The 139271-nt window shown below is 57.8% G+C and overlaps 2 protein-coding genes across 5 annotated transcripts; one reads left to right on the forward strand and one right to left on the reverse strand.

Moving 5' to 3' along the window:
- Positions 1-17383: 17383 nt before the first annotated feature.
- KIRREL1 (kirre like nephrin family adhesion molecule 1) lies at positions 17384-105362 on the forward strand. 4 transcript variants are annotated; one of them, XM_045783832.2, is made up of 15 exons: positions 17384-17695; positions 84993-85142; positions 87037-87186; positions 91634-91791; positions 93548-93698; positions 94621-94726; positions 94856-95004; positions 95202-95329; positions 95955-96129; positions 96211-96311; positions 97666-97864; positions 98932-99087; positions 99199-99338; positions 99909-99986; positions 100110-105362. In XM_045783832.2, exons 1-15 carry the CDS (start codon positions 17644-17646, stop codon positions 100584-100586), a joined length of 2370 nt encoding a protein of 789 aa, XP_045639788.1. In that variant the 5' UTR covers positions 17384-17643; the 3' UTR covers positions 100587-105362. The 4 variants fall into 4 exon arrangements, with proteins under 4 accessions (XP_045639788.1, XP_045639789.1, XP_045639790.1 ...); XM_045783833.2 differs by having other exon boundaries at positions 17385-17695; positions 96003-96129; XM_045783834.2 differs by having other exon boundaries at positions 17387-17695; positions 98980-99087.
- Positions 105363-126649: 21287 nt separating this feature from the next.
- SMIM42 (small integral membrane protein 42) lies at positions 126650-126862 on the reverse strand. The gene has a single exon (XM_087866267.1). It carries the CDS (start codon positions 126860-126862, stop codon positions 126650-126652), a length of 213 nt encoding a protein of 70 aa, XP_087722393.1.
- Positions 126863-139271: the final 12409 nt, after the last annotated feature.

The following is a 139271-nucleotide window of genomic DNA, read 5'->3' on the forward strand; positions in this document are numbered from 1 at the left end:
GAGGCACATCCTTCCCTGGCAAACCCATCCCCCCAACATTTCCTGCTCCCCCTTTCTGCTTTATCTCTTCAGGACTTATCATTACCTAATGTACCTTCATTTTATTTATTCATAATATTGCTTATTTCCCCTCCATAAAGGTAGGCTGTTCTTGCCTGTCTACCCCTGCTGCTTCTCCAGTGCCTGGTGCAATCCTTAGCGCACAGTAGGCACTCCCTAAACAGTGGTTGGATGAATGAATGCGTCACTATGACCCCGGCACCTAGACGCTCCGTCAGCATTTGCTGAGCTGAGCGAGTTCTCCAAGTCCCCTGTGCAGTGGTGTTTCCTTGTTGGCAGCAAGAGCTGCAAATTTTCACAGCATCCGATGTCACTCCATTCACATGTAAATACAGAAACATAGCCCTGAGCCAAAGAGAAGAGAAATGACTTCTGTGTTCCCCCATATACGTGCATTGCAATGCCTCTGTGCCGTCCATCAGAGCGCGAGCAGCCCTTGACCGGAGTGCAGTCCGCTTACAAATAGAAGAAACAACGTGAAAACCAGCGACTTGATGAGCAAAGTTCTGGAAAATGCTCTCTTCAGGAGGAGAGAGGCAGTTTCTTGCTCACCTGGGAGGAAATTTCTGGTTTATTGTGTTTCTCTCCAAAGTTATGGCTTTCCAATCCTGCCAGAAGCCACCAAGGGAGCACTGCCTTTCAGAGTGGGGCTTCCAATTCTGAAAAATTAATTTTAAATAGAGACACATTACACCTCCCTGCAGGGCTCTTCGCAGGAAAGTGCTACTTAGACTCTACTTGGCTGCCAAGTCTGCCTGGCCTGGGGCGCAGCTGACCAGTGGCTCTGTGTCCCACGAGCCTGGCTCCCAGCTCCCCTCCATCCCGGGGTCTCCACACACAGCCCAGACTTCTCGCACTCCTCCACAGTCAGGTACGTCGCACAGATGGGCATCGAATGCCTGGTTTTTACCCTGCACCGTGCTAGGTACCGGGAGAGGGGAGGAGGACAGAATGAGTGTTCCATCCTTTCATCCAACAGAATTGGAGAGGGTACGTTACAGAAGCCCTCAAGGACCATATCTTCAGGAGCCCACATTCCCTGAGCACAGCACTGAGCCCACGCGGCACACAGGTAAGCAGACGACATGCACACGCGTGTATTCGACAGGTTGGATAGTAAGGAAAGGCGCTGGATGCAGGCGAGCCGGGAGGCGCTTGCCGTGGCTGTGATAACACACAGTTGGGCTCAGGGCCATCGCTGCCTCTTCCGTGCTGTGGGTAAAGTTTCCTCGGTCTCCACCTCTGCAGAATGGGAATAAGGACCCTCTCCCACCTGCTCCACAGGCCGCTGTTGGTAAGGATGCGTGTGGCAGCCTTTACTTTTCTGTTACCTCTGCTACAGCTGTGGCTAGTAGACACAGTCATTGCTCCGGGAAGGAGAGGCCAGCCGGAGCACTCCCGGAAGGCTTCTTGGAGGAGGAGGAGGGCCTCACCTGGAGCCTGGGATGTTGGGATCCTCTCCCAACTTTTCCCATCTGCAGTCGGACCTCTGACTGCCATGGCCAGTGAACTGTCTATACCACCCATCTGATGATTAATATCCTCATTACGGTACAGGTCGGTCCCCTGATTCTCGCCTCCAAACACTGCCAACGGCATCGGTGGGACACCCTGTTGCACCTCGGGTCCTGCCGCGGGCCTGCTCGCAGCAGCCTGCATCCTGGCCCAGCCGATGTGCTGCAGGTTCCCCACGCTCACACGGCTGGGTGTGCACCTGCTGTTCTCTGCGGACGAGGTACCGGCAAGCACTCTATCCCCCATCTCACATTTGGTCCACCTATGACGGGACTCAAGAACCAGCCCCTCGAGGAAGTCTTCCCTCACCCCCAGGCTGAGTCTCTTGCTCCTCCTCCATCATCTCACTGCGCCCGACACTGACCTCTACCTCTGGCTCCGCACTTCCCGGGCACCTTGCAATTGCCTGCTCCTCTCTTCCTCCAGTCTGCAAACTTCTTGAGGACCCGGAGAGCACCTTCTGTCTCTGACCCCAGCACATGCAGAAGTGTTTCAAAATAGAATTGCTAAGTGCAATGCACGCACAGGAAGAGAGCAGATGCGGTGGGAAGGACTGGAAAAGGCAATCCAGCCAGTGTAGTCAGCAGAAATAAAGGCACCGGAACTGGGATAGGGTGGTGGGCTGGGGGGTGCGGGAGCTGTGAGCTGGTCAGCAGGTCCAGAGCCCCTGCCAGGAGTTGGCAAGGAGGTGGGCTGAGGGGCCTGAGGGCCTGCGGCGGGAAGGTGCATATCGGACCTCACCCCATAGGCATCAGTGGCATGGGGCTGGCCAGGTAGCGGTGCTCTGGGACATTTAGTCCGGGGCCGGGAGGGATGGGCCCCGGGGGCCTGGCCTGTGTGCAGAAAGGGGGTCTAGAGAAGGGGCTCGGCCAGTGCCGAGCTGGGGAAGAGTCAGCGTGGCAGTCATGAGGGCAGGTCGGACACAAACTTAGAAAAAGGGTTTTCCAGATGTAATGAAGGTCCCAAGTCAGTTGGTTTTGAGTTCCTCGAAAGGGAGATTGTCTTGAGTGATGCTCACTCAGAGGAAGGCCCCAGGAGGAAGAGCTGGACCTTCAAGGAAGGAGAGACTGAAGTAGCAGGAAATCTCCTGCTGGCCTCGAAGCCAGCACCCCTGTTGTGAATGGCGTGGAAGGCTGGCTTCCAGGAGCCAGGGCCTCAGTCCACCACTGCAAGAACGGAGCCGAGAGCTCCCCAGCCTGCATGCTGCAGCCCCACAGACCCCCCCCCCCCAGCCCGGGCTCCAGAGCCCCAGTGCTGCTGGCCGGCCACCCGCCCCCACGACCATAGCCAGCCAGCATTCCTGCCGTCCTTTCTGCCCAGGCTGCTGACCTACACTGTTGCGAGCAGATGAGTCCATGTCGTGGACAGCTCCTCGATCCGCGGCCCTCTGTCACACGGCAACAGAGAACTAATACCGAGCAGGAGGAATGGATCACGAGGGTGAGTAATTATAGCCCCTTTCTCGGGGGGGTCACTCCTGGGAGAGGTCTTGAACCAGCAAAGCAGCGTCAAGGACAGGTGTCTGGTGTGGGCTTCTGTGGGTCCTTCTGTGCGGAATCCTCCACGGAGCAGAACCACCCCCCACCCCTACCCCCACCCCCAGCAGGTGGAAACCCTCCCAGGGCCAGAGACCGCACCTCCTGCCAGCTGTCCCTCCTTGCTGCCCACCCTCTGGCCTCCCCTTGCCCAGGTGTGGGGAAACGGCCCAAGGGTCCCTCTCGGGGGAGGGGTCAAATAAACCCTGTATTAGCCACATAATGATGTAATGACGGCCCCACGCAGCTGCTGAAGTAGAAAGAGGAGCCCCCTGAGTGCTGTGGTGGGACGCCTCCTAGATACACAGTGAGGTGAGAAAAGCAAGGGGAAAACAGTTCATGTGCCTTTTGCATAAGGAAGGAGGGATTAGAACCGTCCATTTGTGGAGCTTGAAGAAGCTGGAAGATACAGGAAAAGCTAATTCATCCTCCCCTCTAAGGGCTGAGGCAGGAGGGGCAGAGGGAACAAAGGTGGTGACCGTGGGTGTCTTCAATGTTGTTCTGTCATATTGTCTTTTTGAACCTATTCGAAGCAGATTAATGATACTGAAGAGCTGGGAGGGTGCAACAGACGGCCCCCCAGTCACAGAGAAAGAAGCCCGAGGCCAGAGGGGGTTAGCGGACCAAGAGGGTGACATCCTGTGTGCGGGCGACATTCACTAGGAAACCGGGGTCTGTGTGACGGCATTTTCTGAGAGGTCCCGAGTATGGGGGGTGGGAAACAGGAAGGAGCTGTTAGGATGTGCTTATGCAGCGAAGTTTGGGGGAGTCACGGTGTCCGGTCCAGCGCAGCCCTGTTACCTGCAGGGTGTGGGACAGACTGGTCTCATGTGGAAGACGTTATGGGCTGGACCGTGTCCCCTAAAGTCCTAACCCTAGTACCTACTCAGAATAGAATCTTTAAAGAGGGAATTAAGTTAAAATGAGATCATTCGGGTGGGCCCTAATCCGATAGGACCGGTGTGTTTCTAGGAGGAATTTAGGACACACAGGCACAGAGGGAGTCCCAGTGAAGGCCCAGAGGAGACGGCTATTTGCAAGCCTAGGAGCACGGCCTCAGAAGAAACCGATCTTGCTGACGCTTCCCTCTGGGACTTGTAGCTTCCGGGGCTGTGAGACATTCTAGGGCCACCGGTCCATGGAACTCAGCTATGGCCACCCTGGACAGCCAGCCCAGGACACTGGAGGACAAGGAGGTCGGCTTTGCGAAGAAGGGGTGAGCAAGGAGGGAAGGCAGGCGAGGCGGGGAAGGTGTGGCATGGGGGGAGTCCCAGAGTTGGGGGATCCTGGGAGACAAGGAAGAGGGAGGGCACCAAGGGGGGCCAGAGGAGCCCGCGGGGAAGGGAGGACTCCCCAGGCAGAAGGCAGCAAGTCTCTCCTTTCTCTCCTGAAATCCCATTTCCCCTGGGCCAGCTTTCCCCAGAGCCATTCTCTCAATGTCCCTCTGTTCTGCAGGGAGAGGACAGTCCAGAGCTGTCTCGGCCCCTCCCCACCATCTGACAGCCCATTGTGCCCAGGGGGCTGATGGGGCACTCTGAGGGGAGGTTCTTCTGCTCCCCTCCACCCGGGGAGGGGACAGCAGGCCCAGGAGGGGGTGCAGGCCAGGAGGGGGCAGCAGCCAGGGAAGGGGACACAGTGGGGGGGACAGGGGGGAAGCGTGTGGCACGGCGATGTGCTGGGCAGCAGGGAATTGGGAATTCACTGGGCCCCAGGGGCCGTCTCCTGGCCCCCACCACGCAGCCCCACGGCAGCTGGGCCTGCGCCCTCCCGGCCCCAGGCCTTTGTGGCTCCAGTTTATTTTCCAGTTAATGAGACAGAGGGAGGCGCGCCACCTCAGCTGCCCCTGGCGACACCCTGCTGCCAAAGGCATCTCGTCCAGAGGCTGCAGCCTGTACCCCAGGCCGCCCCAGGTCACACCTGCCAGTTGTGGCCCACCTGCACAGGTGAAGGGGACTGGTGCAGCTGGAGCTGGGGGTGGGGGGAGAGAAAGGAAAACCTAATGCTGCCCCTGCTGTTTGCCAGCCGTGTGTCCCCCAGCAAGTCATCCAAACTCTCTGAGTGTAAGAGGAGCTCTGGAGTTTGGGGACCCTACTGTTCCCTCCAGAGCAGGAAGGTGAGGGCGACAGGACTTAGGTCAGGACAAACAGAGAGGAAACAAGCCTCTGTGTTGTGTCCAGACTTGGCAGCCTCCCAGCTGAGCAACAGTGGGCAGGTTACCTAACATCCCAGGGGACTTTTTGCCTTCATCTGTAAAATGGAGGAAACAAGAAGTTACTTGAGGGATAAATGACAGCAAAGCCTTGGAATAATGCAGGCACAGAGCAAACTCCAGGAAAAGTGCTGCCACCACCACTACCATCACCACCACCATCATCACCACCACCACCATCACCACCATCATCACCATCATTACCACCACCACCACTACCACACCATCATCACCACCACCACCATCATCACTATCATCATCACCATCACCACCATCACCACCATCATCACCACCACCACCATCACCACCATCATCACCATCATTACCACCACCACCACTACCACACCATCATTACCACCACCACCATCATCACTATCATCATCACCATCATCACCACCACCACCACCATCATCACAACCACCATCACCACCATCATCACTATCATCATCATAATCAATATCACCACCATCACTATCACCACCATCACCATCACCACCACTACCACCACCACCATCACCACCATCACCACCATCATCATCACCACCACCACTACCGCACCATCATTACCACCACCACCATCATCACTATCATCATCACCATCACAATCAATATCACCACCATCACTATCACCACCACTACCATCACCACCACTACCACCACCACCATCACCACCATCATCACCATCATCATCACCACCACCACCACTACCACACCATCATTACCACCACCACCATCATCACTATATCATCATCACCATCATCATCAATATCACCACCATCACTATCACCACCACTACCATCACCACCACTACCACCACCACCATCACCACCATCATCACCATCATCATCACCACCACCACTACCACACCATCATTACCACCACCACCATCATCACTATCATCATCACCACCATCACCACCATCACCACCATCATCATCACCACCACCACTAACACACCATCATTACCACCACCACCATTATCACTATCATCATCACCACCATCACCACCATCATTATCACCACCACCACTACCACACCATCATTACCACCACCACCATCATCACTATCATCATCACCATCATCATCAATATCACCACCATCACTATCACCACCACTACCATCACCACCACTACCACCACCACCATCACCACCATCATCACCATCATTATCACCACCACCACTAACACACCATCATTACCACCACCACCATCATCACTATCATCATCACCACCATCACCATTGTCACCACCACCATCATCACCATCATCGCCACCACCATCACTACCACTACCATCACCATCACCATCATCTTCACCACCACCATCATCACCTGTTTGGTGGGTTGGGGAAGAGACCCCCTTAAAGAAAAGGAATACAAAATTATAAATGCAAACGTAGATACAGAAGTGAAATTGTATTTAAAAAATGAGAAAAGGAATCATAACAAGTTGTGGATTTTTAAGAGTTGGCAAATTAAAAAACCATTAAAAACCCAGAAAAATAACATAATACTTTTTAGTAACTGAGACACCATGTCATATTTTTTCTACTTTTTTGGCTGCATACCTTTTGATTCTTCATAATGATTTAAGAATGTTTTTATCAAAAGAGCAGGATAGTTCAGTTTTCCTCTAGTATGCTTGATCAAAATGTATCTTTTTCGTATTAGTAGTCTTTAAAAGTGTCTTTCAACTTTAAAATTGCTATATAGGTAATGCTGTATATAATCTTGGGATTATTGTCAAATTTGAAAAAATACTATACACTGTTTTTCATAATTGCACTGTAAGGTTTCAGGACAGTTCAGTTCCCTTACGTTGTCACAGATCTTAAATACTGGTTGTGAAGGACACCAGTCACTATCAGCCGGGTTGCCCCTGTCGTGGAGGCCCTATTGCGAGTGTTACGCTCTCTTTGTCCAATCACCAAGAAATGTAAAACTTCCCCCCCCCGTAATCATATGAGTTATTCCTCTTCATTAATTGGATTATCAGAAATCTATTTCTTCCACTTAATGCAGTATCTCTTTGAGAATAATCTGAGTTTTGCATTACAATTCACATCTTAACGTCTGCATAATGTCTATCCAACAATTTCATTTAAGAATAGATGGGACACATTTTTGTGTGGTGTGTAATGTCTGCGTGGCAGGAGAACTTCCATGTCGACAAAGCATCAATGAGCACCAAGCCCACCCCTTGTAATGTTACATGTCTGGTCATGAGAAGCAGTTTCGATGGCCCGGCTTCTCATGCCATACGTTTCCGGCACTGCTTCCAGAGCCGGGTGCTAGGGGACCAGCTCTTGCCACCACGGCCCTCTGGGTCTCTGCATCTACGTGTCCCTGATGCTGCACCAGTCAGCTTGGTGGCCCTGGAGCATCTTGAAAGACCTTCCCGCACTGACCATACACACCAGTGGTGGTGAGCTGCACCCCAGAAGCCTTCATCCAACCTAAGTGGGCTCTCAATTCAATTTCCACTTAGCAGACCACCCCCCAAACGCCCCTGGCTTCTCCACCCACTGCCAAGAAGGAAGGTGGGGTGGAGGGGAAGTCCTGGTAAAGAGAAACAACGGACCTCATCGCTCGTGGTTATGATATCTCACTCTTTTTTTTTTTTAAGATTTTATTTATTTGACAGAGATAGAGACAGCCAGAGAGAGAGGGAACACAAGCAGGGGGAGTGGGAGAGGAAGAAGCAGGCTCCTAGGGGAAGAGCCTGATGTGGGGCTCGATCCCACAACGCCAGGATCACGCCCTGAGCCGAAGACAGACGCTTAACCGCTGTGCCACCCAGGCGCCCCTGTGATATCTCACTCTTGCATCTTTTATGCGGAGTCACGTGAGAAGGCCAGCGGAGGCCACCTGGAGCCTTAGAGGGCCCTGAGCATGTGAACCCCGTGAGCTTGATGGTACGTCTACCTCCAGCTGTGGGCTCTTGCGCTAGGTGTTATTTTAGGGGTTCCAGAAGGTCTGTCTATTGTACCTCCATGGCTCCCTATCAAGTACAAAGGTGTCCATAATTACACCATCAGAAATGTGTCCCTTTGGTTAAAGCCCCGCTCCTCTTTGAAAATACAACTGGGGCTGGGGGTGGGGGTGGTAGGGGGCAGGGCATGGAGTCCTTCACATTTTAGTATAAACTCATTCACCAGCGGACGTTTAGAGCAGTAGGAGAGCTCTTGGGATTGTGATCTAAAGAGTCAAGAAAGAGAGACTGTATCACCAAAGGCCAACTTCCTTCAATTCACAGTTCGTGTGGGGAATGAATGTGCTGGGTTCTGCAGTCAATGTTGGGGATGCAAGTGGCCCACGGGAGAATTTGGGGTGGGGGAGAATGCCTACAGCATCTTAGCATCATTTTTAGTCAGTTTTCAAATCTGAGCAATGAGAGAAGAGATACAAATTATTAATAATATTAATAGCATATTTTCAACAAAACCACTTTGCTTGGTAGGTATTTTGGATTTTGATAAACCCGGCACCTCAGCGAGCCACCCAGGGCCCACCTTCGAGGAGCGAGGAGAAGACAGCTGTCAGCTGGCCGTGTGCTGTGTCTTTGAGAAGAGAATGCAAATCCTGGGACATTCGATAGACACCAGTCTGCGGAACACACACCCCAAGGGCTCCAGGAACAGAAGAAACGCGGCGGAGTCCGACGTGCTGATTGTGAATCCAACAGTCACATGTACCTGCTGTATGTCTTCAGGCAAGCTACTGAACCTCTCTCTGCCTCAGTTCCCCTACCCAGAAGCGGGGTTGTGACGTCCTCCTTGTTGCCGCGAGGATGGAACAGAATGCGGGGACAGCTTCCAGCCCAGTGCTGGACCCACTCTAGATGCTCACGGGGGACCAGGCTTACGGAGGGGATGGATGTTTGATTGACAAAACATTCTCTGAGCTTCTCCCCACGATAGGTCCTGAGCAGAGCCGGGGGGAGGATCTCAGACGTGTAGAAGGCGCTCCTGCTTTGAGGTGGAGATGAGACACACCTGTGCTCACGCCCGTAAGAGCGAGCAGGTGGCCCCAGGGAGCAGAGAGTGGGGAGCCAGTGCCATTGGAAAGGTCATCCTGGGGCAGGTCAGTAAAAGGGCTGCGTCTGAGCTGGGCTTTGGAGGAGGAGTTCTGGCTGGAGATTTTCGGCAGAAAACTACCCCCCGTGGAGGGGAAATAGGAGCAAAGGCACAAGGGTAGAAACCTAGGTTCTTTGGGGAAACTGAACAGTTGGAGATTAGGGGCCACACAGCGTAGGAAGAAGGCTGGAGGCCCGTCACGCTGCCCGTGGAGAGCAAGGTGAGCCCGGGCCGGGGAGGGGTGGCTCTGCCTGCCTTCGGCCCCCAGCTTACGAGCTGGTGTGTCACTAGGAAACGGGGAACCTACCGGCAGTTTTTGAAAGCTCATTTTCAGAGAGACAGCTCCATCCTTCAGAGCTGGCTAGTCCCCCCAGCGCAGGGGCCTGGCCCAGCCAAGTGGTTTCATCAGAAGAACAAGGGACGGGGCCACCATCCAGCCAGGGAACGAGGGCGGGCAGGCGGGCAGGGAGAAGTACCGGTGAGTTACACCGTTATAAATACACTTTAGGGCCCTGTGACTTGGCCATAAATCGCCGCACTGTTCTCAGGTGATGTCACCCGACGCTCGGCTGTATTTATAGCTTTGCTTGCCGTTCCCTGGGATTTTTTTTTTTTTTTTTTGCACATTCGAGGTAATATGTGTCTCCCCACCACACACTCACGCTGAACAAGCGGAGATAAACTTTCCTGCCATTTGTGCTCTTCTTCTTCCAGTGCCTTGGAAGGGTGATCTACAGCTCATCACGTGCCTGCTTGTGGGGAAGTGCCTCCTGTGGTCTCATTGCCAGCCCTGTGGCTCCTACTCCATGAAACGCAGCTTTTGCACAATTCAGAAAAGGTCCCGGGAGCCGAGGCCACGGCAGGCACCATGATCGCCACTGTGGACAGTACCAGCGCTGTCTTGGCTGGCACACGGCTTCGGAGACAGCAGGGGACAGACACTGAATCCCTAATCCCATGTGTGGTTGATGCTGCCGGTGGAAATCCAGGGTGCTTGGGGGCAATAACAAGGTGACCTAACCTGCTGGAGGAATTAGAGAGGCTTCCCTGGAGAAGGGACATCCAGTGGGAAGCCTGAAGGAGGCGGGGACTTGGCCTAGGGGACGGGATAGGAGGTGGGGGTAGGCCTGGTGGGCAAGGGAACAGCGCAGAGGCCGCGATGGAGACCTGTGGCCAGTTCCAGGTGCCGGAGAGGCGGAGAAGCCGAGACGCGGAGAGAGCTGGACGGTAAGGGGCAGGAGGGCTGGCAAGGAGCAGGGGCTGGGAGGCAAGGCATCTCCATCCAGGCATGCTCTGGGAGCCCAGGGGAAGATTCTGTGTCTGATCCGAAGGGCCGTGGGAGCCACCAGGGAGGCTCAGGCAGGGGAGCCAAGGGGTCAGAACTGAGCTTGAGAAAGAGCCTGGGGCTGCAGAGAGCAGCTCCTCGGATGGGGCAGGAGCAGACCCTGGGGGCTACGGGTGGGCTGACCCTGCAAATGGCAGGAAGGGGTCCAGCCTTCCAGGCGCTGGGGGCGGAGGTGGGAATGGAGGGGGGAGGAGCTGTCAGCGCAGAGCAGAGGCGCCTGGGTTTGAACAGGCGGTGGGGGGGGGGGGCTGCTGCCTCTCTCACCATATTGAGGTGGGACGGACCCACGAGAAGTTGTGTGTTTCCCGTGTACAACTTGGTGAGTTTAGAGACGGCTATCCATCTGCAAAACCACCACCACGATCTGTGCCAGAAACAGGTGCATCCCCTCCAAAAGTTTCCTCCCACCCCCTTTATTATTACGATCGCACGTCGTGAAGAGGACACGTCACGTAAGATGTGCTCCTAGCAAATGCTTCTGTCTAAGATACGGTCCTATTCATCCAGGCCCGGGGCTGCTGCTGCTGCGGGGCCGGACATCTCTAGGAGCTCCTGCCCCGGTACAACTGTAACCTTTTACCTTTTGACTGCACTTCCTCCCCCTCCGGGTCCCCTGGCAGCCCCCCCCCCCCTCTGGTGGCCCCCTAGAAGGAGGGCCCTGCAGGGGTAGCCAGCTTTCTGCTGTTTGTTTTCATGGGAGGCAACTTTTTCCTCTGGATTTGTGTTCCCAGGTCTCTTCCCAAAGCCTAGACTCGTGCTCTATGTGGGGAGGACTTCGGGATGGGTCAGGGAGGAGGGCTGCGGGAGGAGGGAAGCCTGCCGTGGCCTAAAGGGGCAGGCGCAGTGCCGGAGCCTCGTTGCCAGCTGTGTCTTGGGGGCTGGAATAGAGGCACTGGAGGGACATTGAATCAGCGTTCTCCATCTGTCCATTTAGGAAATGCCACCAAAGCCGGCTGCCAGACCCTGCCTGGCAGTACAGCTGGGCCTGGTCCCTGGCCCGGACAAACTGGGAAGCCAGAGGGAACAGGCTCAAACAGGGAGCATTTGCAGAGCGTACCATGTGCCCGAGGGAACCCCTCGCAGACATCTGCAGGGAAGAGCCCCTGACTCCTTATTACAGGCCCAAGTGCCAGGGTCACGGGCGTGTCAGATCTGGCAGGAAACGGAGGCCGAGAGAGGGAAACTTCTGACTTTGACTGGAGAAGCTAATCTCAGTACTCAACTCCAGGAAACTCCCAGCTGCTCCAGCTCTGCCCTCGTAAAAAACATGGGCGTGTCTCTCTCTGCACCTCCCAACTCAGCTGTAATTATCCACCATCTTTCCCCCAAGACTGGCTCCTGGAGAACAAGGGGGTGAGCCTTCCCCATATTTGTGTCCCGAGGGTTTCCCCTCGTGCCTGGCCACAGAGTCAGCTTTCCTACAGTTCGTGAGGTGAGCAGATGGACGAATGGGTGAATGAGCTCGTCGTGACCCAAACCCTCAGCAAGGGTTGCTGTGACATTGTTAAGGGTCTTGCTTTAAGTTCCGGGCCCCTCTTGTAGTAAGGGTTAAGTAAGCCTAACCTTTAGATTTCCATTCCTACGGACTTTCTTCACCTTGACCCTTAAACCTCTTGTGCTGTTCAGTGACCTGAATACAGCCTCAGCCGGTGATGCCAGCCGCCAACGTGATCTGCTCTCTAGCTCCGAGGCAAACGTTAGCCACAGCCCTGTGTCCCCGTCCTGCACAAACAGATCTGACAATGGCGTTTAGGTCTTCGAAGGAGGCCTAGGGAATGCTCAAGGTTTGGAGGCTGTGGGCTGGGAGTAGGACCCAAGGAAGCTAAAACCAAGGGCCAGAGGATGATGAGAGACACCCCCTTTCTCCTTGGGATCCCCCACCACGTCTGCTCCCTTGATTTCCATTTTCAGATACCGAAAGGAGGCCAGAGCTACACACAGGAGGTCAGAGCTGTTTGGACTTTAGGGGTTCTGCTGATGAAGCATCTGGGATGGGTCTGGGGCGCAGGGGCAGGAGTTAGCAAGATACACAGGCGAACCCTGGCCTAAGAGGCAAGAGGCCTGGGCTCTGGTCCCGGCCCCACTGGAATGTGCTTTGTGGCCTTGAAGGAGCATCTCACCGTGTCAGAGGGGAGTTGGACTCCCTGTTGTCTGAGGCCCTTCTGGTTCTGAGGCTAGGTGTTTGTGCCTCTGGTTCACGTTACTGTTTCCATTTTTTCCTAATGAGTCTGTTCCCTGCTCTCCCTTCCTTGCATCCACGCCCACGCCCCTGACCCTGACCCCGCACCCTCCTCTCTTTCTCTGAGCTGATCTCGGCTGGGCTGCTCATGTGAAGCAGGGGGTCTTCCGATCCCCATGAGCTCTGGCCATGAAACCCTCATTACATCTAAGACGAGGTCACTGGTCCACCGACTGCAAATTTTCTCCCCACGTTGGAGCTGGAATCTGAGGCTGAACTGGTGGTAAGGAATGGGTCCATTGCTCATGCTTGAGGCTGGCGCATGGGGAACACGCCCTGGGAGCCTGTCTCTACCAAGCTCGTCCTTCCTGAGCCCTGCCTGGGAGCTGCTCCCACCTGTCCAAACCACTCCCTAAATACTGTGGACACTGCCCCTTCTGTAGATGGTCCCTTCTGGGGTCTAGGCTTGAGTTCTTCCACTTCAATCACAGCATTGCTCCCTCTGCTGTCCGTTGGCACCGCACCCCATTGAGAGCCTAACCTCTTTGTCCAGCTCCCCCAAGGGACCCCTGAGGCCGCTCTTCTTCCTGCCCCCTTTGTCTCCCCTCATGGAGATCTGAGTCTCTGTACCTGGCGAGGCCGTCCTCTGGCTCTGCTCTCATTCCCGTACATCCCCAAAGCTGGGCATCTAAGAACGAGAACAGGAGAAAACGGGCTGGTACAGCAGCAGGAAAGCCCCAGGCCTGATATCTGGAAGGGCTTATGCAGCCACTGGGATGAGGAGACAGGACAGGGGGGAAGGAACGGGGAGAAGCCGGGGTGCCAGGAGGAGTTGGGAGCAGGAGGGCCTGGCTCACCGCTCTGGGCTATGTAGCAGGGCGTGGACAGCAGGGCATCTCGGATAGGATGGCCTCTGGCTGTGGGGACTTGGGGTCTCCTTTGTGGGCAGGATTATTTTCCAGGCTGAAAATCAGGATCTTGGCCTCTCTCTCCTGTGTCTCTGGGAAGCAGCAGGAACACAGTCCTCCGCCCCCTCTGGGGGAAAGAGGACAATTTATAGAATTGTTCTGCTGTTCTTAGCCCTCATTGAGACAAAGAATTCATTTCTGTCTCTCAGGGTGGCTTCTCCCGTGGAAGGTCATAAATTGCCTTCCTGCTCACTCTCTGACCTCTTGATCTTTTTCTTTCGTGCTCAAAAAATTATTAATATTTCTCTTAACTCCATATATAACCTTTGGCTGCTTCTCTCCCTTTTCTGGGTGAAGGTGTCCTCAGGGATGACTCCCTCTGCCTCCAGGCGTGCATACCTCTGTCTGGGCAGGGCCCCAGGCCTGAGGACAGAGACCAATCCAGCAGGAGGAAGGTTCGAAAGTCCCTGCTTTGGGGAGTTCCCACAGAGCTAGCCTTCCCTGGTCACTGTGTGCCTAGCGCTAAGAGCTGCACGAACACTGACCCACTTACTCCTCACACCTCCCCCCACAGTCAGTGCTCCGTCCCTGTCTTCAGACGAAGAAACCGAGGACAGGGAGGTTAGGTAAATAAACGGCCAAGGTCACGCAGAAAGTAAGGGACAGAACCTGGATGAGGATTCCCCCCGGTTGGTTTCCAGATCCATGTGCTTTGTTCTCAACCACTCTGCTGTCCCTCTGATGGGGAGAGGGGCTCCCCAGTTTCTTCCTTGCCCTCAGGAAGTTGCCTACTGAGGGGGCATGCACAGCCCTTGGCCCCAAGGGGTCCCAATTCCATAGGGGAGGCAGATATTCTGTCCTGGGGAGGTATGTCTGGTCTGAATGGAAAAGACAGGCTTTGCCTTGGGAAGCACCCACCTGGTCCTGGGGGGGGGGAGCCCCAGGATGCCCCCAGTTTGATGAGAATTATGTGATTGGACTCCAGTCGACTTAGTTAATTTAATTAGAATTGTGAACCTTCGTGCCAGAAAGAGGAGAATAGAGCAAAGGTAGGGGAGGTGTGGCAGGACCGGCTATGAGTAGCCCTGCTTGGAGGTAGGGCAGTCACTGTCATGGAAGCCAGGCTTGCAGGGGCAATGCCCAGAGCAGGGCCTTGCTGAGCTCAGTGGCTCTCAACCCTGGCTGCCCATTAGGATTACCCGGAGAGATGCTTAAAAATACCAGTGCTTGGGGCTTCACCCTAGAGCCATCAGTCTCTGGAAGTGAGGCAAAAGGCCCTGGTGTTTTTTAAAAGCTTCCCAGGAGATGATGATACACAGCTGGTGTTGAGGACCACTGGCTGGAGTTGCGGTCTTCAGCTCCGGAATCTGGGATGTTGAATGGCTTATGTGGAGGGGATTTTGGAGACATGTGTTTGCTGCGTATGAATGGAGCTGGTGAGGATTTGAGATTAAAGAGAGGTGGAAGGGAAATTAAGGAGCTGGGCAAGACAGGTGAGGTGACTGCTTTGGCTGTGTAGGAACTGGAGAAACTGGGTTCTTCTGAGTCCCTGCTTACAGTAAGAATCACCGTCAAACCTGAATAGAAGCTGAAAGGAGGTGGGTAAGTAGCTCGAAGAATATTCTCTTCCCTTATTTCTGGGCTTCTTCTTCTCAACATTGTCCTAAATCACTGTCACCCTGGGCCTCCCTGCCATGCACCTTATGCAGAGTGAGAAGGAGAAAAGGCGGTCTCACTGATACTCTAAAAACAGCTGTACCTCAGGGCCTTTGCACAGGCTCTTCCCACCTACTTGCTTTTTTCCCCCCTCCGATACCTGAATCCCTCAAGTCCTTCAGGTCCCTGCTCAAATGGTGCTTTAGCTGAGCAGTTCTCCCTTATTACTGTTTGTCTCTCACAGCGTCTACTGCAAACTGCTATGCTGTATATTTTATATATATTTATATAGAGAGAGGCATCTTCCTCCCCTCCAGAATGGAACACTAGGAAAGAGGGACTCAGCTTTTTTTTTTTTTTTTATTGTTGTATCTCCAGGGCCTAGAATCGTGAGTGCAGCACAAGCAGGCTAGAGAAATATCTGCGGAATGCATGGTTAGTGAACGAATAAATGAAAAGCCCTTATGTGTCTGCCCATTGGCGTGTGGCTGTTCGAATGCATTTGTGATTATATTCCTGTTTCTCTGGGCTGGCTATGGCTCTTTACTTTTAAACTGTGCGTTTGCCTGTGTCCATTAGTTTTGGAACATATGAAGGACTTCCCGGGGTGTGAGCACAGTAGGCTTCTGAATATGAGCTCGTGTGTTTCTCTGCCTGGGTATCTTCTGTTCTCCAGTCCTGTGCACGCTTGTCTGGACCATTCAGCCCGGTGTCAAGTTCCCCCCAAAACAGCCTCGCACCAGCAGGGGGCACCAGAGAGCCACGCGCCTGCGTTTCAGGGGCCGAAATCGAGAATTCTTGGCGGGTAGTGTTAGGGACCCAGGAGACCGAGAATCTGGTGGAAAGAAGTGGAGACCTCTCTAGACCCACAGAGTCCTGTAAAGTTGTGCAATTCCTGTGCAATGTCTGTGATTTCTCCTCAACTCATTCCCCTGGGACGCCGACTCCAGGCACCCCCAGCAACAACGTGAGCAGAAGCATCTGGTTGGGGTTGGGAGGGGGCCTGGTGGCCAAGCTGGGCTCTTAGGAAAAAGGAGACCCCTACGGAATGCCCTCGTTCCACTCACCAGCAACTCCCTCCCTTCCCAGTTCCCAGATCTCTCAACCCCAAAGGATCTCAAACTCCTCCGTGCTTAGAGATCCTCCCGTGGCTGCCCTCCCCTTGGCCCTTGCCAGCCGTGGAGTTGGCTACTTTCTCCTCCTGGACGGTACCACCCAGGAGGAACAAAGGCAGGAGGCCATGGCGCCCCTTCGCGGCAGGCTGAGGGCGGCGACAGCTGGCCTGGCCCCACTGTGTGCTGGGGGCGACCCGGGCAGGGGCTCCAGGCGGCTCCGAGAAGCAGCTCGCAGTGCCCAGCTCCGGGTTTTGTCGGTGGGGAGAGGCACGCATCGCATCCCCACCCCAGCATTCAGTAGTCCACCGAGAATTCCCAATTTCGGGAATCTAGGGGTTAGATTCTGGGTGTGGGGTTAACAAGAAAAAAACAGGGATTTTGTGCTTTTTGACTCCAAGACCCACCACCTGCCCACCGCGTCGCCCCCCCCCCCCCATGCACCCTCACACTGCTTCCTCATCACGGCCATCCCCCGGCCCAGGGGCAGGTCCTCGCCCAGCCGCCCCCACAGCCCGTCGCCCCCTCGGCAGCGTGGGCCCCAGGCTGCGTGTGTGTGACGGGCGGGGCGCGGTGGCCGGTCCTTGGTCCCCCCAGGTCCCGCGCCGCGGGCATCTCAGTCCCCGCGAGGGGTGTGCGTGCGCGCCGGGGGCCTGAGGGCCGGGGGAGGGCTAGGGGAGGAGACTTCAGGAGGGGCGGGGAGGGAGGGGAGGGCCCGGAGGAGCCGAGAGCGGAAGAGCCCCGGAGAGCGCGAGCTGGGCGAGCAGCAGCACCGGGCGGGAGAGGGCCGGGCCGGGGCGAGGGCGGGACCGTGGGGGCCGGGGAGGCCGGGAGGGCAGGGGCCACGGCTGGGGGCCGAGGGCGCAGGGGAGCGCAGGGCAGGGAAGTGAGTTTGTGCGCGCGGGGCTGCGCGCGGGGCTGCGAGTGTGTGTGCGCGTGTGCACGCGCGTGTGCAGGGCCGGGGGCGGGCTCCGGCCCCGCTCCCTCCTCCCGCCCGCGCCCCGCGCTCGGTCGCCAACTCGGGGCCCCGGCGCGGCGGGCGGCGGGCAGCATGCTGAGCCTCCTCGTCTGGATCCTCACTCTCTCCGACACTTTCTCCCAAGGTAAGCCCCGCCGCCTGCTCTCGGCGCCCGGCCGGGCTGGCAGCCCGCCCCCCGGGGCGCGGGCCCGACTTTCCCGCGGATGCGCCCAAGTTGTCCCCGGCCGCGAGCGCTGGGGTCTGGCCGTCGCGGGACCGGAACGCGCACACAGCGCCCTCCGGAGCCTCTGGCAGCCTCCCTGCCTCTGCCCGCCGAGGCCCGGAGTCCGCACGCCCGGGTCCTGCGGGAGGGGGCGCGGGGAGGGTGATGAGGGCTGGGAGGAGGGTGGGATTTCAGATTTGTGGTGGGAGGTGCGCGGAAAGCTGGGGACCCGGCTCCCGAAGATGCCACGAAGGGAATCCCGACTCCAGCCCAGCCCCTGGGGGGGGGGGCGGTCCAGCCTGCCTGGGCCGCCCCCTCTGGAAATGGGGAGGGCTACCTGGGGGCTTCTGGTGGGACCCCTGCTCGCAGAGGCGCCGGCTGGGGAGAGGACTTCCACAGGCAGCTTCGGGGCCGGCTGGATATTCAGGGGGGCACTTGGAGGGGGGGTTCATATCCCACTTGGGGGCGGGAAAGTGTGGATGTCGGGGCATATTTGGAACTGGCAGGGGAGAAGCTGGGAAATGAGGGAGAGGTTGAGAGAGATGAGGACGATAGTGTATCCTGAGGCTGGGGGTTGGGGGGGAGCTGGGGAAACCGAGGGCCCAGGCTTCAGCCAGCACCGCGCTCTGTGGGTGAGCATTCTGGCCCCCTGGGTCTCACTCTAAGGAAGAGTTGATCCTGCCGAGCCAGCCGCCCCCTTCCAAAAATGTAGCTGACACACAAAACACCAAAAAACCAGTCATAGATGCAGAGACAGACGACTCACCTACTGAGACAGATACACCCACAAGCATCCCCCAAACGGAGACAGACACACACAAAGGCACTGACACCCCGAGGAGCAGAGCTTCCTCCCCCGCGTCGGCTTGCATGTCAGTGCACCCAAACACACCAGAACTCACCCAGACCCAGTGCCTGTGTGCAGACGGGCGTTTACAAGGACGAGACACACTCGGAAACCCTTCTACAGAGACCACCCCTCCAGCAAACAAAGAAACTTGAACAGACGTTCATCCAGGCAGACACCTATGGAGGTGGACAGACCACAGCACCGGGGAGGTGGACAGACCACAGCATGGGGGAGGTGGTCTCCTTTTCGGTGGAGGGGGATCTGGGTGGAGGGAAGTCTGCTTGGGTAGAGCGCCCTCAGGCATTGCCCTGTTCTTGGTTCCCTTCCCTTCCCGGGTTGGTGTGTGTGTGTGTGTGTGTGTTTAGGGGTGGGGTGTTGTTCTGGACCCCTCCTCTCCTTACCAGGCCCCTCCCCAGCTCCCAAGGCAAAGCCTGGCTGAGTTGATGGGGGGCTGGTCTTGATCTTTCCTGGAAAGGCACCCATGCCCCCCAACACAAGCTTAAGATCTGGGAAGGGCGCGCATCCCCGGTGTGAGAGGGGTAGGAGGCGGTGCTGGGGAAGGAGGCCTGGCCCTGGGGTTGGCAGGCCGAGCAGCCTCTTGGCAGAAAGTTGGGAAGAGGACGCAAGTTCTGACTTTGTTGGGCTGGCTGCTAGGGGGGTGGGGGGGGCCGCTGGGTCAGTATCCGCGTGTGCTGGGGGCAAGCTTATGTCTGCCCCTTTCCCGCAGCCCTAGCACGTCAGCAGTATGGAACAAAATGAGCTTCAAGGAACAAAAGCTGCAGTTAGCAAACAGGAGAGACATGTGGATTGAATCGGGAACAGGACCGGTCAGAAAGAGAGGAGTGTGCTGTGTGCCTTCCTCCCTTTGGGAAGGGGGAGGGTCGGGTTAGCCAAGCTCCCCCCTCCCTGCCTTAGGGGGGGGGGCGAAAGCAAGACCAGAGACCGATGGAGTGTGTAAAGTATTTGGGTGGGGGAGGGGTGCCAAAGGAAAGGAAGGGGGAAAATGGACTGGGAGGGAAGAGGAAGTCCCTGCCAAGGTTCCTGGGAGGGACTGGGGAGCAGGCAGGGAGGGAAGGGGCAGGGACCTAGGGAGACTGGGACACTCACAGGGTGGGTGACCTCTCCTTGGCCTCCATCCTTAGAAAGAAAGAGTTCCAGGTCAGGGACTGGGGTAGTGGGAGAGGAAAAGTGGGGAGGGGGTGCGGCAGGGGGGGGCTGGTAGTGGAGAAAAGGGGAGAAGGTGGCAGAAGGCAGTCAAATTGAGGGGGGCAGAGAGGAGGGGGGAAGGAGAGATTCAGCCCAGGCAGAGAAATAAAAATCGCATTTTAAAGAATTTCAATGGGCTTCATCAATCTTCATTTTTCACTAAATAATTTTCTGTATCTTATCTAAATGAAAACCATTATCCTTCCCCCCGTTTCCATCATGCGCCGGCTCCTCAGACTGATTGCGCTGAAAATTGAAATATTTATTCATTTTCTGGGAGATTTTCTCTCTCCCCAGTCTCTGGGAGGAGAAATTGAAAAAGAAAGATTATAGCTAATCAGAGCAATGTGGGGATGACAGGCTGGCTGGGGCAGGAGCTGCCTCTGGGGGATGGAGCCGGGGGTAGGAGACAAATCTGTCCCTCCAGCCCCCAGAGGTCCCCAGGTACCCCTGCCACAGCTTGGCAGGGGGGTGAGGAGCCCCGGGAAGAGTCAAGAGCCGCCTAAATTCCCAGGATTCGACTGGCTGAGTGCGGCCCCGTCCTGGCAGAGAACAAGGAGTGTGGAAGGACCAGTAGTTGGGAATCTGCTCTCCCCTCCCCTCCCCTCCACACTGGGGCTGCAGGTGCCCCACGGGTGCCTGCCCAGCCCGGAGCAGGCCTGGCTGCTGGGGAGACATGGAAGGAATCAGGATGCTAGGTCCCCCTCTGACCTTGAATGGGCTCCACCTTCCACTCAGAGCTCAAGGGAGCCTGTGAACGCACTGCTCCCCGCCGGGAATGACTCCTGGACCCCAGAGCGTCCCGGGTCAGAAGGCAGAGGCGCGGAGGCCTTCGCTCCCACCTTCTGCTGGCTGCCGGGCTGCTGGCCTGTGCTTGTCTTGCTCGGCCTTTGGTTCTCCGGTGGGGTGGGGACCAGGAAGCCAGTGCTGCCCGGCTGTCACCCTTTGCTTTGAGAGCCCAGGGCTCTGACAGAAGGCCAGGGAGCCTCCTCTGGCTTTCGAACCCTTGGGCACCAGGTCTTAATTTCTCCTCCAGCCCCTCAGTCTCTGACACCAGTGCTACCTACTCGATGAGTGCCCTTGACTCTGATCAATTGATTGGTTCGATGCAAGCACTACAGTGTGGGAAAGGCGCGGACTGCATCACGGGCCCCAGGCCAGTCGCTCCCTGGTCACACGCCCTCGGCCACTTGGTAGACATGTCATGTCAGCTTGAGCAAGGTATGCGCCTTCTCTGGGCCTCACTCTGCTCGCCCGTACAGTGAGGATAGAAGTCGCACCTCACAGGGTTGGGATGGCCGTGAAGTGTGCGGCACGCACTGGGGTCTGGCACAGAGGGAAGGGCCCAGCCGTGCTTGCCTGCAGGGCCGGGGACTGCACGTGGAGGGGTGGCAGGTGGGATGTCTGCGCCTCCTCGAAGCTCTTCTTCACGCTTCTCTGTCTTCCCGTTCCAGCTGCTCAGATCCTTGTCCTGGCCTCTAGCTCCTCCTCAGGGACCTCTCCTGGAGAGGCCTGGGTCTCGGCAGACCCGGGAGGGGAAACTGAGCAGCCCCTGTGGGCTGGAAATCTCAGAAGCTCTGGGGCTGGGAAGGACGCAGAATGGAAGAGGCTGGCATTGCAGGGAGAAGGATCTGGGGCTCTTGGGGGCAGGGAGGAGGGGACCCGAGCCTGAGGTGGCCGCCTTTCTGAGACCGGAAATAACACAGACCATTTATGGAGCCCTCGTGCTAACTACTTTGTATGCGTTATCTAGTTTCATCGGTGCAACAGCCCTGAGATCAGCTCTGTAATTGTCCCCCCATCATGGATGAGGAATTGAGTTGTAGACAGGTTAACTCTCTTGCTGGTAGTTGTGGGAACCAACTGACCTCAAAGCCTGCACATACACCACCCCCCCGCCGCCCTGTCCAGGGACCCCACATGCCCCCAGGGACTGCCACTGGACTGGGACAGATCTCTCCAGGTCCAGAGTGGAATGAGAACTAGGGAGAAGAGGGAGTGAGTGTCCTGTAAAGGTAAACTCATTTACATTTTAAAAACAATCCTTTGTTCTGAAATTCTGTCTTTCCACATTTTTTTAGTATTGGATGGTTTTTCTTGGATGGTATGATAGTGCTTGTAAGTGGCTTTTTTTAAAGGACTTTACTTGGCAGATAAAAAGGGTTGCAACCCTGTGTTTGTTTCTGATATTGAACACAGCCCTACAGGTCCACGAACCACGCATTTGGGAACTCCACGGAAGGCCGGCTCCTGGAGAGGGCCAGAGTCTTACCGAGGCAAGGCTGGAGCACCGGGCGGCCGGTCACTTCCAAGCCAGGCCCTTCCTGGCAGACACAGAGGCCGGGGGCTTGGGCGGCCTGGGCCCGTGGGCCTTGAGATGCTCTGCCTGGCCAAGCATGGGTGAGGGGTGCTCGTGGGAGGTGGGCTCCACAGCAAAGCATCAAAATTACTTGATATTGAATTCCTACTGTGTGCTTCTCATATTATCCCTTATTCCTTTTAACAGCCTTGTGAAGTAAATCCTTCCCCCTCATTTTATAGATAAGGAAACCAAAGCTGAGTTTAATTAACTTGTTCAAGGCCATACCTGGGGTGTTAGATCCCAGATTAAAACTCTCTTTGTGTGGCTACAAAGCCCACACCCCGCCGACATGCTCGCCCCACACGCATGCACACGCTCCCCACTGACACACACGCCCGTACCCCATCCGCACGTGTGCACGCTCACCCCACCCGCACGTGCACTTGTCACGGACCCACTTCTTGCCCCCAGACACGCAGGGACACAGTGTCTCCATCTCTGCCGGGGCGCGTGCGTTCAGCAGAGCACGCGCTGCCACACGTCTGGGTAGCAGCCCCTTCCAGCCAGGGCGCCATCCTGAGTCCTCGAAGGCCCTGCGCTAGTCTTGCCCTGCGTGCTCCCTACCCCTGTGACAGATGCTCACTGCAAGCCAGGTTAAGCAGTGGCTCTGCTCCTGTGCCTCAGCCCCTCCCTCCTGCAGCCCCCAGCCCTTACACCTGCCTGCCCAGTTCACAGACTCTGCCCCCCAGTTAGGTCCTCGGAGCGCCCCCGGGATGCCTGCTCTAGCTCCCGGACATCGTGGACATCACGTTTTGTTTCTTCTTCCATCCTGTTCTCTCTACCTTCATCTGCTCCCTGAGCTCCCAGTTTCTCCCTCCCTCCACATTTAATTTCTCCAGCAACTTTTATTAACCTCTGTAGTCCCGGGGCAGGGGGGCTGAGGCCTCATTCCTCTCTGCCCTCCTTGAGCCCATTTAACAAAATTGGGATCGTATTGAAATAAATGGGCCTTGCAGCTAACCACCCTCCTCAAAACGAAGGGTCTTAAATCCAGAGGTGGAAATCTCTAGCACTCCCTAGCAGATTCCCTTAGCTGGTGCTGGGGCTTCACTGGGGGGGTGGGGTTCTCCCAGAAGGCAGCACAGCCTGGGTTTGGAGACAGAGGAGGGACAGCAGGAGCCCAAGTCAGGTGCTCTGTGCCTGCAGGACTGTCCGGAGGCTGCCTCCCCCACCCAGGCCAAGTAAAGAATGTGGATCCTTCAGGACTGGGCTGGGGGATGCTTTTCTTCTCGCCCTGTGTCTCCTTCTGAAACAGTGTGAGGAGCCCATCCTGGCTGGGGGGCCTGTGGAAAGAGCAGGCACTCTGTCCCTGCGCTCAGCAGAGACGTGTGGTGTGCCTTCTGTGGACCAGACACCACTGGCAGACCAGTGAACCCCTCTCTCTGCCCTGAAGGGTCTCACGTCAGGATTTAAGCGTAAGTTAGTTACCTTCCACAAAATGGGGAGATTTAAGTTTTTTCAAATCGGCAAATGTGTGTTACTATATCCAACATGTTCTGATAGGCATTATGCAAAAATTTTGAAAAATGACATTTTGGGGGTCCCTCCCCACCAAGAAGCTAAGATGTGCCCGCGCTGGGACTCCTGGGACCGCTGCGCAGGGCGCCGCTGTGCGGGGAGCATTCAGCGTGGAGCTGGGGCATCCGGGCCGGGGAGGCAGCGTGGGCCGAGGGGCCAGGAAGGGCTCCGTGGAGGAAGTGGGTCTGAGGATGGACAGGATGTGCATTTGGCAGGAAGAGGGAGAGTGCTACCAGACCCGCCGCTTCCGGAGCCAAGGTGTGGCCGCAGCGCGCAGGGGTCCGTGGAAGCTGGTGGCAGTGGGGGATTTGCGTCGGGGAGAAACCGGCGAGGTGATCCAGACCCGGAAGGGCTTGGAAAGCCAGGCCAGAGACTGTCCTGTCGGAAGCTTGGACCCAGGGTGTTCTGCTGTTTAAGTATGATCCCTACTTCCCTCCTCACCAAAACGCGCCCGTCTCCTACACCCCTGCTCTGCTGGGGCTGCTGTGCAGGTGTGTAGCCTTCAGTTAAACCAACAAGGCGAAGGAGACAGATCATCAGGGTTTGACCAGGCAGAAGTGAGCAAAACCCCAGGAGAAATACCAGTTCTCCCCGGGAAGTCTCAGATCCGTGAGCTGAGTTGGGGCACCTCTGGGATGACGAGCCCGTGTTGTCAGGTTTAGGACAAAGGTGTGTGGGGCAGAGCTCTGTGGAGGGAGCCCAGAGCAGAGCAGTGGCAGGAGGCCTGAGCCTAGGCCCCTTGTGCCTGTTCCCCGGGAGTCCGGGGCGGCCGCCCAGAGTCCAGAGGGGCCGTCTGGTTGCCTCCGAGGGTCCATTAGGACTTACTCCCTGCGGGGTCACTCTGGGGCTGTGGTGGCCGTAGACATGTGTGTGTTTGGGGGCTGGGAGCCTAGAGATTTTTAAACTTCTGTAAGCCCGCAAGCTCCTTTTCTCAAATGGAAACCTTTGAAGAAGGTTCCCGCCAGCGGGGTGGGAGCCTGTGTCCCTCTGAGCAAGTGTTCTTGTTTTAATGGCCGGGCTGGGCCTGGCTCGCTCCTAGGCACAACGGGGGTGGGAAGGTAAGCGAAGTGTGGTCCCTGTCCTTGGGGCGCTCTCAGTCCGTGGACAAACACAGTGACAATCCTATAGGATCAAGGTTGTGAGGGAGGAATGTGAAAAATGCTGAGGTCTAACAGTCTGCAGCGGGGAGGCTGGGAGCCCGGCCGGGGGAGGGGACGTCCACAGATGTGAGGCTCAGGGGCTGCGGCTGGAGCCTCTGGAATGCAGTGCTGTGCCATTGAAGATATCCCGGCTCTGGACAATCCCCGATTGTGCCCCCTGCTCTCCCTGCTCCGGATGGAAGGAGCCGAGGAATCCGAAGGAGTGAGCTGAGGTCCCTCCCAAGGATTATGATTTCCAGGAACAAAGGCTGTTTCTCTACAGCCCACTTTCCCCAAATCTCCTCACCCCCTGTGTCCAGTGTCCTCCTCCCCACCCCCACCCCACCCAACGGGGCTCATCTCTAAATTAACTTTGTCCTTGTAATCAGCTTAGTGGAGTTTTTCTCCCTCCTTCCCGAATTCTCTGAGGAACAGCCTGGGGCCCTGCTCGCTCCATTACCCAGCATTGTCAAGCCAGGAGGTGCTTTTAACTGCTTCTTCCCATTCGATTCGCTTAACCGGGAGGTTGTTAGGAGCAAAGGAGCTGAGATGGGCAGATGGGGGCAGAGAGAGGGATCTTAGAGGGGGAGAAGGCATTTTCAGAGGAACAGAAACCCAGGGGTGGGCAGGCTGGCAGGCAGAGCTCCTGAGAGAAGTTGAGGTTTTCGCCACCTGGGTGCCCTCATTCTCCAGAAGGACTTTCGTCAGGACTCTTGGGTTTTAATCCCAAGCCCTAAGCAATTGGCCCACTGCTCTGTGCCTGCGACCCAGCTCCCCGGAATCTGCCAGCTGCCCTCGCTGGCCGGGGTGCCCGCCCTCCCCCGCCCGCTCTCCCAGCACACGTGTGTGGCCTAGGCTGCTGCCCCTGCTGCTGTCAGCTGCTCTGGGCGATGCAGATCCTACACTCGTGTGCCTATCGCCCCACACACATCTGGGAAGTCGCCCCTCACCAGGCAGTGGGTGAAGTGGGAATGCAAACTCATTTTAATGTCAGTTTGAGCCAAATATAATTAGAAAGGAAAATCTGACTTTGCAAAAAAAAAAAAATCTAATGCATTGCATGGCCAAGTTGAAATGACTTCTGGATTATTTGCACCACTGCTGCTCTCCATTTATGCAGAAAATTGAGAGCGGGGGCCGCAGAGCCCGTACCTAGGGGATTTAGTTTGTGCACGTAGCCTTTGGTCTCACTCCAGGGTCAGGTCACGGAGCCTGGCCCCTTGCAGCACAACCTGGAATTGCGCGACCCCTGGAGGACCCTGGGGCTTCCTTACCAGAAGGTCTGCGGGAAGGCCACCTGCGTGGTTGCGACCAAGCCGCCTGACAGGAGCCTCAGTTTCCTGGTCCATGAAATAGGGACAGTAGTCGCAATCTAAGTCAGAGGGGAATGTATATTAAGGAACGGAATCCGAAACACAGTAGCTATTCAGTAAATCATAGTTATTATTGATATGGCACAGGGCCTGCTCCTTACAGCTCACAGTCCAGGGCAGATCTGAGGGTGAGCAAAGAAAAAGTCATAGTCCAAATACAGACAAGTCTCCGGGTGCCATGCCCAGGGAGGTGAACCGTGATGTCGGGAATTCCTGAGGTTGTGGTCTCGGGGCGCAGTGCGGTGGGAGCTGCGAGGCGGCCGCGCGGCATCGCGGACAACACCCTGGCTCAGATGTGTGAACCTCAGTTTCTGCATCTGCGAAGTGGAGCCGTACGTCTGTTGTACGCCTGGAAAAGCGCTCTCGGCCCTGGGCACAGCAAGTGTGACCCCGCCTTAACCCCTGTCTCTAGAAGCTTTCAACTCGGTGTGTCATAGCAATGCTTCTCAAACTCTGGCATGCTTATAGACCCCGGGGGTCTTGATGACATGCGGATTCGGACTGAGGAGGTCTGGAGCCGGTGGAGGTGCTGCCTTGGCCCCGAGCTCCCAGACGCTGCTGGTGCGGCCGGGCCCAGGACCACACTTGGAAGTGTGAGAAGATGCCTTCCCCTGGGGAAATAGGCCTTGCACCTTCTCATGAGACACACCAGAAAATAGAATCCTCGTCCCTGAGTTCACTTGTTGGCCTGCTTAGTTGTATAACGGAGCCTGGATGGATCATTGATTCGGGAGCTTTTTCAATGTATTTGTTTTGGGGAAGCAGGTTGTGGGGCAGGAGAGGGCCGGTGCCCGCCAGTGCTCCCATCGTGGCGGAGGCTGACCTGCCCGGCCCTGCCCTGCCCCGCGCCAGGCCCCAGCCACCCCTCCACCCTGGGGAAGACCAGGCCAGCGGCAGAGGCGCAAAGCCAGCAGCCAGGGCGTTGCTGGGGACCCCTCCCTGCCTGAACCGGTTGGGCATTCCTACTCCATTTTTTTTTTCTTTTAAGAAAAAAAGCCCTCATCATCTAGCTCTTGGTTTGGTGGAGATTTGGGGGACACAGTTTGACAGAGATTTAGCCAGGACCTTGACCCTGTTGGTTTTGGCTTGAAGATTGGGTCATGAGCAAATGGTGTGATCTGGGAAGCAAGAGGTTCATAGGCTTCCCTGGGGGCCTGGTTGGGGGACCGTCTCTGGGCCGGTCAGGTTCTCAGTAGACCTAATGGCTGTTGGCCAACACGGTGGGCTAACGCACTCTTTGCCGCCTGTGCGTATCTGCGCGCGGCTCCGGCTGTGCCCGAGGATCCGCAGACCGGAGGAGAGCCAGACTCTGCTGTCAGAGTCCTGATGCCCTGGGTGAAGCCTGGGCCTCAGGTCTAGGGAATCCCGTCCAGGAGGGGAAGCAGGAATTCCCGCTGATTCTCCTCATCCTCCCCTCTCCCCCGGAGGACAACATGCATTCTGCCGGGGCTCGTGCGCGTGGGCTGCATGCAAACTGCACACGTGAATCCAGGGGTTTCGGGTAAATGGAGGAGGTGGGCTCCGTTTCTGGAACAGAGGACTGGGTCAGGCATGAAGATGGGGGGATGGTTAAGAACCTCCACATCTTTGGGGTCTCGAGATGTCTCTCTTCAGGCTGCACTGACTTGACTCCACCTGGACCTCAGCATCCTTTTTGGAGGAGAAAGGAAATGCATTAGCCCTCTCTGCTCACTACTTCCATGCCTAAGAAGCCCCACAAGTGGGAAGTTCCTCTTTGCGTCTACCCCGAACCCTTCCTGCTCCCGCGTGGAAAGCAGTCTCACTAGGGATTCCGGCTGAACAAACACCCAGGGTTCTCTACGTGTGGATGACTTACGGCTTCCCCAGTACGTCCGTCAGCTCACTTGGAGGCAGAGCCCCGGGTGAGAGAGAAGCAGGCCCAGGGAGGTCATCGGCGAGACCGCCTCTAAGGCCCCCCCCCCCCCCCCTTGTGAGCCAGAGCAGGGTCAGACTGGCGTTCCAGCAAAGCACCAGGGCCGGTCTCCCAGTGTCCCCAGTCAGGACCAGAGCCACCACGCCCTGACTGGTCCCGGGTCCCCCTCCCAGAAGCTCAGAGCAGCACAGGCTGGGGGGCCCTGGCATCCTTCCCACCGGCTCTTGCCTGGGAGCCCTTCCTTGCCCCTCCACGGGGGCCAGGCTGAGGGAGGCCTGGACGGCGGCTGCTGCAGGGGGGCATGGAGGAGATGGCACAGGCGGGCCGGCCCCCCAGGCAGGACCCGCTCCAGCTTCAGAGCGGGAGTAGCCGCCTACTGGCGTCCCACAGGGGTGTCCTCAGCCCAGTCTTGCCCGGGTGGATCCCGAGGGCCCTGTATGCGCGCAGAAAAAGAAGGATCTCGAGTCTGTCTTTGGAGATCTCCCTGGGACACTGGGGCACATTAGATGGACGCAGACTCTTAGCTCTGAACTGGAATTTGAGGGAGGAGATGTGTGGGACAGGAGACATAGGCTCCCCATCTTCCTCCAGGTCTACACACATACGGAGATTGTTGAAGCGGGGGGTTGGAACCCTGTTGTGCACCTGCACAGGGGAGACAGAAAGAGAGAGGGGTGCTGGAGGGTCCGTGAGGAAGGCTCCCTGGAAGGGCAGTGGGAAGGGGCAAGGGGACAGGGGCCTTGGTGGGAGGGACTGGTGGTGAGGCGGGATCCCGTGAGAAGGAAGGCAGGAGAGCTGGGCCCCGTGGGAGGGCAGAGGGCAGGAGAACGGGTGGGCTGCAGGCTGTGGGAGCTCAGAGCTGTGGTGTCGCCTTGTCAGGTGTGACCCCTGCAGCGTTCACACCAGCGGCTGACAAACTCCCACAGCACAGGCAGCCAGCACCTCAGGAGGGGACGGGTGCCTCGGTAGCTCCTGGTCCCTGCAGGACGTGCTGTCCCTGGGAGGAGCTGTCCCGGGGAGAGGAGCCAGGGTGCCAGGAGCGGGTGTTGGGGGGTAGCTGCCCTTTTCCAAGCTAGCCATCCTGGAAGGCCTGCGTGGTGGCCTGCACGGGACCGTGTGTGCGCGGCTGGCCTGTGGCTGCTGGCCCCTGGCTCCTCCCGGCCCCCCAGCCGGTGCTCCTGGCCTCTTTCTCCTGCTGTCCTTCCCTGTCTGCAGGTCTGTCACTCGGCAGGAGTGAAATGTGCCCTGCTCCTGAAGCATTCGGTGCTTGATAATTTGTGGATTATAGCTAACTCTCGATAAAGATCCCCCTAATTGCTGGGCTCACCTCAGGTTCTATCATCAAAGCAAAGCCGCGAGGCCCCCTCTCGCCCTCCTTTCCTTTTTATTATCTCTTAATTAATCACTCTGGCTTTCACACTTAGCAGATAATTACAGTCTCCTGGGCACGCAGCTCATTTTCATAACCTCCTGCTCCAAGCCGGCAGCAGGGTGGGGGGAAGGGGAGAGAGATGCTGAGGAAGGGGGGCAGCGGGTGGGATGGGGCCCAGGGAGGAGAGAACGGGCCAGGGGCAGCAGCGGGCGCCACCTGGAGCCGTGGGAGCAGGCGCTGCCCGGGTGGGGAGGCCACGGTGCTCCCTGGGGAAGGCCCACCCGCTCCCTGGGGCCCTCCCACCCGAGCGGTGCATGGCTGGCTCCCTCGGCAGGAGAGATGCGCGGGGTGCTGGGCAGAAAGCTTAGTGAGGGGCACGAGATGGTACCAAGTGAAGTCTGTCTGGCCTGTGCTGGATGAGGGGCCAGCGGGGTGGGACCCTGTGCCTGTTGTGGGCAAAAGCAGACCAGGGCCACCATGCAGGCGGGACCCAGATCTTGGCCCTGGAAGTTTACGTTTCCAGGAGAATGGGACACGCGCCCTGGGGCTTAGCTCAATCGCATGGGAATGACCAGACAAGGAGGCGCAGCAAGGCCTGACCTGCACCCCCCCCCCCCCCCCCGCGGGGTGGCCATGGTGCCGGTGCCCATCTTCCGCTGGTGAGAGCCCAGCATGGCCGGGGCTCAGGGAGGCAGAGATGCCGTCCCCGCCAGCTTTGGCCCTGGCATCTCCGGAGGCATCAGGCTTTCCTCAGCTGCCCCAGGGAGAAGCAGAGAGGAGCCACGTCTGGAGGGTGGATCTGAGGGGCTCAGACACAGAGGAGTTGACCCTGAGGGCTGCAGCCCAGAGCTCCAGCACCTGCGGTGTCCGGCCGGGTGTCGCCAGGTCCCGTGGGAGGTGATGGAACGGGGGAGCGTCGCTTTTCCCTCTCCGTGTTGCATTCCTGACCCTGGCGTAACATGCTTGGTCTTCAGAATGAAATAAATTGGAACCTTCTTTTTTTTTAAGTTTAACTTTATTTTTTTGCCATTAACTAGTTGTGAGACCTTGGGATTGTCATGTAACGTGTCTGAGCCGCGGTTTCTTCTTCGGCGAGTGGGAACCTTGACGAGCTTGCAGGCGGGCTATGTGGGACCGGGTCCCTGGCATAGGACAGGGCCTCCGAAGTGCTGGCCTTACCATCACTGTGGCTGCAGTGTTACTGCCGCAGCACGGGAAGCACCTAGCCTGTGGCCAGGGGAGCCACAGGAGACACGATGTCTTGTTTACAAGGCTGGTGAGAGGGGACGGTCCTCTCCTTGACCTTCTACCCTCGGCCCCTTCTGGGCTGTGCTCGAAGCCCGACAGCCCAGGCCACTCTGTCCCTGGACAGGTTTTCTTTCCACAGATCAGTTGTGTGTTTGGGCTGGGGCTGCTTCAGCTCGGGGTCCAGCTCCAGGCAGGGCTGATCCTCGCCTTGGGGACCTCCGGGCCTCAGACAGCCGCCTCGCCTGTGGCCCGCGGCAGAGCCCCTGGGCTTGAGCCTTACACGTGGTGCGTCTCACGTGGCCGCCACTTCTGACCCGGCCTCTGGCTTCCGGGGCATTACAATGGGAACGTCTGTATCCGGGAGGAAGGAGCACTGGCTTGCGAGTTTAGCTGTGGATGTTAGCCCCGTTTGTGACCCAGTGACCGGGGCCTGTTTTCTAATCGTAACATGAGAAGGTTGATCTCCAAGATTCTTTCTGGCTGCATGGTTTTCCAACTCTTGGCTGTCCTGTGGGAGTTCACAGACAGAGCTGGATCTTCCTGAGGGAGGCGGGCGCTGGGTCTCCGATCTGGTCTGTGGAGGCACTGGGCTCAGAGGGCCAGAGCTGGGGTACCCCAGGACAGCCGGGTAGAGCTGGGTGGAGCGGTGGGAAGTACACATTTCCCACGTTTTGGGACGCGGCCTGGACTTGGGGCAAGAAAGCAGGCGAGACCCCCCCCCACCATGCCCGGGCACACAGCGTGCACTTTCCTGGGATGGTCCAGCTGCCTGGACCGGGGCTGGGAAGCTCCTGGGCTCCTGGGCTCCTGGGCCTGTGTAAGAGTTTCTCCCTGAAGAAACATGCTCAGGCTTCGCCCTGAACTTTCGGCTCGGGTCTATGAAAAGATTTTGCAGAGTCTTGTGGGAACATAAACATTTGACAGATTTCTTTCCCTGAAAGCTATTTCTTCTCTTTTCTTTTTCTGGGAACTTTCGCCAGTGAGATCAAGGCCCCTCCGCCCTTCCCTCCTCCCTCCCCTCTGCCCGAGACACCCCCCCTCCCCCGCGGTGAAAACAGACTGGTCTGGTGGGCACTGGGAGCCCTCTCAGCAAACTGGGCCAGAGGAAAGAAGTGAAGCAAACAGCTCTCCCAGGAGGAGAAATTATAAGGAGGGAGGGAGAGAGAGGCAAAATAAGCAAATAGCATCAGCGGTGAAAAGTGAATTGCAGACATTTAAAATTCTTTTGGTTTTAATCATCTCAGAGCCCTACCGGAGCCGGAGCCGGGCTGTGGGGGAAGGGAGAAATGAAAACCAGGGCCTCGGACTGGAGCCTCCCGGCCTGGGCTTCTCACTTCCCTGCATCCCGGCCAGTCCGGCACCAACGCCCCCGCATCCCAGGCCTCCCTGCACCAGCTCCTCCAGGGGCCCTTCCTGACTTACCTCCCCTTTATCTCATTTTACAGACTCCACTTAAAGCACTGACCTTTCAGTTTTCCACCAGATTGCAAGTTCCCCAAGGCCCTGGATTATGTTTTGTTAAAAACAAAACAAAAATAACAAATAACAAACCCCAACCTCTTTCATAAGTCATGCCTGGGCCTCCTCTGCGGTGAGGGTCAGGGCCCCCAGAGAAGCTTCTGGGCCTGTTTGCCTCCTCTGTGAACCAATTTGAAGAGACGGGCTGAGCCTGGGAGAGGCAGCAGGGCCGGGATGGCTGCTCAGTGCTCCGTGCAGGAGCTCTGGGCCGAGGAAGGGTCTGCTCTGTGAGAGGCCTGGGGTCCTGGGTCTTGCCCCCTCCTCCACACCGAGGCTGGTCGTCAGGAGCTGCAGAAGGGGGAGCCCCTGGGCGCTGGGGCGGGGGGGGGGTGCCAAGTTCTTCCCTTTCTCTGGCGGGGGGGACAGGCTAGGTGCTAAGGGGAGGGAGTGAATGGTATCTAGTCTACCCGGTGAGGCCAAGGTGAGGCCGAGCGGGACTCGGAGCCCGAGTGAGTCTGGGAGGCGGCGGAAGGACGCTGCTCTGAGCCAGGCCCCGAGCCTCCTCATCCTGGTCTGGGCGCCTCCAGTGCTCAGCCTCTTTCTTCTTTCTGGGCACCCCTAGCCGGGCCCCCGATTCTGACTTCTCTGTTTTTTCTTTTTCTTTTAAGTAAGCTGTTTTCCCGTCGTAGGGCTTGAACTCATGACCCAGAGACCAAGAGTCAGACGCTCCGTAGACTGAACCGCCAGGTGCCCCAAGTTCTCCAGTTCTTCATGCATCTGGAAGCAGCTCTTTCCATGCTGCTGACCATTAGCTCTTCTCCCTTTTTCCCTCCAATCTTGACCCTTGGGTGTTGGGACGTTGTTTCCCATATGGATCCCCATTCGCTGTCCCCAGGGAAATGACAAACAGTGAGAGCTCGAGGGTACATGGGAGCCAATCCCAGACGGGGGCCGGGTGCCCTGGGTTTTCAGCTCTACTCTTCGTCGCACCTGCCGTGCCCATTCGGGGTTTATTCGGCTGTAAGACAGGGAGCTTGTGCGATGGTGCCTGAGGCCCCGGCAGGCTCCTCAGCTTCTGGGCTTCGGACAGCTCGGTCCGAGCCCAGGACCCGCTGCCTTCCACCAGCTAGACCCTGCCCAGGGCACCTGTAGAAGCATCTGTAGGAGACCAAGTGCATCTGCCTGGTTGGGGGTGGGACACGCCGCAGCACGGCCCCCGCGCGGACGCTCGGCAAGGTATCTGGGATGCGTTGAGCACTCGGTGTTTGTGAGCTTTTGCTGTTGAATCGAGTCCTAACATTCTGGGTTTGTAGTCAGGGTTCCAGCGTCCTTCCTGACTTTCTGTGCGACCTCCCCCAAGTCCGCTTCCTTAGTTGTAGCCTAGAGCTCGTAAGGCCTGTGGCCCCTCCTGGTGGAGTTGTGAGTATAAGTTAATGCAAAGTGCTTGGGGACAAGGACCTCCTCTGTCTTGGCAGATGTCTCAGAGGTGAGGAGGTGTCCCCCTGAGCCGTGGCCTGTCTGTCCGTCCGGGATTGAAGCTGGTGAAGGGGCAGCAGGGGACGGGAGAGTCACCCCGACAGCCCAGCATCAGGGAGTGGAAGGAGCTCCTAGCTTCCTCCAGAAACACCCAAAGTCTGCGGCTGTAGGCTTGCTGTGAGGCCTGCCATGGGGCTCGGCCTTGGCGGATACAAGCGGAGCCCGCAGCAGGGTCTCAGGCGCCCCTGCACCCCATAGCCCCTTGCCCTGTAACTGCTGAGTCTTCTCAGGTTTGAAAATTGCTGATTTACTCCCACCCTGGAAGTTAGCAGTGAGAACTGGGACTCAGGAGGGAAGGTGACCCGCTGCCCTGAGCAGACACGGCAGCACGGTTCCTGCCCCCCCTTCCCCCAACACACACCTCCCACTCCACTTCCCCGCTGCACAGACCAGGAGGTCCTTGCTGGGAGGGGGTGGTGAGAGCAGGAGCCCACTGCTCAGTGGAGACACTGCTCCCCAGATGTGCCCTGTCCTCCAGCCTCTGCCCGCCCCCCCTCGGGGGGCCTGCCCCTGCAGTCCCGGCAGCCAGGGATTAGGGCCAGCCTGGAGCCTGAAGGTCTGGGGAGGGCTTAGGGAGGAGGCAGGTGGAAGGAGGAAATGAGAGAGGAGGTGATGGTAAGGAAGCAGCTGGGTGGAGGGCACAGGGCAGAGAGGAAGGTGAAGGGGAGGGCGGGGATGGGAGTGAGACCCCATCCATCCCAGAGAGAAAGAGGAGGGAGGAGGGGGAGGGAAGAGAGAGAGAAACCTCAACTTTTATTTAAAATCAGAGAGCAGTTGTACGCCTGGAGTCGTTGCCATGGCAACCGCAAAGAAAAGGAGACAGAGGCCCTGGCGAAGCCGTGAAAACCCAACAGGGGTAAATGTTTAAAGCCAGGAACAAAAACCATTCAGAGATAATTAAGTAACAGGCTGCAGGTTCCAGACTCCTGCCCATTGTCGGGCGGGGGGGGGTGGATGGCAGAGACTCCAGCCCCAGCCTGGTCCTCCTCACTCACCGAGGGGCTCGGAGCAGCAGCGGGGAGCTCCAGCCCTCCCGCCGGCCTCCTTGCCTCTGGGCAGGCGTTCTTGCCTGGACAGTCAGCAAGAAGGGCTTTGGTCAGATGTACGGAAGAACTTCTGGACCCCGAATGCCTCGATGGGTACCTGAGGTGTGGACGTCCTTCCCTCGGGCGATCTCCAGCGGAAAGGGTGCAGAGGTCACTGGCAGGCTGACCGCTGTGCTGACCGCCCTCCTCCAGGTCTGCGATGCTGGGTCCCCCCGCTCTCCCTCCCGGGAGGGTACATTCTAGCTGGGAGCTTTGCTGGGCTACTGATCTGGATGCTCTCCAGCAGGACTCCATCTTCCTGAGCCTTCGGATGGCCAGGATCTCAGCCGATATTTGGGGATTCAGTGTGCTCTGTAGAAATTATTTTTAAATGCCGAAGCACTTTTGTATTTTTTAAGGGAGTTTTGCTCAGGCACCCCTTGCCCCCAGACATCACGATAGCTGGCTGGCCCCATGTCCCATCTCCTCAGGGCAATAGTCTTGCGTTGTTCTGCCTTCCCTCCCTTCAGATGCCTCCTAAGAAATGGTGACTGTCAGAGCAGGTGGCCTTTTCTTCCTCATCTCCAGAAGCAGCTCTGGACTGAGGACCCACATAGCTCAGTTGCAAGAGTCGTGTCTCATATTTACTGCTATGCCTCCCGCTGGTGTGACCCACCTCCAGTCCGCGCCTCCAGATACTCCAAATTTTATCCTCTCCCTGAGCCAGACCCTCCAAGCACGGCCAGCTGAGACTGACCGGCTTTGGCCCCTCCAGGAATTGCTCTCGGTGAGCTGAGCGTTTGGCCCGTGCCACCAGGCTGCACTCAAGAGCGTGCTAAGGAAGGAGCCTTGGCACTCGTGGTTACGGTAGGGACGTTGGCCTGGACGTGGCGCATCACCGCGTCCTTTCCTGAGGATCCATGGAGAAAGTTCTGTAGTGCAACTTCTAAGCCATCAGTTGGTTTTTATTTTACCGAGACTGTAACTTGTGTCACTGAATTTTGAAACGTGTCCTCTTTGCACTTGCTGCTTGGAAGCTCACGGCCAGCCTTCCTGTTTGTCTCTGGTGGGCATTCAGGCGCTCCTGGCGAGCGGCCAGTACGTTAACTTGACCCCGATCTCTCTTTCCCTGCTTGCCTGTTCACCCCCACCTCACCCAACGCCGGCTTTCTCCTCAAGATTTCTTGTGTGTACCGTTGACTACATGCCTGTGTTTGCTGCCCTGAGTCTTTTCTGGAACAAATAGATCAGTTGAGTTAAGATACATGAAACGACTAGCATGGTGCCCGGCAAGTAATAAGAGAGCAGCTGCGAAAATGGGAGCTGCTATTCTAAGGAACAAAATGTGTAAATTGTTGGTAATCTTCCTTTCCGAGGTGCTGTTGAGATGGACCAGGGCTGTGGGGAGCTGTTGGAGTCCCCGGGTTGAATCTATGAATGTCCTTCAGTCCCAGCGGACGCAGTGGAGGGGAAGTGTCCCAGTGGGTGACACCCGGCCACTGCTTTAAAAAAATTGTTGTAACATTGGAGTGCATGGCGGTGATAGCCACGATGGTAATAATCAGACTCGCCTTGCTCATTAGCGCTGACTTGGCCTGCTGTTTACGTGAGGTCTGATTCCCCGCTCGCACCGAGACTGACAACCGAAACGTTCCGGGTGGCAGAGGGAAGCAGCCTGCCTGGGATTAAGATTTTTCCATGGATAATCTCTCAAGTGAGAAAGCAATGGGCTCGTAATTGAGAGCCGATAGCCTTTCTTTGGATCGGTTGTGTCTAGGCAGACAGGGCAGGAGCTGAGCCCCAGGAAGGTAACCGAGTAGGACGAGAAGTGGTTGGCGAACGTGAGCTCTGTCTGTGAGCCCCGCACAAGCGTGGCAGGTGAGATGGGCCCGAGCTCCGCCCTGCACTCCCTGAGCATTTATTGAGTGCGAGGCCCCGTTAGGCGCTGTGCCTGTATGGAGAGGCGCTTTTTGCTGCCTCCGAGCGGGTTTCCAGTTCCCTCTCTTCTCTTTAAGTGGGAGAAACTGTTCAGTAGCTATGTGGCCCCATTGATGGGCACCCGAGTGCTCCCAGTAATGGGAATCCTGAATGCTCTGGGGATGGTTTCCCCAGTCCTCCCAGTGACGGGCGTGGCACCCAAGTGCCCCTGGTGATGGGTGCCCGGTGCTCCAGGTCGCAGGCAGCCCCAGTGCTCCAGGGACAGGCGTCCCGTGTGCTCCCCCGATGGTCACGGTCGTCCTACGTGCCCCGTCCCATGCGTCCTTCCCCCTTCCTGCTTCTGCGTTTCTCCCAGCCCCTCTTCTCTCTTTTCCTCAAGGTCTTTCTCTTGTTTTCCGTTAAAATACATTTTTGAGAAAGAAGATAGCTCCATATTGTTTTTTTCTGTCTTTTATCCTTCAGGTTTTTTTCTTTTTAAAATTCTTCCCCAATTACTTATAAGGGGGGGGAAAAAGAAAGCAGCCTTTCCAATCCCTTAGTTCTTTTGCTCCAAAGACAAAAGATCCTTCAGAATTGGGGGGGGGGAGGATTCCAGTTAAAAATCTTCATCAGGGTCAAAAACCTGACAGAAAGGCTTTGTTTGAAGGGAATGTGGGGGGGGGGAACTGGCAACTAGCAACTCTCAGCCTCAAAAGGCAAATATCTTGACAGTTGAAGGAAAGCGGAGACTGTGCACATTCCCGTGGAAGGACTGGAATGGCTTTGATTTCCTTTTCCACCGGAGTCTTCTCGTTCTGAGGCTTGTGGAAGACACTAAGACGGGAGGTGCAGGAAGTCCTGGATCCGAATTACCAAGAGTCAGAGTCAGGAAGATTTCAAAGGAGGCCCAGGCCCCGGAACCTTGAGCCAGGGAGCACTGCGCCGCTGGGCCTGGCCTCCCTGCTCTCCCAGAGAGGGCACGAGAGGCTCGGTGGGAGGGCCCTGGCAGCGGAAGGATCTACTGTGGCTGCTGGAAGTGGGGCCAGACCTGTGGGCAGTGGAGGCCACATGGCCGTGTTGCCACGGAACGGGGGTGGGGAGCGGGAGGGGTGCCCTCCTGGGATGGAGTGTGTTATGCGGACTGAGATGGGAAGTGTGGAAACCAGGTAACAACTGGGTCACAACTTCCCCACGACTTTGGGCAGAAAAGGTTCAGAAACGTCCGCTGATCTGAGGAAGAATGAAAACAAAGGGTGGCACGGGCGTTTATGAAGGGGGGTCTAGAATGGGGAAGAAAACGCAGAGCTGGAGGCCTGGACACAAGGGAACATTGGGATTGAGAGGGAGGTGCAAGCGGGGACAGGAACCCCTCACGCAGGCACCGAGCCCCCCGGGGGGCTAGCCAGCGTAAGGGCTATGTGCAGCAAGAGTTTAAATCCCAGGCCGCTTGTGCCCCTGCACCTGGTATCCAGCCGTCCGCTGATGTGCGGTGGGGGATTACGAGCGGGTTTTGATATTAGACTGAACAAAGTGTAATTTGGAAGAGACATTTGCTTCTGCTGCTCTGGCTGCCGCAGGAAGAAGTTATGTAAGGGTCCATTCGAGTGGCTTGGGGACATCTTTCCCCGTTCCGGTCCCTAGGTCACTGGCTTGAACCAAAAAAATAGGAGCCCAGGTCTTACCCCCTATCTCTGCAAGTCCCAGCGGCAGACGTGCTGCTGGGGAGCCGGTCTGACTCTCTGTCTGCAGAGAGCGGGGCCTGGGACAAGGGCACAGATCAAGTCAGTACATAATGAGGAACATGTAAGCAAAGGAGAAGAGAGGGAGGGAGAAAGGGAGAGGGGGCAAGGGGGGGGGAGGGAGGGAGAGAGAGATTGGGCAGGGTTGGGGGGCGGGGGAGAGAAACAGGCCCGAGGGAGAAGGAAGAAAGAGCCCAGGCGCCCTGTGGTTGTGGCTCCTGGGTTGGAAGAAAGGAAAAGAAAGCAAAAAAGAAAGAAAGAAAAGAGAAAGGACTGAATTATCCTGAGACAGACCAGATGAGGAAGGAGCCACCGGTGTGTGACCAGCACTATTACTGGATCCAGGAGGGTGGAGGAAAGGGTGTGGCCCATTTTGGCAGAGGCTCTGGGTGGCTGATGAGGGGGTGAGGGCAGGGTGGCGAGAGGGGCGGCCTTCGGTGTGGACTGTTGGAGCCCCAGACACGCCCCAGACCACGCGGGGGCCGGCCCCGGGAGCGAGCGGTGCACCCGGCGCCTGGCTGGGGTGGAGGGAGGCAGGAGTGGAAACTCCAGGCCTCATTGCTGGGTCTCTCTCAGCTCTTCCAGGGAGCACGGGGCAGGAAATTCCTCGGATTCCAGGCCTGTAGGATCATTGCCGAGCGTAACCGCAGAGCGCAGAGCAGAGTGAGGGAACGAGGCTGAGAGGGCTGCCTCCTCTCCATCTTCCTTCCCTGCAGTTTTAAAGCAGGGGCAAGTGAGAAGGGCTGAAAGGGAGGCCCCAAAGCTCTCAGTCCCTGTGAAGAAAGGCCAGGTCTGGGCATCCTGGAGAAGGTGGCCCTCGGTGGACTGAGTCTAGGGTCAGAGATGGGCAGCCGGGGCTGGGGCAGGGATTTCCCGGGGAGCTGTGTTTAGCTTGGAGGAACGACTGACCGGCCGAAGGACCTGACCCAGAGCCTGAACCATGGCCGAGCAGGGGGCACGTGGGAAAGGGTCCTGGGGTTTGCCGTGTGCTTCCTTTTGCTTTAAGGGGGACATGGGCCAGGCCTCCCCCCAGAGATCCCGGTCCCCACCCAGTGGGGGTCCACGTGTCCTCTCACTGTCCCCCAGACAGCCCCTGCCTCGTCTCACCTCTGTGCTCCCTCGGCTTGGATAGTTCAGGGTCCCCTGTGACCCCTTCTCCGACCCTTCCTCCTCTGAAACCTGCATTTGCCTCGAGTGCGCTCCCAATCCTCTAAGGTTGCACCCCCAAATAAACAATTCTTTCCTTCGGGCTTCCCAGGGAAACAGCCTCAAATTCAGCAAGGCCCCTACATTCTGTCTTGATCACAGTGGGTTGTTTAGCGCGGGCTCTCCCGCCAGACTCAACACCCCTGGGCCAGGGACTGAGTCTCTTTCCCTCTGCTCCCCGCGGCACCGCACGTGGCCCAGGGCCTGCGGCACAGTGAGTCCACACGGGCGCGCACAGCACACACACGCACTCACTCGTGCATACACCACACACACACGCACACCACACACACATGCACGGCGCACATGTACACGCACTTACACCACATACACCGCGCAGGGACTCATGCACGGACTCACGTGCACACACTCACCACACACGCTCACACACGGATTCACGCGCACACACTCACCACACGCACGTACTCGCGTGCACACGCGCACTCACACGCACACACCACACACGCGCACCCACTGCTTGCCCAGCCGCCGTCTCCGCTCGCTCAGTGCAGTTCATACGCTTGGCAGGTCCCGGGAAGAAGGTTTCGCTCCGAGGCGGTTCCGCTCCCAGCTGACCACTTCTCACGCTATCACTTCATATCTGCTCCAAGAATGCAGACAGCGTTTTAATATTATCTTCACTAGGACATAATTAGGTGCTGCTAAAAATTCATTATCATGCTTTCTAAGCCTCAAGAAATGACTCCGGCATTATCTACACCACTGCTTTCCCTCAGAGGTACGGAGGGGCCGAGGCCGGAGTGTGTGCCCCATAATTGTGGACAGGGCCGCCCTAAAGGGCAGTTGGGTTTCCTGGGCTGGAGGAGGAAGTCCGTGGGATTCTTTCTGCTCAGAGGCTGAGCGCCCGGGATGGGCACAGAGCACCGGCCTGGGGGGCAGGGGTGCCCGCAGCGGATACCTAAAAATGGCCCGGGCGGCTGGCCTCCAGGAAGTGTCTCCACCAAAACTCCAAAATGTCTCAGTCAGAAATGCTGTATCTGGATTTCATTCCAGGGCTGTTGAGCTTTCTTGGGATCGGATTACAGAATCTCTTCCCTTCTTCCTCAGACCCGGGTGTCCCATTCTGTGGCCACACCTTTCTTCCGGGGACCCGACAGGTCTCTTCCTGAACTTCAGTGCAGATTCGGCCCCAATGACAGAATTCGGCTGGCCCCACGAGGTCGAGGTGACTCCTGGGTTTGGCTCGTTCCGTCAGCTGGGAAAAGGATGGGGGTGCATGGGGCATGACCCTCACCTGGGTGTCCTTCCTGACTGCTAAGTGAGCGGTGTGGCTTGGAGAAGTGGCTTACCGTCTCTGGGCCTCGTCTCCCCTCACGGGAGGAAGTTGGAGTGGGTAAAAGCAGAGGCTCGTTTTAGCTGTGGCTTTTGTGTTTCTCTGTAGAATTATCCCGTTTTCCCCTTCCTTACCTGGGGGACCGAGAGGGAGGCCCCCTGGGGCTGTGTGGGCATGGCAGCTGCGGCGGGCTTTATGGAAGGGGTTATCCCTGGTCCCATCTGTGCGCTCGTAGGGTTTCAGGGGTAAATTTTGCTGTACTAACTAGGATATGTATATAAGCACTGAGGATAAATATAATGCCACCCGAGGCATGAAGTGCGGACGGGGCAGGAAATGATACGGGGTGTGGTTACACACGATGCTGGTTTGGCCGGGCTTGCTTAAAGGTGTGGGTCTGGAGCAGGGTCAGAAGGAGGGGACGTGGCGGGCGGATCTCTTGGGGGGAGAAAGAAAGCAACCCCGGCGTGTGGGTGGGTGCAGCGGCGGGGAGCCCTGTGCACTTGGGATCGCAGTGGGCAGCTGTTGTGGGATCTTGAGGAGTGGCCAACATGGTGTAGTTTGAGAGGCTGCGTGCAGATTTCTGGGCATTGGCAAGTGAGGCAGGCACAAAGCAGGAACGGTGCCGAAGGGGCCCTTACCATCCAGACGAGACCATAGAGCGGCGTGGAAAGCATGGCCAATATCTGGAGGGAAGGGAGTCTCAGCAGTGTCTCTTCTCAGTCGTCTAACTTGTGCTGAACACTCGCTGTATTCTGGGGCAGGAAGGGCCTGTTCCACGGGCCACACGGCTGATCCCTATCTCCCAGGACCACCAAGGACCACCGGCATTGCTGGACCTCAGTGTCCCTGTTAAATCTGCACCTAGTGCCTGAGCCGCTCCCCTGGGGATAGAGCGATTTTTCACACGCCCCAGGAGCTCCATTCTAGAGGTGCCCCTGCCCCGCCCCCACCACCATCCGAAGTCCGGACTTGCCCCAGCTCCTCCGCCAGCCTCCCGGATCCCGGCCCAGAGACTTAACCCCCACGCAGGGGCATATTTCACAACAGCTGCATCAGGAGGAAGGGAGAAGGCCCAAGTGTTCAGGCAAGCGCTGCTCCACGGGCTCCTCCCTCACCTGGCCACATCTGGACTCCTGTGTGCGCACGGTACGAGTGCCCGGGCCTGTGCAGCTCGCTTCCTCCTCCGGGGACTCCCACCTGGATGTACCCGGTGCAGGTGCGAGCTAGGATTTGGTCCAGGAGGGGCCGAGAGGACCCAGGAGCCACCCCTCTAGCAGACGTCGGGGTCCACAGGTGCTGTCCCCAGTTCATGCAGCCCATGGAGCCCCTGCTCTCTCCTCTCCACGGGCTTGGCCCATAGTCGTGAAGACGGCAGTCCTCAGCCTGGGAGGCTGTGCCTTGCCCTCTCCACGGTGGAAAGGGAAAGAAGTTCGAGTCGTGCCCCCGGGGGTGGTGGATGGTGGGGTGTGGCGGGAGGGCTGGCGCAGGGGGGTGGGGTTCTGCTGTGTGGCCCTCGGCTACTGAAGACCCTATGGCCTTCTAACCGAGGGTGAGGGCTTGCAGCGTTAGGCAGGCAACAGAATGCTCTCATTGCTGGTAGGGGCTTAGGTCCCGGTCGGCAAGCTTATACTGAGTGCGAGGCGCTGCTGGGTGCTGAGACAGGGAACACAGTAGGGGCACCTACTTCCAGGAGTGCAGAGTTAAATAAATTTTTATTGGAGACCAACAACACCCGTGTCAAACGTAGGAAGAGAGTGACTACAGGGAAAGGTATTTGGGGATCCAGACTGAGCGGCATAGTTCTGGAAATCCCCGACCACCAGACTGGACCTTCAGTTCTCCCTTCTGCCTCGAGGGAAAGAGCACAGGGGGAGGAGTCCGGGGAGAGCAGCTTCTCCCAGTGCTGCCAGCCGTGCAAACTCCAAGTGCACCAGGCAACCCACTGAACTGCTCTGGCACTCGGTGCCCTCACACGAAACTTAAATAATTTCTCTCCATCTTTAAGATAGAATCAATCCAGGAAGGCTTCCTGGAGGAAGTGCAATGACAGTGTTGGAGACATTACGTTCTTGTGCTAGGAAAGGCATCCCTGCTGTGTGTAGCATCATCTGGGAGAAATAGGGGCAGGAATGAGTGGCGGGAGGGAGTAAATGGAGTCAAAGGGTTTTGAACAGATCCCGGGAGCGTGTGGTGTAGGAACTGGGAGAGCTGGAGGATGAGTATGGGGCGGCCTATGGACCCAGTGGTGGAAGATGGTACCGGAAGGCATCATGGTTTATAGAGGGGAACCGGAAACTGACCTGGCAGGGGAAATCGGATGTTTTCTGTAAGGCAGGTGTTCCCCAACACCCCGGCGGGATCCGCCCTGACCTCAGAACTAAAGGCCGCTTGCCTCCAGCTGCATTTTTAGAAGGAGAGGGTGGCCTGGCCGAATTCCTCAAAGACTGGAGTTGCTTGCCTGAAGTTAAGGAAGCCAGACCTAAAAAGGGTCCTGCCTCAGATTTCCTCTGCTGTGGGCAGCCCAGGTGTGGCTGGCAGAGAGCCTGTCTCCGAGACGACCCACTGTAACGCCCGCCCCCTCTGTGTGGGGAAGGCATCCTGGTTCCTCATCCCAGGCCCTGACCCCGCAGGCTCTTCCCCGCCCCTGGGTTTCACAGCGGGGACTCACAGTGGTCGTGAGATCGTGGGGCATGAGGATAGGAAGACTCACCAGCAACCTCCCCACGTTAGCCCTTCTCTCCTCCCACCCAGAAAGGGACTGACCGCACACAAATCCCTTTGAGGACACAGGTCTTTCCCTGGACGGAGGCACCAACCGGGAGGGGAAGGAGGAGGAGGAGAACCAGTGAAGGGAACAGGTAGGAAAAGGGAAGAGAGAAATCTGGGGCTGGGCCAAGAAAGGGGAGCCTGAGGGTAGGGAGAGCAGAGGAGCTGCACGGAGTATAAGGGGTTAGGGCTCTGGGACCAGGACGGTGGCTGGGAGGAGCAGAGAGGACAGGTGGCCCAGAAGAGGAGGTCAGGAACCAAGGAGAGGCATGGGGGGACCTCAGGAAGCTGATCTTGGGGGGCCAAGGCAGGCAAGGGTGGGGACAGGATGACGGCAAAATGAGGAGGAGGTGTGACCCAGAGGGGCCAGAGAAGCAACGGGGGAACAAGGTGAGCTTGGGGACAGAAGGTGAGGCAAAGGAGCTGCAGGAAAGAGCAGAGGCAGCAGGGACCCGGGGAGTCCCGCCCCCCAGGAGAAGCTGCTTATTATACCTCCATCCTCCCGAGCAGGAGGAGGTCAGGAGGTCTAAAGAAATGCCCTCACCAAGCAGAATGGCAGTGGAGCGGAGGGGTGGAGGGTGGGGACCGGCAGGGGCAGGAGGGATGCTGAGCTGGCAGGATGGCCGATGGGGACCGGCCCTGACTGGCGGGCCTCCCTTGCGCTGGTGGTGGGCACACTGCCAGCCCTGCGGCATGGGAGGTGGCGGGGCGCCCCTACTGCGCTTGGCCCTCGGGCACTGCTGGCCTCTTAGAGAAGCCGCAAAGCCCAGAGCCTCGTGAGGAAGAGGAAGGAGAGGAAGGAGCTGCTGGCAGGGGTTCCTTCTCCCCAGCACCTCTCTGGGGACCCCCCGCCCCGCCCAGGTCACTGACTGGTACTGATGCTTTGCTTCCTAATCTCAAAGGCGCAGGAAACAAATTGGGGCAGGCCCAGCGTCCCCCTGCTCCCGTCCTGCTGGGTGACGTGGTGGCTGAGTTTGGTATACGCAGGCCCTGGACTGACTTGTCGGGCTCACCTGATCCCGCAGCTTCTAGGTGCCGTGGGGGACGGGGGCTGGACGGGGGAGCACCGGTATCCCACGAGCGCTTGATAACACAGCGGGGACTGGTCACACACGGGGACAGTGTATGGAGGGACATCCAAGGAAGGGAGACCGTGGAGAAATGGACAGAAGTCACACCTGCTCGGTTCTAACCCCAGCTTAGGGGTCCTGGGCGAGTTCCCGAGCTTCAGTTGTGCGCCAGGCCCCTTTCTAAGTGACATTCAGGCATTTGTGCCTGACACACCAATGGCCTTCACAATGGCATTGTGGTAGGAGATGGGTATTTTGGCATCCCCATTTTACAGAAGAGGAAACTGAGGCACAGAGAAGTTAAGTAGTTCGTCCAGAGTCTCCCAGCTAGGCCTTGGCAGAGCTGCTGGGGCTGGAGTCAGATAGTCCGGCCTGGAGTGGTGAGGCTGTCGACTTTGCTCCAAGGCCTTTCTCGGAAATGGGGATGATGTCACAGGGCACAGGGCCATGAGGGAGGTGTGGATCCACTGAAAGCACTTGGCACATAGTAGGTCCTCAGTGTGTTTGTGTCATCCCAGAGCAAGGCAGGAGATGCTAAATTGCTGTGGAGTAGCATAGGCAGGAAACTCAGAGCATGGACAGATTACGTTTATCAGGGTGCCCAGGAGGCTTGACCATCAGGAGTTCATAGGGCAGGGCACCTCAAGGAAGGAATGAGAATCCAGAGACCACTTCAAAAAGGCCAGCACTGTGACCTCCCCACTGCACTCCCGTGACTCCCCACTGTACCCCCGTGACCCACCCACTACACCTCTGTGACTGCCCCATTGCACCCCTGTGACCTGCGCACTGCACCCCTATGACCTGCCCACCGTACCCACGTGACCTCCCCATTGCATCTGCGTGACTGCCGACTGCACCCCTGTGACCTCCCCACTGCACCCCGTGACCTCCCACTGCACTCCCATAACCTGCCCACGACACCTGTGTGACCTGCCCACGACACCTGTGTGACCTCCCCACTGCACCCCATGACCTCCTTCCTGTACCCGTTTGGCCTCCCCACTGCACCCCTGTAACCTGCCCACTGTACCCCATGACCTCCCCACTGTACCCGTGGACTTCCCACTGCACCCCCAATGCTTGGACATCTTAGGGATCATCTCCGTTGTTATGTTTTTATTTCTTCTTTTCCCTTTTTCCAGAGCAGCAGATTTATAGCACTTTCCCGTTCCCTAAGCACTTCTCAGTCCCTTCACTTGATTTCACTGCAGTCCCGTGAAGCGGGTGTTGTCGTCCCAGTCATCCAGGGGGACAGGCTGGCCGTGAGAGAGGGCTCTCCCGCTCTGGAGCTGGGTCGAGCCCAGGAGAGCCAGGGGCACGTGCGCGCCTGGTCTGGGTAGGAGCGCGTTTTCCCCTGCCCGGCACTGCCCGATAAACGTTACCCGCCCGGAGGGCTCACCGCTCTGCAAGGTGGAGTAATTGGCCTTTATCTGTGTGGTCATCTGCTGAAACCTTTAGGAAGCACGTGGCTGTGTCTGGCTCTGTGCGCGCGTGTGGAGCGAGAGGCCCGCACGGCCAGTCCTGCCCTCCGGGGGTGCCGGCTCAGCCAACGCCCGCACGTGCATGAGCCTGTACCGGGCGTGCAGGCGGCAGGATGCAAACAGTACCCTAACGAGAGCCAGAGCCGCCGTGAAGCGTTCCCAAGACTGTGCACGGCGACGCCGTGCGTTTGGGGGTGGGACGGAACGAGCAGCCCTCGCCAGGCTGGCTCGGCAGAGCTCCCCTGCGCCAGACCACGGGGCTGTGTTTTCGGCAGCCATCCTGATGCTTGCCCGTCTTGCTATAACGACGCCCGTGTGCATGTTCCTTCGGGCCGCCAGCGCGCCGCTGGGTTGGTGGTGAGGCCGGCGGTGATGGGGTTCCTATATTCAGGTGATGATGGGGGGGACTCGCTGTCCTGTAGCAACATCCTAAGATTCGCTGTCCTCTAATACCCACCCAGTGTGTCTCTTAACACTGAGCTTTTGTGAGCACCTGTGATGTAGGGGAGAGAGAGAAAGCACCAAACAGCTACTCTGACATTGGAGAGAGAGGAGTTTTCATCCCAGACCTAATATTTAGTCACATCGACGACATCGGGCCACTTACCTGTGCCTGCAGACCTCGGTGGGCTTGCGTGCGGTTGGGAGAGTTCTCTCCTTGCAGCGCTGTGCAGGGAACCAAGTGACTGAGTGCAAAGTACTCTGTAACTTGATGACGTCATGTGTTTTTGTTACATTTTTAATTTTATATTTTTAGTATGTAATGCACATGGTGCAAAATCTTAAAAATGCAGAAGAGTAAATGGGGGAGGCTGTCTCCCGCTGTCGTCTGCCAGCCTCGTCTTGGGCCTCCCAGAAGTGCTGTGTGGTAGGCGGGACAGCGCTTAGCATCCCTGTTTTTCAGGAATGGACACTGAAGCCCAGAGAGGTTGAGCGGCTTACCTGAGGTCGCCCAGATGGAAGCCCAGCTTGCAGTCCCCACTTCCCGCTGCAGGGCGTGGTCAAAGATGGACCCCACGTTGCTGTGTCCTGTGATGTGGGGGCTGTAATCTCTCGAGAATCTTATGAGAGCTATTGATTCCCTCCACCACCCCAGGCCGTCCAGACCCACACATAGGATTTCATGTGGCTTCTCCACCACTAGACACCCAAACCATCCCAGGGCCTTCTTTATGTCCTCGGCGGGGCTTCAGCTCTGGGGTCCTCTCTGGAGAGCCATGGCCTGCATGCCATCTGCTCCCCAAGAAGCCCAGGTTCTGGAGTCAGAAGACCTGGGTGTCTCTGCTCCTGGCCACCGCATGTCTCAGCTTCATGACCTTGGACAAGTCCCTCGATTCCTCCGAGCCTCCTTTTCCATTAAATGGGGTTTGTGTTCTCTGTCCCCTCAGAGTTGTGAATTAACGTTCATAAAGTCATTTTGCAAATGGTGAAGTCATAAACAAATCCAAGATCTTATCACTCCCCACAAGGCCTGGAGGGGCGAGGAAACCAGAAAGTAGGTTCATACTTGGAATCTCCTCCCGCGGCTCGGAGAGCACCTGCCCTGCTGGGTGGAGGCTGTTGGGTCTCGTGCCCCTCTCCGATCCGGCACCCAGAGTGGAGGCCCCAGGACTAGGTGTGAGAACCGACTCACGTAGCATCACTCATCCCGTCATCAAACCTCGGCTCCATCTGCTCGTCCTGGTCCAAAGTGAGCGGTAATCCCATTATGAAGACATGTCTCATTAAAACAACTGTAAGATGCAGCCAGCAAACCACCGGGTGGAAATCGGGCTGCTGCCTGGGAAAGCTGCCCCTCCCCTCCCCCGCTCATTAATGATTATGGGAGGTTTTATTCCCCCCAACAAAAGTGTTAATTAGACATCGTTCTGAACAGGGATATTACACAAATGAATTAAACTCAAACCAATCAACAAGGCAGCTCTGTGCTTCTGGTCCCCTGAACGAGAAGGGAATGAGGGCGGTAATGGGAAGCTAGCGGTAGGATGTCTTCCCTAATATGGAAAAATAAGCAGGAAGGTTCCCTTCAGTTCCGCACCGTTTCTGTGATGGCAGATACCTTTGTCCTTCTGCCTTTTCTGCCTTCCCACTCCTTTCTCTCGATCCCTTTCTGCACCACGTGCACGCACTCACACGTGTGCACGCATGTGCACACACGCACATACAAGCATGCATGCACACACGCACACACGTTTCTGGAGCCCCGTTAGGGTTGTGTTGTCGTTTGGTGCTTCTCCAGTGTCCGGGCCTTCGGCTGGGGCGGGGGGAATAGAGAGGGCACCCTTTCTGGAGACTTCAGTTCCCACCTGTCCTCCACTGTCAACTCACCACCTTTCACCGTGGGTGGGTCCTCCCATCTTTTAGAGCCCTCTGTTTTCTGATCAGAAAACAGGGTATATTATACTTGAGAGTCTGGTGGGTATGCAGTGGGTACTCAATGATACCAGTTGCATCCGTCCTAATGGCTGGGTGACACCTGGAAACACTGTGTGGCCTGGCTGCGAGTTGTTGGTATGGATCGCCCTCCGTGGGCAGAGTGGGGGGACCGGAGGGCAGAGTCCCATTTGAGGGCTCTGGCTTGAGAGGGGAGAGAAGAGCGTGGCCTGCAGTCTGTTGACCACGGGTGGATGAGAACAAGATGGAAAAGTAGCTGGGAGATACTTGGCTGTGGCGGGATGGGGGCCCAGTGGGCTGGGGAGACCTGAGCGGCCATGCTTGTGCAGCCTGGAGGTGTTCAGATTGGGGGTGGAGTCTGGGGCGGGTCTGCAGGACCCCCGAAGGCAGGACCGACTCCCCAGCACCCCACGGCCCGGTCCAGGGTACGTGCTCGAATGGGTGTGCGGTCGGACCTGGTGCGATAGGCTGTGCCAGGGAGGTGGGCCCCGCCCCGCGGTCTCTGGGGTTGGCAGGACTCAGAGGCTGTTGAAGGCAGAACATTTTCCTAAGGAATGGGATGCAGGGGTGGAGTACGGAGCTGGAGGTCTGTTCAAACCCCCCGGCCTGAGAGGAGAGGAGCCCCAGATGGTCCCCCCACCAAGCACCCCTCCACTAGGTGCCCCTGTCTCTACAAACCATCCCCAACCAGGGGAGGGCATCCCTGTCCCCTTCTGAGAGGGCCCCTGCCCAGCCCCCGTGGCTCCCCTGTGCAGGAACCACACCCACGTTCCATGAGCGGCCGCCTGCCCTCGCACACAGCGCCTTGGGGTCCGTGGACGGGGAGCCCGTGGAGTCACAGCTGCTCAGCCTCTTCTCCCCTCGCTCTGCTCGTCCCCACCGGGAAGTTGCTAGAAGCTTGTCTGGAAGCCCGCTGCTGCAGGACGAGCCCGCACTCTCCTGTTTGGCTCTTGACGGGGTCACTGGGCACCGTGGAGCGAACAGCACTCCAGAAACAGAACATGAGGGTCTTCTTCATCCTTCTCCTCTTTGATGTTGGGCCTCAGTTTCCCATGGGTTCCTCTTGGCCATTTTCCATCCAGGTTCATATCCAAGTACGTGGGCTTCTTCATATCCCTAAAACCAAGCTCTAATAGGATCCTGAGTGATCCCACAGAGCCCAGGTAGAGGAAGGTGTCCGGTCTCTGTTGTCTGGGTACCTGGTGTGTCATGAGCAGGTCAGCCACGGGCATCCGAGGTTATGTCCCTCCCTTGCGATTTGCACCCATCAGGAGCCAGGTGGTGTGGGTTCCATCTCATCGCCTGCTCTTACAGGACGTAGGACTTCGGGGAGGTCACAGAACTTCCCTGAGATTCAGCTTCCTAGTGCCGAGTTTTTATGGTTCAAACATTGAAATGAATGTGGAGACAATTCATGAATGATAAAGCTGTTTGTCAGAAGTCAGGGGTGAGCATTTCTTGCTAATTCTCAGTCCCTGACCAAGGCAGGAGCGGTGGAGGGCAGGAGGCCCTCTTGGAGGATCCACAGTGAAGCAGCTGGTGTAGACGGACTCTCAGGTCACGTGGGGCCTCCCAGCAGCTACTGCAGGTCACAGGTCACAGGTCATGCATTCGTTTCTTCTCCAGCTACATGTAAATGAAAGAAACTGAGGCACGCTGGGGAAGGGAGCATTTCGGTTCTCTCTGCTCGGTGCTGTGTGTGTGTGTGTGTGTGTGTGTGTGTGTGTGCGCCACTGTTTGTGATCCTTGCACCCTTTCCTTCCAGCTCGCAGGGTGGGAGCACATCTTGGCATCTGGGGTGTGCGCAGACCTGGTGGGAGCCGTGCCCCCTGCGTCCTGGAGAGTAGCTGTTCCGCCACCATCCTGGCCTCTTGTAAGGGATCAGTTACTTACCATCCGTCAGTTTCTTTTTTCTTTTGCAAGGAAACCTGTTGAGAGCGGCCTCCCTGGGACTGGGCCCCGCGCAGTGAGTGTGGCAGACAAGGGAGGTCCAGATGCTGCGGGGCTGGCACGCGGCTGCAGGTGGTGGAGCCCGCGGCCAGGACTGCGGGGTTCTGCCCCGGCTCTGGCGCCTCCATGCACCGGAGGAGGGCCCGCGGTATCAGGAGGGGGACAGGAGGCCATGCACGCTAGGAGGGCAGATCAGAGGACGGAGGGAACCCGAGGACGAGAACGAGCACGTGGTGCGTCCTACCCTGTGCCAGACACCCTGCTAGATCTTCTGCTTACTGTTGACCCATTTAATGGAATTCTCACGGAGTCCCGTTAAAAAAAATTACTAATACTATTTTCTGGAGGAGGTGTGAAGGCCCAGAGAGGTGACGGTGGAGGTGGGATCAAACCCACACCTGTCTGACCCCCAAGTCCTGGTCCCTGGGGCCTCGGGGAAGCACGCTGATGGGGGAGGTGAGGGGGGGTGTCCCCACTGCGCGGAGCCGTGTGGCCAGCCGCAATAAGGGACGATGCGGGTGAGGTAGCCCCGATCTGTATTCCAGGGGCAACAGGGCCAGTGATTTGGGAGGAACATGCCTTTGCCCCTGAAGAAGACTTTGCCACCCAAAGTCCAGAGGTCCGGAGCCCCACGGAGCCCCACGGAGCCCCACGGAGCCACGGGTGTCAGAGGTGGATTTAAGCGCAGAGTCTACGGACCGCCGCCATCCGGTGACTGCGGAGACCCCGGGTGCAGACAGACGCTTCCCTGAGCCCAGCAGTCCAGAGGTGCTCGGGATTGCTTGGTTTTTCACGTGCAAGGAAGCGTGGGGACTTTGAAAGTCATGGCCTCAGTGGCCTGGACTGCAGTGCAGACGGCGCCCCCTGGAGCACGGAGCTGGAATAGGGGTTCAGAACGTGCATTGATCCATTCATTTATCAATCACTGTTACAGACACTTTCTGCGGGACTCGTTGGGATGGGCGCTGAGGGAACGGTAGCGCGGTGTCCGCATGTGCTGGCCGTGTCGGGGGGCCGCGGGGCCTCCGGGAGCCCCTCCGGGCATGATGGCACACCCTTCCTCTCAGGCAGCAGGGCTCGCTGCTGGGCTACCTGCACTTACAAATGGTGATGGGCTGTGTCAGTTCCCCACAGCTGCCGTCGCAATGCACCGTGGACGTGGCGGCTTGGAAAGCAAATTCGATTCCTCGCAGTTCCGGAGGCGGCAAGTCCAAGATCGAGAGGTCGGCAGGGCTGGAGTCTCCCTGGCTGCGGAGGCCTGCCTCCCCCCTGTGTCCCCACGTGATCTTTCCTCTGTGGGTGCACCCCGACACCTCCTCTTCTCATGGGGACCCTCGTCAGATTGGGCCAGTGCACTCCCTAATGGCCTCATTTACCTGAATCACTTCTTTAAAGGCTCCGATGCGGTCACATTCTGGGGCACCGGGGTGAGGGGCTCCAGCACGGATTCTGGGGGACACTTCCGTCCCAGCAAAGGGTGCAGGGAGGAAAAGCAGTTGGGGAAGGCTCCCGGGCCTCTGCACAGGTGGACAGGTCCTGCCAGGAGAGCAGGCGCGATCCTGGAGCGGCGGTGCTGCCGGCTCTCCCAGACGAGGTGCAGCCTGGGGAGGGGCCTGGCCTGCTGCCGCTGGGTCAGCCCCTGGGGCTGACGTCCTCCGCACACAGTGAGGCCGCTGGGCTGGGTGATGGCTTCATATATCCCGATCTCAGCTTGAAGCCGGGCAGCCGGCCGCCTGCAGAAGGGCCGTGGGAGCGGATCTGGGATCACAGTCAGACAGCGCGGGGATGCTGTGGGGAGGGCTCTGACGGCTGGCAGGCTGGGCAGGTGCCTCTGTGAGCCTTGGCAGGTCTGCAGTGACCCTCTGTGAGCTTCGCACTCCTGTGGGGCCGGGGCTGCATGCAGTCTCAGGTCTGCCCTGTGAGCTGGCTTTTCTATGACAGAAATCCCAGAAGATGTCTTGTCATCCTGGGGGCCACTGAGGCCATGATGCCCACTGGTGCCTGGGGACCCACTGATGCCACAATGCCCGCTGATGCCAAGGTCCCACTGAGGCCAGGGTACCCGCTGATGTCTGCGGACTTGGCGGCCTTCTGACATCATGGCAGCAACAAGTTCAGATTTGGTGGCCTTGACACCTGGGTTCAAGTCCCTGTGTTGTAGGACCTTAGCCAGGTTCCTTCACCTCTGAGCTCTGCTTCTGCATTTATCAGAGGCCATATCTCCTTCTCTGGGGTTGTGAGCATTAGATGAACCAGTGTCTGTGAGTGGTTAGCAGGGTGCCCAGCATACATAAGTGGTCAGTAAATGAGTGTTGGCCATCAAGCCCCCTTCCATGTTCTAAACCCTGTTTGCCACCCCCTCTTCCAGGAAGCACTCTCTGACTAAGCTCACAGGACTCCTATATGCTGAACCTGGGCTCCTGTGGCCTCATGCTGGATTCCCAGGTAGTTTGGCTTGTTTTCCCGAGTGTCCTAGAAACACGGTCTCCAGAGCGAGGGCCTGCCTCCTGTCCTCCCCACATCTCTCCCCAGGGTCCAGAGCAGAGTCCCACCTGCAGGGCCCACAGCAGACCCAGCTGCCACTCACTGCCATTTACTCACCAGGAAACTGTCCGGGCTCTGTGGCAGCTAGACACCAGGCAGGACCAGCATGCCAGCTGCTCAGAGGCTCTGGTGGAGTCATGGCCTGGCTCTGCGCCCGCAACCCCCCGCCCCCAGGAGCTCTCTTCAAACTGCCACCCATCTGCCCATCTGTCTGGCTGATGGGGGGGGGGGGCAGCCCTCTCTTCCTGGGGCAGGTGCGGTGCCTGTCTGCAGATGCCACGTGTAAGCTGAGTCTTGTGCATCTATCCACATAGTCGTGAACACGGCAACTGTGTATGCGTCTGAGCCATGTGCCAGGCGCTGATGTAGGGTGACCGGCAGTGGGGAGTGGAGGAGGCTGCCCTGGCCTGGCGGAGGGAGCTGGCCGGTGGGGCTGGCCGTCGGTACAGAACGATATGCAGGGCCACCAGGAATAAGGGCTGTGATGCTGGAAATAACCGACATCTTCTAGTTCTCCTGCAGCTTTCTCTCCCTCGTTCGAGGCATGTGTCTTGCTGTGCAGTAGGAGAAACCGTTCTTGGGCCTCAGAGTCCTGCAGAGTGAAGAGTGAGCACACACGGGGCGCCCAGGGTCTGGGGAGGAGGGCACGTCCAGGGGCACGAGGAGGAAGCAGTGGACGGCCCCACTAGACAGAAGCGACCCACGGGACCTGGTGCGTTGGCTGCTGTAACTTCAGGTCGGGAACAGTGGTACGAAGTCGGTCCTCAGTAAGTCCCGACGGGCTACAGAGGGCCAGGCGGGGGGAATGGATGTGGACGTGGCGGAGGGGCAGAGCTCCAGGGTGGGTAAAGAAGCCCTTCTTGAGACCAGAGCGTCCGGCAAACAAAGGGCCGCTTCGTGAGGCAGCAAGGCCTGCAGCCCGGGAGGGTTCAGGAAGGGCCGGGAGCCAGGGACTTCTGATCGAGAGGGAGGTTGGACAACGTACCTCCACTGTCCCCTCCCACACCGAGGCTCTGCCGTTCCACCACCACCTGTGCCCGGGTGCAGCCTGCAGGCCTTGCGTCGTGAATGCCTGGATGTTGCTGATGGCGTCTGCGTCTTGCCTGCAATAGGCTTGTCCGTGAAGAAGGAGGCCCCTGACTGCCCAGCATCAAAAGGGAAAATCACTTGGGAGTAGATTTCCCTTTCCTAGCCCTGCAGCTCTGTCCCTGTTTTATTTTTCTGTATCAAATCGCCAACAGTAACATTGCTGGACGCCCCTCGTTCCCACCAGTTGGCCAGTGGAGAAAACAATTAGTGACATTGGCGCAAGTCACAGGCTGGAGGACACGAGCGCCATGAGGGCTGGGGGGTGGGGCGGGGGAGGCTGGGCGGGCTGGGGTGGCCAGGGCCAGGACGAGCGTGCACTCACGTCGCCACATGCCGAGAACCTCCCAGCCCGTGCCCCACAGCAGCTCACGGGGCTGGTTTCTTCCAAGTTCATAGATTGCTCGCGAACACGGGGGTTCAGGCTGAGTTGGGCCTGAGCGTTGTTCCCCTTGCCTCCCCGCCCCTTTGGGTCTCCTGATGGGCCTAGGATGTAAACACAGTCTGGCGAATATCGATTTCCTATTTCTAGGCCCTTCTTTCGGAGTGGCCTGGTGTTGCTACCTGTGGGGGTGTGTTGGTCCCAGGGGGAGCTCCCAGAAGGCAAGGATGTGTCTGTCTCATTCTTCGTAGGGAGCTGCGCTTGTCACCTGCGGGCATTGTTGTTATGTTTTTGGTTTGTTTTGATGTGTTTGCTGTGTTGTTTTTTGGCAACCGTGCCATCTCCTTGAGGCTGTTGATTTGCGTATAAAGCAAGAACTCCGAAGAGAGGAGGGAGTGGATGCACAAGGGGCTCGCGCGCGGAGCATGAGACTGGGCGTCCCAGGTGTGCTTCCTCTGGACAGTTCCTCCCTGCGGCCCCTGCCTGGGGAGTGATGTCACCCCCAGCGCAGCCATTCATCCACTCATGTGTTTGTTCGATTAACCGCATTTATTGAGGACCTTCGGTGAGCCCAAGGGAGCAGACATGTGCGTGCCCTAAAGCCAGCAAGGAGGCCCCTAACAGACGGCAGAGGCAGGGAGGCAGAGGACTGGGACTCTGGAGTCCGACAGACGGGGGTTCAAATCCCGACTCCCACTTTTACTAGTTCCATGACCTACTTGAGCCCATGGTTCGTGGAATGGGAATGTCCGTCTTCGAACACTGTAGTGAGGAGGAATTAATCTAGAGAATGCATGCTCAGTGCCCTGTGAATATGGGTCCCTCCTCCCCTCTCTAGGAGAATATAACTGGTGTGGCTGTCTTTGCCTGGAGGGCCTCACAGTCGAGGTGGCCGTGGAATGCAGAGAAGTAGACCAGCAGAGGATGGAGGGGACGGTCGCTCCAGGTCACTCCAGCAAGTGGTATTTCCAGCAGGCATTCCCTTAACCCAGCCCTAGTAAGGAAAAGGCCCGGCCTGTTCAGAGAAGGAGGGCTCCCCTGTGCTGGGGGTGGGCGGCGGGAGGCAAGGCAGGGAGGGGGCCGGAACCTGGTGGTTAAGGGCCTTGCATGTCCAGATAGATTTTGAATTTTACTGTAAACAGCAGAGACATAATGGATGCTTCTTTTTAAAAAAAAGATTTTATTTATTTGGGAGAGAGAGAGCAGAGCGGGGGGTGGGGAAGGGCAGAGGCAGAGGGAGAGGGAGAAGCAGACTCCCTGCTGAGCATGGGGCCTGATGCGGGGCTCGATCCCACAATACTGGGATCATGACCTGAGCCGAAGTGAAACACTCCACTGACCAAGCCACCCAGGCGCCCCCATAATCAAGGTTTTTAAGTAGTAAGTGACGGAATCCATTTTGTGTTTTGGGATAATAAGTTGGGGGGCAGCGTGGAACAGGGAAGTAGGTATGGAGGAAGGGAGAGACAGCAGTGTGACGCCGGTGTGTAGGCTGTCAGTCGTTCAACAAACGCTTACGGAGCAGCTCTTATGTGCCACGCACTCCGCAGAGATGAGTCACGGAGGGTCCCCCAGGGAGATGGGGACATAGAGAACACAGTGGCGTGGTAGGCGCTCTGGAGAGACACGCAGCCCCAGGGAGCCAGAGTGGGGACAGTGGGCGAAAGGCCGTGGACAAGGCTCTCATGGGTCCGCAGGGATGGCCGTCGCTCACACCGACAAGACGACAGTACAGCAGGAGGTCCTGATGTTGAAATTGTCCAGTGGAGAAATAGGAGTTCGAGCCGGGGAAGCTCAAGAAAGTATTGTAGAGTTGGAACTGACGATCGGTTTGAGGTACAGATCGAGGGGAGGAGGGCATCCAGGCCCTCATGGGGACACCCGCCAGGAAGGCGCTGGGCTTGCAAGGGGCCAGGAATGGTGGTCCAGCCCCAAGCAGGGGTGATAGCAGGCCGAGGATCTGGCTGGGCCAGGGATCTGGGCTCTCCCCTCCATTGTCTGGGGCTCGCCTCTCCAACCCCGGGGAGGGGCACGGTTCTTCCCCACCTGCTCTTGGCTCTCTTTTCCGATTCTGATGTTCATCTTCTCCCAGAAGAGCTGATTCCGTCCGTGTCAGCTCCATCTCCTACGCCTACTGCCTCGTTGGTACCGTGGGGGACGGGGGCAGTGCTTGGAGGCTGCGAGCCCCAGGCTGCCCCGGGACTAGCTCTCAGCTTGGTGGATAGCAGGTTGGCTTGGATGCCGTAGAAGGGGATGGGTTTGGTGAGCTGGAGGTGGGGAGGAGGTGAGGCAGTTTGCTTCAGAGTTTCTTCCTGGGGAAGAGGTGAGAAGAAGGTTTCGGGCCTTCACAGAAGCTCACCGCACTTGCAGCGGTTGTTCTGGGGATGGAAGCGATCTGCAGTCTGCAAGGGTCCATGCTAGTGTTTACGGATCAGTGCTCCCCAAGTGCCAGGCCCTGCCCTGGCTTGACCCGTGCACACAGCCTCCTCAGACCCTCACCTCCACCCAGGCTCAGGTCGGTGCGCTGCCACTTCCCCGGGCTGTGCACGGGCTCCTTGCGTTGCATTGTTGCATGCCCTGTAAGGGACTGACGTTTGTCCTGGCGGGAGCGCCATGCACCCACGTGGGCAGGGGGACGGTGGGGAGACGGGAGCTGCGTGCAGAGTGGGCCTGAAGATCCACGGCGGGGAGAGAGTGTGTGGAAAGCGCCGTAAAAACAAAGACGAGGCACACGCAGGGCACCGGCTGGCACCTGTCTTCTCACCGGAGAGGACTGCACGCAGATCCAGGCCACCCCGTCTCGCTCCTGTTTCCCTCCACCCTATGCCGGGCCCCTCTGCGCTCCCTGCCCCCACCCTGCGGCCTCACCCCAGCCGGGATCAGATATGGCCTTTGTCTTTCTGCCTGGCTGCTCCCTTTCAGGGGATAAAGGCCTCGGTGTCTGGGAACACTGACAGTTCAGGGGACCCGAGGGGGCAGCTTTGGGAATTCGGACAGGGCTCCCGCCTTTTCTCTCCGCCTCCTGCCACTTTCCTCCACCACCTCCCTGGAGCCCGGCACCTCGTCACTGTGAAGTTCCAGGGGCCCGGAGGAGGCTTCCGCCTTCCTGGGGAGAGGAGGAAGCAGAGGAGAACATGTGCGTCCTGGAGAAGCACGGGGGAGGCTGGGAGGGGGCTGTGAGCCACAGGACCCGGGGAGGCCTCCTGGCCTGCTCCCCCGAGCTCCCACCGAGACCAGCTGTGGGGTGCCAGAGGGCACTGGGCCCTGGTGGCCCGTGCCTGTTGGCTGGTGGCAGTTCCTGTGTGGATACTGTGGCCCCCTCGAGGGGCACTCCTCACTGGCTTGAGGTGAACTGAGCCCCGGTGTGGATAAAAATGGGCTAAGGCAGCTTTGTGGCCCCTTCTAACAGCTGCCGCTTACACAGCCCGTCGTGCGGCTAAGCACCTACCAGCCTTTCCCGTCTGATCTCGGCAGGTGCGTCTCGCAGAGGAAGAAATGGGGGCTCCGAGGGGTGGCTCCCCGTGCACATCTGTGTGGCCGTTGAGGCAGTGCAGCTCAGAGGCGGGGGTCGTGCTGTCCGATGCCACAAGACCCGAGTTTCATCCTATTTCCCGTCATAGCGCCGTAAATCGCTAGCTTTATGACATGAGGCGGATGACCGGACCTCTCTCGGCCTCCACGTTTCCACCAGTGAAGTGGGCTTGGTGATGAGCCTCGTGATGGTGAGTGTTGTTGAGGACCCAGTGGGACAATCCTCATCAGACAACCAGCTGACTGTCCTGAACATCATTCATCCGATCGGCAGGTGTGACCCGGACGTCATCTTGGTGCAGGCACCGTGCTACCTGCTGGGAGCACAAGAGTGGGCGGGACGGACGGGACCCTGCCCTTCGGGACCAGGCACTGTCTGCGAGGCGTAGAGGAAGCGTGACGTGAAGGGCAGCTGGAACAAAGTGGCATAGCGGGAGGTGAACCCGTCCCGTGCGTCTCCCACGCTCCATGGGAACCCTCCGTGGGGGCGGGGGTGGCCCATTGCACTGACCTGGGAGGCTGTGCCAGACAGCGTCCATCCTTTCCAGATACCCGGTTTCATGGGAAGTGGACCAGCTGGACTGCCCTAGAGGAGGACAGTGGTAAACCCTCTAGAAATCGTAACACTCATTTTTATGCGTTCGTATTTTTAAAGTACCAGCACTCTAAGTGCTGAGCACACAGCACTGAGCAAGGTGGGGTGGGGGCGTGTGGATATTTCTACCCTTATGGAGCTTGTGAGGCTCATGTCAGGGAAGGAGACAAGGAATAAATTAATAGGTAACATATAAGGTGGGTTGGATATTGGTATGTGTCAGGGGGGTAATAAAACAAGAGAAGGGAATCCAGAATGTCGTGAAGCAGTGGCGCGATTCTAAGTGGTGTGGTTCGGGAAGAACTCACCCAGAAAGTGGTACCTGCGCCGTGGTCTGAAGGGGGAGAGGGAGCAGACACAGCAGGGGGAAGCATTCCAGGTAGAAGGAACAGCAGATGCAAAGGTCCTGGGGCTGGAGGGCTCCTGCTGTGTTTGAGGAAAATCCAGTATGAATGTAGTGAAGTGAGCAAGGGAACAAGTGGTAGAAGCAAGGTGCGTGCGTGCATGTGTGCACGTGTGTGCATGTGTGCATGTGCGGCAGGCACGTGCACACCAGTCATGAGGGGCCACGCGCACCATGCTGCAGTTCTGAGGCTAACCACCCAGTTAGTGCACAGTCCGCGGCGTGGGGCACAGCCCCAACGAGTGTGGGAGTCCCCAGGCCACCGCACTCCTGACCACGGCCCCCTCAGCTTCCCTGAACAGCTCACAGAACCTGGCCAAGTGGCTTAGTTAGCTGCACTGGGAAGGGGACTAGTCAGGACCAAGCAGGTGAGGAGAGGAGCTGCACGTCCTCTCCCTGGGAATCAGGCCATCGCCGTCCCGGCACATGGAGGAGATCGCCAACCAGGAAGCCCCCCTCAGCATCCAGCATTTATTGGGGTTTCGTGATTGAATCACCGGCCCATGGTGGAACCCACCGAGCCTGCATCCTCTCCCTGAGGCCAGCAGGTCAGGTTGGTACCCGCAGCCCCGAGCCCCGCCAGCCGACGCCGTGGCTGATGAACGAGCAGGACCGGCCCCCACCCAGAGCCGCTTTCGTAGCATGAACCCAGCCGTGGTCCAAAAGCCCAAAGACACTCTTAGTGTTTCAGAAGTCTGAGGGTTTACAGCCTCTGTCCCGGGAACCCAGCACAAGGGCTAGACAAGTTATTATGACACAAGAACCTTGAAGGGATCACGAGGACTTGGGTTTTCACTTTGAACGAGACGGGCAGTGAGTGGTAGGTTCTGAGCAGAGAAGTGTGATATAATTTCTGTTTCAACAGGGTCACTCTGGCTGTTATGTTATGAATAGAGGTTGTAATTTGCTGAGAGGACCAGGTTTAGGGGAGGAAGATCGGGAGTTCCGTTGTGGAGATAAGTGTGAGGTGCCCATCGGACAGCCCAGTGCAGCTGTGAAGTTAGCCGGTTGACGGTTATGGCCAGAGCGTGAGGGAGACGTCCTAGCCGGCTGCAGGGGTGTGAGTGACCCGAGCCCAGTGACCTCGCCGAGGGGAAGACGGCAGGGGCGGAACCAGGGTGGGAAGCTAGCAGGGGGCTGGGCATGAGGCAGGGGAGAACGAGGACTGGGACAGTGCCAGGCCCTGCGAGCCCAGGGAGCAGCGGTCAGCTGTCCCGAACGCTGCTGACCCATCGAGCAATGTGGGAACGGAGGTGAGGATTGATGTCGGATGTAGCACCCTGGGGGTCCTTGGTGACCTTGAGCGGGGAAGCCGTGGTGTGAGGCCCTGGGAGAACGGGAGGAGAACCCCAGAGGCAACTGCTCTTGGGGGGTTTGCGGTGACAGGAGCAGAGAGCTGGGGCGGGAGCTGGGCCAGCGGAGAAGCCGCAGCCCACTGGAGCGCCGTGCGTGCGGAGAGCAGCGGGCTGTGTGGTCCCGAGAAGAGCAGACTGGGGCATGCCGTAACTCCGCTCACGTGCTTCGAGCACTGTCATGTGGAGAAGTAGGTTCATTTTATGTGACTCCAGAGAGGGGAACTGGGGCCGCTGGTTAGAAGCTGCAGGGAGGGGGGGAGCTGCGCACACAGACATGAGAGGGCCGTGCACCTGCTTGTTGACTCGCTGAAGAGATCTCGCTGAGTGCCTGCCGTATGCGCCACGCTGGCCTGGGCGCCCGGCTGAAACCTCGACCCCTCTGGCTGGTGGCGGGAGGGTGACATGGCTGGGGTCCGCCTGGGGAGGTCAGGCTGTGCGGGGAGCCACGAGGGCTCACGGAGGGTGGTCACCTTCCAATAACAGAGAACCTATTTGGCTTCGATAAACGAGGCTTAAAAAGGTACTTGAAACTCCGTGGTCAGGTGCATTTTCTGGATGGCTAAGCCAGGTAGCTACAGCCGTCATAAAACCCAGGGCGGAGGGGTGGGTGGTGCTTTGTCCTTGACACAGCACATCCTCACAACGGCCCCGCCGAGATCGCTCTGTTTTACAGTCGGGTTGACTGAGGCTGAGCAGAGAGCCTGGCCCAAAGTCACCTAATTATTGCAGAGATGGAGCTGGGGCCACGCCCACGTTCAGTGTCCCGTGTGCGCACCCTCCCCAGGGCTGCCCGATGCTCGGCCACACTGCTTACAACCTGCTGTGACCCACGCACCAAGGTGCTTTGGGGCCAGGGTTTGGGTCTCCCGTGGAATGTTCCATCATCCGTGCGCCCGCCCCACTGTGGCTCCCACAGAAGTATCCTGCTCTGGGTGAAGCACACGGTTTCCTGCCCTCTGCCCAGGACTTCCCTGCTCCGCCCGGCCAGCCCGAGCCTCCCTTTCTCTTGACCAGGCTTCACTGCTGTTACTTCCAGGAGCTCTCAGAGCCCGAGAGTGCCTTACCACTGTGCTACCGTGGGCTTCCTGCACCAGCGCTCCGGTCCTCGGGCTCCTTGGGGCTGAAGACACCTATCGACTCCCCAAAATCCGAAAGTGTGAGACATCCAAAAATGAAATAAGAAGGATGGAAGGATAGGGCAATAAGAAATCATCAGAATAGGGGCGCCTGGGTGGCTCGGTCGGTGGGGCGTCTGCCTTCGGCTCAGGTCATGATCTCAGGCTCCTGGGATCGGGCCCCTCATCAGGCTCCCTGCTCGGTGGGGAGCCTGCTTCTCCCTCTCCCTCTGCCCCTCCCCCTGCTTGTGCTCTCTCTCTCTCTCTCACTCTCTCAAATGAATAAATTGAACCTCTAAAAAAATTTTTTAAAAAAAGCAATCATCAGAATAATAACTATAACTTACCTCGGGCTCCCTATCTGTGAGGAAATACTGGTATCATCCCCATTTTCCAGACGAGCACACTGAGGTTCAGAGAGGTAAAGCACATGGCCCCAGGCTGCACAGCAGAGCCGGCCACTGAGTCAGCCTGTTTAGCCACCGGACACTCCTGCCTCCCCTGAGAGGGAAAGGGGAGAAGCACACACTAGGGACGGCTTCCTTTCGACATGATTTTTGGGAGCCTCTGGTGTGCTGAGCCATGAGGGAAGAAATAGATGTAGTTTGCTGCCCCGGTGAACTCACTGCGGCAGACCCGCCGAACATCAAAGCGGGACGGGATCTCGGGGCTGTCGTCCAAACTGGGACACAGAGAGCGCGGAGAAACACCTACGAAGGGAAAGGGAACACACACCTTTGCTCGTGTACAAAAATAACATAAAACACACAAGTCAGCAGTTCAGCACGGGCCCTTAACAACCGTGGCCGCGCACCTGTCACAGCGAACGCGGGCGCTGTCATGGGCCCGAGGCACGGTCCTCGGCCCGCAGCGGGAGGGAGACGTGCATTGACCAAGAGCACTGACTGCCTTTGAGAAGGGAGGAGCAGACCAGTTGGGGAGTGGAGCTTACTCTTGGGAGAGAAGTGCCAGGTGAGGCCCAGCTGCTATGGGGTGTGGCCCAGACTCCGGGGGGGCTTATCAGGAAAAGCTTCCTGGAAGAGGGGGGCATTTGGGTTGCACTAGAGAAGAAAAACTCGGATTAGCAAGTGAGGAGACAGAATGAATAAAAAAATATTTGTAGGGCGAGGTGGAAAAGAAAGAGCAAGTGAACTTTGGGGTTCAGTTCAATTCAACAGGTTGAGAGTCTCCTAAGAGCAGGACATCCTTGCCACGTGTAAGGAAGGGTTACAAACAGCGTCTGTTCTCAGGGCTTGTCAGTCATAGGCTGGCAAGGAGCTGGAAGCTGGGAGCTCAGGGCCGGCCTCAGCCCCAGAGGAAGAGGAGGGAGCCAAGTGCGGGGCGGGGGGAGCATGCACGGTGGAGGGCTGCGGCCGGGGTTTCTGGAGGGCCATGCGGGAACAGCAGTGAGGTAGGGCAGGACCTAAGCTAATTTGAGCTTCATCTGAAGTCACTGGGGAGCCATCGATGTTTCACACATGGTGGGGGCGATAGTAGAGATTTGTGTCTTAGGAAGATCTTTCAGGCCACTGTGTGGAGAATGGATTTAAGGGGTACACGCTGGAGGCAGGAGAACCAATCAGGGGTTGTTGCCATAGGTCAGGGGAGCACAGATGGGGCTTCAGCGGGGGGAGTAGGTGTTGGGGGACAGGGATGACCGAGATGACCGAGCTGTTTAGGAGGGCCGTCCGGTGCCAGCTGGCACGAGGTGAGCGAGGAGGGCTCTGCGATGAGTGCCCAATGGGGATGTGAGTGGAGAAGTACCAGAGTCAGTGCGTAGAAGGACCAGGACACCCAGCTGAAGGTGCTCGGGTCACAGCGGCCACTGCCCAGTGTGACCAGGGCTGGAGCCGGAGTCCCAGCTCTCACGGACCGAGCTGGTCTCACATGCTGGTGAACGCTCCCTGGAGTCCCTGGTTGGGGGACCTTGGCCGTCGTGGGGGGGGGGGGGGTCGGGGGAGGACTGTCGGGGGAGGGGTGGGCACAGGTGTGGCGTGTGGTTGGAGAGAGCATCTAGAACATTTGTCCAGGAATTCCTGGGTCCCCGGGGCTCCGGCTCCGGGAGCAGCAGCTCAGCCCCACTCGCAGCCTCCAGGGGAGAGTAGAGGAGGAGTCCCAAGGCCCTCCATCCCGGGTTCCGCAGGGGCCGGGGACATCAGAGAAGGGCTCGGGGGCCACAGGAAGGCAGGATAGTAGTACTGATTACGGCGGGAGTCACTAAACCGTGAGAGACCGCTCAGCGTGCAGGCGTCCAGTGTTCAAGGGACCGCTGTGGTGACGGGGCTAGACAGAGGAGCCTCCTGGCGTTGCTGTTGACCCACTCTGTGACTCTGGAGGGTCACCTCTCCGGGCCTCAGTTCCCCCTGTGACCCCTCTGTGACACGAGAAGGTTGGATGACATCATCTCGTGGGCTCCTCCGGCTGTAACATTCCAGGACATGGGAATGCAGTCGGACAGCGGCTGTCCAGCTGGCCCATCCCCACTCTCGCTGCCTCCACTTTTCCAGAATGTAACCTTCTCTCGATTCCTGACAACACGAGAGCGGGAAGCCCTCCTTCCCTTCCTCCTGCTTTAGCGTTGACCCGGTGGCGGAGGACAGACATCTGCTCCACGTCCTCAGCCTTCAGTGTCCTCGGCTCTTCGATGGTGGACGTGGGTGGCCTGGCCGGGTGGGGACAAGGGGCCCACGGGCAGCCCAGTGCGGTTGTGAGGTCAGCTCACACTCACGCTCTGTGCCTTTGCGGTCTTCCCACCTCTGAGCCTGTGCTCCTGCTGTTCCCTCTGCCTGGAAGGGCGGCCCTCCTGAAGCAGGGGAGACACCACAGCCCGCCTCTGGCTCCTCCCCCAGCTCCGTCATCCACAGTCACGCACCATAAGCTGTCATCAGTAAGGGTCACACACCAAACCGCCTACTGGCGCAGAGTTGTCATCCGCGAAGTAACAGCCGTGAGGAGTATTTTAAAGCCCTGACTGTGTGCATCTCGTTCCATGCTCACAGCTGAACGCTGCCGAGAGCACCCTGGGGTCTCGGCACCAGCGCCGGAGCGATGCTCTCCCCTTTGGGGGCCGCACCCTAACTCAGGTGCCATCTCGCTTCCTCTTCCCCTGCGAGGGGTGCGAGAGCAGTCTTTCTGAAGTCCACCGTTCAGCGGCCGATGGGCCAGACGATGGGGTCCATACTCCCCAGAATGACCTTGTGTGGCTGCCAGGCCACCCCTACCATGCCCGCTCCAGGGTTCCCGACTTCTCCCGCCGTCTGGGGACCCGGCTCAAGACCATCCCCTCGGCCCCCACAGCCTCCCAGCCGCGCGGTCCTGCTGCTCCTGCGTCCTGCACGCCTTCACACCTGCTCCGTTTCTCTTTGTCCACCGTCTCCGGCCAGGTCCTGCTCTCTCTCCAGAGCTGAGCTGCAGCGCCCCACGGAGCCGGCCCCCAACTGCTGGTGGGGTGGTCCGCCTCATGCTCCCTTACTCCCCTCGAACTGTGACGGGACCCCGGCCTGTCCCGTGCCCCCGTCCTGCGACCCCATGGGCAGCGCGGCCTACAACCTGGCCCAGCCGGCTTGCGTGGTCTCTCTCCCGTCGGAACCACATGCAGATGCCCCCGCCCACCAAACACCCAGCCTCTGAGCCTTGCTCACGTTCATGCTTTTCCTGGGGGAGCTCCTCCACCCCCGCGGCGAGGCTCCCCTCATCTACCCGGGGACGCCTCCCACTTTGCAAATCTTAGTCTCAGTGCTAACCGCTGTGTGAGGCCTTCCTGGGGGCCAGCCCACCCCCCAGGCCAAATGGACTCTTTCTCTGTGCACCCATGATGCCCCTTCCCATGAACGGGCATTCACGTGTGACAGTCCGTACTCCCATGTAAGTTCCCTGGGGACCAGGAGGCAGGTGGGATCCCACTGCGAGCTTCCAGCCCCCAGCACGGTGCTGACCGGTAGGGTAAAGGTGTGGGAAGCGTAGAGGGGATGAGTGAATGACCTGCCTTGGTCCACCTGTCCGTTCTTATGTCCCATAAGCCATAAAATGGGGCACCTTATAATTGCCATGGACATGTTGTTTGCAAGTATATTGAAGAGGATTATCATTTTTAATCCTGCCAACCCTGCCCTTCCACAAATCCCCGAGCTCCAGCCACGCCAGACTGTTCCCCACGCACACCACACACTTCCCTCCTTTGTCCCCGATGTCCTTTGTGCCCGGAATCGCTTTGCCTCCGTATCTGCTGGTGCAAGGCTTTGTCTTGCCCCATACAGAGTCTCTGCCCAGAGTCCCTCTCTCCTCTTCCCACCATCAGAATTAATCATTTCTCTCCTAAACACCAAAGCTGATGACTGGCCTGAGCCTTATCTCTAACTAAAGCTATTTATTATAAATGCCCAAGAGCAAGGCTGTGCCTTATTAATCCCCTTATCTCTGCAGTGCTTAGTCGAAGCTCTAGCACACAGTAGGTCCCCAAGACTTGTTGCTGATTAGTGTGGAATAGAATTGAACTGAACTGTTTAGCGTTCAAAGTTCTTCCAGGTTTGGCTGGAGCTGGAGGCAGAAAGCAGTCGGTGGCGGGAATGGGTGGAGCCTGGGGCCCCCCCGCGCGACGGGAACCCTTCCGCACAAGTGACAAGATTGCTTGCCAGCCGGTTCCCTGTGGGTGTTGGTGGACCATTATTACTATTATTTAATTTTTGAGTATCCCAAACAGCATGCTGAGCGCTGAGCAGTGTGCCCGTGGTCGGGTTGCGCCAGGAGCTCTCATGACAGTGTCCGCGATGGCTCTCAGAGAGCCCATAGCATCTCCAGCAGGCGTCCAGTTCGGCCCGTGCGCCTCGCCGACGAGGCGTCGGGGGCCCGGAGAGGGAGGAAACGGCAGAGCTGCAGTCATACCGGTCCCGGTTTCCAGCCCATGTGTTTTCTGCTACCGTCTCTCCTAAAATCTGCCCCACACCAAATTGCTGTGAGCCTTTCTGGTCGTCCATCTTCCTCCATTCTGTTCGATTTCACGACTGTTTACTGCATCGAGCGTCTCCTGCAGAGAGGCCCGTGCGGGGGCGGCCGGGCCTAGACAGACGGGGAGGACGAGGTTCCCGATAGTTCGCGGCCTCCACTGTGGGTGGAGGTGGGTGGATGGGGCGCTCGGGGGTCTCGCTCTGGCAGAGCTGCCGTGTGCACCTGGGTGGGCTCTCTTGTGCCCCCTGCTCCGGCTGCCCACTGCCCCGGGTTCTCCCCCCGCCCCCCGAGAAGATGGGCTCTGGAAGGTGGGGCTGGTACTTGCCGCCGGGCCACCTGCCCTTCCTCTCGGAACCGGTGGGAAGGGTCACCCAGTTGCCTGGCCTGTGTTCGGCCCATGTTAAGAAGGTGGGAGCAGGAGAGGGTCCAGGCTCGGGAAGGGGAGGGAGCCTTCTCCACTTCTTTCTGGAAGAACACAACTCACGTCCTTTGCTTTTGCGGCTTGGACAGAGCTGGGGTTTCAAGAGACCGAAGCTGGGAGGCCCAGGCCCTGAAGGCCTCTGTTGAGAAGCCAGGGAGGAGGCCCATCTGCAGCCTCCGCTCCCCCGGCCCCTCGGCAGGAGCGGCCGCCCCTCCCTGTGCCCTGGCTGTCCAAGCACCGTCTCGGGAATGCCAGCACGCTGTTCATTTGTGGGCCTTGCAAACACTTTATTGGCATCTTGTGGTGTTGAAAGTCATGTAATAATGAGCAGAATTTATATGTCGCCAGGGCTGCCGGGGCGCCCTCCCCGCGTCTCCTTCCAGGCACTGCAAATATTGAAGGCTGGCTTAGAAAAGAATCAAACCTACCGCTTTATATCTATGCACCCTGTAGATAAGGTTTTAATTGAAAATTGGTTCATCTGTTCCCTCTGCCTAATTACAAGCTGCCCACATTGGCCCTGCAGCACCCGGACGGGAGCCCAGCCCCTGCAGGCGAGAGCGGGGAGGGTCCCGCGAGGGGCTGGCATTGACTCTGGCAGCCTCCCTCTCCCACATCCACCTCCGGGCCCTTCTTGTTTCTTACCCAAGTAGGCACTGTCCTTGACAGGCAGGGCTGTCCCTTCCCTCCCTCTTTCCTCCCGCCCCGTCGCTGGCGTCCTGCAGTGGGGGCAGGACCCAGCTCCCCGCCTGCTTCCTCCTCCCTCTGCCCAGGGCGCGCCCCTCCCGGCCCAGCCGGGCAGAGCCAGTCACTGTGTGTCAACACCATCCCCTTGTCTGCCCCGGGCCCGCCTGCACCTCCCCACCCCCCCACCCCGGGACGCACAGTGCAGTCCTCCCCACCTGCTCTGGACCCTCCTCTCCGGGGAAGCCCCTGCGGCAGGGACCTTCTGGATCTTCCGCCCTTGTGTTCATCCTTACCAAGCAGGAGGAGGTGGGATCAGGGGCCTGGAGGTCAGGGGCTGGGTCTCGGGCTCAGCCTGCCTTCTGCCAGGGCCTCCTAGAAAGTGGGAGAGGCAGGGGTCAGCTTGGCTGCCTGGCTAGGTGGGCCCGGGGTCGGGGTAGGGGTGCCCCCGGCCTCCACCCTCAACCGCCCTCTCAGCCCCGGTCACATGTCGTTGCTGTCACAGGTGGCTCTATGGCTCTAACAATAGCTCCCCACCCGAGAGCAGGAGGAAGGATTCGCTTCCCAGCTCCAGCAGGTGGCTGTGAAATATGATTTCTGAAGTGTTAATAATGCATCACATTTGGATAGCACTTTACATCTTGCCGAGTGGCTGGCTGGGCTGGGGGGCTGGCTGCCGGCTTCACTGCAGGACTTCTCAGGAGCACGGGCCTGCTCCCTGGTGCCTCAGTTTCTCTTTCTGAAGCAGCGAAGGAAGGCTTCGGACTTGGCCTCATGCCAGGGCCTGGAGGTGCCTCCCCTTGCCACCCCACCCCTCTTCCCGACCTGCGTCTCTCCTGCATTGTCCTCCCGGGAAGCCCCCAGCACTCCTGCTGTCACTCCTCAAACCCTCTCCCAGCCCCACTCTCCCCTCTGCTCCTGTGTGCAGGGTGTGGGCAGGCTGCCAGGGCTTCCAGGGCATCCCAGCTAGCTCACTTCTGTGGACCCAGAGGGGAATCCCTGCCTTGTCTTTGGTGGTCTGCTCGGAGCCCCTAGGCCTTCAAGGTCCTTGACCTCCCAGGAACGGGAACTTTTCACACTGCACACTCCAGCCTCTGTGCCTTTCACACACACGCAAGTGGTAAGGGCCCCCATCTCTTCATTGCTTCCCAGGGCTTCTCGCAGACCTGAACGATTCCCCTTCTGTCCATGACATGGAGCCCTTTTCCACCTCTCGCTCCAAAGGCTTGGGAAATCCCTCCACCTCCCAGCCCACATCCACAGTCACTGCTTCCAGGAAGCCTGCCAAGAGTGATCGGAGGAAAGAGAAGACGTGTAGTGTTATGACGGGTTGCCCCCATGTTCCACCACTGCTCCCAGCCCCGACCTGCTGGAGATCCGGGCACTGCCCTCTCTGCCTCATCGGCCCCTGAAAAGGACATGGGAATTCTATTTCTGTAAAATTATGTTCATTTTTAGATCTGGATTTCTGGTTTCCAGAGGCCCTGCTCTGCCACCACTGTCTTTGCAACAGCTTTGGACCTCAGTGTCCTCATCTGCAAACGAGGCCATCAGAAAGGTGGTCACCAGGGCTTTACTCTTGGATGACACCCCTACTTCAAACAATTCCCTGGTGAATTATTAGGTAAAGAGAAGAAGCCCTTTGATAAGCACGTACTTGCCTTCCAGCTGACTGATGCCATCGAGCGAGCGGGGGTGGGAGTGGGGGGACACACACTGTGCTCTGTGACGTCTTGTCCGCCGCTCCTGCCCCAGGTGCGTCTGTGGCCTGTGGGTCTGGCCCGGAGTGGATGCCCCAAGGACCTGGGACGCGCGCCTGCCCTCCGCCCCCTGGCTCCTCTCACTTCTCACTTCCTGGGAAGACAATTCCTCACCAAGTTTTCCCAACGGGTCGCACTACCGCTGCTGTTCAGCTGACACGGTAGCTGACGAGTTATTAAAAACCCTTCATTATTATTCTGCGCTGTCTCTCCCTCCTCCCTCCCTGCCCTGCCCCAGGCTTGCGAGGCCCACGGCTGTCACTGAGAAATGCCTGGAGGCCCCTAGCCAGGCAGAGGCAGCCTTTTCCACACCCCCCCTGCCCCCCCAAAGTGTGTTCCCCACGGAAGTGGAAGCTGGCCGGAGGCAATGGGTCCCGCCCAGGCCCAGGGGCTCTCGCACCAGGGTTCCGGCTCCTGCTTCGGCAGAACTCGGGGAGCTGCAGCGGGCGTGTGGGTGCTCAGGGGTCTTTCTGTCAAGACATGGTTGCAGCGGGATCTTGGCTCTGGAGACACTTTGGGGTGTCCACGCTGCAGGTGACGTGTGGGGCCCGATTCTTCATCCCGTGGAGAAAGAGTAACAGGGCAGCTCCGTCATGCCGCTGCCTGGGCTGGGGGTCCAAACCCGGGTCATCCATCACATGTGCCGGTGATCAGATTTGGCTGCGGCGAGAACAGGACCTAACACTCAGCTCCCGTCCCAGTCTCAGCCCCGGGGTCCCGGGAGGAGGGAGGGGCAGGGAACCCACGGGAGAGGCCCCGCTCCGGGGTCAGGTGGCAAATAGGCAGGGTCTCCAGGCAGCCTCCCCACTGCGGGGCCTCCCCGGGCACCCCATGAAAGGTCCGGGCCAGGCATCCGGGGTCAGCCGTGCGTGGAAGACGTGGAGCGTCTGCTCCCGGCCTGCAGCCCTTTCACGTCGCCCGTGGGGTTCTGTGCTCAAACTGCCTCGGGCCGAGCTCACTCTTCCTGGGGTCTCAGCATCGGGCTCCTTCAGCCCTGAGCCTCACCCTTGTTCAGCCCCTCGTCCGAGGGCAGGAGGCTCTGGGCAGCCAGCTTCCAGACAAGAGTGAGCCTCCATACTTAGCCCGAGAATTCGGGCGCCTGTGTTCCCACCGTGACATGGTCCCCAGGTGGAGCTTGCGCCTTCCTTCGTCCGCGTGTGTTGTCGCCACCTCTGCAGAGACGTGCGGCGGACACGGATCAGGCCGTAAGTGAGGCTGCATTAGGGACAGTGGCCCTCAGGATTGTGGTGGGTGACGGCCAGAGCCGGGGCTGGCGGCCGACCCGTGCTCAGGGCGGGCGTGGGGGTAGGCAGGGGGCAGGCCTGAGCGGGTTACCGTGACGGGTGGGGGTTCACGTTTGGTTTATGTGCGCATCTATTGAGTAAACCTGTCGGTGACCTCACTCGTGCTGGGCGGGCACTGAGGGCCTGTGAGATGCTGGGGTTCTGGCTGGGGTTCGGGGTTGAATGGCTGCTAGGATTAGGTTCTGGTTGGAGCTGGTGTTGGCCTTGAGGTGGGTTGGGGGTGCTGTGTGGGGTTGGTGTGGAAACGGGAACACAGCCTGGTAGGAGGCCTCTCCTTCCTCACGGGCTCTGCTCCTGGACTCTCCCTCCCGTGGCTTGGCTTACCCAGGCTCATTCCTGCTGCCTGAGGCCCCCTGGACCCACTGGAATTCCTTTAATGACAGCAAACATCCGAGAGGCCTCGCAGGATCAGCCCCGGCTCCTCACCTCCAGCTCCTCCTTCTGCCTTCCCTGCACTCCTGCCACGTTGTCCCACTCCCACTCCCTGCTCTTCCCCAGCTCAGCTCTGGAGCCTCCGACCCTTGCCCCTCCTTGTCCTTCCCCTGTCCCGGTCTCTACAGGTGAGCCGTGAGTTCCACCCCCTCCCCTGCTCCGCTGCCCACCTGCCCTGGGCTCTGTCCCATCTTCTGCACTCGGAACCCTTCTGTCTTCCATGCAGTTGTCAGGGTTCTGAGCAACATGTCCGAGTCACTCCCTCCCTCCTTCTTTGGTCCATTTTCCAGGGTCGGCCAGTCTGCCCTTTCTCCTCCGCTCACTGCGTCAGAGAACCTTCTGCCCCATCCCTCCCTTTCCCTGGAGAAATTTCTTCTCACTGCCCCACATCAGTCCTGTGGGGCAGATGCCTCTTAGGCCACCTGTCCCTTCCAGCAGCCCAGCTGGGAGCCAGTGATTTCGCTAGGAAAGGTCATTTCAGGGACTGCTGGAGTGGGGGCACGGAGTAGGGACGTGTCTTTCCCTCCCTTGTTTTATTCCTGGGTGAAGCAGTGAGCCCCCCACCCCAGGTCATCCTTCCCCTCCCTCCATGAGCCCCATGCAGAGATGTCAGGGGGTGTCCCGAGGAAGTGCCAGGATTCCCAGAGAGGCTTGGGAAGGAAGGTCTAGAATTACCTGAGCAAAAGCCACACTGTTCCCACTGGCACCTTCTATTTCAAAGAATCTGCACACAGACCTGCTGAGGGCTGGGTTTCCAGGGGCCTCTCTGTTCCCCACTGTCCTCCCTCTCCTCCGCCCCCTCCTCTGTCTTTTCCTCAATCTTGGAGCCCTCCTGTGCTCCCATGAGAACCTCCTCCCACCACCCCAGCCATCCTTGGGAGGACAGTGAGCTTGATTGGCTCTGATATCCAGGGGAGGCATAAACGGCTCGTTGGAATGCACGGCGCCCTGTCCCCCTCACAGGAAGATAATCGAGGGGGAATATTGGCTCGTCTAGGAAACGAGGTGCTAAATTTGTTGTGAGATTGGTGTCACAAGCAATCAAAGGGAACTTCTCCCCATCGAGGGCTGGGCAGCGAAATGAGGAATCATTAGGTTATCGCAGAGACCAGGAACAGTGGAGGTGGAGGAAGGAAAGACCTCCCCCTTTTCCCATTCCCCTGGGTGGGGGGGCAACGCAGGGAGATCAAAAAGGGAAGGAGAGAGTCAGATGCAGAGAGGGTGGGAGGGAGAGGCAGGGTGCCTTCTCCAACATTCCCTTACCCTCTGCCACAGACCCCGTCAAGCTCCTCTTCATGCAGCCTTCTGTGAAGCTTCAGTGAGCACCTCCATCGGGGACGCGCTCTTGGCTTCTCCTCTGGTGTCTGGGTGGTCCTGAGCACAGATCGAAGAGACAAGTGAGCGAGGAGTTGAGAAGGGCACAGAGCAGGGTGGCTGGTTTGGGTGGGATGGGATGGGGAAGGCCACACTTCCTTTACAACCCCTCTGGGAGGACTGCCTGGGGGAGGGGGATGGGAAGGATGCCAGGAGATGGCGGGGTGACTGGCATGTAAACGGGTTCACCTCCTTCGGAGCTGCCCTGGCTTCCACATGCCTCAGGGTCCCAGGAAGAGTTGTCAGTAGGTCGAAGAGAAGGTCTCTCCATGGCCCCTTGCCATGGACTCCCAGTTGGCCACCACCACTGCATTCCTCCCTGATGTCCCGTAAATGTCCAGCGGTGGTTAGAGGAGTGCCTTGGGTCTCCCCTTCCCCTTTGCTTGGGCCTTTGTGTCCCAGCCAACAAGCAGACTGGAGCAGGCAGGACAGGCGAGATCAGGGACACACAGACCCCAGGGTTAGCAGCCCCGGCGTCATCAGCCCTGCAGGCCGGTGTCCGGGTGCCCCGTGCGCTGCGCTGGTGCAGCCCGCTGAAGGCCGCCTTGCCGGGACCCCGCTCCCACACAGCCGTTAATTACAGAGCCCGCGCCTCTGGGCTCCCTCGGCTCCGGCAGTGAATTAACATTCCGTGCCCCTCGCACGTGGGGGATGAACCAAGTTAGATGGATCGATTCAGCAGCCGGTTGGAGCTGCTTTAGTCTACGCAGGATTGATCCAGATGACCCCAACTTGCGGCCTCCAGAAGCGCCTTTGCGGGAAATCTTTTTAATGGAGATTAATTGGAAAAGCCTAGAATGTCCTAGTTATGGTGGCCACATATCAACACTCGTATATAGACGTACAGGAACAGCAGCCAGCTCCCAAGACACGCGAACGCAGACAAGGACACGTGCCCTCCCCCAGCACACGCGCACGCACACCCACGCACACCAAATAGCCGCCTTGCCCCTCCTGACTCACCGACGCGGCTGACACAGCTCTGCATCTCGGCTCCGCCACGGTGTCACTTGTGTCTTTCTGAATCTAGACTCTCTTTTGTCCAGGTCCAGTCTCTCTCCACAGCGTAGAAGTTTCTGAAGGGGAGCCGGACGCCCAGAGGAGAAAGTGTTTAATTTTTAAAGAGCTATGACCTTAGTTCCGATTTCTTTCTGTGCCTGAATTCCGGCCACTTCCAGCTGCTCACTGCTCTTTTCTGTCTCCCCGTCTTGGCTCCCGCGGTTCCCTTTGTCTGGAATGCCCTCCCCCAGCTCCCCGGCTGGCGAAACCCTGCTTGTCATCAGGGCTCAATGCACTTTGAGTCCGAAGTGTGTATTTATTGAATGTCCACTGTGTGCCAAGCAAGGCCTCCAGGGTCCAACCTGTTTGAGTGGAGGAGGCCAGAGCCAACGAAGGCCAACGCGGTGTGGATCTCGCCCCAGGGGAAGACCAGGGTGGAAGTCAGACATGTGAAAAGTGTGGTGTCTTCACTGATCCGAGGTACTTCCCTCCCTATCCGTGCTCCATCTCGGCACTCGTGCTGTGTTGTCCGGATGGTCGGATACGTCTCCTAGACCGTTCGCTGCAGGGGCCGGACCAGCCCAGAGCCCAGGACGGAGCTTGCTATGCGGTAGACGCTAACAGCACGTTTACTGAATGAATGGGTAAATATTGGATTGAATTGCGTTGACTTTGGGCTTAGTGGCTTTATCCAGTCATCGTTAACTCAGATAATCAAACAACAGGCATTTATGGAGCACCTAGTGTGTGCGAGGCACTTTTGTACCAGTCACTTTGGAAGGGATGCGCGTGTAAGATTGTATCTGTTGTCTCAGCGTTGACAACCTGGTCTTGTGGAAAAGGAGCCGGAGGAAGACGCGGTGTCGCTCTGGACTAAGCTGTGGGTCTGAATCTACACGATCATACGTTCAGCCCCCATTGCTGACTTGTTGAGTTTCGTGATTCACTGCCCCGGGACGGAAGTTTTCCTTCTCTTTGACTTCCATCCTAGACTGTGTTTTTGACCTGTTCTTTTCTCTGTCCCTGTACTTTGTGCAGAATTTCTTCCTTTAAACTTTGGCACTGCAAACCATTCCGGACCACCTTGATCGAACTGTTAGGAATTGATTATTTGATCGGTGTGTGTTTAAGTGAGAGGAGAAGGGATGAGGTGTGCGAATAGAACCCCGTTCCTAATCCTATGCAGAACTGAAAGAGACCTTAAATACTACCCAGAGCCTTCTGGAACGTTGCTGACAGGCGATCACCCACCCTTATCTGAACACCTCGAGACGGGGGAGCATGTGGCCATGTGGTAGCAGAAAGTTCTTCCATGGATAAAAGGCCTGCTCCCTTGGGAGTCGCAGTCACTAAGGTCGGGCGTGGGGGCTTGTAATGAAGGCCCAGGAGGGGGGCCAGGGAGACACCTGTGTCTGCCAAGTCAGCCTTTCTCAGAGACGCTGGTGGGGAGCCAGGGCCAGGGTGGAGGCACCGTCCATGCCCCATGCCTTCTGCGGGGCTCCTGCACAGACAGTCCATCTGGAGGTGCTGGAGAAATCCGTGAAGGCATCTGTGATGGAGAGTCCCAGCCCTGGAAGAAGATAAAAGTCTAAGCCTGGATCTGCTGGCCTCTTCCTTTCTTTGTAATTCTGAGGAGTGCAGGGATATAATAAAGCTCAGGTCTAAGCCCAACTTAGACATGGACACGTGTCCCCAAGAGCCCCTGCCTGGCGAGAGAAGAGCGTGTGTCCTTCTGGCTCTTGGCATCAGGGTGAGGGAGGGAAGGTCCCCCTGCTCCTGCCCGCCCCCGGCTTCTGGATTTCTGAGTTGATGCTATTTATTCTGGACACCATTCCCAAAAGTGCCAAGAGACGTCTCCGGAGAGCGTCTGGGGAGCAGCCTGCATTTTTTCCTGGCCTTCGAGCCTGCTGGGGGTCTCGGGGGCCCCGTTCTGGCTGCTCTCAGACCGTACTTGGAAGGAGCCACATTCATAAGAGGGTGACAGAATGTTCAGCGAGCAGAGGAGTAGAGCTCCTGCTTGTCCGTGGGGAGGCTCCGTGCCCGCATGCCGGAGGGCCTGGGGCTGGGAATGGGCTGAATCCCAGGACGGGCAGGGAGGTGGGAGGTGAGGGCTGGTGCACCAACCCCCTCTCGAAGGCACCCCGAGGACGCCTGTGGAGGGAACCGGGTGCTTCAGTCCCTCGGACCATATGCTGTGTGGGGAGAGACCAGGCCTGGCTCCCAGCTGCCCCTGGAGTCACCTCATTCTCTCCTCCTCCCACTCCTTGGCTAATCCTTTCAGAAATCCCTTCCCTTTCTCAAGGATTGCACTCCTTTCCGTTGACCTAAATGCTCAAGGCCTTCCCATGAGGCCAGAGCGTGGCTTCAGATCCCACCCCTCGCCGCCGGTGCCGGGGCCTCTGTCCTCTCCCAGACGTCTCATGACTGTCTCTCCTACCTTCTCACTCCCCGGCTTTATGCATCTTCTCAGCCCCCTTTTCCATAACTTGCCTCTCGCTGCTCCTTTCCCTCCCTTTGCTTAGTGAAGGAGGGTTTCCAGGTAAGGACTGGTCGCCCCTCCCTTGCTCGGCCATCCATGCAGGACAAGCAGGGTCTGGGTGGCCTGCAGACGGGGCCTCAGTAGCTGGGAGGCCGGCTCAGAAGCCACCAGGGACTTGGAGACAGGTCCACCCCGAACACCTGCCTCCTTTGCTGACCCTCAGTTTCTTCAAATAAAGGCGTTGGATTGGTGACCAAGGCCCTGTCCCACTCTGACCTTCAGACTCTTGTTTCTAATTTAATTTTCTTGTTTCCCTTTCCTGTCCTGTTCCCTTCTCTTTCGTGCCACAGTGGCACCTCAGCTCCTTCCTTCCCACACTGAAACAGCCCTTCCTCCCCCTTCCTGCCTCTGACTTCCTCTTCATCCGCCTTGCTCTCTGCTTTCTGTCTGTGGCTCTCTTCCCGTCCCATCCTCTGTCACTGTCCGTGTCTCTGCTCCTTGTCTTCCCACTCCGTGGGCCTGGGGACTGATGGGGGCAGCAGGTGCAGGCCCAGGAGGTGGGGCAGGGGCAGAGGGTCCGATTTCTTGGTTGCCTTCCCCCCAGTTCCTGGTGCCTGGCTCCATCTCCTCAGCCTCTGGCTCTGTGACTGTCCTGGCCTCTGATGTCCTTCTCCTCCCCTCTCTGTCTGTGCGCGTTCCTCTTCTCCTCTGTCTCCTATCGGAGCTAAGTCCTTGCCAGCCACCTGCCTCCTCTCCCGCACCCCCCTTCCCTTGCCCACTGAAGCCAGATTGAAATTCAGTTTTTCAGCAGAACCATCCACCCTCCCTGCCGCCCCCCTTCCTGCTCCCGCTGTCGTACCTGCTTCAGCCAACCCCACTTGGGCTCTCCGTGCCCTTGTCCTTCCCATAAAACATTCTCAGAGGCCCCTGCCAGGGCACATTTGCATAGAGTTGTCAGATCAGGTCTGGCCCAGGTGTCACCGGGCTGGCAGGACAGAGGGGGCTGGAGGTCCAAATGGGAGCGGGGGAGGGGGTGTGTTTCCAGCTGCACCTGCCAGTCTTTGTTAGTTCGGGAGCTCGAAGTCCTTGTGAGTGGGCCTGGGCTGGCAGGTCACTGCAGAGACCAGGACTGCCTGCCTGCCCTCTGCCCTCCCTTTTCCCACCGGGAACCTAGTGGAGGGGAGGTAAGGAACGCTGGTGGGGAAGGCCTTGCAGGGGAAGCAAAGAATGTCCTTCCTTCCCTCTGCTGGGTCACCATCTGGGTCTTCTAAGCCACTGTCCTAGTGTCACAAACCCACAGACCTCCCCCTATACCTGCTGGGAGGACGTGCCAGGGTGTCGCAGGTGCACCCCTCCCCCAACAGCCCAAGAGGGACAGGCACAGCGCTGAGTCCTGGGAGGATCCGTGAGGTCTGGCTGAGGCTCCAGGAGAGCCAGCAATGCCATAGAATCTTAGAACATCAAAGCCAGAAGGCCCTTGGGGACCAAGTACTCAGCTCCCTCTCTTTATAGTTTAAGGAGGCTGAGACTCAGAGAAGTGAAGTGACCTCACCAAAGTCACACAGCTGGACGGGGGCAGAGGCAAGACCAGATCAGCCCACATCTTCTGACTTGGTGGTGCTGGGCCCATTCCCCTGCCTCTTTCAGATTCTGTTCCTGCTTCTCCGTGACTAGTCCAATGGCCCAGACCAATACACTCCTGCTCCCTGTCCCTGTGAGTACCAGCAGGGCCCTGGGGCCAGCCTCCACCGCCAGCCTGTGCGGTCTGCTCCAATGCAGGGAAACCAGGCCAGATTGTGGCCACTTGTAAAATCCCATCTGGTCCCTGGAAAGATTCCCCTTCGGCTGTCCCTACCATACCCCAGCCTTGGAGATGGGCATCAGGCTGGCTTGACCAGGCAGGTCGGGGGGAGGGAGGAGGTACCAGTTCTCCTGCCTGTGGCTTGGCGTCCAGGTGGGAAGGTGGGGAAGGTTGGTGGGTGGATTGAGTCCGGGCACTGAGGCCACTGCTGCCCAGGGTGACCTTTTCACTTTAGGCTGTGAAATGAATCCTGGCCAGCAGCAAGGCTGGGTAGTGATCCTCAGAATGTTCGCAAACCTGATCTCCGTATCACCTGGTGTCCACTCACCTGAGGTTACCTGCTGGGAGCTTCCTGACCCCTGGTTCTTCACCTGCCAGAGCTTCTCAAAAGGCACACTGCGTTTCGACATTGTCTGGCTCTGGGCTGGACTCTGTCCCCGGTCAGCAGTGCCCCACCCCCCCGTGCCCGTCAGCGCCAGCGGGGAGCTTCTGGTCCCAGCATCCCGAGCCCTCGTCTGTCTGCTTCTGTGTGTCCCTGCACACTGCCCGGCCTTCTGTCTTTCTCCCCTGTGCCCTTGCGCTGCCTGCCCCGCCAGCACCCCTCCTACCCTCCTTCTCTCCCTCCCTCCCTTCTCCTGCCTTCTCTTCTCTTCTATCAAAAGTGCAAATCTCCCTTTCTCCTCTCCTTTCCCCTCGGCCGGGCCAGCCTGGAGAATCGCAATCCTCTTTTCTCGGTGAGATGAGAGAAGCCAACGGGAGGGGCCCTCCCTGGCTGTTGTATTTTTCATAGAGCAGGAACGGAATGGCTGGGCTGGGGGAGAAAGTCTGGGGGGGACGGAGGGGGGGCGGCGAAGATGTGAGAGCAGGGAGGGGGGCAGCGTGGCAGGAGGAGGGGTGGAGTGTGGAGAGATTTAGTTCCATCTGAAAGCTGTCGGTGCGAATCAAAGGCTTTCCTTTGAACCAGCAGCAATCTGGAGTGCAGAGCGTGGGGACTGCTCCGCCCAGGGGGCTCATTACTGTGCGTTTGATAAATCCGGGGAGACGGGGCCTGGCCTCCACCACCCCCTCTCCTGCAGCCTGGCTTCCTTGGCTTTCTCATGTGCTTGGCCCCTGTCCCTCTCTGGTTCCTGGCTGGCCTGGCAAGCAGCACTCTGGGAACATGACCACCAGGGCGCGGGTGCCAGGCCGCGGGTGCAGAAGCGTGTGCTCACATGCAGTTGTGCCAGACCGGGCGTGTGCACGTGTGTGCGCACTGGGGACACGTGTGCTTATGTGTTACGGCACGTGCGTGTCCACAAGGCATACATGGGGTGTGTCCGAGAATCTGTGAGCATCTCCAGCCTCTAGGATAGAGCTGGAGGTCACTTCTAGCTCTGAATCAGAAATGGGACTCGACCAGGCCCAGCGGGAAGCGGAGATGATCCTGGGGCAGGTGGCCTCGCCTGGCCTAACTCTGGGGAGCAGAGCTGGAAGGCAGTGTCCCCTGGGAGATGCAGGCTGAAGAGGGGTGGAGGAGAGGGTCTCCTAGGGGAGGGGGCAGCATCGAGGGGAGGTGCCGAGGCATCAGGGGGCCAGTTTGCACAATGGCCGGTCTGGGCCAGGAGGTCCCGGGGGTGGTGAGAGCAGAGAAGACAGCAGTAGCCGGGCTGGTGCAGCGGCATTCCGGGAGCCAGGTGTCCTGGCCCTTTGTTTTGCTTACTGGCCCCACTACTCACCAGCTGTGTGGCTGGAGGGAAGTTGCTTTTCTCTGAGCCTCAGATCCTTACTGGGGAGAATAATGGCCCTGCCTCATTGGGCTGTTGTGTGCAGGAAGTGAGCTAGCCTTGGGGACGAGCTTGGCCCAGGGACTGGCACTTCATAAGCAGGGGCTGTTTGTTATAAGTCCTGATGGTGGACGTTGGCAGCTTGACACTTGGGGTTTTGCGAATCACTGAAACCTCTCTGGGTGCCGTTGATGTCGTTCCAGCCTGGGGAACCACTCTCCGTCCATGTAAGGGTGTTCGGTCAAGCCTCTGCTGTGGTTGGTGGCAGCACACGGACCAGCTCTCACGTGGCCTCAGGGTGCTGGTCAGCCCCAGATCGAGGTGCGCTGCCCTCCCCAGAGGCCAACAGGATTGAGTTGGAAGTCGAAGGCGTCAAGCGGGGACCGTGAGTCCGGTGCCTCCAGGGAACGCCTCTTGGATGTCCTGGGGCGTGGCACGGTGCCAAGAGCAGGGGCCCTGCCACCAAGGAGCCCCGAGTCCCTTCCCATCTCTGCCACTCGATAATGTCTGTATCTTAAGCACCCGGAGCCTCATTTCCCGTTTGCATAAAACGGACATAAGAACCGCCCTGCACAGTGGATTATGATGCTGGGAGTGATGGCTGTAGCACGTCTGCCTGGTGCCTGGTGGGTAGCTGGCATCTTATAATTGGGAGTTATCATTATTAAGGAACGCTGCTTGGATTGAAGGGACAAGAAAGGTAAATCAAAGCTTCTCTGTTCTCCAGGGGCTCCCAGGAGAGTGGGAGAGACAGAAACGCACACATGAGTAACTTTTAATCCAAGGCAGGCTGGGAGAAGTGCTCTAAACAGAAGCCCAAACAATGTGGGAAGAATGGGGGAGGGAGCTCTTACATGTCTAGCCCAGGAGCTCTGAGTAGGGGTGCGGGGCAAGTTGGGGGTGGGGGGTGGTAAGGGCAGGGAGGGAGGGGCCCGGGGAAGGTGGTGGGAATGGGGGTTCTGCAGTTCTGACCACTCCTCAGCTTGTGTGAGAAGCACAGAGGACCGCCTGCCACCAACAGCCCCCCAGGACACTCCTCACTTCTCCCCAGGGTCCCTTGGTGCTCCCCTTGCCCTCCCCACCGGGTTCCACTGTTCACATGCCTGCAAACCCTGGCTGAGCCTCCTGGGAGTCTTTTGTCCCGTGGTCCCTGGGTTGGGGGGTGGGCACCAGGAGTCTGGGACCCCAGCCTCACTGCCCGTGTCCAAAGGAGAGAAGTGCACCAGACGTGAGGGGGCCTGGCCCTGTGGCCACACTGGCTCCCCGCCCCCTGCCATCTGCCTTTCCCCCTCCATCTTCAGGACCTCAGCCTTCCTTCTCCTCTGCCTTGGCCTGTGACACTCAGGGTCTTTGCGTCACCGGGTCCTGCCTGCTGCCTTTCCCTCTGGATCCCCAGCCCGGGCCTGCCTTTTCCTCTCCGGGCCTTCTCCTCACCAAGATCCACCTTCCCCAGTGCTTCTCCTCCGGTCTCATCCATGTCCCTCGCTCCCCGGCCGCCGTGTGGGTGTCTGGCTTTGTCCCCAGCCCCGCCAGCCTTCCCTGGGTCTGTGTGGCCCTGTGCCTGTGGCCGCGTATTCTTCCCCGCCTGTCTTTGCGGTGGCTGCTAAGGCTTCACCCTGTGACGGGGTCTGAAGACAGGGAGGCTGTGGATCAAAGCCGGCAGGAGTTCATTTCAGGGCCCGCCCACAGATGCGTGCTGGCCCCAGGCTGGAGCGGCAGGGCGGGCGGGGCGGACGAGGCTGGACTGTGGTCGTGGTCTGTCCGAGGTCAGGCCCACCCGAGACCCCCCCCCCGCAGCCGTGAGCCGTGCCCCTGCGGTTCTGCTCGGTGCGAGTGGCGTGTGGGCCCAGGCGGGACTGAGTCCGGCCCTCGGCTACCGCGCAGGCTCCGCTCGGTCACAGATGGTGGAGGGCCCGGTCCCCCAGGGCCTCGGAGCCATATGTGTGTGTGTCCTCGATAGGCCACCGGGACTGGCTCTTGGTGCCTTTGTGACACGCGGGGGATCCCCAGTACCTCCTTCTCTGTCGTAACGCCACCAGGATACATCTGCCCTTGCTGTGGTGCCCCGTCCGGGGTCCGTCCCTCACTGCTCACTTTCCAGGCTTTCCCTCAGCAATCCCATCATTGGCTAAAAACCTTGGGTCCTGCCTCCCCTCCCATCCCAGCTCTGCTCCACGCTCCCTCCTCCAGGGAGCCTCTCAGGACTGACTGTGCGTCCTGCCCCCAGTGCTGTTTCTGTCTCTCTGCAGGGAGAACCTAGCCTGTCCCTCCACGCCCCTGCCCTGTCTGTGCCTCCTTGGGAGCTTGGCGTGCTCTGCCCTCTGCCTCCTTTCCCTGATTGGGGGGCAGGTGGGGGTGTGGGTCACACGGCAGGCTCGCTCACTGCTTCGGAACACATCCCTGGAAATGCTGGGCGAGAGGCCAGAGCTCTGAGGGACACAGCCTGGACTCAAGGAGCCCCCCGGGCTCGGGGCAGGGACGGCAGTGCCGTGGGGTCCATATGATCACAGACGTAAGAAGTGAGTAAAAACAGCACGAAGGGTGCATATGGGAAGTCATGGAAGATTTCCCGGAGGAAGTAACTCTTTGAATCCCAAGGGAGTGGGGGCAGCAGTGCCCCCCACCCCCAGGAACGGGCTGTGCAAGGCCGTGGAAGGTGACAGAAGCCTGGGGTGTGCAGAGGAGGGTGGGGCCTGGGTCAGGCACGGTCTTGACTACAGAGGCTGTTTGGGGGCCAGAGATACTCGCTTGTGATTTTTGCAGGGTCAGGATATAGGGGTCTTCCCATCGAGTAAGATTCCCAAAACCTCTTCATTTTCCTTCCTCTCTGGACTCTTCCATCCCCTGTCTCCGGACTAAACAGTTTCAGCTGGGCCTAAACCAAGAACAGATTTTCCTCCCAAATCCCCACGTCGTCGAGGGATACGGCCTTCTCTGTCGTGGCCTTGCTCGGGTTTCCAGGGGCGCCTCTAACTATCTAGCTGCCGGGATAAGGAAAGGCCATAGCTACCGGTTAGTGGGCACAGGCAAAGGTTTGTACCAGGCCTGTCATACCCTTCATCCCATTAACCTTCAGGGAGCCTGGGAGGTGGGCATTATCACACCGCAGAGCACCGGTGAGGAAGTGAGGCTCAGAGAGGGACTGGACCAAGGTCACGGTTAGGAAGTGGCAGGGGCATTCTGCAAACCTAAGTCTTGTCTCCTACAGCTGTGCTCCTAGAGGGCCCCCTGCAGTCCTTGTCCAGACTTGTCATGGTGCAGGTGGGCCCCTCCCACTCGTCAGCTCCCCATCCCTGACTCTGACCACGTGGGCTCCCCCTCCATCCTGTCTGCCTGCTCCCCGTGGACAGAGAGCAGCTTTTCAGTGTTTGCTGGAGACCAGGGTGTCCAGGTCCCATGCAGGAAAGCCGTGAATGCAAGCCCATCTCTGAGCCAGGGACGGCAGGCCACCCAGCTCCCAAGCCCTTGACTTGTGCTCCGGGGCCCTGGGAAGGAGACACGTGTGTGGGGAGCTTGCCGCACGGAGCTGCACTAGTGAATGCGCAAGGATATGAATAAATTTGAATAATAATGAGGGCAATGCCTGAATTAATAATGCTGGCTGCTCACCTGACCCACCCCCTCCCCCAGGATCTCGGCACCTGCCACTGGCATCCCTGGAAATGTGGGTGAACCTTATCCTTGGCTTCTTTAGATGGATGTCAGATCAGCACAGTTGGGAGCAGCCCGAGAGCTGCCCTGTCGCTAACTTCCTGGCCCCTGCGGACCCAAGAAACTGGATTTGTACGCTCAGCTGGGATTAAAGAGGCTGCCTCGTTGTATGAAATCATACGCTGGCCGTCATTCCCAGCCCTGCCCCCTCTCTCTCGGTCCCCTTTGTGTGCAGCAGACGACATGGACATCAGATGTCCAGGGAGGTTCAGAGGGAGGAGACAGCATGGCCCTTGGCTTTGGAGGAGAGGTTCCTCTTCTGGTAGAACAGATAAGGCAGACACCCTTACCCACCTGCTGCCTTCTACCCCATGATAAAAACATGGGCATAGACAGAGTTTGGGACAGGAAATGCGTGGATAGAGCTGTGACAGCAGGGCTGGGAGATGGGATAAGCTGTGTTTGTCCAAGGAGCTAAGGGATCAATCCAGGAGGGCTTCCTGGAAGAAGAGAATGTGGGGCCCCTTTAGAAAGAAGGGCAGACATGAAACTGGAGGAGGAAACAGAAGGGAGGGGACGAGACCTGGGGCCTGTCTCTGGTGGCTTAGAGGGAGGTCTCAGAAGGGGGAGGGACAAGTTCCCTCCGCTAACACACTGGAGTGATGGAGGATCTGAGAAATTGTGGAAAGGGTTGGATTTGGGGACTGTGGTCTCTGCAGAGACATGGGAGCTGGGGAGGGAAAGAGGAGGGGGGAATCCCCTGAGCGATGGGCAAAGCTGATTTTGGTCACAGCGGTGTGACAGATTGGGGACGAAGCTGGGAAGCCCCAGATCTCTCCCTTTGCCATATCCCCTCTTCCCCCAGCCTGCCCAGTGCTGGCTCGCCTGGGGTGGGAGCCGGGGGGGAGGGGCAGCCACAATCCAATTCCCTGCTCCATTTAGGCTCCACAATTAAAGGCAATTACTCTGCAGCTCTCTAATCAAACGCTCCCGGCCGGGCTGCCAGCCGGGCAGCCATGTGTGGCTCCCGCAGCCGGAGGGAGAGAGGAACAAAGTCACACGCGCGCTTGGCTCCCGCTGCGCGGGCGGCGGAGCGCAAAGCGGTGTGTCCGCGTGTGCGCATGCGTGCCCCGGAGCTGGCGGCGGGTGTGCCGAGAAGTGGGCCCGGAGGTTCGCTGTGGACGCTCGGAGCGTCGGCTCCCACCTTCACCCACGTGGGGTCTGCCCTTGTGTGCCCACTGCGCGCGCTGGGGGCCGTCCCTGCGGTGTTGCTCCCATGAGCTAGCTCGTGGCTCGTACGACACGTGCGGGCGGGGGTACGGTGGCATGGCCATGCCCTGGGGTTGCGGGGCTGGCGGCACGACCAGCAGCTTTGGTCGTGGGTGCGGCGCCCGTGGCAGGGATGGCGATGACGCCGCGGGTGGCGGAGCGGGACCAGCGCCTGGAGGGCCGAGGCTCGGGTTCGAATCCGCACTCTGCCCCTCACTGCCCCTCACCGTCCCGGGCCTCCGTGTCCTGTCTGGGGCACGAGACGGTGGGACTAGCCCCACCCCAAGCCTTTATATAGCACTGCAGTGCGGTCTCGGATCGCTGACCGCCTGGGCTCCTGAGACCCGCTCCCCTGGGCGGGGGGAGGAAGGCGTCGGGCGGGCACGTGGCATCTTGGCGGGAAGGGGTGGGCTGAAGTGGAGCGGGGACAGGAGGGTGGGGGTGGGGGCCTGGCAGGGTGGCTTCTTGGTGGAGCCCCTTCCCTCCTGCATGTCCTTACCCAATGCCGGCTTGGCTTTGCCAGGGACCCAGACGCGCTTCAGCCAGGAGCCTGCCGACCAGACGGTGGTGGCGGGACAGCGGGCTGTGCTCCCCTGCGTGCTGGTCAACTACTCCGGCATCGTGCAATGGACCAAGGATGGGCTGGCGCTGGGCATGGGCCAGGGCCTCAAAGGTGAGTGGGCTGCCCGCTGGCCTAGCAACGACTGTTCTGTCTCTGTGCCTGTCCCCCAGCACAGGCTCCTGGGCCTGGCGCCCTTACCTAGCCCCTCCCCGTGCTCGCTCTGAGTGCTCCAGCCTCCCTGTCCTCCTGAGCTCTGCCTCCACTGCTTCCCCAACACAAAGCTCTATCTTTCCTCCTGGCTGTGGACCAGCTCAAGAAGGGCAACAGGGATGGGGCGCCTGGGTGGCACAGCGGTTAAGCGTCTGCCTCCGGCTCAGGGCGTGATCCCGGCATTACGGGATCGAGCCCCACGTCAGGCTCCTCCGCTATGAGCCTGCTTCTTCCTCTCCCACTCCCCCTGCTTGTGTTCCCTCTCTCGCTGGCTGTCTCTATCTCTGTCAAATAAATAAATAAAAATCTTTAAAAAAAAAAAAAAAAAAGGCAACAGGGAGCCTGAGAGACGGAGGGAAAACAAGAGACCTTTACGTAAGAGAGCGACAGACAGACAGACACCAGCAGAGGTGCTCCAGGCAGAAAGAGGCGAGGCGGGAGGTGCAGGAGACTGGAGTGCCCTGCGAGAGCAGGGGGAGAGCACAGGGAGGGACCCTCTGTCCCAAAGGGACCTCCGGCCAGGCTGGCTTTGCTCCGGACTCCCCCCTGCCCCTCCCCAGGCGATGTCTGCTCGGAGGCCAAAACCCCGGGACCGTCAGCCTGAGCACCGATTTGTAAATTCCCCTGCGAAGCTTTATCAACGCCGTGTAGCCGGTGCCAGAGCTACACAGAGGTTCAGTAAAACAGGACCAACAAACGACCTCCCATATTCCAGAGAAAATAGAAGTACTTTTGGGAGGGCTTCCTGGCCGAGGCGGAGGAGGAAGGCCCCCGGTTATTGTGCTGCCTCTGCCACCTGGGAGCTGGGTGACCTTAGGAAAGCCGCTGCACCTCTCTGGGTCTTAGTCTACTCCTGTATAAAATAGCTAGGTAGTCTCGGGCTTATGAGTCTTGAACCAAATGAGAGACAATGCTTTGCAAAAAGCCCCAGCTCCCCGTAAAGCAGTATAATAAGCAAAGTCCAGGAGCTGCTCTCTATTGTTATTCTTCCTGTTGTCCGGGCCTTGAGATGATTTGCTGTGGGTTCTGCATATTAGCACAGGTAGGGGGAGTTGGTCCGTGTGGAGGAAGGAGATGGGCTAGTGGATCTATTGATGATAGAACGAAAGAGAAACTGGGAGAGAGAGATCAATAGATATGGAGTGAGAAGGATCGATTACCCCTGGACAGAGGGAGATAATGGGAGGGAGCCAGTGGGGAGCCTGGGAAAGGGGGACAGGGGAGGGGGTGCGAGCCTGCAGGGGTGGGCAGGGGAGGCTGAGCCAGAGGGGGCCAGAGACTGTGGGTCAGGGTCTCCTTCGGAAGCAGGACCCTGCCCCATCCATCCCCCGCATCACGAGTGCGGGTGAGGCATTGGCCTGCCTTGGCTCCCCCCGGACCCCAGGGAGCCCCCTCTGTGCTATGATGCCCTATATTTTCAGCTCCCACACCCCTCCCCCTCTCCTTTTCTCTTGGCTTTTTTCTTCTTCCTTTCCTATTATTATGAGAGACGTTTGTCTGCAAACAGCTCCAGAGAGTTCTGCTCGCCTCCCCCTTCTGGTCTCCCCGTTACTCCTGCTCCAGGGCCCCCAGCCTCACTGTAGGAGTTTGTGACGTTGCGGTGTCACACCTGGACTGCGGACAGGGTCCAAGGCCAGGGCGGAGGGAGGAGAGGTGGCTGGGCCTGATGCAACCCCCCGCCACCGGGCATGGGGCTGAACCGTGGGGAGGGAGGGGACCCTGGGGGGCAGGGCAGTCTAGGCCGGTTCCCAGGCTGGGGCAGGGCTCACCTCGCTTGCCCTTTGTGTCCCTGCAGCCTGGCCGCGGTACCGGGTCGTGGGCTCCGCGGATGCCGGGCAGTACAACCTGGAGATCACTGACGCCGAGCTGTCTGATGACGCCTCCTATGAGTGCCAGGCCACGGAGGCCGCCCTGCGCTCGCGGCGGGCCAAGCTCACCGTGCTCAGTAATGCCCCAGTCCCTCCTCCAGCTCCTCCTGTCCCCTTGACTCCTCACTGCTTCCTGGCCTCATGCCTGTCCCCACTGCCCACCCCCATCCCTCTCTAAACTTCCAAAGCCAAGTCCAATAGAAGAAGGCGATGTGGGCGTGTGGGCGGACCCCCACTGGCGGGACCGGGGTGGCGAGGCCTTGCATCCTCTGTGCCCAGCTGCATGGGCTCTACCTGGGGACATAAGGCTCCCCCAGGGCAGAGGAGTTGGGGTGCTGGAGATGCGTCTGCTCCTGGCCCAGGGTTGTCGGTGAGGGAGCTTCTCCAGGCCTCCCCCTCTGCTGCCTCCAGCCCCAGCGACTGCCCCTGGGGTTCCTTTTCCTCCTCACTCAGCCCCTACTCCCCTCACCACTCCTTCCCTCCCTGGGCACTGAGATTCTCCTGGAGGCCCTTCTGGGAGCCGGGGAGCAAGACCGGAAGGAATGAACCCCGAGGGCTGAGAACTGGGCTGGTGAGCTGGGTCCTGCTGGAGCAGAGCAGATGTCCCTCTGTGAGAACACCAGGGCCATTTGCATACTGAGGGGACTGGCCCCTGCAGGAGGCCGGCTGGGACACGCCCTCTGGCTCCCTCCAGCCTGGTGCTCTCCCTGGCCTCTGCCTCTGCTGTGCCTCCTTCTGCCCATGGCCTCCCCTCTTCCCTTTTGTCCTCCATGCTGTCCCGTTCCTTTCTTCTGCCTTCATTTGATCTGTCTGGCTCCCTCTTTTCTGTCCCTTCGCCTGCAATCTGTGACCTGGGAGAAGCCCCTGGAAGGGATGGGGGAAGGAGAGGAGCGGAGACCGCGAGCTTGGACACGGAAGGTTTTCCTTGGGAGGAGGGTGGGAGTGAGAAGGTGACAGGAAGTCGTCCTTGTGTCAGGGAAGGGCTGGACTGGGAGTCAGGAGCTGTGGCCATTTTGGCACTGTGACCCTGAAGAGGTCACGACCCCTGGGTATCAGTGTGCTCCTCCGTAAGGGGACATCAGCCTTTTCTTAGCCGCTTTGCCCCTCCTGCCCAGGGAGCTGAGAACCGTGAGGGTTTGGGCAGTGAGGTGTCAGGGTGTCAAGGCCCCGCAGGGCTGGGACTCTAGGCTGGTGGGGGGCTCCCTCTTCCTCTCTGGGGAGCAAGGTGCAGGACTGAGGTTAGGGAGAGAGAGTCAGGTGGCCGCCAGGGATGGGCATGGGGCGCCATGACAGCACCTCCCATCCCTCCTGGGGTGTGTGTGAGCCCGCGCCAGCCCGGGCCCTCTAAGGGAATCGCGAGATTCTTGGGAGTCCGTCTGTCTTCTTTTCCCTACCTAACTGCCTCTGTTTTGGGTCCTGGAGGTGCTGCTTCTGCCCTGGAGGACCCCCATCCAAGGAGCCCCTGATACTCCCTTCCCTCTCCTGCCCCAGACCCCCCGAGACAGAGACATAAAGATGAAAAAAGGCCAGCTAAACCCCTAGGTATTGCAGGAATGGGGCTTATAATGGCATCCAGTGGCCATTCCTCATTCAAGGAAGGCTTCCTGGAAGAGGAGACTATCAATGGGCACCCTAGATGGAGGAGTACCTTGTTAAAAAGTTTGCCAGCCACTGAAGGAGAGCCCATGTTGGGGCTGCTGGGTGGCTCGTTCGGAGGGCACAGTCTGTGTGCAGTGTGTGGGCCTTCCCAGCCTATCTGGGGGATTGCGGGGGCAGGGGGGCGGGGGGCAGGGACAGGCCCCAAGAGGAAAGGGGTGAGAGGTTCGAGCTTGCTCATCTCTCTCTCGAACCCTGCCTCCTGCAGCCGCACACAGGCTAGGAAGACAGGCTGTGTCTCGCGTGCTCCCTCGCCTGCTTACATACACCTTTGCTCACGGCACGGGGACCCGGACACTGGGCAGGGCGGAGTCGAGAGTGGGTCGCGTCCTGTGCCTGGTAGACCCTCCTCTGCAGGCACAGCCCTTGGTGGTCTCCCCGCCCCCACCCAGGCCAGGCTTCTTCACACAGCAGGCTTGCCTTCCCCCTGCGGCAGGACCGAGCCGCGGCCTCCTGCTGCCCTAGACGCAGAGGCCACGTCCACTTGTGGGTCTGCGGCCCCCAAGCGCCACGGGGAGGGGCACGGCTCCGGGGTCGGCGCGCCTGGTCCCCACCAGCCCTGCCACTTAACTCACTCTCCTGCCTCTGAGCACATTCCTTGACCTCTGTGAGCCTCAGGGACCTTGTCTGCCAGTTGGGGTCCGTGGTATTTACCGCGAAAGGATTAATGAAGTTCACTCCGTGGTAGCGTGGTACCTGGGCGCTTAGGTCAGCGTTCTGCGGACGGCAGAAACACTCCATCACATCACAGCTTACCCGCGTCGTGTCCGGGATCTCATTTTGACTTCGCAGCGTCACGTCTGGGGAAGAGGCGTCAATGTTGTTTTTAAAATTGTACAAATAAGGAAACTGAGGCCACAGAGACGTGAGCACATTGACACAGAGATTTGTCACGAAGCATAAAACTGTGTTCGAAAACAAGCATCCACGGACACGCGCCCTCTGACGGCAAACGGCTCAACGGCCTTATTTTCCTTTGCCCCAGAAACAGAGAGAAAGATGGGTTAGTGACAAGCGACAGATGGACGGACTTGCCCCGAATGAGGGGAAAGGGCCAGTGCTCCAGGGAAGGGAGAGCCGATGGGAGGTGACACCTTCCCCTGACCCAGGACATGGTGTCCCCCGCAGATGGGCAGAGGGCCTCCTTCCTGGGTGAGCCAGCAGGTGTGACCTTGCAGGGCCCCACACAGACCAGGAGACCCCGAGCGGGGGCTCTTCATCCACGTCTGTCCTTCCCACCCACTCCCACACGTGCACCGTCTGACATGGGAACCCAGTGGGGCCGCAAGCAAAGAGGGGGAGCCAGGGATTCAGAGGCTCCTCTGCCGGCCAGGAGCTGGGGGCACCGCGGGACCGTGGGCACTCGTGCGAGCACAGAGCGAACACAGTGCACACGTCACACGGGCCTGCACCCTGTAGTCCATACCCAGCACCCCTGGTGACCTTCACGAGGGGCCCCTGGTTAGGCACAGCTGCATCCCTGTTGAAGAAACAGACTCTGACCCGAGACCTCACGCAAGACCCCACGACAGGAAACAGACGAGCCAGGGTTTGAAATCACGGCAGCCGGCTTGGAAACTACCCCTCTGCGTGTGTGCGGTGAGCAGGACACCGACGGGCTCAGGGGGTTCCTTTCTAGAGGAAACCGAAGCTCAGGACCGGCATTTCCTACGCTCCAGGGCATGCTCCAGGTCAGCCCTGCCCACCGCGGGGCTCCGTGGCCTCCGGCATGGGCTCTCAAGGCTTGTCTCACAGAGCGCCTCTGGGTCTGCCCAGAGGCAAGCAAAGCCCTTCCTCACTGCTGGCCCGACGATGACGGGGTGCACCAGAAAGATGAGAATCGAAATCCGGCCTCTGTCTCCTCAATCCCTTCTTCACTCATTCAGCAGATATCCCCGAGGACCTGCTGTCCCCGAGCTCGGCTGGACCTCGGGCTTTCAGAGAAAGCAGCAGTCCTACCTTCAAGGGACGTGCAGTCCGATCGCCTGAGCTTTTAGGAGCCTGTGGGGAGAGGACAGGAAGAGGCCTCCTATTTCTTGCCATCAGAAATCTGACCCATTCAATCCCTCAAGCGGTTAGCAAGAGCCGACGGTGGCCATCTCTGGGCCCCGGAGACGGTAGAAATGCCAGGGAGCCAGGGGTAACAGCTGTCGCTGGGAAGGGGGCCTGGACAGTCGTCCTAAGTGACCCCAGCGCGAGGTCAGTTAGGAGCTCAGCGCACCTTCCTGGGGCCACCACTGGGCCGGCTGTGGCTGGAGGGCCCGTGCAGCAGGCCGGGGAAGGGACAGCAGAGGGGAGGACGCGAGAAAGTGCAGGACTGGCTGGGGGAGCCCTGAACGGCGGGCTGAGATGGTGTGACGATACCCACGGCACTTCGTAGCCCTCGGAGGTGTCTGAGCAGGGAGGTGGCTCGGTTTCAGCTGCGCTGGAGAAAATAACCTGCCAGCGGTGATGGATGTGTCGGCCAGGGGGCTGGGGCATGGTGTCCATCCGGGAGGTCGCTGTAATGGGCCCGGCTCACCGCCCTGGCCCGGGGCACAGGAGTGCACAGGGCTGTAAACATTAGGACGCTCCTCCCAAGCCAGGCCCCCAGGGTGTGAGCTGCGCTCGGATCCCCCCGGAGACCCCCGCTCTTCCCTAGTTTGCGGCCACTCCCCCTCATCCACCGGCAGGGCTGGGAAAGAACTAGGTGGGATGCAGGGGGCCTGGAGTGAGGCCCCCCCAGGAGCAACAGGTACAGTGACTGTAAGTGGAGGTGGCAGCAGCCGTCCACGGGGTGGACATGCAGAGGGAGGGACACTGCCAGGGGCTTCGGTCACCACAGTGGTGCTGGCCACACCCTGACTGACTGCCCTGCTCGCCCCGCAGTCCCCCCAGAGGACACCAGGATCGACGGCGGCCCTGTGATTCTGCTGCAAGCGGGCACCCCCCACAATCTCACGTGCCGAGCCTTCAACGCCAAGCCGGCCGCCACCATCATCTGGTTCCGGGATGGGACGCAGCAGGAGGGCGCTGTGGCCAGCACGGTGAGACCCAGCTGCTCCCCCAGACCCTCGGCCCCATCCCAAGTCACCTTGCATTCCCACGTGGGCCTGACCCAGACTCGGGGGACACAGCTGTGACAGGAGAGCCTGTAGGTCGTGTCACTGGGAAGGTTGGGATCCAGAGAAGAGGAGAGCGCTCCAGGTCATGGCGCATTCAGTGGCTAGCAGGGACTAAGAATAGTGGTAACACCAGCCACACTGATTAAGCACCTTCTGTATGCCAGGCGCCGTGCATGCTGAGCTCCTAACGGACGTCCCTCTTACTCCTCAAGGGAGCTTCATAAGGCAGATGTTCCTGCCAACTCACAAAGAGGGACACCGACGGTCAGAGAGGCTGATGCCTTGCCCCAGGTCACGCAGCTGGCGTGCAGCAGAGCTGGGGTTTGCTCCTGGCTCGGGCTGCGCTGTTGAGCACCTCGGCCTTCCTCCTTCAGCCTCTGGTTGGCACAACTAAGATGTGGAGGAGGCAGGGCTTATGGGTGCGTTGTATGGATGAGGGAGCTGTGACAGAGGAGTCATCAGGTGACATTCTGGGCGGAGCTGCAAGTGGCATCCCCGTGTCCTGTGTGGGGTGCTTCTGCCAGCTGTGGGCAAACACACAGGTGTGCCCAGCCCTTTGCCAGGTGCCGCGGGAGACCTGCTCACCTGTGTGCCTCAGAGAGCAGTGCCAGGCAGGACTGGATTAGCTCTGCCCTTGACAGGCTGTGCGACCTTGCACAGGTCCATGCTCTCTGGCCTTAGTTTCCCCACTTGACCCAGGACAGTTTGGCCTCGGTGGTGCTTAACGTTTTACCACCAAGACATCTGTAATTTTTCTCCCGTAGGGCTACATATTTTGAAATGTTCTGGCAACCAAATGAGCTGATTTGTTAGTGGCCATTTGTCATCCACGTTCCTTCTCCCCTTTTCTAAAGACAGCACATCCTCGCCAAGCAGCAGGGGGGAGCCAGCCCTGCACGGCGCTGGCCCTGCTCCCGCCCGGCGGAGGCGTGCGTGTTGCTGTCAGTGTGCAGGGCCTCACTTGGACAAGTGGGTGGTTTCCCTTGCACAGCTAGAATACGGAAAGCAGCTCACGGGGTCCTGCGACCACATTCAGGGCCTCAGGTTGGCCCCCACTGAGCCAGTGAGACCGCCTGTGAGCCCTTCCTGCCCTGCAGGGCTTACGGTCTGGCAGGAGAGCCCCAGCACCAGTGCGCTCACACACTGGGCCCACGAGGCAAGGCTGCGTGTGTCCAGAACAGAGCAGGACAGACTGGCCGGGACGGTCCTGAGGGCCGGGAGGGTCACAAAGACCTCGCAGAAGAGGAGGGGCTTGTGCTGCACTCGAAGAGTCCGGGAAGGAGTCTCAGCACCACGGGGAGCGACAGGACAGCAGAGCGGGCTCCGGTGGAAACCGTGGACGCATTAGCAGCGACACACTGACACGGGTCCGACAGTTGTGTGCACGGCCCTCATGTGTCACGTTCATTAGCGGAAACTGGGGTCCGGGAGGAGGGTGTATGGGAACTTGCTGCATTTTCTGTTCAATTGTTCTGTACGCTTAAAACTTCTCTAAAAAATCAAGTCTATTAATTAAAAACCAGACCAAAGCAAACCGGGGGAAGAGGTGGGGCTGGGGCTGGGGAGGGCTGCACTTTCAGTTAAATTTCACGTGCCCCTCCAGCGCAAGCCTGTCTCATCCTGATGGCAGTGTAGGGGGCTTTTAGCCTGACCCCGTCTCCCACTTGTCCCACCCCAGGAACTGCTGAAGGATGGGAAGAGGGAGACCACCATTAGCCAGCTGCTCATTAACCCCACAGACCTGGACATCGGGCGTGTCTTCACCTGCCGCAGCGTGAACGAGGCCATCCCCACTGGCAAGGAGACTTCCATTGAGCTCGACGTGCACCGTGAGCGGGGGTCCTGCCGCGGAGTGGGTGGAGGGGTAGGCTGAGGAAGGGAGTGTAGGGCGCCCTTGGAGAAGCCCCGAGTGCAGATGCCCTGGGGCCCCAGGACGGCTGCTCTCGGCTCCCCTGCTTGGAGAAGCCAAGGCTGTGGGCCCCGAGGGTGGCAGAGCCATGGGCTGTGACTCAGGCAGCTCCCGGGTCTCATCCAGCTTGAGACTTTGGCTGTGACTTAATCTCTCTGAGCCTCAGCTCCCAATTCTGTGTACTAGAAGAAAATAAAATACGGGCCTACAATCTCTTCTCTGAAATTCCAAGCCAAAACGGATTTGCTGGCAAAACGTGAACTCGGGTTCTGCATGGTCTCTTACGTCACCCACGTGTCACTGCGAGGCGTTGCTCAGACCCCGATGGGGGTCTTGCAGTACACGGTCTGCGCACACCAGCACCTTTCCAAAACCTGAAAAACTCCAAATTCTGAAGTACATCTGATCCCGTGGGGCTCAGAAAAGGGCCGTGGGACCTGTTCCTGTCTGTGGGGCCGTGAGAGCATTTAATGCGCGAGTGCGTCAGAGCAGCCAGCGTGGAACCCGCCACTCAGGGGATGCCCAGGGAGGGAGCTGGGCAGGGACCGGAGCGGCCGCACCCCCATCCCACTCAGCCACGCGAGGCCACCCTGACGCCTCGTGGCCGCAGTGCACCATTACACCCGCTAACTGTCCCCTCAGCATCAGCCTGGGCCCCGGCCCCCCAGCCGGCCCCCCAGAGGCTCCGTGTGGTGAAGGTGAGGAGGGCGGCTTCTTTACTGGGGCTGCTTCACTGCAGACTCCAAATCCCAGATCTCCACGCAGCAGGGAGGACTGGATGTGTGTGTTAGCAAGAGAAACTTGAGGGACAGAAGAGACCCTTCCTGTCCCCTGCTTTGCAGACCCCCCCACGGTGACCCTGTCCATTGAGCCACAGACGGTACAGGAGGGTGAGCGTGTCGTCTTCACGTGCCAGGCCACAGCCAACCCCGAGATCCTGGGCTACAGGTGCAAGGGGGTGGGGGCTGGGGGCTCTCTGGGCCTGGAGTGAGGGGTGCCGGGGTGGGGGTCGTGCTGCTGGATGCGGGCGAGAGGGGTCCAAGCCCTGATCCCCTCCCTGTGTTGCCTTCACCCCAGGTGGGCCAAGGGTGGCTTCCTGATTGAAGATGCCCATGAGAGTCGCTATGAGACAAATGTCGACTATTCCTTCTTCACGGAGCCTGTGTCCTGTGAGGTTCACAACAGAGTGGGCAGCACCAACGTCAGCACCTTAGTGAACGTCCACTGTGAGCAGCACAAGGGCAGGGGTGGATGGGGAGGGCAGGGACCTTCGAAGGGTCTGGGGAAGGGGTGGGTGCTCCAGGAAGCCCAGGGGACAGGGGACGGACGGCGGGAGGTGGCAGGGCAGCAGAAGGAGGAGAAGATCGGCTAGAGCTGACCCCGGAAGAGACTGAGACCCTAGCGAGTGCTCCTTTCCATGCAGTTGCCCCCCGGATCGTAGTTGACCCCAAACCCACGACCACAGATATTGGCTCTGATGTGACCCTCACCTGTGTCTGGGTGGGGAATCCCCCTCTCACCCTCACCTGGACCAAAAAGGATTCAAACATGGTAAGACGCCTGCTGCCCGCCTTGCACACTGGGAGGAAGGAGGCATTCTCAGGTGGGAGAGCGGGGGTAGGGCGAAGCAGGTGCAGCATTACTTGTCAGGTCGAAGCTAGAGTGTTTCTAGGGTCTTGGGATTTGAAGGGGGAGGTTAGTGCTTGGGATCAAAACCCCCTCTCCCCGTGGAACAGCTGGCTGGCTCAGTGGCGGTGGGAGGGACATGGGGACCTACGTGTGGGGGGTGGGGGGAGGGGGGTTTCTGCAGATCTGGTGAATGAGTCTACCCAGGAGGGTGGGACGGTTGAATTCGGCAGCTCTGCAGGCACCTGCATTAGAAAGTTCGGGCGGGAACTGCAGGGAGAGCAGTTTCAGGGTGAAACTTCCTGTCTTGTTTGGCAGGGAAAGCTCTAGAACAGACCGTCAGAGAGGCTGCGTTCTCTGTAAAATCACTGCAGCCTCAGCTGCCCTCTCTGGCCTCTGCCCTTCTCAGCCCACTCCTGCAGGGATGGCCGGCCTCAGCGCAGCCCTGTTTAGAGTCAGGGGATGCACGCTTTTCCCTTCTGGGAATTCACTTGTGGCCCTTCCTGCTTTCTTCCCAATGCCTCCGATGCGGGGCCCCACTCGGACCCAGGGGCCCAGGCCTCCTGGCTCCCCACCCGAGGCTGCTCTCTCTGCCCAGGTCCTGAGTAATAGCAACCAGCTGCTGCTGAAGTCAGTGAGCCAGGCCGACGCGGGCACGTACACCTGCAGGGCCATCGTGCCCCGGATCGGCGTGGCCGAGCGGGAGGTGCCCCTCTACGTGAACGGTGAGCTGCCCGCGGGGCTGGGCCCAGGCGGACGGGTGCTGCGGTGTCCCGCCGGTCCTGACCGCGTCTTCTTGCTCGCAGGGCCCCCCATCATCTCCAGCGAGGCGGTGCAGTACGCCGTCAGGGGCGACGGTGGCAAGGTGGAGTGTTTCATCGGGAGCACGCCGCCCCCGGACCGCATTGTGAGTGCCGGGACCGCCACAGGGCCCGAGGACAGCCAGCCCCGCTGCCAGCTGCCCAGGAGCCGCGTCCCTCTGCCCCGTCCCTGCTCACATGCCACCTCCTCCTCTCTCACTTGTTGCGTGACCCTGAGCCAGTTCCTTAGTGTTCCCGTCCTCAGTTTTGTCATCCACAAAACGGAGACAGTGTCCCTGCCTGATAGGGCGGCTGCAACAGTTGTGAGAGGCCGGGGCTCCCCGGCCGCTCTCTCTGCCTCATCTCCTTCCCTCTCCTCTGCCTCCCCCCTCCTCTCCCTGCCCTCCACCCTGCCCCTGGGTTCCCTGGCTCTCTGCCCCCTTCTGTCTTCTTCCTCCTACCCGCTCTCCCTCCCCCATCCTTTCTCCTCTTCCCCACACCATGCGCCATTAATTCCTCCCATGACCATTAACCGTCAAACCCCTCATCACATTTAATGACCATTTGGCTAACTCCAGGGCTGCCCGGGGACACTTCATTACCACGGCCGCTGGGCAGCGGGCGGCTCGGCTCCCGGGGGCTTTCCTTGCCGAGCTAGGAGGATTGGTCCCTGGAAAGGAGCCAATGCGTGGCCACTCCCCCTCCCTCGGGCTCCACTCAGGGAGGGGACATGATGGGGGTGCCCCAACTGGGCAGTCAGAGATGGAGGAGGCTGGGGTTACCCCTCTCCTGTAGGAGATCCTCCCTGTTCTGAGCCTGGGGATGGGTCTCCAGAGCCCGTAAGGCGGGTTCACGTGGGGCCGGCTGCGGGGTGGCTGAAGTGAGGCTGGGGACTGAGCCACGCTCAGGTAGGCTCTCAGACCCCCAGAGCTGGACAAACCTTGGGCATCCAGCTCCAGCCTGCTCCTCTCGCATTACAGATGAGAACTCGGAGGCCCAGAGAGGGGAAGGGAGGCCACACGGGGGCTCGAGGGAGAGCCAGGCCCAGGGCCCAGTGTTGACTCCCCATCCAGGACATCAGGGCTGCCAAATATTGGTTCACTGGCCCAGCCACACCTGCATCCATGGGATTGTGGTAAAAATAGGGAATCCTGGACCTCTCCCCTGGAGGCACATATTTAAAAGTTAAGCTCCAAGAATCTGCATTTTAAAGAATGTCCCTAGGCGTATCTGCATGTTCCGGGCATACATGTCCATTGTGTTGGGAGCCACTGTTTCCCTTAGGCTGGAGATCCCATGCCAAGGCTTGAGGCAGCAGTTGTGACTTGGGTTTGCTGCAGGGTGAGCGCTGCACTGGGCTGAGTGACACACGGGGAGCGTGGGACGAGGATGCCTTGAGGGTGGCTCAGGTGTTTCTGCCACCTACCCCTTCCTTATCCCCCCCTGCCCTCCCCACCCCAGGCCTGGGCATGGAAGGAGAACTTCCTGGAGGTGGGGACCCTGGAGCGCTACACGGTGGAGAGGACCAACTCGGGCAGCGGGGTGCTGTCCACACTCACCATCAGCAACGTCGTGGAGGCAGACTTTCAGACGCACTACAACTGCACGGCCTGGAACAGCTTTGGGCCTGGCACGGCCATCATCCAGCTAGAAGAGCGAGGTGACCGTGGCCAGGGTGCGGGACCCCTGGGGGTTCTGCTCCCTCTTCTCTCCCCTGGCAGACCTCGTGGGGAGACAACTATCTTGGGGGGCCTGCTCTCCAGAGCCTCTGCTGGTGCCCAGCTGGGGAAATCCACCCCCTTTTTTAAACGTGCATTGGGCCTCCCCTCTGCGCCCAGGCCCATGCTAGGGGCTGCAGCAATGGCTGTGCACAGGATGCAGTCCTGGCCCCGAGGGGCTTTCGGTTCAGTGGAGAGCACACAGTGGGAGCAAAGGACGTCAGAGGGAGAAAAAGCAGATGCTTCGTGAAAGGGCGTTAAGACTACGGAACCCACTGGGCTGGCACGAGGGTGAAGTGAGAGAGTATCTCTAACACACCAGGCACATGGCGGGGGCCCCGTAACTCGTGGTTCCCCACCTCTTCCAGAACCCTTCTTCTGCAAGGAGGCACACGCTTCCTCCCTTAAGACGCTGCATGTCAAAGGAGGCATTGCCTTTGACTTTTTTGGAAGCTCTGCTGAGGGAGAGAAAAGCAGGGCTCCCATCGGTTGTGTCTTAGCTGAGAGCACCAGCAAGGGGGTGGTGGGGAAGAACGGACCCGGCGGGGGGGGGGGGAGTATGGCAGGACCCAGTGAGGAGGGGCAGAAGCTCCCATGGATCTGATCCGTCCAGGATCTGTCAGGAAGGGAGAGTAAGCTGGAGGAGGTTTTCTGGGTCCTGCTCGGCTCTGGGGAGCAGGGGAGCCCTGGGAGGGCCGGTGCCAGTGCCGCCCTGGCCATGGTGGGGGGCGGGGCGGTGGGGAGGGGGGGACACAGGTGGCAGGTCGGAGTTTGTGGAGACAGCTGACCTCAGAGCAGCCCAGCCCAGGAAGCCGAGGCCAAGCCTCACAGGCAGGTGGGCTGAGAGGGGTGGGCGGACCCCCGGGGCCGGGGTCATGCTGTGTCACAGCTGCAGGGCTGGGACGCGGCCACGCTCCCGACTCCAAACAAGCCGAAGCTCAGGCCTAAACCCAGACACAATGCGGACCTTCCTCCCCAACTCTCCCCATCCGTGGTGCCCGGCCCTCAGGTCCCCGTGAGCCATCACCCTCACCCCAGCCTTTCCTTCCCCCTGAAGAGGTGCTGCCCGTGGGCATCATCGCCGGGGCCACCATCGGCGCGGGCGTCCTGCTCACCTTCTTCTTCATCGCCTTGGTGTTCTTCCTCTACCGACGGCGCAAAGGCAGTGAGTACGGGCCTCGCGCCCGCCCAGGGCCCCGCGGACAGGCCCGAGGCGCTCCCCGGGTCGGCCTGCAGAGGCTGGCGGAGCGCGCCCAGGCTGCCCTTCCCTGTCCAGGTCGCAAGGACGTGACCCTGAGGAAGCTGGACATCAAGGTGGAGACTGTGAACCGCGAGCCACTCACGATGCACTCGGATCGGGAGGATGACACTGCCAGCGTGTCCACGGCCACTCGGGTCATGAAGGCCATCTACTCGGTGAGGGTCCTCTCTGCACGTACTGGGGACACCTGCCCCAGCTCTACTAAGCACCTTCTGTCTGTCTGCCTTCCATGGTTCTGCTACACACAGGCCCACGCTCACACGTGCTCACGTATGTACACACAGGCGCACAGATGCTCATGCCCATACACGCATGCTTGCACGCACACGTCCTCCCCAGGCTAATTTCCCTGCAGCAGAGGACAGGCAGGTGGGGCCCTCCATAGGGCCGTGCTGGGCCCCATCCTTCCCACACACAGAGTTGGAAACCCCTAGAAGTTTTCTGGTCCAACTGCCCCATAGCTCAGACGAGGAGACAGTCCCAGAGAGGGGCAGTGACACACCCAAGGTCACACTGTGTGGTAGCGACAAAACCTGGGTCAGGTCGGATCTCCGACCTCTCCCCAGCCCCGCGCCCCAGAGCCTCTCCTGGGCTGGGCTCAGACTCAGAACTCGAGTGTGCCCAGGACCCCAGACCCCTCTGGTGGCCCCTGGGCGTGGGGCGGGGGCGGGGGCGGCACGGGTTGAGGCCGGCCCGGCCCTGACGCCTCCCCTGCGACTCCGCAGTCCTTCAAGGACGATGTGGACCTGAAGCAGGACCTGCGCTGCGACGCCATGGACACGCGCGAGGAGTACGAGATGAAGGTGCGCGCGCGGGGCGGGCGGGGTGGGCGGGGTGGGCCCCAGGAGGAGGGGCGCGGACTCTCCGCGGGAGCGGCAGGTGCACCACGGCCGCGCCTCCACCGCGCCCTCGCCCCTCGTCCCCAGGACCCCACCAACGGCTACTACAATGTGCGCGCCCACGAGGATCGGCCGGCATCGCGGGCCGTGCTCTACGCGGACTACCGCGCCCCGGGGCCCGCGCGCTTCGACGGGCGCCCGGCCTCGCGCCTCTCGCACTCGAGCGGCTACGCGCAGCTCAGCACGTACAGCCGTGCCCCCGCGTCCGACTTCGGCCCCGAACCGGCCGCCCCCGGGCCGGCCACCCCTGCTGGCGCCGATTCGGCCGGCACGCTGTCCTATGAGAACTACGACAAGTTCAACCCGCACCCCTTCCCCGCGGCGGCGGGCTACCCCACCTACCGACTGGGCTACCCCCAGGCGCCGCCGTCGGGCCTGGAGCGGACCCCGTTCGAGGCATACGACCCGATCGGCAAGTACGCCACAGCCACCCGCTTCTCCTACACCTCGCAGCACTCGGACTACGGGCAGCGGTTCCAGCAGCGCATGCAGACTCACGTGTAAGCCCGGAGCCCGGCCGGGCGCCTCTGCGGGGCAGAGGACGAGGCTCTCACAGCCGTTCCCTGATATTCAGGGGCGTTGCGCGTTGCTCCTGGCCCGGACCAGCCTTCCTCCTCCGCTGTCGCCCGGCAGGTGGGGAGCAGGTCTCCCGGAAACACCCCGTCCCGAGGATGGTGCTCTGTGCATGCCCCAGCCTCCCGGGCCTGCCCTTCCCTCTTCCTCGGGAGGACGTGTCTCTTCTGACCTGCGCTCTGGCCTGGCCCCGGCGCGGGGACAGGGAAGCGAAGGTTGTGGAGAGCAGAGGGGGCACTTTTTAGCATTCCCATTCCGCACCACCCCTCTGGTCTCCCCTAAGTGGACGGGGCTGTGTGACGATGAGCAGGCGTTGGCTTAGGGGGACAAGCTGTGGGGGCGGGGGGCTCGGGCACAGATATGTGGAAACCCGTTTGCCTGGCCAGCCTCTCTGTCCTCTGCATTCATACCCCGGCAGCATGTCCCCTTCCGGGACTGCAGAAGGGACCTTGGATTGATTTTAGCTGTCCACAGAATAGCCCTGGCACTGAGTTCAGATCCAGCCCTCATTCAGCCGGGAGGGAAGTGCCAGCTGTCCCGGCCGCACATTGTGGACACCTGTCTGTCCGCCTGGAGAGGTTCCGGATTTCTCCAGTAGCCGCATTCTCTCTCCTCTGTGTAGGGCCAGCCGGTTAGATGAGGGGTCCCCCTACAGAAAGGGGCGGTGGGGGAGCCATGTTCTGACTCACCAGCAGGAAGGCTGTGTGCTGCAAAGCAGTTTCCAGAACCCCCTCTAGAGGAGCCCCTTCCCTCCCCAGCCTGCCCTGTAGCCTGGCTTTAACTCTTAAGCCTGTCTGGGGAGTGGTGGTGTGAGGGTGGGATGCTATAGGCTATTTTTCAAAGACAACAGAAAACAATGAAAACCTCATTTGGGGAGAAAAAAGAAAAAAAGCTGTAGGGAATCCCCCACCCAAAGTCCCAATGGGAAGGAAAGGGGGCGTCTGTTCTCCACCAGAATCCTAACACCGTCCATTACTCTGAATTTCCAAGCACTTTGAATCCATTTTTAAACATTCAGGTGGTAAGACCTGTCCCCGATGGGCTCTGACAGGCTTAGGGATGGGGCCTGGCTCTCAGACTCCTTGTCCTGCTCACCAGCTGGTCAGGGGGGCCACCTTCCAGGGCCATGGGAGATAGTCTCTGCAGACAGGTTTTGGTTTGTTAAGTGTCTTTTTTTTCTTGGACCAATCAGATTCCTTCTTCCACTTTCAGTGCCTTGAGTGTCCAGCTTTGGTTGACCGGCCCTGGGGGGGGGGGGGCACGGAGGATGGGTATCGCCAGCCCCAGACCCGCCGTCAGGTATCGCAGAGTTTCGGGTACGGCGGGTGAGGGGCCTGGCGAGGAAGGAAGGTGGCACGGGAGGGCACTGCAGGCAATCACGCCCATGCTGTCCCCACACACATTCCACACGGCCATTCTCAGCCACCGCCTCTGACCAAAGAGAACTGTGCCCCCGCCCTGGCCTCCCCTTCTCCCGATGGGCGGGGCCTCTGGGGCGATCCCCGGAACGCGCTTTGCCCTCTCTCCTGGTCACCACTCATTAGTCGTGTTTGCTTTAATGAGTTACATGCTCATCAGCCACAGGCCATCACCACCCTTGCCGATGGGTCTGTGGGGTGACATTCCTCACCGTCCCCGCTGGTAAGGACCAGCTAACGCCCAGGAAGAAAGCAGCTCCCTTCCAGCCCGGCAGACTGCCTCCGCGTCCCCTTCTGCTGCAACACGGGCAAATCCTGGGTGTCTGTGGCAGTGGGGGGCATCATCCAGGTTCCAGCTGCATTCCTCCCCACCCCTGGGAGCTGACACCTCCCGACAGAGTCCGTGTATGTGAGCCCCGGGAGAGGGTCTGGTAAAGATGAGTTCATGCGTATTGGGATTATCTTCACAGAAACAGAAGCCATGCGTAATCCGGACAGTTAAAGTCTAAAGGTGGTGATGGCTTTTTAAACAGGAATATTCCAAAAAATATTCATTTGTATTTGGGGTTTGGCCACATTCTGTTTCCACCCTTTTTTGTTTTAGTGCTGGGCCCATTCTGTTGAAAAGCTGAAGACGAGGGGCCCAAGGTCACTAGCCCACTCAGCTGACACTCCCCTGACACAGGGACCATTAGTTTTCAGAAGCCTGTGACCAGTTACTTCTCTGCTCTCTGCTCTTTGACACCCTGACCGCCCCCCCCCCCCAGGGTACGGAGCATGCGCAGGGCAAGGCACAGAGAGACACCAGCGCCCGGGCCCTCTCTGCCCTCTGCAATTTGCACGCTGCTGGTCTGATCACAATCGGAACTGGGGCCTGCCTGTTGGGCCAGAGGGAATTACTTTTTTGGGGAGTGGAAGGCACCCTTGAACGAAGTAGAGCTTTGCTGTTGGAGCCTGGGCCCCGCCAGCAGGGTGCCTGAGTACTTGATGTGGTCGCCTTGGGGATCCTGATCCCCTTCAATCCCCTGATCCCCGTCATCTTAGTGGAAGAGCAAGGCACTAGAGGTCAGGAGATCGGGGGACCCCATCCTTAAGCTGCCATCGACTGAGTGACCTTGGCCTAACCTCTTTACATTTACCGCCCCCGATTTTCTGGCCTTAAAAATAGGGGGAGGGTTGCACAACCCTAGAATTATTCTGCTCTTGCTGTATTCATTTGGTGAGGTGGGGGGCCCAGCCACCCCTGGCGAGGAGCTGGGAACAGTATGTGAGCAGGGAAGGGATGAGAGTGGTGGAAGTTTCTCTCTTGAAAAAAACCTTCACTGTGGGCCTCTTGTCGGAAGTGTTGTGCACGAGTTTCTACTAGGGTCCCCTGGATGCCCACCGGGAGCAGAGCATACCCTGAGCCTCGGTGAGATTGGGACGGGCTTCTCCTCTGACCACCGGGAACGGTTGCTCACTATTGGGAGCCCACTCAGAGTTCTGCCCGTTTGGCAAAGGCGTCCGGGGCCGGGGCGGGGTAGGCAGCGTCGACCGAGGGGTAATGGGAGCAGCCACTTCCACCCCGTCCCCAGGAGCCCAAGGACGGCGCGCCCCTCTCACTGAGGAGCTGAACCTGCCGGCCGGGGCCTCTCGAGCCAGCTGGTGAGGCGTGAGCGTGGCTGACTGCTCTGTGAGCAGCCGGTAGAGGGAGAGGGCAGAGCAGTTTTGACATAAACTCTGGATCTCGAAGAGGTTCTGGTGATTCTCAGCCGCAGTCTCTTTCGTCGTGGGGGCTCGGACTGCGTCCTGAGTCCTGGATCCCTCCAAGCCCAGCCCCAGAGTCTTCGTGAGGTCAGGAAGGGGAGCCACCAGGGATGGAGCGGTGCTCCCCCGAACGCCATGCTGGGGACGGAAAAAGTCAGCTTGACCCCCATCTGCAGGTCCCCGGCCTCTTCTTAACCCATCACTTTGAGGGCAGCCTTCCAGGACCCTTTGGCTCCCACGCTCTGTCGGGCACCACAGGTCCTGGGCTCCTTAGAATGGAATCCGGTGGTCTTTCAGCCCACCTGACACACTGCACACAGCAGTGGTGGGCCATTCAGGTTGGAAGAAAAGCGTATCGAAGCCAAGAGCCCCGCTGGACTGAACTGGCTCGGTCACTGCCTCACTGCGCCGTGTGGACCCTCCCGTCCACATGGCTGCACTCCTGGGCCACCCCGGCCTTGGAGACCGAGGCTTCTCTACCAGTCTAGTGCTGTGTGTCCCGGGCGGGTCCCCGCCCCGGGCCTCTTATTAGGGATCACCTGAAAGGCGTTAGTGAAGCTCCTGACCCTGGTGGGACCCGTGAGGAGATGGTCACGGGACACTCCATAGACCGAGGGATGTAATTTGGAAAGGCATCTATTTTTGTGAAGAGGCTATACAACTAGCATTTAAATACCCCCCTCCCTGTCCCTGCCTTCCCCGCCCCCCACGGTATCTGCCTCTCCTGGAGGCCAGCCTCTGTGAAAGGCGTTGGCCCGGCCTCCATCAGCCTGGCCTCCTCCCGCCTCCGGGCTGCTGGCCTGGGCTGTGCGCCGCTGGGGAGAGTCCACGATGTGGGGGTTGGGGGAGGTTCCTTTTTCTTATATCACTGTGAGGGAGCTCCAGGCCCTGTCCCTGGAGAGAGCATTGCTGCGCAGATGTCACAGGCCATATGGGCGGCTCTGGTACAAGCCCACCCTTGAAAATAATAACAGTAATAATAATAATAATAGTAGCTCCGTTTGCATAGAACTATCACATTCCCGCCAGCCTCCTGCCCCTGCTCCCGGCTTTCCGCTGGCCACGACCCCTGGCCTTTCCGAGGGTCGGTGGGCCGTGGGGCCTTCTCCCTGTTTCTGGAGATCAGATGCTGCCCCCGGGAATACCCCCCACAGGGGAGAGCGCAGCCGAGCCCCCGGAGGCCCGGCTGCTGCACGGCCGCCTGGAGGAGTCCGGGGCCCCGGCGGTCCTGCTCTGCACCCCGACCACCCTCGGGGTCACAGCCTCCACTTCTGGCTCCAGTTGAGTTTTCTCCTCCCAAACCCCAATAATAAATGGATCCATGATGACAATTAAGAGAAGAGGAAAAAATATTATTTTTGTTAGGACAGACCATCGTAGGTTTTTAGCAATGTGTGTCCGTGTGTCCTCACGCCTTTTCCTATTCTGCCTGTTTCCATTTTCCTTTTTTTTAAATATTATGTACTATATTTTTAGTCTCAAACACACTATATATTATATATATTTAATTTTTTTATATATATAAATATAAATGTTTTAAAAAGTACCATGTTTTGTGTTATTTTAGGCATGAGCAGCTCTAGTTACTTAAAAGCTCGCCTGATTTGGAGTGAAATGGTCAAATTTGGGGAAAAGATGAGACTTTTGGGTTGAGATTGCAGAAAGGATCTGTTTGTGTCCTCCAGGCGATTACTTATATTTGTGACTGTCGCAGGGCCCTGAGGCCAGGGAAGCCGGCAGCTGGGGGGACACAGAGCGGGAGGTCCCTGCCATGGGAACCCCGCACCCGAAAGTTTGGTGCCAAATCTCATTAGGGCCAGGAAAGGGGGCGACTGAACCTGGGGTCCGGATCCTGAAGGATATGGGAAGGTGGGAGCCAGACGGGTTCCATTTATTAAGATGCAGAGGTTTGGGTCAACAGCCAAGTCCCCAAGCCCGGGGCCTTCTGGTTCTGGTTCGGAGGGAGGAGATGCAAGCAGGTGCCATGGAGGCCCGGATGGGCCACCCCGCTGAGAAATTTGAAATCCTGGAGTGTAGTGGCCTTCGCAAGGACTGCACTTTGGTCATTTCACAGGAGCGTTTGAGGATCACCAGGAAAAAAAAAATGGCTGTTTTCAGATCATGTTTTTTGAAAGCTATAGGTCATCAGAGAGACGCAAGGCTTTATTGTCTGCATCACCCACGTAACAGCCAAGCAAACAGACTCTGGTCCACGGGAGCCGTTCTGTGTGCAAGGGACGCAGGACACAGTCGGAAGCAGAGGTGGGGATGGGCGAGCTGAAAAATACTTTCGAGGTAATGCAACCCATTTCCGAGAAGGTTGGAGGTCACAGTCCGGAGGCCCCGCTGATGGAGGGGCCGGTGCAGTGGGAGCCGTCTCAAGACCACGAGCCTGAGGCGAGTCCCACCTGGACGGGAGTGCGAGGCCCAGGTGCACGTGGAGCTGCGGGCTGCAGCCAGGTGAGTTGAACTGGGGCAGGTAAAGCCTGGCACGATAGTTGGGGGCCAGAAGCAAACAGAATAGAGTAAGAAAAAAACAGAGTAGAGAAGCAAGTGTGCAAACGTGGAGACCCAGGTGAGTCCGCTGCGTGGAGCTGTGTTCGGTGGCTGCTTCTGTGTGGTGGGTCCGCGTGGGAGGCCCCTGCGTCCTCCGTGCATCCCCAGAGCCCCACGCGGGGCCAGCAGGCTCCTGGGGACAAGCCTGTGATCTGTAGATGGCGCCACTCTGCTCCTGACACAGGAGAGGCCACAGATCCTCATCCCACGTAGTAGGCCTCCCTTAAGTCACCCCCTGCTTGAGGTCACGTAGTCATCGCCTAGCTCTGCAGACTTTGAAAAGCCACTCCCTCCTTGTGAGTCCTCTGTCTTGGCGAGCTCTGGCCCGAGGCCCAACAGCCTCCTGTCTGCCCTTCCTCACCACAGTGTGAGGTTCAGGGCCCCACCAATTGACATCAAGACCGTCTTCCCAGAGCATGGGCTCATTCACCTCTCACCGTCACTGCCCCAGGGTTTTTGCCCTTAAATGGGGTGCCGCCCTGGGGCGTGCCCCGCTCCCCCGCCTCTGTGCCTGGAACGTGCCTGTCCTTTTGCCTTCTCATTTCCCGACTGTACTCATCTTTAGGGCCTGGCTCAAAGGCCCTCTCCGCTAGGAAGCCTTGCCTGGCTCATTATCGATTCAGCTTCGCTCCCTCCTGGGAAGTCCCGGGACAGGTGAACTGTTTCGGGCTGATCTCACTTCCAGCTGTCTGCTCCGATGGCAGGGTTACGCATGGGGCACATTAGCGCTGTCCTCTTAAACCAAGGGCATTTGAACCCAGAGATCGTGTATCATTTATTTTAGTACCCTCACCCCCCAGCAGAGTGCCTGGCATACAGTGGCTCCATGTGAGCTGGAGGGATGTGGATGGGGAGAAGGGGAGGAAAGCCAGCAGCCCCGTGCATGCAGGGCACTGCGGGGGGGGGGCGCACCTCGAGGACGTGGTGTTTCATGAGGTGGGACAGCATGGTGACTCAAAGCACAGGCTCTCAAGCGAGTTTGCATGCGGTTGGACATCGCCAATACCCGCTAACATTGAGTCTCTCCAAGACCCCTGGCTGTTGGACAAGGCCAACCCGACTCGTTTGGGCCAGTGTGCTATAAACAGAAGTGACATGTCACTTCCAGACCAAAGCACTTAATTGCTAGTGTGAGACCCTCCAGCTCTCCCTCTGCCTGCCTGGCAACAGGAGCTCATTTATTCCAGATGGTGCAGCTTCGTAATAGTGGGTCCCTCTCCGCCTGGGTCCCTGGGTGGCCACGCGAGGCAGAGCCCCTCTGCCAACCCATGATGAGCGTGGAGTTTGAGGGGGAAAGGAATCTGTTTTGTTAGGTTAATGGACGTGTGGAGTTGCTTGTTCCCGCGACACAGCACGGCCCGTCCTGATTAACACGGGTTTTCTCTGCTTGCTCCTGCCTGACCGCGGTCTCTACAGCCCACTTTTCTCCTCTGTGAAAGGAACTGATGATCGCTCCTGTCCCACACGAAGTGCTTAGCAGAGCTCCCAGCACATGACTGCTCGGTAAGCAGTAGCTTCTGTTAGCCTGGAGAAAGGGGAGCAGCAGGCATGTGCCCCAGGGCCCTGTGCCCCTTTCCTCAGAGACATCGTGAGTGTGAGCAGAGCGGTCAACAACCGCCCCCAGCAGAGCCTCACCCCTCCATTATCCCCCGTCCCCCGGCAGGTCAGCACGTTTTCTGAGCTACCTTTTCTTTGCAAAATGTTGTGAGTGCTCAGTGCGATGAGATACACAAAACCCTTTGCCAATCGCTAAATGCTGTTCAAGTGTGCGCTGATTACCTTGGTCTCTCGACGCTGCATCCCCCCGCCACACACCTTGCCTCCGCCCACGTCCCCCAGCCCCCACGTGCGCGCTGGGTGCTGACAGCCTGGCAGTGACCCCATAGCAGGGAGTGTGCCTGACAGAGCTGATCTGGCCATTCCCCAGGGTTCTAAAACCAAAAGACCAGCTCTTTGCAAAGCCGGAACCTGGGGGAGGAGAAAGATCACTTCCTTACTTTTCCATTTCCTTACTCACTGTAATTAGCGGCACAGAGGCAGCCTCCCGGGGAGAGCAGAGCCATCAGCTCCCAGAATTGAGCAGGGAGCTTGTCTTTTTGTTCCTCTCCACATAATACTGCTCTCTTGGTGGTCGCTATGCAAACACATCCTGCATTCATTTGCAAACTGGGGAATATTTCATATTTTGAGGCTCAGATGAATTCTCCAGCTCCCCGAAAGAGACACTGTCATGCCCACACTCCTGGTATGCTACCCTACCCGTGCGGGTCTGGGAGGTAACCAACACTTTGTTCTTCTCAGAGCCTCTCTAACATAGATGCCTAACGGATCACACACTCAAGAGTCGAGGGTACCTCCAGGGCACCGGGTCCAACCATGGACCCAAAGCAGGAGCCCCTGTTTGGTCTCAGAGAGAGGCTCTGCCTCAAGACCCTCGAGCCCTGAAAGCAGGGTGGCTTTTTACGGAGCCTGGACTTGGGGATCAGAATGCTGGGACTTCCCTCCGGCTTCCCAGGCACCAGCTCTGTGCCTTTGGGAAAGATCATTGGGCCCTTCCAGGCCTCGGTTTGCTCGTTGATAAAAAATCATTCCTTCATTCGTGGCAAAAATATTTATTGAACATTGACCACATGTCTGGTACTATTCCAGACCCTGGGGGTGCCGGAAGGTCACATAGAGTGCCTGCCCCTATGGCACTCACAGGACAACGATGGACGGCGGCAGGTGGACAGGGAGACAGAGCAGGGTGCGTGGGTAGGTGGCAGGGACGCTGGGAGGTGGGGGGTGGACAATAAGAGAAGAGGAAGGGTGAGCTCGGGGAAAGAATATGCTAGGCGGAGGGAACAGGAGCTGCAAAGGCCCTGAGGCAGGGAGGGGTGTTGAGGGTTGAAGGCCCAGCCAGGAGGCTGCTGCAGGAGTCCTGGGAGGTGGTAGCAAATCCTTTTGGGAAGGCAGCCGGAACAGATCTTGGGAGGATGTGCAGGCCGTTAAAAAGGACTTTGGGAATTATTCTGAGATGGGAAAACGTAGCAAGTCAAGCCATATGAAACTGCTGTTTTTCTAGGTCAGAAATGGTTGAGCAGCAGCAATTTTATTTGGTTCAACCTGATAGATGTAAACGTGTAGTCACGCTCATTTATTATCAGCACTTGAAAAAACAGGCTTTTCTGTTATTTTGGCAGGATTAATTGGAAGACATTTCTTCCTTCTACTGAGCATGAATCTGCCTCCTTGCAATTTTCACCCAATGGCTATAATCCAGCCTTCAGGGCATTGCTGTCTGGGGAGCCGGTCCCCCGTCCCCACGTTTGATATTGAGCCTTGGTTGTTACCATGACGTCATGTCCTTTCCGAGACACCTCTTTCCTGAGTTAAATATTTCTGATTCTGCAAACCCTTTCTCTTGCGACGTGGCTCCCTGGCTCCCCTCCTCTCCCGCACCCTGCCTGTGGAGTGAGTTTTGAACAATTGTGGGAAAGCAGTGTTCCCCCTGCAGCCCTCTAATCGGGGAGAGTTCCGCACCTCACCCCGCTAAGGGTCTCTGTTCCCTCACCTCCTCACTTTCAGTAAATACACTGTCTTCTGGCTCTTCCCCAGGAGGGAATGGTGGCCCCTTAACCTCCCAATGGCCCTGAGACCCATCCTGTCCACTGCAGGGGGAGAATGTGCCAGATTCTCAGACAGAAACCCCGAGGAGGCAGAAATCAAGGGCTGCGCGGGTCCTGCAGCTCGGCCGCGGCCAAGCCCAGCCCCACGACCTCGGTTCTCCGAGGCGTCCTGAGACCTGGAATGTTCTGTGCGGTGGGCCTACTTGGAACATTTTAGTAGGATGCTGGCATCACAGTGTCCCAAACCTGGCTGTCAGGATCCGGATCTGTTCCCTCCCTGATCTGAGCATCGGGAGATAAGAATTCTAGTCCAGGCTCCGCCTATTAGTCATGTGACCTTGGACGAGTTCCTGAAACTTTCCGAGTCTCCATTTTCTTTTCCTTATTTTTTTTTAAAGATCTTATTTATTTATGCGAGCATGAGCAGGGGGGAGGGGCAGAGGGAGAGGGAGCCCCACGCAGGACTCGATCCCAGGACTCCAGGATCATGACCGGCGCCAAAGGCAGACGCTTCACCGACTGAGCCCCCCCGGCGCCCTGAGTCTCAGTTTTCTTATCCATGAAAGGGGGATAGATAACAACCAACTTCCTCAGCTGGAGGGAGAGCTAACACAGCTGGGTATTAAATGAGCATGTGTCCAGAATCCCACCACGGCTTCCAGCGCCCTCCCCAGTCCAGCGGCCCCTTGGCGCTGCCCCGACCCCCGCAGTGGCTGAGTGGTCTCCCCGTTCCCTACGTTGTGCCCCAGAATCTGTCCTTCACAGCAGCCATTCTGTGAGGAGTCGTCTCCCCTGGCGAAAAAGCACCTGGTCTTCATTTCACCGTCAGACTTCCACTGAAAGAGCACAACCGAAGGAATCCTCTCGAAGCGTAAATGATACCCCATCGCGCCTTTGCTTCAGACCTCACGGCGTCCCATCCCATGCAGGATAAAATCCATGCGCCTGGTGGGTCCCTGGGGCCCTAGCGTGGCTGCCCCGATTACCTCTTGCCGGCCTTTGTCACTTCCCAGGACTGACCTCCTTGCTCTCAGGGACATTCTATCCCTGAGTGAAATGCTGGACCCCTTCCTTCACTGGACCACCGAGGTTTAGGGGATGCTTAGGGAGGGGAAGAAGTTGGCGTATATTAAGAAAACGTGCCCGGCATTTCGTACATGTGATTGCATGCTTCGTTCGGAGGAATGGGCCCCTGGAGCCAGGCCTTCAAGGGAACACCCCTCCTCCACCCAGCACCCAGTGGGCCCACTCAGAGAAGAGCTCAGCACACCAGCCACGGAAGCTTCTGGCCCCAGAGCCCCCGGGGCTCCGGCTCTCCTTCTAATAACCTAAAGGCTATTAACAGTCTCTTCAGTTATTAAAACCATTTTTTGATGCCTGTCCCTTTGGTCTTGGCTACATGCCCTGAAAAGAAGCTGGCATCCCAGATTCCCCTTCGAAAGGGCAGCCCTTCACCAGGCTAGAGAGAGAGGCAGAGAGCGCCCTGCCCAGGCCCTGCCCTGTTCTCACGGGAGGACACGGACCCCGGCCCTGGACAGAGGGGCCTCCTGGATTTAAAATCTCCTTGCGGGTCGAAGAACCTCAAGGCCTGAGTAGAAACACTGGCATCTGGAGGACTGCGGAGAAAAGCCTCCTGTTTGAGCTCAGGCCCATGGGCTGATTGCAGGGGTCCGATTCTGGCACCTGAGTCCGTCAACAGCGCTGACACTCCCCAAGGGCAACTTCACCTCTTTTTTCTGTCAGAAATCAGGAATATCAGGGCGCCTGGGTGGCTCAGTCGGTGAAGCCTCTGCCTTCAGCTCAGGTCATGACCTCAGGGTCCTGGGATCGAGCCCCGCATCAGGCTCCCTGCTCAGCGGGGAGTCTGCTTCTCCCTCTCTCTCTGCCCCTCCCCCCTGCTTGTGCACGCGCGCTCTCTCTCTCTCTCTCTGCGTCAAATAAATAAGTAAAATCTTAAAAAAAAAAAAAGAAAGAAAGAAATGGAATATATATGACCAGAATGGCATCTGGACCACGGATCTCCGATTCTTCTAGGCTCTAACATCTAGGGGCGCAAGATTCTGAGGTCTTTTAGGGGTGCCAAAACGGCCACCATGGGGCAGCCTGGACTTTCAGGAGCAGACGCTTTCAAACGCTCTGCACCAGCTTCTGTGTCTGTAACGGTCTTGGCAAGTCAGTGTCAGGAGCCAGGATCGGGGTTTGGGACCCGAAGGCCTTCCCACCGCAGCTTCTTCCCCTCGTCCTGGACGCTGACTCAGTGCAGCATCTCAGACTCCCTCCGGGCTTTCAGCACCGCAGAAAAAAAAAAGACGTGCCTTCCTCTTACCTAAAGACTCCAAGGAAGAGTCACCTCCTCCAGGAAGGCCTCCGCCCACCACACCACATTAAGCGCCCCTCCTTGGTGGTCTCATCTGTGCCTGTCATTGTACACCCAGCGCAGCTTCCCAAGGTCCTGGCAGTTGGAAGAGGAGTCTTTCTTTCTGCAACAGGGTGCCCTCCGGCCATTGCCCGCGCGTGGCCCCCCAGTCACACCCGAGCACACTGCAGTCTGCCTTCTGCTCCTGCCAAGACTCCCAAACACACCCTGCTCTGGTCATCAAGCCCAATGGTCACTTTTCAGCTACTCTGTTCTGGGATCATCTTTAAACAAAGGCTGAATCGTGACTTCCTACAAATACAAAGTGAACCCGAGTCAAGCATTGTATTTAACCCATTCATTAATGAGAGATCTCAGCATGTTCGAGGGAAAATCCAGAAGGCCACAGGGCACGGGCCAGCCAGACATTCTGCCACGAATTTGCAAAGAGAAGCAAACGTGGTCTGGACACAAAGTGCCCACCGGCCAAGCACGGTGCGTCTGCGTGTCCGTGGACAGGACCTGCGCACTGCAGTTTTCTACAACTGACGGGAATATAAGGGAGCGGAGAGACCACGAAGGGCAGAGGTGACCTTGATGGGTAAGGCAGGACATGCAGTGGGCTCTTCTGTCCTGACACTTCCTTGACCTGTGGGCAGCCTTGAGCACGGGGAACCCCTCCTTCCGCTGTGTGGCGTGGCTTGGATCCCCCCATCTCTCTGACCACTCCTCGGCAGGGGCTCCTCTTCCTCCACCTGCCCCTTTCCTGTAGGCATTCTCCAAGCTTTTATCCAGGACCCCCTTTACCCCGGACCCACACCCCTGAGGGACATCCCACCGACTCTGTCGTCTTTAGGGCTCCAGCGTTAGGCTGGGGACTCAGGAAGTTCTGTGGCCAGCTTCCCTCCAGGCTGCTGACCTCTGTTTGTATCTTCACCAGCACCTAAGGACAGCATGCCCTACCTGCCAAACCCACTTTTCTTCCTCAAATGGCATCACTTTTCACCCAGGGGCCGACGCTACCACCTCGGGAGCCAGGCTTGTGTCTCTCCCCTTCCTCACTTCCTGGATCTCAGACCTGCAGATTCTACTCTCCCCCATCACGCTCCAGCCCGGCTTCTCCTCTCCCATCCATTACTCCGCGTTGGTTTTTGGCTTTCTTCAGTCTAGTCTGTATTAATGTGACAGCCTCCAATCTGATCTTCCCGTCTCCGGCCTGGCTCCATCTAAACCACCCTTGACTCTGCTGCTGGAATAATCCTTCTAAAATGCAAATCTGATGTGATACTCTCATCCCTGAAGTCATTCCATGGCTCCCTGTCAAGGTCGGGACAAAGTTAAGCCCATTAGCAACATGGTTAAGGGCCTCCGTGACCTACCCCTCTCTCCAGCCTCACGTCTTGCTGAGTCCCGTCCTGGGGTTTAAGGATATCACCTGTGAGTCTACTTTCGGTTCCCGGGGATGAGGCACATGCCATTTCTTACCTCCTTGGAACAGGTGGTTTTCTCCTTGGAACAGTGTCCACCCCCCTTTATCTTTGCCTAGTTTACTCCTGGTCATCCTACAAAACCCATACTGGGCTTTGCCTCCTCCCTGAAGATGTTCTCCCCACCTGCTCCTGTCTCATTATGGGCCCTGCCTCAGTGTTCCTTCCCTGTGTTTCCATCTCTGCATTCAGGGTCACGGACAAGCTTGTGGCCATTGACTTATCGCAGGAAAAGCTGGTGGCTCCCTGCTTTTCTCTTTCTATGCACTTGGCATGCTGGGTGGTGTCTCTCTCTGTCAAGAGGCTTCCAGGAATTGGGCTCGGTGTAAACTCCTTTCCCCACTCGATGTCCTCTTCCTGCCCAGTGCCTGAGGGTGGCTGGCCCCCCAGAGGAGAGCATCTGTGTGTAGCCCCTCACCCCAGGTAGGCTCTCAGGGACAGCAGGAGATACAGGAGGCCAGCAGTGAGTGGAGGGGAAGGACGTGTGAGGGACTGGCGACCCAGGCTTCCCATTTCATCGTTTAAACCCACTCAGTCCTTCAGCTCGGGACTCTGGGCCAAGTCTCTGGAAGTGTGGAGACACGTAAATGATGGCTTCTGTCCTTTGGGAATGTGCCGTCCAAGAGCAGAGACGTACCTGTCTGCAAAGCCCCGGACCTGCAGGGTGATCTCTGAACCCTCGGAATCTGAGCCTAGGGCTGCTTCAGCAGGAAGAGAAGGCCATTACTTGTAAGCGTTGAGGGTTCAAAGCGAGGACAGTGTAACCTCTGAGCAGGGACGTGAAGGATGAGAAAGGCAGCCTACTTTTTCCCGGGGAAGGAAGGCATTCCAGGCAAGGTTCCCAGTGCTTGGCGTGGTTTTCCTGGGCTAACCCGTGGTCACCCGCTTGTGTGTGGCCTGGGTGTGGGGACGGGGACAGGCCACCCCGTGTTCCAGGCAGGCTGAGGTGCTTCTGCCCCCGCCCCCGTGGGCACCCAGGCTCCAGCAGGGGCTCCAGGCACAGGACTGCAGCCTCCTCTCCACGCCTGGTTTATTAGGCACGAGGCAGGCAATTTGCCTCCCGCCCCGGGGACCCATCTCGGAGACAAGAAGGTAGTTTGTTCTCTGTAATGGCTGTGCTGGAGTGTGGCGAGGCGGCAGGCAGGGTGGGCGTGAGGGCTGGGGCTGCACGGAGGGGGCCGGGGGCTGCACGAAGGAGGCTGGGGCCTCCATGGCTCCCCCTACCCTTCCTCTTGTGCGGCTTGCTTTCTTTCCCCTGCTGCCCTGTCCTTCTGCTCTGTGCTCTTGAGCCTAGTGGTTCCTTCTCCCATTACCCTCTTTTTTGTGCTGGGACGGGGTGGCGCTAGAGGGTGTAGAGGGATGACAGCAACCGTCCCCTTGCCACAGGAACTCAGCCTCTGGGGACCCTGGCTTCCTCCCTCCCACCCTTGGCCATCTCTGTCCCTCCTTCTCCCTCCGGCTCCCTCATGATCTGTTTTCCCGCTGACCCTGACCTTCATCCCTATGCCCACGGGAAGACACCCCCAGTATGCTGCCATCATTTCCAGGTGATGAAAGTCCAGGCAGATCCCAAGGATGGGCACCTGCCTCACTGGAGGACCTGCCCCCAGCCTTCCCATTCACCAGAGGCGATTCCCTCGTGAAGCCCAGACCTTGCCAGGCTGGGGTCTCCTGGGGGGAGCGCCCTGGGGTGTCCAACCCACCACTGACTGTGGCTGGGCTGGTGAGTTTCTACACACACTCAGAAGGAAGCTGGCAGGTGTCCGTCCCTGCGGTCCCCACGCACAAGTATCCACAGCTCTCACCCCTGCCCTTCCCTGCGCCATCGACAGCATCAGGCCAGGCCGCGGAACTCGTGCCCGGGGGCTGTCCGCACAGCACAGCCAAGTGTGAGCACAGCCGAGTGTGAGCGCAGCCCAGTGTGAGTGCTGACAAGTGTGAGCGCTGACGAGTGTGAGCTTAATGAGTGTGAGCTTGACGAGTGTGAGTGCAGACGAGTGTGAGCACTGATGAGTGAGATTGCAGACGAGTGTGAGCTCAGACGATTGGGCACAGGCTGTTCCTATTCCGGCAAGTGAGTTGTGTGCTTGGGATGCTTCTCCTCCTTCTGGAGCCTTCCATCTCCCCTGCTCTGTAAAGTAAGGAGGTTGCCTTGGCTGGACTCAGAGGTCATACACACTGAGTTCCCATGTGAGGGTAGAGGCTATTCCAGAATATCCCGGGCAGGGTAGTGTCCTCTGTGCTCATGGATTTGGGAAGGCTCGCCATCCAAGGTGGCCTGTGAGTAGCCGAGCAGAGCATGGAGTGGCCAGGGAGTGATTTGGGGCCTCTGTGTGACAGGAGCAGGGCAGGCACTGGGCTGGGGACAAATGCAGCCGCAAGCAGGAGTGTGGGGGTAGGATGGTTAGGATGGGGTCCCAGAAATCCTCAGGCAATGTTCTCAGGGAGCAAGGGATGCAAGAAGGAGCCAGAGGAGCCAGAAGGGCCCTGGTAGACAGCGGGGGAAAGAGCAAGAGAAGTGCCCAGGCCAGCACCTGACCCGGCACCATGGACCAGGACCCTCCAGGACATGAGTTGGGAGTGTATTGTGGGGACCTGGACCTCCCTAAATGTCCTCTGAGCCTCTGGGGTCAGAGAGCCCTGTCCCCTGAGGTTTGCTGAACTTCCCAGTAATGTAGGGGCACCTCCTCCCAAGAACGTGTGGGTTCATGGTCAAGGCAGCCCCACTTCTCCCGGAAGGGAAAGGCTGCAGCCCCTGGGGTTTGTGTGGGGTGCGTGTGCCCCAAGAAGTCTGTGTTGCGGTGGAAACATGCATGTGGTGGGAAGGTATGCACTGAGGTTGCTACTGAGGCCGAGAGGGTCTTGGGTGCACCTGCCAGGGCTCAGCCACTGCTCCGGGAGAGAGGGAGGAGCCAAGGGAAGGCAGAGCATCCAGGGGAGGTGAGCGATACCCACAGAGCTGGCCAGGCAGGAGGTGGGAGGCGGCAGGAGGATGAATGGGCCTGACAGGGAGGAGGAACCTTTCTCAGCCACAGATCTCAGGAGAGAGAACAAAGGAGCAGCCCAGACGCAGAGAGGAGGGTGAGCAGGAGCCCAGGAGCCGGATGGGGGAGGAGTTTGGGGGGAGGCAGGCAAGAGAACGGCAGAGCCCACCGAGATGGGCCCAGCTCCCTGAGTGTAGGTGGGCACCTGCTCAGTGCCCCGTGGGGCCGGCCCATGGTGGGGAGCAGATACCGTCACAGGTGCTTTCTCGGTGGCTCTGAGGGGAGCTGCTCATGTCACCCGGGGCCGTGGAGGCCGAGGGCGGAACCAGCACGAGGCTGAGGTGCACCACAGGGACGTGGCCAGAGGGGCCAAGGAGGGCCCGACCCAAGACGGGGCTGCTGATCCCAGAAGCCCGTCACTGCAGCTCCCCGGGCCCCTCGGTGCAGTACGGGGATCCCTCCTGCCTTGATGGGCCCGCAGAGGACCCTTCTATTCAACTCTCTGGGGATACAGGCCCAACCAGGTCACCTCCGGTGCCGGACGTGCCGTGTGCCCAACAGACGCTCCGCGGGCAAACCGCCGACGCTCCAGTGTGTCCTGCCGCAGGCGAGACCCTCCCGGGAACGTAGTCCTTTCCCACCCTACAGAGGGCGTCAAGCTCTCCTTCAGCTCTGGGACGATTTAAAACTGAAGTCAGAGCATCCCTCGGCTGGAACAGTCTGTTTTTCTCTTTAAAAAAAAAATCTTAATATGTTTATAGGTTTGATTTATTTTTATTAGATTCCATGCTGGTCAACATAATTATAAATTCAAGATTACAGTGAAAATCACTACCATTTTAATTTAAAAAAACAGCATAGGAGGTTCGTAGGCTATACACTGTCTCCCGTATTTCTTCTGGAAACATTAAAAAAATCCTGTCACGCAATAGAAAAGGTTTTAATGGGAAAGAGAAGGAAAGAGGCGAAGAGGTGGGAGTGGAGAGCGTGGGGTGGAGCCTGGGAGGCCAGAGAACCCCCAGGAGGGACTGGGATTCCCATCAGCTCCTGGAGCCGAGCCGGCACCGTCGGGCCCCTCCAGGCTCTGGGGGTGCAGCAGAGAACCCCGAGTCTGGTCCCCGCAGCCCCGGGGCTCTGGCTTCTGGCCTCCCACAGAGCAACCAGGTTTGGGCCTTCATGGGAGCCACTGTCCTTGGCTGTCACCCTGTAGGAGAGGCGCTCCTGGGTCCAGAAGCTCAGCTGTACTTAGGGCCCCTTTGTACCCCCCACCCCCGCCCCGAGCATGCGTGTGAGTAAGGGGCCACCGGCCAGGCCTCCCACTCCCGAGCAGCCCGCACCCCTCCCAGCACACACGGTGGGAGAAGGGTAAGGCAGCCACATTTATCTTGGCGTAATTATCTGTCAGGTACAGCGGGGAAGCCTCAGCCACCCCCAACCACGCAGGAAAATGAATCACACACATGTACACAGACGCGGGGGCGCGATCTCGCCCTTGGGCGCAGGGTCTCAGCCGGGCCAGCCCTGGACTGCACACCTGCCTGCATCCACCCCACAGCCTGGCTGGACACTGACCCCCTCCTTCCAGCCCGAACTCCTCGCTGGGCAGGACGGGGAGCTCCATCTGGCCTTCAGAGGTCACGGATGCCAAGGAAGACAAACAGAACTCTTGGCGGTGTCTGACGACAGCCGCTGCAGGTGGGAGGGAGGCCGCAGGACTTGCCTGTCTGTCCTGACACGGACGGCCCTGAGACTCCAGATGCCCTGTGCTGGGTCCGTCTGCCACAGCGAGGACGGCCACTCTTCAGGGTCTAGCCAGCAGGTCTAGGACCGTGTGGGGCCCTGCACACACATGTGCTTTCCTCGATCCCCATGAGGGAGCCCCGTGGAATCGGTGTTTCTGTTCGCTGTAGGGATGAGGACACACTGGTTGTGTCCCACCGGAACCCGGCTCTGCAGGTGCCGGGACGGGGCTCTGTGGCAGGAGCGTGAGTCCCCAGAGGAGCAAGGGCGGGTCACTTCTCGTGTGAGCTTTTGCGTCTCCCTCTTTAAAGTGCGTGTGGTCTGCTCATCTCTGAATCCTCTTGGGGATGTAATGAGATAGCAAGGCTTGGTGCATGCAGTGGCTCAAGAGAAGAGGTGCCTCAGCCTTCAGCCTCTGCCCCGTGTCCCTCTGCACTCAGGGGGCTCGGAGCCGAGAGCCTGGCTGCACGCAGACGCCCAAACCTTCCTATGCTCAGGACCCTTCTGGCAGTCTGATAAAGCCTAGGGACTACTTCTCACTGTCGGCGAGCAAGAACCCGGTCTCCTTCATGGCCCTTCCAGCCAGACCAAGAGCCCGATTGACATGAAACAGATTAACAGGGGAAAAAGTCAAATTCAATAGCATCTATATGGGGAATCCACACAGACATGGAAATTCCAAAGACCATCAGGCAAAATGAGGTATCTGTGTCATCCCAAACTAAGGAGAAGGGGGCAGGGGTCTGGGACTTCAGAGGGAAGGAGTGTAGCTCACAAGGCAACGCGGAGAAGAGCAGATGTTTGGTAATTAGATGTCTTCCCTGCCGTGCAGACAGGACACTCAGATAAAGTTCATCTCCGCTCACAACCGTTATTCTGGGAAAGACCCCCGATTCAGATTCTTCTGTGTGGTTAAGGGAGGGGCAAATGTTTCTCTTGAGCCCACAGGGTCGATTGCCTGCAGCTCAGAACAGTCCAGATGCGAAAGTGGCCCACCCTGGGGCAGCTCCCACATCACAGTGGGCACCTACAATTATAAAGGAAGCCGATTTTACTGAAAACCGTTATTGAAGGAACCAGAACAAACAAATTCACGACATCTACCCCCTTCTCCAATGATACATTCAATCACCAGATCTAGTGGCAGATCACTTCCGAGGTGGAACGAGGGTGGAGGATTTTCAGGAGGCCCGCAGCCACAGGGAGAATATGAACGCTCCTTGGTTTCTACCAATGACAGAGATCCGGGTGTTATTAACAGTACTGGGGCTTGTGGTAGAAAAATCCTGAAATCATTTAGAGTTAGTGAAAATATGGCCCCTCACCCAAGTCCCCGGCCCCCTTTAAAAGCTACCCATGCATCTCAGGTTAAGAGTAGAAGCGATTGGCTGAAATACACATTCATGTGAATTAGGAAAAGCAATTTAGGGAGATCAGAGACAGAGAGGGTCCACCCACGAGGGCTTTCTGGAACATGTAGGCGTTTTTATGAGCAAGGCAGCCAAGAACCTGGGTGGTTGAACGACCTGCCTGAGCACACGAAGGGGCGGGCAGCAGAAACAGGGCTCCCACTCCTCGGTGCCCCCGCCCCTGCTCCCAGGTGATCTCCATCTCGTTGTGCCCCCTTGCCCTCTGCTCTCCCCTCTTGAGGAGAACACAGCCCCCTCTGTCCAGCGTGCTCTCCCCACCCCTCCACACTGCACGTGTGGGTGGCTCTGCTTTATTCTGCGTGGTCCTGTATGGCTCCACGTGGCTCCACGTGGCTCATGGCTATGCACCACTGCTTGCTGGGGCTTGGGCTCAGTGGCAGGAGGGAGCTGGGCTCAGAGGAGTGGTGGCTGCTCCTTTGAGTTGAAGAGAGAGGTTGGCTTGCATTCAGGCGGGACAAGGAAAAGCCACTGGCGTGGACTGGGGGTGAGGAAGTGGGGGCCAGACGCCGTTGGCCTTCCATCAGCAGGCTGGATAAAGGGACCCACCCACGGGACTCCCTGGGAGCTGAGGTGGAGGGGCTCCCTCACCCCCCGGCCTTCGGGGACCCACAGAAGAAAGAATGCCAGCCTCAGACTCCACCACCGCCCTGTACCCCAGACTCACAGTGGGACCTTGAGCATCACCTGCCTGCATTGAGCCTGCTCTCTCCACTGAGAGAGAATGAGCCTCTTCCTCTCTGTTCTCGGGGGTAATCTGTCAGCACTAAGGGGCTAGACAGCTGTTAGCTATTATTAACAGGAAAAGACAGGGTTTCCCGGGTCACGTGCCTGTGTGTCCTCGGCAGCCGTCTTGTCTGGACGGAGCTGTGAATCCACGAGACCCGCAGAGGCCAAGGAACTTGCTCCTGCTCGGTCGCTCACCTTTCTAACCCAAACCAGGCAGACACAGTCTTCTGCAGACCCTGGAGGAGCTCTGCCTCTGTCTATGAAGGGATTTACCTCCTTCGCTTTTCCTCCCTAAGATGTTAAGTTCTTAAAGGGCCCACAGCACCTTGGACTTCATGAATATCCTTTATATCTCCCTCCTTAGAGCTCACAATCCTCTGAAATGGGCACAGATAAAGAAACTGAGGCTCATACAGAAAATTAGTGATCACACGGGTCCAGGAGTCCCTCAACTGACTCTTTCTAGGACTCACTTCCGTTGGAATGAAGATGGGCTCACGGAGCGTGGGGCAGCAGGGATGGGAAGCAGGAGGTAGGGCAACATTGAAATCCTCCCTTGGAGGAAAACTGGTAGCTGCAACTCTTCAGAGGTGTTTCCCTTGCCCTTGGTCTATCATCTTGCTGCTGAGTCGGCCGCCCTTACTCACTTAGGGTTGGGAAATGTCACGGCTCCTAAAACAGGCTTCAGGGAGACACTGAAGTGACTTCTTATTGCAACACGCACCGAGAGCTTTTGCGTCCTGAGTCTCTCCGCTGTTCTCCTTGAGGGGATGCTGCCCTCAGGTGGTGAGAGCAGTGACCGACAGGTGCACTGACCTGTCTGGGCTCTCACCTGGCCCAGCAGGCAATCCAGTAGGGTTGTCATTCATTGCACGGTGACCTTGCCCGAGGGACCTGCCCCAGGCCACCGATGGGGATTTTGTGCATGCAGCCTAGGCTTCCAGCAGCTCAGCCCCTTCATTCCGGGATGCTTCATCCCTAGACCTCAGCCACACTCTCCAACCCCCCCCCCTCCCGCCAGCCAAGGACAGCCCTGAGGGGATGCTGGAGGGAGCAGGGGATCAAGAAAGCCAGCAGCTGTCCTTTCCTGTTACTAAGTAACCATGGGACCTGGAGCATGCATTCTACATTCTACCCGAGGGCTCACACCATCCTGCCAGAGAAGTGTGATGTCCATTTTGCAGATAAAGAAACAGGTGGAGTTTAAATCCGTGGTTCTTACACTTGGTAGTTCCATTATCCCTGTACACTCTTAAAACCTATGGAGAACCCCCAGGAGCTTTTGTTAATCGGGGTTATATGTATCCATATCGGCTGTGTTAGAAAGTAACAATGAACTTTAACAAATACTTATTAATTCATTTAAAAATAACAACACACATTATATGTTAACATAAAAAACATTTTGAGAGAAGAACAATACTTACACTTTTGTAAATCTCTTGAACACTTGGCTTGTTAGAGACATATCACAGCTGCTCACAGACCACCTCACCCATGAAAGAACGGGAGTAAGAAAGGAGAATCAGGGGCACCTGGCTGGCTCATTGGGAGAGCATGCGACTCTCCATCTGGGGGTCGTGAGTTCAAGCCCACGTTGGGCGTAGCGCTTACTTAAAGAAAAAGATTTAAAAAATAAAAAGGCAAATAATGTCATAATGTTTGTATGGAAGTAGTTTTCAACCTTGTGGAAGTCCTGAAAGGGTCTTGGGGGACCCCCAGGGACCCCAGGGCGGAACTCCGAAAGTTACCGGTTTAACTGATGTGCCCGTGGCTGGGCAGCCCACGTGGGGTGGTGGAGCTGGGAGGCACCCAGGCTCGCCCAACACTCCCGGCCCCCACTCACCCTCTCTGGGCATCAGGGGCTCCTCTGTAAGATGAGGGTGGGCTTCTCCGTGGCCTAGGGCCCTCTGACTCTGACCTTTCCTGACCCAGTCTGGGGCAGCTCTGGGTCCTGGGCCACGGCCCACACGGGGAGTGCGCAGTATCTGCGTGTCACGGGGCCAGCACAGCGAGAATGTCTACAGAGGCAAGATAGACCAGTGGGACCTCCTTCTGCTTCCACCTTCTCTTGGGAAGACAGCTCTGGGTTCTATACTTTCCCAAGAAAAGAGGTGCCTCTCCCCACCCCCACCTGTGGCATCACAGAGTTCAGGCATGGACTCAGCCTCCAGCCCCCAGGGCAGGGGGTGGTAGGTGGCAGAGGGGGCAGGGTGGGGGCCAGGCTGTGTTCGGCGGTCCCGGTCCGTATGACCTGCTTTCAGACGGAGCGGGAATTCCACCTCCCTCCTTCCTCACACACACTGTTGAGCAGAGAAAAGTCTACAGAAGAGCATTTCAGGTGGAAGGAATGGGATTCAGGAAGTCACGGAGCAGGGAAGGTCCGGGAACTGGAGAGTTAGTGTGCGGTGGGCATTTCAAAGGGCCTTTTCCCCAGTCTCTTCCTTCTCCTCTCACCTGCACCTCGACTATGCTGTCACTCCCCTTGTGGAGAACCTTCCCTGGCTCCTCTTGGTCCAATTTGGAAACCTCTGGCATTCAAGGCCTTTCCCACCGCTGGTACTCTCTTCCTGCCCTGACTGACCAATATCCCCTAATGCATCCTGCAGCTGGCTCACTGTCCCTTGTCTTTCATGTCACGTGCTTCCTTCTGATCCTAAATCCTGTCTGGTACCCTAACATGTCACCTGCTTCAAGAAGCCTTCCCTGATTGATTCAGCCCACAGGGGCCCCTCAAGCTTCAGAAAGCCTAGAGCATTGCACTAGCATCCATCCTTGGCCTTTCTCAGAAATCACCCTGGATTGTAACTGGCCCGAGGGAGGTCCTCAGCCGCGTCTGGACTCGCAGCTCCCTGGAGGAGGCAGCATCCTCGGCCCCTTCACTGCCTCCTCCCTCTGGTCCCCATCACCCTCTGAATGCTTTATGGTGTTTGGTCCCTGCAGGCATAAGGCCCGGGGACAGCAGACAGACCGCTCTGCAGGTGGCAGAGGCAGAAGCAGACGGGGAGCCCCAGGCACAAGGGAACCACACATACTCATGCTGGTGACATTTTAGAGCAGGAACTTCTGAGAGGGAAGCAAGGGCTGCCTCCAAACGGGCGTGTCTTACTCCCTGAAGAATGCATGGGAGGGGGGCAATCATTCAGCTCTGCTATGAGACTTCGGGCAGGTAGCAGCCTCTCTGAGCTTCAGAGCCTCACCTTGCCATCTGTACGAGGGACAGAGTCCTGCCCACAGGGTACTTAGGCAGAATAGATAGACCATATGTTAAAAGCCAGCATATAACTGATGCTCATTATATAGTATGTTTTAAAAAGGATGAGATTGGGGCGCCTGGGTGGCACAGCGGTTGAGCCTCTGCCTTCAGCTCAGGGCGTGATCCCGGCGTTATGGGATTGAGCCCCACATCAGGCTCCTCTGCTATGAGCCTGCTTCTTCCTCTCCCACTCCCTGTGCTTGTGTTCCCTCTCTCACTGGCTGTCTCTATCTCTGTCAAATAAATAAATAAATAAATAAATAAATAAATAAATAAATAAATAAATAAATAAAATCTTTAAAAAAATAAAAAAAAAAATAAAAAGGATGAGATTGCCAGCCAGGAGATCTTGAGGATAAGAGATTCCGGGCATTGTGGAGAACATGGGTGCAGTCCATTAGGTTCTATCCTGCTCTGAGTGGGGAGGGGAGGATCCCTGTGCCCAGTGGGGCCTGAGGACTGGATTCGCTGGCCCTTTGCTGCCATCGGGTGGCCATAAGCTTGCAATGCAGTCCAGCTGGTTGGTCAGTAAAACAGATTTGGGGAGCGTGAGGAGTTTGGGGAGGAGGTTGACTTAGGGCCCCAGGGAGTGGCCTATAATACACACACTTGGCTGTTGACCAAAGGAACCCCAGCGGACTCGGAGCACCCCGTCCGGAGTTTGTGAGTTCCACTCCCACCTGCGTCTCCCGCGCTTCATTTTCCGTTCTCGTGCTTGCGGTCTGTGCTCCAGAAGCATCATCTTTCTATCTCACGGACACAACAAACTCCTCCCGTATGGGCCTTTGCCCATGCTGATCTCCTTCTGGAGTACGGGGCTGCCTGCCTGCACCCATCACGTGCAGACCTTCCTCCTGTTCTGCAGCTTCAGCCAGCCCCCCCCTCCCCCCACGCGCCTTCTCCAGCCGGGGCCAGGCTCCTTCCATACCTGCCTCCATACCTGCCCCCATCAAGCCCAGTTCTTTTCCAGAGCACTTCCTCAGTTTATACTTAACCTACGTGATCACTTCATGGGCGTCTATCTCTCACTGTGCTGTACAGGGTCTGGAAGAGAGAAGATGGGGCCCCTTCCTCTTGTAGCCCTGGCACCCAGGACTGAGCCTGATTCATGGCAAGAGCTCAGTAAACAACTGATGGATGAATACAGGTGTCTGCAGGGTAGGAGAGAAAGATCTGCTGAGTGCTGAGGTGCTGAGGACCTTGCTGCCGACTCTGAGCTCTGTCTCCACGAGCGATGTGTGGAAACCACGCACGCTCAAGGCAACACCTTACCCCACCCTCTACTTCTCAAGCTGTCGTGCTGGATGGAGAAGGGGTGTGGTAGCCAGCTGGAGACGAATGCCAGCCAGCCTCTGAGAAAGGGACCCATGCTTCGGAGGAAGAGGGGTACATCTTCCTTGGCCATGAAGCTTTCAGTCCCATTGCTGGCCAGCCGTGATCTGTCTCTGCTGGAGTTGATCAACCACAAAACAAACACCACACCGCCATCGGACACTGGAGGAGGCAGGTGGGAACACTCACTGACCGGGGTGGGCTCCCCTTGGGTCTGGTAGCAATACTGGCCTCTCTTCAGCACCAGGTGACCGAGCTCCTTCATCTCTACAGGCTAAAGCGGAAGTATATGGGTGCCCATGGTTGAGATGCAGATACGCAGCCCAGATTCCCGGGGCGGGGGGACCAAACCATCAGAGATGACTGAACACAGTCCCATGATTCTAAACAATGGGAAAGGCTTTTGAGGAAGGGGCTCTTGGCTTATGACTCCAAGGTTGGGTGCCCGTGAAGGGGAGACAAGGGAACACATGATGGGATGTGTCTAGGAGGAAGGATTAATAGCGGGGTTGGACATAGGTGTTTCTCCAAAAAATTACTAATTCCATCCAGGCAAATGCTCAAAGGCTCCTTGGGGTAACCCAAGCCTGAGTGAGACTATGGACTTTCAAAACACTGCCTCTTTAATTTGGATTTCACTTGAAAAGGGAGTTAATTCATTCCAAACTCAGAAAGGATTTTTTAAAATGAATTTGTTATTTTAGAATATGATATTTTTAAAGTTTGCCAACCCACAAAGTTGGAGGATGAGAGAGAAGAGAGAAAAGTATTTGGTGCTTCAAATCATTTTTTGAGAGGCCATAGTTTTTTATTCGCAGAATTAGGTGAAGAGGAGAGAGCATTTTCCCTAGAATTCTGGGGTAGGCGAGCTGTTCTATGTCAAGGACCTTCTGGAACTGAGCTTCATGGTATAGCGTCATTATATACCGGAGATGCTGTGAGCTCCCAATAATTTTAATATCCCAGAGTCAACACATACCCAATTTAGAAAGCAAAATTTGGGCTTTGTCATCAATTTTTAATCCTCCGTGTGTTTGCTTCTTTCCTCTGTTAATGCAGAAATCAAGAGCCATTTATAATTTCAGTGGAGAAGATCCGCAGAGAGAAGACATTCAGACCCGGCCACCTGGACCAGCTAGAGAACAGCAGGATGAGCGGGAACGACAGTGGAAGTGGTGGTGGAGGAGGGCAGGAGGCGGGAGAGGGGGGGCACTCCGGCCCTGGGGCACCTGGGGGGCCAGAGCAGCTCTTCGTCCTCAGGCTCTGGCTCTGAGAAGGCTCCCGGACAGACGGCCCTGCCTCATGAGCCTCCAGGTCTTCCCCTCAATGGAGTCCTCAGTAGGGACGGCCCATCTTCATGCCAGCAGAGTCTCCTCCTTTCTTGGGTCTGGCCCTCTGTTCTTGTGGCCTTTGTCTTTGGTTACTTTCCAGACCAGGAGGAGCAGAGTGACTAGCGTCATCAGGAGTGCGAAGAAGAAGAGAACCTTTACTAGGTAGGCAGGATCAGATATGGCGGTGGTGAGTGTGCCCTTGTCCCACAGGAAGGCTGGGAGTTGTGAGGAAGACATAGGTTTCTCAGAGACCGCTGAGCTATGTGGTCGATGCAGACCGCCCCAATGGCTACACACCCAGAGAACCGGGCTGCTCTTCGTTATGGCCTCAAACCAGGTGTGGAGCTCCAGTCACACATCTATCAGCCCTGTTGCTCACGTGGTGCCATTTTCCTTGGATGTTAACCGAGCGGGCAGAGAAGCTTGCTCAGCGAGGTTGAACAACTGTTTCCAGGACAAACCCAGTCCTCAGACGATGGCTGGGTTGATAAAACTTCCAGGTGGGGGCGGGGCGTCTGAGGCTTTGTGACGTCACTTGAGGGTGAGGCTGAGGTCTGAACTGAAGGTTCTAGCCCAGATGCCTCCATCCTCTGAGCCCCACTTCCCTTCACACTTGGCCTCTAGGTTGGAAAAGGCTCCCTAACTGCTTGTGAAGATGCCCCCTTCAATCCCCTTTTATCATTTCCTATTCATTTTGAAATAATTGTAGACTTACAGGAAGTTGCAGAGCTAGCAGAGACCCCACGTATCCAGACGGCTCATCGTGTGTAACTACAGTACAAAATCAAAACCAGTGAACAGACGTTGGAACAAATGCGTGTGTGTAGTTCCATGGCCTTTATCATGTGCACGGATTCTTGTAACCACCGCTGAAACCATGATACAGAATTACTCCGTCACCATGAAGACTAATGGTGTCCACATCCTACCAGGTGGAGACAGGTGCAGAAAACGTCCCTTCCTCAAGCTGCTTCCCCCCTTCTCCATTTGCAGGACAGCTTTATTAAATATTTCCTCTGTATATGTTGAAATTTACATCCAGCAATGTTATACTTTTTGCTTTCAGGGTCAGATGTGATTTACAGAACACGAGAGGAGAAGGAAAGTCTGTTTTGTTTACCCCACTTAGTGTTGTTCAGCTCGGGTCATCTGTACTGTTAGGTCTTCAAGTTCACAGATTCCGTTCCTCCGTCCCCTCCATTCTACAGGTGAGCCCATACTTGGAGTTTATACTTTGGTAATTAGGTTTTGCAGTTCTAAAATTTCCACTTGGTTCTCCTTCACATTGTCCATTTCTTCACTGAGATTTTCTATTTTTTATTTGTTTCAAGTGTATTCATAATTGCTTGTTGAAGTATTTTTCTGATTCTTTAATATCCTTGTCAGGTAATTCTAATATCTGCCCATCTTGGTGTTAGCCTCTGCTGATTTTTAATTAAGCATTTTTTTTAATTTGAGATTTTCCTGGTGTGATGGCTGATTTTGATTGTATGCTGAACATTTAGGTGTTAGGAGACTCTGGATCTTATTAAAATCTTCTATTCTAGCAGGATTCTACTAGCAGGATGTCTACTCTGACATCATGCCATTGTGCGTAGGGGGCATCACCTCACTAATGCCAGGCAGTGGTGACGGTCTGGGCTCTCTGCTTAGCCTCCTTTATCAACTAAGGGTTGGGGAGAGAGGTGACTCCCCATTGCTGGGTGGATATGAGATCTCAGACCCCCAAGGTGGCCTCTGACACTCTGGCAAGGACAGGGCAGGGCACTTGTTACCTCTGGATGGGGAGCTCACTACCTCTGGGCAGGGACGGAAGTCCTAGATCCTCATTCAGTCTTCTCTGATACTACCCTAGCCTGGGGTGGAGCATGGGGAGGGGTACCTCGTTCCAGCTGGGCAAGGGTGGGACCCTGGGATCCCCACCTGGTCTTTGCTTACAGGTGGGGGTGGGGCCACAAGTTTTCCTGTGGTGTTTGGCTAGAGTAGGGCAACTATTGTCTAAAAGTTTTGTGTCTTGCTGGATTGCCTTTTCCCTAGTTTTTTGGCCAGAGAAAGCCAAGCAGGCTTTTCTTGAGACTTTATTTTGTCTCTGCCCATTGGCATTTCTGGGTTGTTTCTCCAGCACTCGGTCCAGAATTTATGAGACAAACTCACTGCCACGTCCATCCTTGGGTTCCCCGGTCAGTCTGCCTTCTCCTTCCCGCCTTTCACAGTCTTCTTATGTTGTTTTTACGTAAAACATCCGGGGTTCGTGCTTCGTAGGAGGAACTGGGAGAATGGAATGTACTCCTCGTGCATCTCTGGATGGCCCAGGTGACGGTGTCTGGACGCCTGAGGAGAAAACAAGACCTAGAACATGGTATTGGCGGACACTTTCTCTGCACTCCTGAGGTCTTCTCTCTTGGAGCAGAAACCGTGTTCCCAATACTCATGGCCTCTCTGCACTCCGGCTTTCACTCCCTCTCCCCGGTGCAGAGAGCACCCACAGGGTCTGCTCCTTCCCATGACTTTTACGGAAGCTCACCCCATGAGCGAGAGGCCTGTGGTTTTCCACTGACCATCAGGATGGGGTGGGGAGTCAGTCTGATTCCAGTCTTCCGTTAGGAAGCCCACTGTGGCTGCACACCGAAGCCGTGTCTTCCAACACGGTCTTTATCTGCTATAGAGATGAGTTGTGCCATCTGCCTCCTTTCTCTGTGGCGTCTGCGTGAGCTGGGACGCCCACCTTCTCCTGCCCATGGACATTAGCACCGCCAGTTCTCAGCCCTGTGGACTTGGACTGAATGACAGCAGCAGCTCTCCTAGGTCTCCTGCTGCAGATGGCAGATCAGGGGGCTTCTCTGCCTCCATAATCTCAGGAGACAATGCCCATTATCCGTGTGCGTGCATACACACACACACACACACACACACACACACACACACTGCACGTTCTCCTCTGGCAAAGCCTGACGACCACCTGAGTCTTCTCACCTCCCAGCTTCCAGCCTGTCCCAGGCCCCGCTGCTGGAGAGCATTTACGTTTGTGTGTGTAGAGCACTTTAATTTCTAACACGGAGGAGAGGAAATAAAGTTCACTGAGCCTCCATCAAGACACAATCCTGAGTGCTTTGACATCATTTTATTTAAAACAATAACTGTAAGAGACAGTAATAGCAATCCATTATCGCCTTCTTTCTTTCTTTACGCCAGCTACGGGGCGAAGGGCTGCACCTGCTGCTGCCTTAGTCGTCTCAGGCAACCGAGGCTCAAGCGGTTGAGTCATTTGCTCCAAGTCGGGCAGAAATCAGTTCTAGGACCAGACATTTAGCTTTAGAGGAAAAAAAAAAACCCCAACCTAGGGCTCTTTTTATTCCAGTGCTCTTTCTGCTGTGGTTCAGTTCTCACATCTCTCAGAAACCTAGAGTGAGTCTTAATTTACCTCACACCAGTGCACGCTCACTCCTGGGGCTTGTGACAGCCTCCGCTCCTCCGCTCCTCCCCTGCCCCCCGGCTCAGCCAGCGTTCACTTGGCTCCCACGTACCCCCTCTCGTCTACCCCACAGAAGCCCTTCGACCTGCAGCACCCCCTTTCTGTTCCTCGAGCTCTCTGCCCTTGACCCAGCGGACACGGGCCTTTCCGCAGGAAGCCTTCACGGCCGGAAGGGGCTCCATCTTCATCATCCTAAAACCCCAGCCCCCGGCCCGCGAAGTTTGCGTATTTGTTCTCCCGCTAATTCATTTACTTATTCATCCCCAAACATGTATTGAACGTGGATTTGCAGAAGAGGCCAAGCCAGGAGCTCTGGGCTGGGGGTGGGGGTGGCAATAATGAATCAGAGGTGAGATTTTGGGAAGTTTGCATGTTGCATACGACGCGGTTGCCAGGTTGAAGTTGTGACGATGCCATGGTCCTTCCCCCGTGTGGGCACAGCCGAAGGAGCGAGGGAGAAAAACAGAAGTGTCCTGAATGCCACATGGGGAAGCATTTGCAGGTGAGTGTGTACTAGCTCACCTAGGGTCTGGGAGCCACGTGGTTCCTCCACCAGCCACGTTCCAGGCGCATCCCTTCTGCCTGAGGGTTCTTGCTTTCTCCCCCAGAGTCTCTCTCTCTCTCTGTTTGTAATGTCTTTCCGATGGCTCTTTCTCAGCTCAGCACAGAAATATTGATAATACTACTAGTAATAATACTGCTGAACACCTACTATGCCCCAGGCAGATACCACCTGCAGTGGGCTGTGTGACGGCTCCCCGACCGCATCCCACCCTAATCCCCAGAACACGTGGCTAAGTTACTCTCCACGGTAGCAGCAACTTTGCAGATACGACTGAGTTAAAAATTTTGAAATGAGGGAATTATCCTGGATTACCTGGGTGGACCAGATGTAATTACAAGAGTCCTTTTAAGAGCCAGACAGAGACGATGTGACGACAGAAGCAGAGAGACAGAGAGACAGAGAGCGAGCAAGCTTGGAAGGTGCTGTGTTGCTGGCTTTGGAGACGGAGGAAGGGGCCACGGGCCGAAGACTCCAGGCTGCCTCTGGAAGTGAGAAAAGGCAAGGAAACAGATTCTTGCCTAGAACCTCCACAAAGGTTCCCCCCCTCCCCGCCACCCAGTTTAAGACCTCTGATCTCCAGAGCTGTCAGAGAATAAGTTCGTGCAGTTTTCAGTCACTAAGTTTGTACCAGTTGTTACAGCAGCCACAGGAAACAAAAACAAAACAAAACCGTCCCTGGATACTGTGTTCTCTCTCCTCCCCATCAGAGCCAAGTTGAGTGACGAGAGCCGTCTTCATCGGCTTCCCGCACCCCTGCTCTCAAACCCACCCTGATCTGGGGTCCGAGCCCACCCCCAGCCCTTGTTCTCCAGACCCAACAACCATGTCCTCGTCCCAAGTGCACGAGCTTTTCTGAGTTTATCCGGGTGTGTCAGGACTGCCCAGCCCCTCTGCTGAGCCGCTTTGCGCCTGGGGCTCTGGAAGCTGCGCCCCTGCACGCTGTGCTCCTCCCTCTGCACCCCTTCCTTTGCCCCCTTCATCCAGTGCCCTTCTGTATGCTGCGTGGTCCCTCTGGTCCACCTCCGGTCTTTGTCTTCTGGAGTCTCCTCTGGTTGTCTCATCCGTTCTCCTGGTTTCGGTGACGGCCTACACACCAGTGGCTCCGGTGCCTGCGCCCAGACCGCACTCCCGACCCCAGGCTCCAGGTCGAACTGCACCGTCCTGTCCTGCTCACCGTTGCAGAGCACCGGGGCGCTGCAAGCCCTCCTCCCAACCCATCCCAGGGGTCTTCCCTTTCCCGTCTGCCTCTCCCCGTCCTCACTCCAAAGTAAGCAGCCCAGGAGTCTCGCTGGCCTGTTCCTCCTCCCTGACCCCTGCCCTCAGTTTCGATACTCCCCGCTTCTGAAGTACCCTCTTCATCCACCCCTCCTCCTGACCCCCTCTGCTTCCACCTCCATGCGAGTGATCGTCTCCCGGTCCCTACTACTCCTGCAGTGTTTGCCAGCCAGCCTTCACACCTCTACCAGCCTTATTCCGGGATCACCCCCCGCCCCCCACTCACATTGACAGAGTAATATCTGTAAAGTCAGGCCACTTTTCTCCTCAAAATCTATCATCTGCGTCCCTGTTACCCTAAGATAAAGTCCAAGTGCCGCACACGGTGTATAAACTCTGCATTCACATCCTGCCAAGCCTACCTGCCTAGTTTCCTTGCCTGTCCCACATCCCCTTGCATCTTGTACTCCTTTTCTAAAGAGCACTTCCACCAACCTCCAGAGCCAGGAGGCAAAGGGGTGAAGGGCGCTGCCTGCACTCACGCTCCTGTTTGAGTCTTGGCCTCAGCACTTACGGTGCAAACCATGATCTTGTTCAAACGTTTACTTGACCTCCCTGCCTCTCTTTCCTCCTCCATAAAATGGGGTTCATCATAGTGCTGATCTCAAAGAGCTGTAAGAACCAAACAAAGCAATACTTGCCCGGTTCCCAGAGAGGTGTCCAGCAGGCTCAGGGGTCGGCAAGGCCATCTGCTTCGGCCACCTCTTGGCCTCTGCACCTGGCACTGACTCTGTCTGCAGCCCTGCGTCTCTCCCCTCCCGCTTCTCTGCGTGCTCAGCTCCTACTTTACTGTCACAGCTATTTTCCTGGGACCCTGACCTGCACCTCCAGGCCAAACATGCATAACCCCATCAGAGTATTTGGTGCTCAAAGTGCCCCCACCCCGATTGTGACTTGAGAGCAGCAACTGTCTTTGCCGTAGCTTCCCTGAAAACTAGCATATAAATATCGCTCATATATTTTTGTTGGATGAACAGAATGTGATGCTCGGGGTAAGCTCAGTTTTCGTTATCCCAGAAACTTGGCTCTTCAGACAAAATTGCTGTCCCCATTTTAAAGGCGAGAACAGTTCAAGGCAGGAGATCTGGGAGGGTCTTACGTCTGGAACTGCCTCTTGGGAGCAATATCCAATTTTAGCCTCGGGCTCTGAAGGCCAAGCAGCATTTTTCCGTGGGCCTGTGGAAGAACCTGTCCTTTCTGCTCTATCGTGGGGGCGTAGAGAGGGAGAGAGGCTGTGCTCCCGAGAACTCTACCTGGTATCTGAGCGTAGGCATACGCGCTCCAGGGAAGCTGTTCACCCATCATCCTGTCCTCACTGGTGTGAAGGGCCCCAGCCAGACATGCAGTAAAGCTCCCTCACCCCTTCCAGGTCAGTTAACAGTGGCTAGTTGAACAAACGAAGGAATGTCACACCCAGAGGCTGGAGCATAGCGATAGGAGACGCTGTAGCTTTCTTTCCATTGCAGTCACATAGTGGGAAGGAGGTTCTCTGGTGTAGAAGGTTCTGTGAGTTTCCTGCAAGTCATACAGACAGTGTGAGATCAGCAGGGCTTGAGCCATCTTGCCAGTTCTCCTCCCAAGAAAAACAGTAGCGGGGGGAGCCTTGTTATATCACCAAAGGCAGGACCTGAGGGCTTGTGGGAAGCAGTTAAGCTGGAGCACATTCCCCATCTGGGATTGTGCAATGGGGAGAGCTTCCAGGAAACTAGCCCATGTGCCCATAAGAGCTGACATTTGGGCACCTTCCAAATGGAAGGTATCCAGGACCAGTCAGCCTTACCCTGGGAGGCAGAGAACCAACAGATGATTGTAATTACATGCCCAGTCAGGTGAAGGAACTCCTTGCCCTTCCTCTCCAACGCATCCTCCAGCTCCCAAGGCAACAAGTCATTTCAATTAGTGAGAGTTCTACTAAAGGACAGAATGCACCAGTTCCCCAAACCAAGTGCCACAGTGGAAGCCTGGCTGGCGCTGCGGGAAGGGAGTGTAAGACCTCATATGAGACTGAAGTTTTAAAGCAGATTCACTAGACTGGACTTCTGATAACCAAGGGAGCAGAAAGCTACAGAATCTGTCAGAGGCAGACAAGAAGCACTGAGTGTGGTGGAAGGCTCTGGAAGAAACCACGTCAGGATAGTGTTCAGCAGAGCTCAGGATGCTTATTAAATTGCTTCTTTATGAAAGAAGCCCTTGGGGTAAGAGGTAGCCTGATGCGTTAAAGGGACTGCGGTATTTGCAGAGGATTGGAACACAGAGTGGGAGAGCTCTGCTGGAGGAGGCGGCCGGGCCATGGACGCCTTGTTAAGGCGTGTGTACTTTATTCTGGGGTCGCGGGAGCCATGGCATGGTTTTAATGATCATATTTGCATTTTAGAGGGATCATAAGGCTGGGGTGGGGACCGACACAGGGAAATCACTTAGGCAAGCGATGATGATGATCTGTGAATGGTGGTAGGGATGGGAAAAGTGGTCAGCTGGGAAGGTACGTATGCAGAGAATTATCAGGAATTGCAGGTGGAGGAAAGGCCCAACGAAGCTGTCTTCTCTTTCCTGGCTGCTCCTTCCAGAGGCCCCAGAAATGCTGGATCCGACGCTGACCTGCTCGCTTCGGGGCTCCAGGCGGCAGGCCTGGGTCCACAGCTCCCGCAGCGCGAGAAGGCAGGCTGCGCCTCGAGTCCCCCCGGCTTCACAGACCACCCGCCCAGGGCCAGGCTTTAGGTGACCAGCAACCCCACGGCTGGTCTGTTACGCAGTGCAGACTGCAACCCCTGCTTCAGGGCTTTTTAAAAATAACATTTCATTGCTGCATCCTGAAGTGAAACACGAGGAAAAAAAGAATTAAAAAAAAGGAAAGAAAGCATTACCCAAAATACAATCTCTAGCTCAGGAAACAAAACGGTCGAATCTTTTTCAACCTACGCCCAAGGGAAGATAAGGCAGTGCGCATGTGCCTGGGGTCCGAGGCCCGCCCAGAGAAAGGTGGAAAGTGCGCATGTGCCTCGAGTCCGAAGCCCGCCCAGAGAAAGGTAGAAAGTGCGCATGTGCCTCGGGTCCGAGGCCCTCCCCCAGAGGTGGGGAATGGAGCATGTGCTCCGATTACAAGGACCGCCCCAGAAGAGGTGGCGCAGTGCGCAAGTGCCGCAAGTCCGAGGCCCGCCCCCAAAAGGTGGGGAAGTGCGCATGTGCCACAGTTCCAAGGCCTGCCCCGGAAGAGGCGGGGACGGAGTGTGAAAGGAGTGGCGTGGCACAAGCTATCCGCCCAAGCAGCCCACGCTCCATTAGTGGAACCCAAGCCGCCGAAGATCTCGTCCTTGGACCTATGACCTATGCCTTTGGTTTCGTGTCCAGTACCACAGTTTTGGAATCCCCCGGGGGGGGGGTGTGGAAACTGAACGAGTCACGTGGCAGAAAGAGCGCTCTCTTCTGGGGGCTTTTCCGGGGCAGAGGAGATTGGCGAAGCCCGTTCGCTGACGGGGGCGGAAGAGGCTGGGTCGCTCTTCCTGCGCGTGGGGCATGTTGGGTGTTGTAGTTCGAGGGAAGACGGTCGGCTTTTGGAGCCGGATCTTTGAAGTCGGTGGGGCCACCGTGGGGCAGATCAGAAGTTTGCGCAGGAGAGCGTGGCGTGGAGTAACTGCGTGGCTGTGGCGTCGTCCCGCTGTTTCTCTTTAGGTAGCATGGTGTTTCTTGTTTCCCTGCAAGGGCCTCCGCTTCGTCCCACCCCGCAGACTTCTCTCTGCAGAAGCCCTTGTCACCTGCACACCCCTGTATTCTTCCAGGATGGCTCCGACCAGCCTCGGGTCCTCTTTCTTGGGTGTCCTTCTCGCGCCCAGCCCTCGAGGTCCTCCCCGTCCTCTCTCGCGAGTACCTTCTCTTGTGGTCAGAGCCCGTCTCACCGCCCCCGGCCCGGGAGTCGTGTCAGGGGCCGCAGGACGAGGGTCCCGCGGCAGCTGTGCGTGGGCGCGGGCAGGTCTGAGCCTCCCATTCCAACAGCCTTGCCGCTGGCTGCTGCTTCTCTTCCGGCCATTTTCTGGCTCCATCTCTATGAAGCCCCTTTGCTTCTTGAGTCCGATGGGCTCACCTTCGCTCCTGTCACTGTGTTCTGGCTCCCACAGCTTGGTAATGCTACAGAGGATCCAAACCTGGCTTGACTTAGAGGACAGAGACGGGGCGATGAAAGAAATGTGAGAGAAAGGAAGAGGAAACCACTGGATTAGGCTTGATAGACATCAAGGAGATGTGGTGAGAGAGGGACGACAAAACAAACCTCTGGTACCTTCGCCATCTGTCGCCCTGGCTGTGAGCGGGCTCTGTGCACTCGGTGCTGGGGAGCGCGGGCTCCAAACCAGCTAGGTTGGCCGGGGACACACACACATCCGGGAGAGCAGTAGTGCAGCATGGCCTCAGTGTCTCTTTGACCTTCCCGTGTGTACCTCTGCTCATCCCCCAGTGTTTTGCCTCTTCACATCGCCCTCTGTTCCATGGCCTTCTTCCTACTCCCAAGCTGCCTTCCCTCCTTGTTCTGACCTGAGCTGTTTCTTTTGTATCTTGTGGTTTTGTCACTTTGACACCAGAAAGTGTTGCTGGGACAGTCGTGTTCATAGGGGCTTTAGTAACACAGAAGGCACCATGCCTGGCCTCATTCTTGTGTGAGGAATGCCTATGAACCTCCCCTTTCCAGGGCTGTGCACGCCCGGAGCATTGAAGCACTTCGTTTGTACTGGAATCCCTTGCAGATCGGGCCTGCTTGGTGCTCCGGAATCATGGGATGCCATGTAGCCCAAAATGGACTGCTGCTCATTTAGTGATGGGAGGAATCTGAGGCTTGAGAAGTTAATCTTATGGAGACAGTGGTCTGGTGGGACCCATTACTGTGTGATGAAAAGTAGGACCCTGCATGAATGGGAAAGATATGCCTTAGCCTTTTTTTTTAAAGCATGCCTTAGTGGATTGACTAAGCTGGGACAGAAGAATTGCCTTTTAGAAAGATTTTTTTTGAACTGCTGAGAAATCTTTTTTTTCCAGTCTATTCTAAATCGTCTTATTGCAGGCAGTGTGTTGGCGGGGGGCGGGGGCAGGGGGTGGATTCCCAAAGAATAAATAATCTTATAACTCTAATTCTTCAGGTTAAGAATGGTTTGCAATACCTGCGGGCAGTAGATTTACCTCCACGGTGGTCTGTGACTAACACTCGCTTCATTTGCATTCCTTGCTCTCACCACAGAGAAGTGAAACTTCATCTTTGATTGCGCTTAAAGTAATTCCTCTCCAAGACCCTACAGGATTTGGTCCCCTACTCACATCTCAGCTCCTGCTCTCTTCGTATGGTCACTCTGCTCTGGCTACCCTGATTTTATTGCTGTTTTTGTGAATACGACAAGCACACCCTCCCTGGAATACTCTTTTGTTCAGGTGACCTTGTTCAGGGCTTTACTCCTATTCATCTCATCAGAGAGGTCTTCTCTAACAGCCTTACTTCAAATGGCGCCCTTATCACTCAATCCCGGTGTCTTGACTTCCCTCTAGTATTTTCACTACTTGAAAAAATCTGGTTACGTGCTTACTGTTTCCGACTAGGAAGTAAACATAAGAGTGTGGTCCGAATCGGCTTGCCTTCCTGCAGCGTTGCTGCTTTTTCACAGCTGAGCCGGAGGAGCCGGTCTTCCAAGAAGCTTTAACAGCTAGCCCTCCTCACCTGCCTACGCAGACGGTTTCTTCCCCTGTGTGCACTCCTTCTATCAAAACAAAACACACGACCATGCTTTTTAACCTCTCTTACCTGTTAGATCGTAGCTCTTTTGAAGGTGGTCCCACGAAGGGCTGTCTTCATGGTATTTCAGGGCACAGGCCTCGGAGTCCGTCAGGCCCAGGGCTGAATTCCAGCTCGGCCGCTTGTTGGCCGCGGGTCACCTGACTCAGCCTGTCTCCTCTGCAGTGAAAGCCTGAATTTTACTCATCTTCTATCCTCAGCCTCTGGCTCCATGTTCGGTGCCCTCGGCTTGATTTTCCCTGTAGATGTTTCTATGTTTTCTGCACTTCTGCTGTTCACACAGGTCCTAACAGGCTGATGCGAGGGAGCGATGGGGAGCCTGTCTGTGTCAGGGAGAGAATGAAGGTGTGAGCAGTGCGTGTCCCAAGCTCAGCCTTGCTCCCATCGATCGTTAAATGTGCCCAGTGTGTGTCTAATGAGGGTCAGGTGTGACAGTGGGAAGGAAGAGTCTGTTAGGTGGAGCAAAATCAGATGGTAGAAGATTAGACTTCCACGTATTTGTACTTGCTTTCGTACATTTCCAGCGTGAAACGCGCAAGAGCAACCAAATTTGAGTGTAATTTATCACATTGCCGCCTTAACCCCAAGGTGGTTTTATTTTGATTCATAGTATGTACGCTTTAACTCGGTCATTACTTTTGTCTTAAACGAAACCATGGAAGCAAGAAATTTCAGAAGTTCCAAAGGTGTCATTTGATGGACAGTCTGTCAGATCTACTTCAGAGAATGGGTTAATCGTATCTCACACTGAAGTCTCATTTCAGCCTCACTTTCGGAAAACGCTCGGTTCTATTTCTTTTTAAAGATTTTTATTTATGTATGTATTTTAGAGGCGAGAGCGTGAGCACACGAGGAGGGGGAGGGGCAGGGAAAGAATCTCAAGCAGATCCCCCCTGAGCCCCATGCGGGGCTCGATCCCACCACCGTGAGAGATCATGACCTGAGCTAAAACCAGGAGTCGGGCTGTTAATGGACTGAACCGCCCAGGCACCCCTTTTCCTGCCTTCTTTTAGGAAGAGGGCAATCCGACAGAACCATCAAAGAAGATACTGAAGAGAGAAAATACATTCCTGGGCCATTGAGCGGGATGATTCCACCTGCTTGGCGGATGCCTGCTGTTTTACGGGGAAGCCGCGGACTCCAGGCGGCAGTTCCGTGTGAGCTGGGGAAGCTGGTTGGCCACGGCATCAGCTCCCCACGTCGCCTTTCCGCTGTTTTCCATTCAGCCTCCGTGCGTGGCCCCGTCGTCCCGTCACTCCAGGGCTGAGCTGTGCCGCCCGCGTTCGCATGGCTGCGTGCCTCGCATGGGTGCTCACGGTGTCAACGGTGTCACGGCCTCCACTTGTCTTGACTGCCGGCCCTTTCCCACCTCCTCTGATAGGCAGCTTTGCCCTCTTGTCTCGGCCACAAATGAACGTAAATAAGACATTAGCCGAGGGGAAAGGACATTTGTCCATGATGCCTTTCACCTTCACATCACCTTGACCCTGGTCTTCTTTACCCTCGGAAGCCTGGCCTGAGTGTGCAGTCCCGCGGGCCTCTCCTTGGCCTTGTTTGTCCTCCTGCA

The sequence above is a fragment of the Ursus americanus genome, chromosome 2, assembly GCF_024610735.1.
Source record: "Ursus americanus isolate L20-20 chromosome 2, mUrsAme1.1.p, whole genome shotgun sequence".
NCBI lineage: Eukaryota > Metazoa > Chordata > Mammalia > Carnivora > Ursidae > Ursus > Ursus americanus.

Coding starts and splice junctions, on each gene's coding strand:
- KIRREL1 (XM_045783832.2), top strand. CDS start 17,644: ATGCTGAGCCTCCTCGTCTGGATCCTCACTCTCTCCGACACTTTCTCC. Junction 87,187..91,633: donor GGCCAAGCTCACCGTGCTCA/GTAATGCCCCAG, acceptor CTCGCCCCGCAG/TCCCCCCAGAGGACACCAGG. Junction 91,792..93,547: donor AGGGCGCTGTGGCCAGCACG/GTGAGACCCAGC, acceptor GTCCCACCCCAG/GAACTGCTGAAGGATGGGAA.
- SMIM42 (XM_087866267.1), bottom strand. CDS start 126,862: ATGTCTTCCTCACAACTCCCAGCCTTCCTGTGGGACAAGGGCACACTC.